General features: G+C 42.9%; 2 protein-coding genes across 8 annotated transcripts; both read right to left on the bottom strand.

Moving 5' to 3' along the window:
• Positions 1-26,454: 26,454 nt before the first annotated feature.
• LOC129007389 (nuclear pore complex-interacting protein family member B5) lies at positions 26,455-77,310 on the bottom strand. 7 transcript variants are annotated; one of them, XM_063671769.1, is made up of 17 exons: positions 77,229-77,310; positions 76,184-76,253; positions 75,514-75,651; positions 73,877-73,965; positions 73,691-73,783; positions 72,946-73,081; positions 72,404-72,474; positions 53,742-53,922; positions 45,310-45,438; positions 41,813-41,912; positions 41,511-41,649; positions 38,428-38,529; positions 37,353-37,413; positions 37,071-37,243; positions 36,859-36,953; positions 35,620-35,693; positions 26,455-33,864 (listed from the first exon to the last, which is right to left on the bottom strand). In XM_063671769.1, exons 11-17 carry the CDS (start codon positions 41,603-41,605, stop codon positions 32,701-32,703), a joined length of 1,764 nt encoding a protein of 587 aa, XP_063527839.1. In that variant the 5' UTR covers positions 41,606-41,649; positions 41,813-41,912; positions 45,310-45,438; positions 53,742-53,922; positions 72,404-72,474; positions 72,946-73,081; positions 73,691-73,783; positions 73,877-73,965; positions 75,514-75,651; positions 76,184-76,253; positions 77,229-77,310; the 3' UTR covers positions 26,455-32,700. The 7 variants fall into 7 exon arrangements, with proteins under 7 accessions (XP_063527839.1, XP_063527841.1, XP_063527840.1 ...); XM_063671771.1 differs by lacking the exons at positions 72,404-72,474; positions 72,946-73,081; positions 73,691-73,783; ... (2 more) ...; positions 76,184-76,253; positions 77,229-77,310 and adding an exon at positions 56,560-56,620; XM_063671770.1 differs by lacking the exons at positions 72,404-72,474; positions 72,946-73,081; positions 73,691-73,783; ... (2 more) ...; positions 76,184-76,253; positions 77,229-77,310 and adding an exon at positions 55,042-55,275.
• Positions 77,311-104,590: 27,280 nt separating this feature from the next.
• On the bottom strand, positions 104,591-138,884 carry LOC129027227 (conserved oligomeric Golgi complex subunit 7-like). The gene is given in 8 exon segments (XM_054473868.2): positions 104,591-105,013; positions 110,536-110,734; positions 119,329-119,451; positions 120,416-120,498; positions 128,121-128,289; positions 130,699-130,815; positions 131,454-131,602; positions 138,412-138,884. Coding segments are annotated over 8 exon segments (1,239 nt in total). The 5' UTR covers positions 138,581-138,884; the 3' UTR covers positions 104,591-104,783.
• Positions 138,885-144,179: the final 5,295 nt, after the last annotated feature.

The following is a 144,179-nucleotide window of genomic DNA, read 5'->3' as shown; positions in this document are numbered from 1 at the left end:
TTCTATGAATATCTGTGTCCACATTTTTGTATGGAAACAAAATTTCAACTAGTTTAGGTTAATATCAAGGAGCATACTTACAGGAATTTATGGTGAGAATATGTTCAGTTTAGTAAGAAACTGCCACACTGTCTTCCAAATGGTTGTACCATTTTGCATTTCCACCAGTCAATGAATGAGTTCCTGTTGCTCCTCATTTTGCCAGCATTTGATGTTGTCAGTATAGGATCTTGATTTAAAAGAAAAAGTGAAATGAACTAGATGAAAGGGCTAATGTGAGGCATCATTGATTAGAAGAATTCATTTGAGTGAAAAAGTAAAATGCAATGAGCAGCTGAGATAGAAATTAATCTGCATCCACCTCCAGCCCACCTCACATGTAAACCGTGCCAGATTTTGGACTGAGAGAACCAACTTGTTACTTCACAACCCGCATGCCATCAATGCCTGAGTCAGACCTTCTGGCTTTCAAACTGTGCAACTCTGGATAGGTTTCTTATTTCTGCAAGTCAGTTGCCTCAACTATACTATTGGAAATGTAATAGTCTATATCTTACAGTTTTGTAGCAAGAATGTGAATATGATAAATTGTGTTTTGCAGGTATAAATATACGAACTGAAAACTATTGCTACTCTTTTTATTACCACTATTCTAATTAACTACAGAAGTTTTTCCAACCCTCTGGGCCTGAATGTTTCCAAGAAGAATCAGCTCACAGCTAGTTTGGTGAATGGATTTTCATGGGACATTCCATTCTATAAAGCCAAGGCAATGTTTGTGTGATCAAGGATAAAAATGGTTTGTTGGTTGAATGAATGAGTCAACAGAAAGTAAGGGCTTACTTAGGAAAGAGAATGTGCTCAAGGCCCTCTTGGCCTTCTGTAAATCTTTGGCTTTACAGAAACAGGTAGTTCAAAATTCAGGTGCTTGGAAGGTGTGATTTTGACTTCAAGACCTGGTGATGAAAGGTTTTTTTTTTTCATTGTAATACATAAAAGTAAAATGTGCCATCTTACATTTGGTACATTACAAATGTACTATCTTACAACTTTGCATGCACCTCCGTGGTATTAAGTACATTCATTTTGTTGTACAACCAATCTCCAAAAACTTTTTTTGGAAACCTGAAATCCTCTACCATTAAACAATACCTCCCAACATCTTTTCCCCAAAAGTCTCTGAAACCCACTATTCAAACTTCTGTTTCTATGGATTCGGATACTGTAGACACCACACATAAGTGGAATCATACTATATTTGTGTTTGTGACTGGATTACTTCATGTAGCATAATGTACTCTCGTCCATCTATATTGAATTGACAGCCGGTGTCTGGATTTTCCTCCCTTTAGAGTCTGAATAAGATTCCATTCCATGAATACCCAGATTTGCTTCATCCATTCATCTGGGGATGAATGTTGGGTTGGTTCCCCTTCTTCACTGATGTGAATAGTGTCCTTAAGGACATGCCCATGCAATATATCTACAAGATCCTGATTTCAGTACTTGTGGCTGTATCATCAGAGGAGAAATTCCTTGATCCTATGATGTTTTCTGTTTTAATTTGAGAGGCCCCCATACTCTTCAATGATAGCTGCACTATTTCACAATCCCACTAAGAGAGCACTAAGGTTGCTACCTCTGCACTTCCTTGTTACAATGTTATTTTCAAATTTTTTAGTTAGCTTGTGCATCTGTTTTATACTAGCTATCCTAAAGGATATGAAAAGTCTATTATTTTGACCTGAGATTTAAAATCACACAAAAAAAAAAGCAGTGGGGTAACAAAATCTGAAACTCTCTCATCTCTCCCACCCATTCTCCTTTCCACAGAGGAAAGTGCAAGCAAGCTCCACTGAATTTGGCCCATCCTGTTCTCCAGCCACAAACTCTCCTTTATTATACCATGTTCACCTGTCTGTTTCAGGTTCACCAGGCTACCTGATGTTCCTCACAAGCCACTTTGTTTATACTGTGTTGACTTCTCTCATGCTGTTTTCTGGGCTCCTTCCACACAATTTTTTTTTTTTTTGGAAACAAACTCTTTTTTCTTTTTTCTTTTTCTTTTTTTTTTTTTTTTTTTGGGACAGAGTCTTGCTCTGTCACCCAGGCTGGAGTGCAGTGGCACGATCTTGGCTCACGGCATCCTCTGCCTCTCAAGTGATTCTCCTGCCTCAGCCTCCCGAGTAGCTTGGACTACAAGCATCTGCCACCATGCCTGGCTAATTTGGAAAATGTAGGGTTATTTATTCATCAGATCAGCTCTAAGATAAGATGTAAGTGGCTACACATCACAGAAAGCTTGCTCTTAATAGGTAGAAAATGCGAATCTTGGTCATATTTATAACTGCACCCATAAACAAGACTCAGGTCTGGGAGTAAGGCAGGATAGAGAACAGGTACAGTGGTTGTTTTTTCCCCAGGAAATCCTCCAAAGGTAGGATGTATTCAACTCAGTTTAGGTACCTGTGCAGTGAACACAGTGGTGATGGAAGGGGATGGAATAGGTCTTGTTTAGACTTGCCCAATGTGCAACTGAAACAAGCCTGCTGGTTGTCAGACATGCAGGGGGATCAAAGCAGGGTTTCCTTATGTCCCTGCTCTCCCATAACCAGAACACAGCCTTCCAGCTTCCTGTGCCTGCTGAAGTCAGAATCCACCTGGGCTTCTGCACTGATATAAAGAAAAAATCATCATTAGCAAAAGCTCAGGAGGAAACTGAGAATCCCGGGAATATTTCCAGAGAATCCCGGGAATCACCTGGAGCACAGAGCTGAGTTTTGGGTGGTTCTCAGCTCTGCTGCCGACACATGGGCTGCTCTCCTCAGCTCCACCCAACTCAGGATGGAGGGAGGCATGGGGACATGACACTGGTGGATGGCAGCAGCCCTGGCTAGGAAGGTTGAGCTGAGAGTCAGGCCTCGTGACCTGTCAGGTGCCCCTGTGGGCAGGACCAGCCAGGCTCCCTAGATACAAATAGCCCTGGGCTCCATGACTTCACAGGCATCTGGGGTTGAGTCTAAATTTCTCATCGTTTGTGAAAGCTGAGCTCACAGCAGAATAAGCCACAGTGAGGCTGTCTGTGTGTCTCCTGCTGGTCACGCTGGCCCTTTGCTGCTACCAGGGTGAGTACATCAGTCATGAGTCCAGCACCAGTCCCTGGGAAGCAGCCTCCTCTGAGCATGAGGCCACTCATTCGGGCTGGGGTAGCAGTCTTCACCAAACCAAAATACCAGAACTTTTTCTGTGCTTGTTGAATGAGCCTCTCCTAAAACTCAGGGCTATTTCTTCTCCCCAGCACCTAGGAAGTTTTATAAAATATAGATGCAGGAAAATGTTAGGAATTCTTCTGCCTGAGCTTTGCTTATAGATGGGATCTGTGTCAGAGGACATAATGTGAGCTCTGGGGTGAATCTGGGCTTTGCCACTTCCCAGCCATTTGACCTTTGGCACAATGCTCACCCTCCCTGAGCCGCCTCCAATCACTGATTTAGAGCTTCTGGCAGGAGTGGCTATGGGAATGGAGTAAGATTAAGGCTGTCAAGAGTCTAGCTGTGGGCCAGGCATCATGGCTCACACCTAGATTTTAACACTAGGTGTGAGCCATGTAGTTTTAACACTTCCAGAAGCCGAGACGGGAGGATCACTTGAGCTCAGAAATTTAAGACCAGGCAGCATGGCGATACCTAGTATTTACAATAAATAAATAAATAAATAAATAAATAAATAACCCACAGAAAAATTAGCTGGGCATGGTGGCATGCACCTGTAGTTTCAGCTACTTGGGGGGCTGAGGTGGGAGGATCACTTGAGCCCAGGAGTTTGAGGTTGCACTGAGCCAAGATTGTGCCACTGAATTCCAGCCTCAGAAAGTGATACCCTGTCTCGAAAAAAGAAAGAAAGAAAGAAAAGGCCAAGCACGGTAGCTCGTGCCTGTACTCCCAGCACTTTGGGAAGCCGAGGCGGGCGGATCACCTGAGGTCAGGAGTTCGAGACCAGCCTGACCAACATGGAGGAACCCCGTCTTTACTAAAAATACAAAATTAGCTGCATATGGTAGCACATGACTGTAATCCCAGCTACTCGGGAGGCTGAGGCAAGAGAATCACTTGAACCTGGGAAGGGGAGGTTGCAGTGAGCCGAGATTGTGCCATTGCACTCCAGCATGGGCAACAAGATCGAAACTCTATCTCAAAAAAAAGGAGAAAAAATAAAAGAGAGAGAGAGAGAGTCTAGCTGTGGGTATGAACCTCTTCCCTTTGTTTGTGTGACCTTGAGGAAATCACACCAGGAGGGTCTGGCATTGTCATCAGCACAATAATGGTATGGAAACATGGATCCCAGGGGATGACGTCTGGGAGCCATTAGGCAGCCATGAGAGAAAAATCAACTTTTTCTAACACAAAGTGTATTTTTATTCTTGTGTTGCAGCCAATGCTGTGGTCTGCCCAGCTCTTTTTTCTGAGATCTCAGGCTTCTCATTCGTTAATGAACCAGTGTTAAAGTTAAAACTTGCCAAATATGATGCACCTCCAGAAGCTGTTGCAGCCTTTTTGGAAGTGAAGAAATGCACAGATCAGATATCCCTTGAGAAAAAACTTTTAACTGAAACAGTCCAGGTAATTTCCTTCTTTTCTTTTGTTTGACTCACTGCAACCTCTGCCTCCCAGGTTCAAGCGATTCTCATACCTCGGCCTCCTGAGTAGGTAGGATTACAGGTGCCTGCCACCACGCCTGGCTAATTTTTGTATTTTTAGTAGAGACGGGGTTTCACCATGTTGGCCAGGCTGGTCTCAAACTCCTGACCTCAGATGATCCACCCTCCTCGGCCAATTTATTTCTTTTTTTGTGTCAAGGCTTCTGGTCAGCAGCACAATGTGAAGTGAGGTCAACTTGCTGCTCTGTGGGGGACACAGGTGGTGGGGCACCTGCCTTGCTGGTCACTGCTTGAGAGAGTCACTCAGGGACACAGTGTAGGTGCTTCCATTTCACCTGCAGAATTCAACTCAGCTGCACACAGCCTCCTGCATGTTCCTCATCCTCAGGTCACCTGCCTGGATGCCATGTCCCCAGAGTGTGCTGAGGACATGGGGAGTGAGCCGAGGCCCAGGCAGGGTGGTGAAGGACCAATCACGACTGCCTTCCACCTGGGGACTTTCCTGAGGCTGAGCAGCCCTCACACAGTCACTGTGGAATGTCCTGGGGAGTGTGGGAGCCTTGAACAGGAAGAGGAAGACAGGGAGGAACCCAGAGCCAGGCCTCCTGCAGATGCAGCGCTTGTGGGCTGGGCTTCTCTGCAGCTTTTGCAGAGCCAGGAAGGAGCCCCTCCCAGTTCCTCAGACTCCACGCTCCCCTCCTCACCCACGGTGCTCTCCTGATCACGGCCAGTGGGCCAAGACCCTTGCTACTCTACCTCCTGCAGTGCCATGGAAGCGGGATGTTCCCACTCTGCCTTTCTCAAGAAATCAGAGGTTTTCCAGGGGCCTCTCTGCCTGGCTGCCTCTGGGTTGCTGTCTTGAGGTTTAGCTGCGAATGTCCATGGAAGCTGCAAGCTCAAGGCTGAGAGTTGCCCAGGCCCTGAGGCAGAATTCCCACCTGGGGAGTCTGGAGTCTCCTGAAAGCCGCACTTCCCAGAGGCCCTCTCAGCCCTGGGTCCCCCATTGCAGGGAATGGGAGACTCCACAGTCCCGGGACAGCTGCGACAACAGTCTTTGGCTGCTCTATTCACTCCTCCCCTCCAACTTCCATGAGGACCCTGGGCCTCACTCCTGGGTACCCCCAGGACTACTGGCGTGGCAGGGAAAGGCTGCTCCACCATCAGCATGGGTGTTGTAAGGGCACCAGTTCTAGGCCTCAGTTTCTTAAACTGAGTTCTTGTCTCTGCCCTTCCAATTGCCTTTGGGGGCAGAATTCCACCGGCCTCTTGGATGTTAGCCTGTTATCTCCAGCAGCAGCATGACTGACCCCACCTTCCTTTTTTTCTTTTTCTATTTCAGCTTGACATAGTGGCAAAAAGTAATGTGTGACATGTAAAAACTCTCATCCTGGTTTCCACCATCTTTCAAGGACACCCTGATCTTCACTGAGGAATGTAAAGATTTCAACGTCTTGCCTTAATAAATCACTTGCCCTGCACGTCTCCACTGGTCTTGTTATGATCCTGCAGTCTCAGGCCTTGAGTCAAGGGTGGCTTTTATAGGGGAATGGCCTTTTGCTGTGGGTGATAATCAGCTCCAGAGAACCAGGGTCCTGTTACCAATGGGGCCTGAGTCCAGGCATCCCAGAGGGAAATATTTGGTAGGAATCATCCTGTATTCCTTAGACATTCCCTATCCTGTGGCCCTAAATGAAAATGATGGTAACGAGGACACAGGAATTACAAGGTTTCTGATGGCCTTGTATCGAGGGAACCCCTAGCCTGCCTGGGTGTCCAGGCCTGGGGTTCCCACTCAGCAGTGGCCCTAGTGTGATGTCCTTTAGGACTCAAAGTCAGCCTGCTTGGTGCCACCTCTGCACTGTGGTTTCTCTGCCCTGTCATGTTTATTTCCTAATTTATCACAATTTGAGGGCATCTCCAGGTTTCGATATGGAGTTCACATTTTTTCACTCCCTACACTCAGAGCACTCCTCAGTGTCTGCACCCTTACCAGCACCTGAGGCTAACTCTTTCTCTCTCCAGCTCTCCCAAGAGCTCCAGAGACCAGCACCCCCTGCCAACTGGACAGCTCCAAGCATGCAGTCTACAGTCATTTCAGGAGCAGGATGTGAAACTGAGCACAGGGTCCTCCCACAGCCTGCTCTCCCTTCCATGAGCCCATCCAGGCTAACATGCTTGCCCATCAAGTCCCCTGACCAGGACACAGGGAGACGCCACAGGTCCTTGTCTTGGTGTCCTGTGGCTGCTGGAACAAACACCTCTGCAAGCTTGGTGGCTTAAAACAACTGATTTTCTGACACCTTTGGGGATCAGAAGCCCAACATTAGTATCACTGCTGGGAGGCCAGGGGGCAGCAGGGCTCTGCTTCCTCTGGGGGCTCTCGGGGAGAGATCACTAAGGGCGGCCAATGACTTCTGGGCTGCTGACTGTCCTGGTCCTGTGGCCACATCACTCCAACCTCTTTCTCCATGATAAATTTTTTTCCTATTGTTATTTCCATGTCAAATCCTTCTCTGCCTTTTAATTACAAAATACAGGGGTTGGGTTTAGGGACCACAAGATTATTTAGAATAATGTCCCTGTCTCATAATCTTTCACTTCATCATGTCTGCAAAGTGCTTTTTTGTCATGTGATGGAACAGTCACAGATTCCAGGGGTTAGGATGTAGATATGTTTTTGGGGGGGAACATGAATCAGCCAAAAACATCTCCCCTTCCTACTGCCTCCTAGCCGTGCACTAAGTTTTATTCCCTCCATGGCTAGAGCATCTCCTCTGCAAATCTCTTTTTTCCTATCATGTAGTGACCATCACTGTCTGGTCTGTGTCCTTCACAACTTAGACTGAAATCTCCTAAATTGTCTCCTAGCCTCTGTGAAGCCTTCCTGCAATACATTCTCCTTATCCACACCAAAGTGAACCTCCTGAAATTAAAACGTGATTCTGTCTTCCTTTCCACAACTGTACACGACCAGAGGGCTCTTTGTTCTCAAGGGTTTTAAGTAAGGGAACTTATTTTTACCCTGAACCTACCTTCATATGATAATAGTAATGTTTATACACTTGGGACAAGAATAGATAAGTTATTATCAATTGAACATTGCTTGTAAAATAAATATGTATTTAAAAAATCACACCAGAAAATAGGTGCACTTAAAAATAGAACCTAAGTTTGTGAAACCCATTACCAGTTCAGTCTACACACTGTGCATGGCAAACAAGGATTCACAGAGCTCTCAAAACACTGAGAGAAAATCACAGAAGAACAATTGCTGGAGGAGCAAGTCCACACCCTTGCATTGCATACAAGGGCTTCCAACACCTGTTTTTGCCAGCCCCTGCCCTCTCATCTCCCTTTTCCCCCAGGTACTCTGTAATCAGTCACAGTTGTTTATATTTCACTTCTTGTGTATCACATAAGTCATACCCTTCCACTGGGGCTAATGGGCTTTCCTTTGCCTCTGTAGCCTTCGTGGCCTAAGACATCTGACAACCGCATCTATAGAATTCACTTCGCTTATCTCTTCCTCTGCAAAGCCCTTTCAAATACCCATGCCTTACATTAAATCCTGATACATACATGCACCCCCATGCATAGACATCCCTTTTATCATCAGTTTTCCTTTCTTTGTTATAGGATGCATATCATAGTATTGTTGTAAGAACACACCAAATTAATTAATACTCAAGAAAATCTTAGCACTCTACAAATTGTAGCAACCATTACTATAACATTTACAATGAATAAAAGTTTATATTTATTGAGCATCCTGACATGCATTTTGCTGGAAGGCTTCAAGTTCTCTGACTTAGACCTCACTAGTGCCCAGGAAGGTCTGAGGTTATTCCCACTAAAGAACACAAGAATGACAAATGCTCTACCTTGGGGTCCTCAAACATGGCTCTGTTTTAGAATCCACTGGGAAGCTGTCAAAAGCAAGTGTTGCCCTGGCCCCATGCGGGGCACAGGTGTCTATCCCTGTGCAGGTAGACTCCATGCAGTCCCCATCCTCACACCTCACACCTCCCAATCCTATATGCATGGGCATCCAGTGACCTGGGGAGGCAGTGGCTGAGACAGGAGTCCCCCATGATACTCACAGGACTCCCAGCATCACCAGGGCTGTCCCTTGAGGCCCCTCACTTAGCTACCTCCATAGTTTTCTAAGCCTGGGGATTGCAAAATACTCATTAGTTTCACCATTATACAACTAATTATATTGGTGTCATATGTGGTAAGGGTTTTTGTTTGTTTGCTTGTTTGTTTTTGTTTTTTTCCTGGGCTGCTATTAAATAGTGTGACGTGAAATCCAGCAAGACTGCTCAGGCTAGGGCAGGGAGGAAAGTGTATTGGGAGTCATTGTTTAAGGGCTACAGAATTTCTGTTTGGGATAATAATTTCCTAGAAATGTATAGTGTGACAACATCGTGAATGCCCTGAAGGCCACATAATTGTACACTTAAAAATGATTGAAATGACGAATTTCATAAAATGACAATACAATACAATACAAGAATGCAAGGACTGCTATTGTCTGAGGGGCAGGAGGAAGATAGCTACAGGGGAGCTGGGCGTGTATTTTACCCCTGGACATGCACTCCTGAACCTGTTGGCATCCCACGCTCATTGATTCATATCCTGGATTTCTTCTTTGTTGAAGAATTATCATTTTTAAAAAAATGATTCAGGCCTGGGCACGGTGACTCACGCCTGTAATCCCAGCACTTTGGGAGTCCGAGGCAGGCAGATCACAAGGTCAGGAGTTCGAGACCAGCCTGACCAACATGGCGAAACCCTGTCTATACTAAAAATACAAAAATTATCCAGGCAGGCTCTCCTAATTGTCCCTGTGAAGGTTGCTTTGCAAATGAGTCTTTTTGGGGCTGAGTTATCATTATCTTACTCACCAGAGAATAAACACCTTCAGATGTCCTGAACAAACATGGAAATGGAAGAAACACAATGTCTTTAGGGTGGGCACCTGTACCTGATGTGTGGTATTCTTTATATACTAGGAAACCTCTGGCTGGGCGTGGTGGCTCATGCCTGTAATCCCAGAACTTTGGGAGGCCGAGGTGGGCAGATCACCTGAGGTTGGGAATTTGAGACAAGCCCGACCAACATAGAGAAACCCCATCCCTACTAAAAACACAAAATTAGCCAGACATGGTGGTGCATCCCTGTAATCCCAGCTACTTGGGAGGCTGAGGCAGGAGAATCGCTTGAACCTGGGAGGCAGAGGTTGTGGTGAGCCAAGATCATGCCATTGCACTCTAGCCTGGGCAAAAAAAGTGAAACTACATCTCAAAAAAAAAAAAAGAAAAGTAAAGAAAAGAAAAAGAAAAAAGAAAAGAAACCTCTGCAGGGTCCTCTGACCCAGCAGGTGATAGGGCAGGGCCATAAATACTGAGGCACCAGACAGCCCCAAAAATTCCTGGCCAAGGACACAGTCTCTCATTTCATGAACAAAGTCCTTCACTTCCCCTGGGAATAAAGAAAGCCAGCCAGGACCAACTGTTTACGCAGGTAAGTACACAACTCATCTACTTTCTGTCTTTCTAAAATCAGGCTAGTTATTGGCAACTGACGCTCTAGCTGAATGATAGAAACAAATATGTCACAAATAATTCACAGAGCAAATACTGCCTTCATGGATAATTAAGAAGAAATTCATCTCTCTGGCTCACTCATCCATATCTTCTTTGTTTAAACCTGAGCCAATATTGTTGTCCTTGTTTCTATTGCCTTCGCCTCAACTGTAATTAAACTGGGGTCGGTTTCTATCATTTGAGGCTTTCCTGTCTCCTCGTTACCCCAGGGAAGACAAGAGAGACCTTCCTTGACCTTGCCAAGTGTCTTTTGCTCTCAGGCCTCTGTACTTGTTTTTCCTTCTTCTGAAAACACCCTTTCCCAAAAGTCCTGGAGAGGTGTTCTAGTTTTAGCAATGCACGAAGATGCAACAGTATTTTGTTGTTTGAGATAACGCCCGGAGGTTTTTGTTTTACCTTTAAGATTAAGGAGCATGGGCAGCTCAGCAAGGCCACTGTGGCCAGACTTCCGCTCTAGATTCCTCCTCTCTGGGCAGGGCATCTCTGAAAAAAAGGGCAGCAGCTCCAGTCAGGGGCTTATAGATAAAACCCCCATCTCCCTGGGACAGAGCACCTGGGGGAAGCAGTGGCTGTGGCACAGCTTCAGCAGACTTAATCGTCCCTGCCTGACAGCTCTGAAGAAAGCAGCGGATCTCCCAGCACAGCGTTGGAGCTCAGCTAAGGGTCAGACTGCCTCCTCAAGTGGGTCCCTGACCCTTGTGTATCCTGACTGGGAGACACCTCCCAGTAGGGGCCAACAGACACCTCATACAGGAGAGCTCTGGCTGGCATCCAGCGAATGCCCCTCTGGGACGAAGCTTCCAGTGGAAAGAACAGGCAGCAATCTTTGCTGTTCTGCAGCCTCCACTGGTGATACCCAGGCAAACAGGGTTTCAAATTTGTTCTCTATTAACCTCCTCTAATCTTGTAACAGAAAAACTAGAATTTATATACAAGTTGACATTTGAACTTTAAAACACAGAAGAGTAGTGCATATTTCAAGAGATATATTCTCTGCTTTATTATCAAATGATCTAAAATCACTACTACCTTTAAAAAGCCCATGAATTAAATTTTACCCAAAATTTGTCAAACACAGAAATACACTCTCATCTACATTTCTTGTTTAGTTTCTGTTTGATTTAGGGCTTCCATTAAACATTTATTACTAGGAAAAGAAGAAAACCTGCCAGTCTGGGAAAAATCAAAAAGTATTATAGGGCAAATGAATGTTCCCTTATACATATGCCATGGAATAAAATCACTTAAATCCTTTTTTCTACTTAATTATAATACTCTAAAATGTTCCCAAGTTTCCTAATTAAAACTGTAAAAAAAAAAAACACACTTCTGTCATTTGATGTAGCTGTTGAGTGCATACCAAGTTCATTGTGAAAAAGTTCACATCTAGCAGTTTAGTTCTAGCAGTTTAGTTCTAAAGTTGTTGGTTAAGAGAATGTGGGTATAGCAGTTTCCACTGAGTTAATACAGTTGGATCTTAAATTTCTAATGTTAAAAGACAATGTTTTACAGATAATCAGGGGCAACAAGGAAATTACATATACTTATATTCTAATATAAGGATTTGATTTGAATAGATACAAAAATAATCAAGATGTCCACAGTATAAAATGAAGTATGAGCTATAAAAAGCTCTGATCTTGAAATTTAAGAGATGTGGGTTCTGATTCCATCTTTTTACATTACTTGCAATGTTGAACACATCACTTCACCTTTTTATACCCTTGTTTATTAGTGAAGAAACTTTGTTTATTATGAATAGGTAAAAATATGAGCTCGCACGGCCCCTTCCAATATTAAATGGTATTTATTCTGTCACTGTTTCCTAAGGGTTCCACAATTAATCATTAATAAATCATGAGATTTGTGCTGAATTTGAATGATATGGTTATTTTAGCATGAACTCTCATTCACCAGCTCACACATTAGAATAACAGCATCACAAAAGGAGGAAGAGAGTATTAAATAGAATTATGAAGCTTAGAGTTTCAATTCTCTTATCAATGCCATAACTTTTGAAATCCTTATCATTGAAAATACAAAATTAGAAAAGAAATAGTGGTCACTAACAAGTTGTTTTAATAATTTTTGCTATATGGGAGATAATAGTAAGCCAGTCTATATCTTTTAGAAAAGAATATGAAGAGGAAGGTTTTAAAATAACAAAATAAGGCAAAATACAATACCTAACAGATTAAACATGAGACTTTTCACAATGTTTTCAGATATATTTGGGGTCAATCTGTTCCAGTGCCCAGGAATTTCTATCATATTTAATGATCATGAAACTGCCAATTAAATAAAAATGTATTTTTAGAAAACAATAATTCTTTTAAAAATTCTTGTTGTCACTCACCTGTAACTTCCAATAATATTACTTTTAATCATCAGGGATTTTGTCTAGTTTAATACATTTAAAAGCTGAAGAACAATAGTATCTCAACAAATATTGCATAATTGAAAGTAAGTTCTTGCATGTAACTGAAATGAGAGAACCTAGGTGAATTAAAACAGTTGTTCTAAATTCTTGAATATTGCCTTTATATTTCATTTAATTTCAGAAAAAAATCCTTAATACTTCTAACTGTAACATTAATTATTTAAGAAAATAAAGATAAAACTTTATATACTTAAAAGTAAATTTCTCACAAAATCAACATCCCATTTCTCTACTATTTATATGATAAATACAAATTCCTGCAACTAATGAAATATTTGTAAAACTACATTAATAGACCTGGTTGCAGCTCCAGATACTTTATTACTATCATTATAATATCTCTCGATGAGAACATCTCAGTATTTTTAGCCTCATGATGAATGCTTCTGCCAATATTATAACTCACAAAAGGAAAAGAATTTCAATCAATTTTTTATCACCTACATAATCAGCAACATTTCTCTTCCTAAACGTATGCTACATTTACTACTGGATAGTAATGGAAGGTGAGATGTTCTCCTTTCTGAGTTGTTAGCAGCTATAAGAATGGTATGAAAAACATCTCTACTCCCTTCATAAAATGTTTAAATATATAATATACTTTTCCAGTCAATGGTTATGAAAGAGAATTTTTGATCATTCAGATAAATGAAATGTTCCTTGCCTAAAATGCAATTGCTTATTTGGATACTGTTCAGTTTAGTCACTTTACCTTTAATTGGCTCCATATTTTCTAGTAAAGATACTAACTATTACAATATTTTTCATAGCAAACTCATAAAATGTATTGGCTTCCTGCTTTTTATCTAGATCTCCGCTCTATGCAAATTGAGTGTGAGAAATATTTGGAAACATGACTGGCATAAGAGGAAATAGGTGAGTCCTGTCAGATCTGTTATGAGAAGGTCATTTGTGAAAATAAATAAATAAGTAAAAAGTGGTAGCCATTGGGCAACAAGTTATTTAGATCATTATGAGTTTTTAAGAACCACTTAGAAAAAAAGAAAAATCAACTTTACACCTGTGTTTCAAAATGTATCTAATGAAACATTTTTTGAAACGTTTAAAAATGGCAGTGATCACAAGAAATTCTAGCTTAAGAAATACATGGGAAATGAAAATGACTAATTTCTTAAGATTCTCACAAATGATAGATCTCACACTATTTTATATTAGATTAAAAATGACAGATTCTTTTTTTTATTTCCATAAAACAGACAATCTTGATTTATTTTTCAGAATTACTCGGTGGCCTCTCTGGAAAGTTCCCAGTTCCCTGCACTGGAGAAAAGAGAAACTACCATACTTTGAACAGCTTTGTAACACTTATGAGCTTATGTTTGAGGAGGGTATAATGTCAAAAATATAATATGCACTACTCTTGGATATAAAACTAAAGACCTGTGTTTTAATGTATGGGGATTAATACACATAAAATTATCTACAATTAGCTGATGCAAATATTTATAATAGGTAAAACATAACTGAAGTTATACAGTGTTATGTCAAGTTCTTGGGATTCAATTCAATACTTCAAAATAATTTTGATGAAAGAAATCCATTGTAAAACCAATTTTCTAAAAAAGCAAATATATGTTTCTCTTTAAAAATTGCTTTTATAGCCACTGTATTAAAACACTATATTTTGTGTCATTCAATTTAAATAAAATAATTAACCAAAAAGCTGTTTAAGTGTCTTGAAAAAATATAAACTAATAATATTCAGTTTATTAGAACCCTTCTAACAATACACATTTGAATCTCCAAAAATCATAAAATAGGAAGGATATCTTACTTGAGTGGGTAGGGAGATGGAACATAGTTCATAATAGTTTTTAATCTTAAATCTTAAGCATTAGGAGTTTTATATACTTCATTACTTTTTAAAATGTACCTGCCTCTAATGTGGAGTTATTGATTACAAATGCTCAGAAAATAGACCTCTGCAGTGATTCTACTGCTTTGAGCTTCCGACCAGTCTCTTTCCTGCTATAAAGTGTTAAGAAGTTCATGTAACATGTTAGCACAGCCTTACAACACTGTTCTTAATATCTTGTGAGAAACGCATTACTCTCTTACTTTATGCTTGGATTGTCAGAAAGAAGAAAGAGAGAATAAAATCAACTCCTGGAGTCAGAATTTCAAGAAAACAAACTACATGAATGTATGAATTTATTATTTAAAGTAAGAGAAATAAATTTCCAACAACTTAGTAAAAATTTAAAAACCCATATTTAAAAAGAAAGTTCAAAGACAATAGGTAACCAAGATACGTGAGAAAGAATGGATTCAGCAAATTACAATATTGTAAATAAATATCTGAGCCTCATAAAATTCTGGATTAGTTTTTGACAGATGAAGGAGACACTGAACTCTGCTATAACTTTGTTTTAGCCAATCAAACTCTCTACAGTCAAATCATATTCACAGTATTACAGCCATCTAGAGAACTTTTCATCATTTTTATTTTAATCTTCATAAATTATGCCTTTATTTTGTCTAGAAGTAAGACAAACTCCAAAACGCTTTGGTCAGCCTATGCGGGCCCTTTGCCCTTTACTGACACCCTCTGGTCCATATTGCTAAGTCAGTTGTGGCAGACAATCACACTTGTACCTCTACCCTGAAAGTGGTCAAAATTTTCTAAACTGTGAAGTAAAAGAGACATTTAAAGAAATACATATTAGCCAAACCTGGTACATTTCTAACAGATAATGCTACTTAATTGGACACATAAGATTGAAGTAAATTTTCACAAGCTACTAATTTTAATGATTCATCTTACATAAACATATTCTATGTATAGATTCATGATCTGATTTCAGTTTGGCTCCCTAAGAATTGTTTCAGACCACCTAATACTTGAAGTACTAACTGCTCACCTTGAGAAACATTCAGGTATTTCAGCCATTCATTTAAAAATTCCACAACTGTAGCTTTTTTGATGTATTTCCAAAAGCACCCTGGTGTACATGTGCCTCACAACTTATAGACAAAGTCTGGCATTTAGTTATTTTTATGGGATTATATTTTTATCTAACTTTTAAGAATCTAACTTTCTGTTTAGTTGTCTATGGAATCAGAAAGAAATTAAAATTAGCAGTTTTTCTCCTCCTTTCTCAATTTTCAGAAGTTCTAAATAATGTAAAGGATACACCAATTCCTAAGCAAAAACACTGGCACTTGTAATAATCATTTCACTGACTTTCTATTTTCAGATAGGCTTTAATATTATTCCCTCACACTCCAGCTATTTTTAAAATTCTATTCTTTATATTGCATTTCCCTTTTTGTAACTTTAACTTTTATTTTTTCTTTGCTTTTTTTCCCTTTAATAGACTTAGATGATCTTTGTATGTAATATCTTTAATTTGTTATCATTAGTTTTATATGACATATTCTTAGTCATACCTCTTTTCTATTAGAGTCAGAGTAAACTTATGCCTGTTAAGTTTAAGACTCAGCATACTAGTCCCCACATAACTTAGAATAATTTCAGCATGAAATAGGAGAACATGCAAGCAACCATGAAAATTGCCCAAAATTGACTACAGGCATTTTCAAAAACAGTTAATGACCTAATCATTATTTTTTAAAATACTTAGAGTCATAATATTAATCATAATGAACTCCTTTAAGCTGCCTGTAATGGTCATAAGTACTTCTGTAGTTCTGTTGCAATTCAACAGTAATCGATGATATCTGCATTAATTTTTAAATTTGACTAGTTGTCTATATTTTTAAATGCTAGTATTCTAATGAACATCTACTTCTTTCATCCTTATTTCCACAGTCGAAATTGAGAATCAAAGTAGAAGTATTGACCCTCTAAATGATTTTCTCTTTTAAATTAAGAAACAAATGAATTAAATGTAGGTAAGGTGTTGAACATACAACAGTTTAAAAGTTTTTTGCTTCTCACCTGCATTTAAATTACCACATGAAATTGTATTCTTGGGAGAACGGTTCTAAGATTTAAAAGTAATATAATTCTAAAATATTTAGTGGATTCTTGCTCTTTCGCAAATAAATGTAGTTGAAACAACTTATTGTTCAGGTCATCAGAGTAATTCTCAGCTTATAGTACATCAGGTTTATGTATGTGCAAATTGATATTCTCTTCCATATATCTCCACACAAAACATGGTAAGGATTTCTGAACATAATTTTTTAATCTATCACAATCCTATACAACCTTTAGAAAAAAGCTCAGCATAATCCAAGATACAGTTTTTCTCAGTCTCACGAACTTTGTAGAACTCCACTCATACAGCATCCCTAGTGAATTTTAACAAGTTATTGCAATGCCAGATGCCCAATTATTTAGTCTCAGAAACTCATTGCTCAAACATAAGGCATACATTCAGTACCTGAGAACAGCATCCTATTTTCCGAACATTTAGTTTCTTTTGTAGAAACATCCTCACTTTATCCTGGCATTTATTGCCTTACAATTTGCGTGTAGGAATTGTTTACTCTTATTTCGGGTGGCATTAGGAGATATACAAATAGGTTATATTTACTCTTGTTTCAATTTTTTGCCATAAAATCCCAGCAGAAAATAAAATCGTGTTTTCTTTCTTTTATTTAAAAAAGCTTCATCTTACAGTTTTTACATTCTGGCAACATGGCAAGAAAGGATGGCTTTGCAGAAGAGAGTGTCAAAAATCCTAAGTGGCTGGGAGATGAAGTGCACAATCACAGAACGCAGTCACTGGCAAAGGAATGTCAGCCACTTACCAATAAGATGCCAGACTGCACTGTCCTTCCTCTGTGACTCTCAATTCCTGTCTCCCATCCTCCTGCCCGTCAGCACAGTTCAGAGAGAGCGGTTCCTCGGGTCCTTTGCAGCCTGTGGCAGAGGCGAATTGCGGAGTTCTTAATCATTCAGAGGGAATCCTCCACCTTGCCCTGCCCCTCGCAGCCTAGGGGACCCAGGTAACGCATCCTCTCCGCCCCGAGCTTTAATGGCACTTTGGCTGCCGCCTTCTCGCAGTTCCGCTCCCCCACGCCGTAGTTGGTTATATTGGGAAGTAGGTGCGGCGCCTCCTGCGGCTGGTGTGTTTGGGGCTCGCGTGTTTTCCTCCAATGCGTCCGCGCGCCCCGCGCCCCGCGCCTCTGACTGGCTGTGTCCTCCCGGAGCGGCCCCTCGCCCCTCCCCGCCCGCCCGCACTGTCACCGGCGCCCGCGTCCAGTGCCTCACTGCCTCTTGCTGCAAAGGTTCATTGAGCATGTCCCCCGGCTTAACGAACTGTGTGCCTCCAGGAGGGTTCTCTGTCTTTCTCCACTCATCTCACTAGTCAGCCGGCATTTTCCTTCCCTGCTAAGTACAGAGGACTTGTCCCCCTTCCCCCAGCGTTTCTGCTCTGCAACCCCTCCGTATTTAACATTCATAGATTACAAAGCAAACGTGCTGGCTGGAGACGGCACGGGAGATCCAGGCGAGAGTCCCTTCCTCCTCTCCTATCTTCTCTCTGATTGATTCCTGTAGTCCCCAGCTCACACCTCTGACAGCAGCAGCACAGACTGACGCATTCACTTAGGTCGGTTTGAGAGTGGACTTTTTCACTTTGCAGAATTTTCTTAAGTCCTGAATGGGAAGCACTTCTCTTTTGTTTCTGCACTTAAGAGTTTCATCTAAGGACTATCAAGCTCTGCCTGTTTATATTTCTCTTTGATTTGGGGTGTCGAGTCAGTTCTAAAAAAAAGCGAAGGAATGGTCTCAGCAACCTTTTTTTCTGAATTTTTATATTACAATGGCTGTAACTGGAAAAATAACACAGGTAGTAAATCCACAGTGTGGCAGCTTTAGTGCCATTGTTCTGCCAGTCCTCCTCTCTACTTTTTTTTTTTTTTTTTTTTTTTCCTCTCAGTCTTTGAGTCGTTTTCCAATTCCCACGATTGGGTTGATGGTAATTGGGAATTTGTTAAATAAATTATATAACATTTCCTTTGCAATATATTTCCATAGAGAATGTGGTTTGCACCTGTATTTAATGGAAAGGAAATCCCATGTACCGCTTTCTATTTCTGTGTCTGTATAAGAAACTCTATGGGCGTCTAGGGTCGCACCCCGTGTCCGCTGGTGTCCGTTTTTCATGTGTGTTTGAGAGCAGCCTGACCCTGGACTGACACTGATTCTTCTGCTCACTGAATCCCCCGATGGGGTCTGACTGGCTCTAATTGGCAAGGAGAGTACAGTGCCATGCAGCCTGTAGCTGGAAGCCATCTACCACTAGCTCTGTGTTCTTTCTCTTGCAGTTTTTCTGGTAATTAAAATTAGTCTTTTCCTGTTACTTGGCTGCTTCTCATTCATCCAATGATGTACAAACACCAAGTCTCTGCTTTTAATCGCTACCCTCAGGATCTAGGCTGATTGCTTGTTCTGTAGCAAAGACAAATTTGTGTGCATTTAATGCTTCTCCACTCTTCCATACTTTTTATTTTCGTGTTCCTGCTTTCCAGTAATTAGGTTATCTTCTTTATGTGTTAACTGAGGGATCGTTGTGCAGATTCCGCTTCTGTGGCTTTTTCTCTGCCCCACTGGCTCTTCTCCTCTGTCAGCCTGTCGGTTCACAGAGAGAACTACCAGGACTTTTATAACCACATTAAATACACCACAAAATAAATTCAAAGTGTAGGAGCTCAAACGCATTCTTTTTATTGTTTGATGAGGTTTTTGCCTTTAAAAGTGTATAATTGAGCACATGCAGCCTGAAAGAGGGGTCGGGAGTGTAGAAAGCTTTCTGAAAGTCCTCTTCCCTTCTTAGAACACCATTCTATATTACCCATGATCCGATAATTTGGGCATTTTGAGTCATTATATCACATAATTTCTTTCAACTAGCTTTGCTCTAGAAAGGATGTAAGTTGGCTTATAAAAATCTATTCAGTTTAAAAAAATAAATAAATAATGTAGGTCAGTGAGATCAAGACAAACGGTAAAGTGATAGGAGGAGAGATAAGATGAAGCCAGAAATGAGGTTTATAGAGAAAACTGCATTGATATTTTTGTTACAAATGGTGCTAGGTCTGCCATTAACGTTGTTAGCAGCCAATGTAAAGAAGGAAATGCTATCGGTCACATGATTCGTGGTGCCCTCTTACCATTGACACGAACAAGAAAATTTACCTTTTACGTGATGTAAATGGACTAAATATTTCTCCTTTCTTAAGCAAGAGCTAAATAAAAGCTTTTAATGTTTTTGCTTTTTATAAGGAGAGCAATATTATCACAAGAATATGGTGTGAATATATTTTTGAAACAAGTAGATAATGTAATAGCACTTTTCCTTGCAGTTATCTGATAATTTAGAGGGAGAGAAAGGAAATGTTGAATCTGTTTAATTAAAAATAGTAGGGTCTATTTCTGTCAGTTCAAATTTAAAATGTTGACTTCAGTCATTATTTGGGGGTGACTAGGTTACCTGGCTACACTTCATTCAGGACCCAGAAAGAGTGACTATATTTATTCTCATGTCTTTTATGACTTTTAATGTTCTAATTTGTAATAATATACAATTATATATTCCCTATTAATATCTATATATGTAATAGACAAACTGTTAGTCTATCTGACTCATCTTTCTCTAGAATTTTTCTGTTATGGAGTTAACTTATGTACTGTATATTTTTACAATTTTCTGCTTGGAGAGTAAGGGCTCTATAGATCAGGTACTCTTATGTATCCTTTTATATCCACAGTGTTCAGGTTTAAGCAAGTCAATGTCTGGAATTAGAGAAACAACAGTGCTTAAAATAAGAAACAAACAAACGAAACTCCTTGTTAGAGTTCCACTAAAAAGAAACAAACTACCTTGTGTTTTCCAAGTAAACATCAAATCTTTTCACATATCATGACCAAGATTTTCTACTATTGACATGTGAAAATGGGATTTTAAGTTATAGTTGTTTTGATGTAAGATTTGTCTTTAAAAGATATAAAAGTATGTATGCCCCATTATTAAATTCCACTGCTGTTTACTTAATAAAATGGCATTATTAAAAGATCACTGGCTTTCTCTGTTTGATGTTAATGACATTTTTGAATTAACCAGCTCATCCTGTACCCTGATAAAATATCATTTGTACATTAAGTTAATTAAAACATTGTTTGTAAGTGAGTTAAGTGGTTCAGTAGGTCACTTTCTCTATGCTATGTTTATGACACCTCAACCTAGCTCTCATGTTGCTGATCTGATCTTGTTGTCTAGCCATCTTTGTGTAAATGTCTTAATCTCTTTATCTCATCGTCCCCAATGGGCAAGCAAGCAGATGCAGCACATCTGTAGCAGTTGAGGTGCCTCTGAGCTTTTGCCTTATTTGTGTTACAGACTTTTATTTAAATCATGCCCTCCTTTCTCTTTCCCTTCATTTGACTCAGATAAGGTTCTAGGTTCTAGTTAAGAGATCATAACTATTATTATGTTCCATCAAATCATAGCATAAATGTAGGGAAGCAGACCAATGGTGAATTCATTCTAGATCATTCATCTAGAATGATCCATTCTAGATGGATCTAGATGGATCCATCTAGATGGATCTAGAATCACCATTCATCTAGAATGAATGGTGATTCATTCTAGATCAATCATCTTTCTTGGATCATCTGCCTTGCCTACTGGAGCTTCTTTTAGCATTTGCATTGTCTGTTTTGATGTTTTAATCCTCTATGTTAATGTGTTACCAATAATGGTGAATGGGTAAGTACTAAGATAAAAATTAAAGGAATCAAAATCTTGCATTTTCAATATATGCCAGTATTCCCTATAAGTGCAAAGTAACATATGAAGAAGCAAAAGTAAACTTTTACTTGAACTGGACAAAATATGATTTTAATTATATTTTGAGTTTCTTAGAAGATGTGTCTTAGTACTCATATCACAGCTGTTTTGTGAAAGCAGAAGTAAACATATCTTAATCAGACTTGGAAAATATACCAACTTAATTAATTTAACAGCTGCTTCAGTAAACAACACTAAAGAACATAGTCTACTTTGTGGATGTCTCGATAACATCGGCAACCAAAACCATTAAGAAGTATGAGAGAGGAGCTCTAATTCACCAGTGGTGGTCAAGCTTTTGGTGGTCACAGTACCAACTCTTACTTACAGAAGCTGCAAATATCTAATCTCCTGCAGGTGGAATTTATGCTCACCCTTTGTGACATTTTGGTCCAACCATTTATGCAAACCATAAACATTTGCAGTTAATTAAGATTTTAGAAAATAGAAGTAAAAGTTGAAATCTTACTAATTTAAAAGTAAAGTTGACTTAGTTTTCATCCAGTAGATTCCTTTAGATATGCATTTCTATTTTTTTTCTTGGATATATTTTAAGTCTCAGGATCTCTATCAGTTTTAATTCACTTACCTTTACAGATGTCTAATTTCTCTTTTATGTAGCACTCTCTCACCAAGACCTTTGTATATAAAGTTGTTTCCATAAAGAAACAAAACCTAAGATTCATTTGCTCGTGACCAGGTATTTCTCTGTATTGTCACTGTTTACATACCATTCTTCTCAGTATGGGATAAAAATATCTAATGGTTTCTTAGAATTAGTCTAATTTGTTCTTTATGGTTTTAAAGAATGGCCATATGTATGTTGCATCTTGATCATTTCCCATCTCTACCCTGTCTCCCAAGTCTGTCAGGTACGTTAACTTGACCTGTCTTTGATATTTGGCCCTCCATCAAAATAATCATCCTTCAAAAATATTGCTATCAAATACGATTCTCACCTTTATATATTAGCCATTCCTGGTCTCATCTACAATATTTCCAAAATGTACTTAGAATCCAGCTTAAAACATTTTGTGTAGATCTTTATGTGTAGAACTAGACTGTATGCCTCCTGTGGACCAGGAACTAAATTCTTCCACCCCTCAATCTGATATACTTTGTGTTTAAATTTTTATTGGCTGAGTACCGTATATATAGGATGTCTCATTTGTTTGTCTGAGACTAACTCCAAGAGACTGCATTATAATGAAGCAGCAGAACATTTTCACCACCTATTTTTTTTTTTTGTTCACCAATAAGCCTGTAGTTAGCCAGGTCTACCACTAGATGGCACTCATGCTCTAATTAGCAATGCCATTTAAGTTCTGACCTAAGGATGTTCTGATTTTTTAGGGAACTGAGAGGAACCCCAAATTAGCAGTTGAAGCTATAAGAAAAGTTGTATAGATTATATGACATGAAGTATCTAATAAATACATTGGCAAACTGCAAAATGTCAGAATGTTTCGAAGGTGCCCTTACACTCAGTGGCAAAACAAGAGCTATTAACATTTGTTGAGGGCTAAGTATACACTAGGCATGTAAGCATGCTTTAGATAAACTGTTTAATTCTGTACTAATGATCTAATGAAACACAAACCTAAGTAGAGTTCCTCCACCATAGTGTTCTTAACTTGTTCACTAAACAAATCCCCATTTTAATTTGAATAAAACGATTAGAACACCACAAAACAAGTTGTTTGTATCAGATCAGATTAACATACCTCACATATAAAGAATCCAATTAATGGGGAATAGTTTTAGCACAAGTGCAATGCAAGGTAAAATACCAGATTAAATTTAATTGGCAGTTTGTGGCATTTGCATATACTCACCAGGATATATGGTTCATTCAATTGACATTTATTAGGAATCTACTACTTTAAGAACTGCACAGAGATGAATAAATTTACATATAAGATTTTGGCAAAAACTTTTGTATACAAATGTATAATCTCACATTCTAGTGTTTTACCTGAATATCTTATTCAACTTGCTAATTGGCATATAACAACCTGCAGTTTTGGAGGAAAATACATTGTTTCCACACATGCTGTTTTTTTTTTTTTTTTTTTTCAGAAGAGACTACATTTTGTTATATCAGAGTTATTTGCCATAATCCTTATTTATATCTAGTTTCCTATGTTTATGAGTTAGAAGATCTTTTCCCTGTTACCATATCAGTTTCAGCCTGGCACCTGGAAATGGAGCTGTGTTCTTTATACCTGAACTACCATCGACCATCACTTATGGTAGTGATAAGGGGATCAGGGCTCAGCTGGGAATTGTTTTGATGATGCAGGAGGCTCCCTCTCCAACAGCTACATTGGCTTTGCTTGCTGACAATGGTAAAAACTTGCTTTGTGTCTGTGAACTCTCAAGATATAATTTATAAGCTATGCGAGTACAGACACACCACCAATATTTTATGCTTAAATAGCACCTTTCTTGTAAGGATCCCAAGCCCACTTAATGTGGCAACAAATATTAATCAATGTATTATAGCTACGTGACACTTCTTTTATACACCCCTTATTATTTCCTGTTACACAAGTTTTATATGAAAGAAAAAAATCATAGACTGTGAACCTACTTTCATTATAATTGGTGACGAGCTGCTCCTGGTGTTATGAAAATAAATTTCTTCAGGTGCCAAAGTACAATATAGTGCAATTTTATTATCAAACCTTAATTGATTATTAATTATCAGCTCACAAAGGGCTGACAGTCTTCTTGTAGTAAAGAGAAAGGAGGCTAGGTTGGACAGTCCCAAAGAAAGGCAAAAGGCTGAGCAAGGTAGCATCATGTCGGCTCAGGTGTTTCTGTTAAACGATGCTTGCTAATGAGGTAGCAAGATACTGATAAGAATCCAGAGCAGAAGAAATCATATCAGAACCCACTGGAAGCCAATATGAGACAAGAAAAACATGGCAATGCTTACTGAAAAATGACAGCAGGGGGTGTTCTGTATTCATGGCAAGCCTTAGAATAATGCCAACAACAGTGACAAGGCCGGAAGGATACAAAGTATGTCATTTTCCAGTGGAAATCTGCATAATTAATGTGTAACAAAGTATTTGTATGAAGGAAAACTGTATGTTTGACCAAGAGACATTTAAAAACAGTAATAGAATAGTCACTAAAACCAGAGCTTTTGGATATAACAAGAATAATGGAAAAAATCAGTTTTTTACCCCGCTCATCTTCTCCTCAACATCCAAAATAGAATTGCAGACCTTTCCCCCAACCTTTTCCTTTTCCCTTTTTTTTATTATACTTTAAATTTTAGGGTACGTGTGCACAACGTGCAGGTTAGTTACATATGTATACATGTGCCATGTTGGTGTGCTGCACCCATTAACTCGTCATTTAACATTATGTATATCTCCTAATGCTATCCCTCCCCCTTCCCCCCACCCCACAACAGGCCCCGGTGTGTGATATTCCCCTTCCCGTGTCCAAATGTTCTCATTGTTCAGTTCCCACCTACAAGTGAGAACATGCGGTGTTTCGTTTTTTGTCCTTGCGATAGTTTGCTGAGAATGATGGCTTCCGGCTTCATCCATGTCCCTACAAAGGACATGAACTCATGTTCATTTTTTTATGGCTGCATAGTATTCCATGGTGTATATGTGCCACATTTTCTTAATCCAGTCTATCATTGTTGGACATTTGGGTTGGTTCTAAGTCTTTGCTATTGTGAATAGTGCTGCAATAAACATATGTGTGCATGTGTATTTATAGCAGCATGATTTATAATCCTTTGGGTATATACCCAGTAATGGGATTGCTGGGTCAAATGGTATTTCCAGTTCAGTATGGCCTGAATGACCAACTTCTACTCTCCTAGAGTACAGTTGATCCTTGACCAACACGGGTTTGAACTGCATGGATCCATTTACACACAGGTTTTCTTCCACCTCTGCCACCCCAAGACACCCCTCCTCCTCCCCTTCCTCCTCCCCTTCCTCCTCTTCAGCCTACTCAACAGGAAGAAAAAGTCTTTTTTTTTTTCTTTCTTTCTCTGAGTGGGAGCCTCACTTTGTTGTTGCCCAGGCTGGAGTGCAGTGACGGGATCTCAGCTCACTGCAATCTCCACCTCCCAGGTTCAAGCGATTCTCCTGCCTCTGCATCCCTAGTAACTGGGACTACAGGCGCCTGCAAACCAAGCCTGGCTTTTTGTATTTTAGTAGAGAAGGGGTTTCAACATATTGGCCAGGCTTGTCTGGAACTCCTGACCTCAATTGATCTGTCCGTTCCAGACTCCCAAAGTGCTGGGATTACAGGCGTGAGCCACTGCGCCTGGCTGAGGATGAGTTTTATGAGATGATCCTCTTCCACTTAATAAATAACAACTACGTTTTATTTTCCTTTTGGTTTTCTTAACATTTTTTCTCTAGTTTATTTCATTGTAAGAATGCCATATATAATACATATGACATACAAAATATATGTTAATCAACTGTTTATGTTCTTGGTAAGTCAATAGTAGGCTATTAATAGTTAAGTTGTGGGGGAGTCAAACGCTATATGCAGATTTTTGTGTGAGGGTTGGTGCCTCTAACTCTTGCATTATTTAAGGGTCAATGGTAGTTGGTAATAACACAAAGCTTATCCTGATTTGTTCTCAATGGCAATAGTTACAATATGAAAATACTCTCTGTACAAAGCTATGGAAAATATATTTCTTTTTAAAGTCTATATTGTTGGCTTTCATATTCTGATATGGAGCAAAACATGTTTGTGCTTCATACTTCACTAACTCTTAACTGCAGATAATGCACACACGTATTGAATAAATGAAAGCACAGGAACCATTATTAAAGAAATGTTAATATGGCAGCGTGAAAGAATTAGGAGATATTCTCTCTGACATCTTAGTTGGTCCCAGGTTCTTAGTGGAGGTACGGCTTTGCTTACTGACAGCAAAACTGAATCTAGTAGAAATAGCCGCAAACATTAAGCTTGTCTTTCTCAAAGTACCTAAATTTGAGGTAGGATATTTTATTGTATATATTTAAGATGTATAACATGATGCTTTGCGAGATACATATTTTTTACATGTGTATACATGTGTATATGTATGTATGTATAGTTATTATAGTTAAGCAAATTAGCCTATCAATCATTATGCTGTACAATTTATTATTTTTATTATTATTTATTAGGCATTCATCCTACATAACTGCAAGTTTGTACTTTCTGACCTGCTTCTTCCCATTTCCAGCACTGCCCGCCCTGCCCCAGTAATGACTATTTTTTAGATGCCACATATAAGATTATGCAGTATTTTTCTGTGTGTGGCTTATTTTAGTTAACATTATGTCCTCTTTTTCTCACTATAAATCAGTATTAAGATTATTTCCTATAAAATAAAATTTCCAAATAAGTATCTACACTGTTATATAAATTTTGCAAACAAAATAAAAGTTTATTGTTAACGTCTCTCAAAGCGATTTGAATTTTAACCAAAAGCCTTCTTAATATAAAATTTTCTTATTAATTAACAGTTTAAACAGAGCAAAAAGAGGAGGGTGTTCCAACTGTTGCTCAAATTATACTTTACATGAGTAAATATTTATTCCTTCTATTTCCTATATGGTGATTTTTTTCTCACGATAAGTATTACTGAATAACTATATATTTTAGGGAAGAGTTCTGAAATGAATTTTTATTGACAAGATTCTAATCCGAGGTTCTCTATGCCACTGTTACTTGGATAGGCATATTTTAATTTTTTTACATGATAGATTGATTTGGTAATTAATAAAGATTGTTATTTTTAAATTTCACAGCTTCTTTTAACAAACTTTTAAAATGACTGATTCCATGACAACTGTGTCACATACGAAGATACACCATCTTTACTTTCAAGGAGTTTATAGTCCAGACATGTAAATGCAATGTTCAATATCAATTAACAGAGATACTCTCAGGCTAGTGTAGGAACACATGGTGAACGCTGTGCTTCTCAACATGCATAGAAGGGAGGAGAGCTTCATGGAGATCGTACACTTGAAGAAGAATTGGCTGGAGGTGATTAAAAATATGTGTATCTGCATCTATCTATATCTGTACATCTACATCTTTTTGATTATGCCAGTATCTATACGTATATTGATGTCTATAACTCTATTTATGTCAATATCTATATACATCCCATATGATAGGAGCATAGTGTGTTACCTCAGGTTCATGTGTTTAGTAAATTTAAAAGTAGTCAGTGTGGGTAGATGCTGTAGCTCCTGGAAAGTACAGAGTGGGAGATGACATTGGAACAAGTAGCAGCTGCATAAAAAAGGGATTTTTATGGCATCGTAAATAATTGGAATCATTGCAAATTTTAATCAAGGGGACGTAAATATAAAAATAGGATTGAAGCAGAAAAAGTGATTGGGAGCTATTATACTATTTGAAGTCATGGACGATAAAAAGAATGAACTAAAAAAATGTGGCTGGGCAAGGGATGGCTTTTTGGATAAGGAACAAGAAGGAGTTGGGGACTAATTGATCGTGGGGAAGGGTGACAAAGAAGGGTCACTCTGCAATACATCTTTTCTTCTGAGAAAGTAGACCTACATGAACATGGTGAATAAAATAGATAAGAAACAGACTGTAACCTCTCAGAGCTGAGCTTTCATTGGTCTATGTAGACCAGTAAATAAGATGTCCAACACAGTCCATTGTGCTGAGTGGAACAAAAAGGTAATTCCACTTTCTCGAACATAGTGGGTTTAGCTGAGATGGAGACACGTATTTAAAGGATAGAAAATGAGTCCAGTTTGGGAGATAGTGACATAGATCCAATTGTGCAGTACTTAGGAAGCTGTACTATATAATATTGAGTACCTGTAATTAAAGGTCAGAGATGCTGTTTTGAAAGTAGTTCGGTGGAGTTGGTAGCTGACATAAGGAAGAAATAAGATTTGCCTTTTCAGAATGACGGCAAGGCAAGAGGTTAGGGTCAAAAATGGAAACTTGGAGAAGGCTTCATTTTAGAGTAAGAGCCCATAATGGACACTGAGAAGGCAATATCACGTAGGTAGGAGGAGAACCGCATAAAATGTTGTCAAGGAAGCCAGGGCAGGAAAGAATTTCAAGAAGGAAGGCATGCATGAATGTGTCCTATTTAAATAAGTTAAAAAAGGCAAGAAAGGAAAACTGATTTTTCACTTAGCAGTGAGGAGTTTGGGAATATACACAGGTGTATTAGAGCTATGAAACGTGCCTCAAAAGCTATGAATAAAATAAAAAGGGCATCAACATTGGGATATATTTGTTTTAATAATAATATAGAAAAAGAAAGAGTGAAAAAAATGTTCTACCTGATGCAATTTTTTTTTTCTGAGTTAAACTTGAAATCAACAATACTATAGTTTTGAAGAGGTTTTTTTCCCCACTGGAGATAAAATAAATCATAACCCATCATCCATCTTATCACCTTTTTCTGTTGTTGGAAGGGAATTCAGTTTCTAGCAACTAATCCATATATGAAGTATATATATACATTTTGTGTACACATATATATATGACACTGTATTCATATATTTTAAGAATGATATGTTCCTAAAGCAAAAACCACATGACAACACAGAGCTGTTACCACCCAATAAACACGATGTTATAATAACACTTGTCAATTCCCAATTGAGAGAATCTAGGCAGCTTGAATATTTAAGGAATACATCTAAGACACAGGGACACTTATTTTCATTTCATATTTGACCCAAATAGAATGATTTTTCTTAAATAAAATCCAGTTAAAATTAATCATATCTTATTATTGCCTAATTTCATTATTAATAAGTGAATGTAGCTAAAATATATTGTCACATTCTTAATTGTAAAATGCTCTCCAGTATATGTTCATTGTCACTAATGATTAGAGTTATAAATAATAAAATTTTAAAACTCAAATCACTTTTTCTAGATATGAACAGGATATTATATATAACATTTCTCTAACAAATAAAAATAAGAGCTCTTCATTCAGGACTCAACCTATACAATTTACTCACAAATTATTTGCTAAACGCTGAAATAGCAAAATATAAACAAAAAAAGAAAATGTATTTCAGACTATGAGACCACCAAAACAAATTAAAATATATCCTATGTGTTTTCAGAGAGAAAAAAAAAAGGCAAATTAATAATGAGATATAGTTCTTTACTCAAATAATGAAAAATGCTTTTCTGAAAACATTTTATTTTCCATACAAAATAATGGACTGGTATGTGGTTTTTTGCTTTAAGAACATATCATTCTTAAATGATTCTGAACTGTTATCATATCATCATAATGTGAAATTATTTTTGCAACCTCTTTTGAGCTCATTATAAGTTAATTTGCTATATGTATTTTTAAAATATATTTTCACTTTCTGGAAATTAATGTTTAAATTTGGTCTTCCAACATTTTTATTTAACATATAAAAGGTGATCAGAATACATACATTTTGGTTTATGCTTGTAGACATGAATTTTAATTAACTCAGCAGCAGCTGATAATAAGATTATTAGCATGTACAAAGTATGCAGTTAATAGAAGCAGAACTAGAGGCAATTAGTGGAATTAGGTGTTTTTTCTACCGAGAAAGAGTATCCTAAATAGTAATTGTTTATGCCAGTCCAGTCACTGCAAATATCACTAACAGCATCATTAAATCAATGTAACACTACATTATAAGCACTAAATTGACTTACTGATTTGGTATCAGATTGGTGCAATAATGAGCTTATTAGTATTTTCCATGACTTATGTATATACACTGGGACTACCTGGATGTAGTCTAAGAACTTGTCTTCTGTAGTTTTCCTACATAGGGAGATAATTTCTGGGCAGTCTGTTGTCAGTACATGGCCCTTTGAAAATGATGCCTAGTTGTTATTGAAACAGAATAAATTGGCCATTGGGCATTTGGTACAAAAAAAAAAAAAAAAGAGCTTACTCTATACAGGCATTAGGGGCTAAGCAGTGAAAAAAATCTAAGCACCTACACTCAAGGAGCTTATAGTCAAAGTGACTGAAATACAAATAAACTACCAGTTCTAACAGTGAGAAAAGCTTAGGGTTCTGGGAGTGGGGGAGTGATGAAAAAATGGGTATTATATGATAGGTGCACAATCAATACTTAAATGAATTTGTTTGTTGTAAAAATGATCAATAAATTGAATCAACAACACACCAGGCCCCTTCCTACCACAGAACAAAAACAAAAACAAAAAAAAAACCAAAACAAAACAAAAAAACACTCAGGAGGTTTCTTGAGTCTCCTGATATCATCAGCTCGATGAAATGGTACAGGTCTCAGGTGACACTGGACGGGAGGTGTTTGTGGTCTCAGAAAATCATCAACTGGAGAAGGTGGAAGAGGTACCACAAGACACTCGGGAGGTGTCTTCAGGCTCAGAGAATCATCAACTGGAGAAGGTGGAAGGGGTGTGAAAAAACACTCGGGAGGTTCCTTGGGTCTCCTAAAATCATCAGCTCGAGGAAATGCTACAGGTCCCAGGCGACAATGCTTGATGGGAGGTGCCGGTGGTGTGAGAAAATCATCAACTGGAGAAGGCGGAAGGGGTACCAGAAGACACTCAGGAGGTGTCTTCAGGCTCAGAGAATCATCAACTGGAGAAGGTGGAAGGGGTGCAAAAAAACAGGAGGTTTCTTGAGTCGCCTGATATCATCAGCTCGATGAAATGGTATAGGTCTCAGGTGACACTGGACGGGAGGTGTTTGTGGTCTCAGAAAATCATCAACTGGAGAAGGTGGAAGAGGTACTAGAAGACACTCAGGCGGTGTCTTCAGGCTCACAGAATCATCAACTGGAGAAGGTGGAAGGGGTGCGAAAAAACAGTCAGGAGGTTTCTTGAGTCTCCTAAAATCATCAGCTCGAGGAGATGGTACAGGTCGCAGGCGACACTTGACGGGAGATGTCTGTCGTGTCAGAAAATCATCAACTGGAGAAGGTGGAAGAGGTATCAGAAGACACTCGGGAGGTGTCTTGAGGCTCAGAGAATCATCAACTGGAGAAGGTGGAAGAGGTATGAAAAGACACTCGGTGGGGGTGTCTTCAGTCTCGGAAAATCATCAGCTTGAGAAAATGGACCAGGTCCCAGGCGACAGTGGATGGGACGTGTCTGTGGTCTGAAAGTATCATCAACTGGAGAAGGTGGAAGAGGTACCAGAAGACACTCGAGAGGTATCTTGAGGCTCAGAGAATCATCAACTGGAGAAGGTGGAAGAGGTACGAAAAGACACACAGGAGGTGTCTTGAGTCTCCTAAAATCATCAGCTTGAGAAAATAGTCCAGGTCACAGGTGACAGTGGATGGGAGGTGTCTGTGGTCTCACAAAATCATAAGCTGGAGAAGGTGGAAGACGTACCAGGAGCCACTCGGGCGGTGTCTTGAGGCTCAGAGAATCATCAACTGGAGAAGGTGGAAGAGACAAGAAAAGACACTCGGGAGGTGTCTTGAGTCTCGGAAAATCATCAGCTTGAGAAAATGGTCCAGGTCCCAGGCGACAGTGGATGGGACGTGTCTGTGGTCTGAGAAAATCATCAAATGGAGAAGGTGGAAGAGGTACCAGAAGACACTCAGGAAGTGTCTTGAGGCTCAGAGAATCATCAACTGGAGAAGGTGGAAGAGGTATGAAAAGACACTCAGGGGGTGTCTTCAGTCTCGGAAAATCATCAGCTTGAGAAAATGGACCAGGTCCCAGGTGAGAGTTGACAGGACGTGTTTGTGGTCTGAGAATATCAACTGGAGAAGGTGGAAGAGGTAGCAGAAGACACTCGGGAGGTGTCTTGAGGCTCAGAGAATCATCAACTGGAGAAGGTGGAAGAGGTATGAAAAGACACTCGGGGGTGTCTTCAGTCTCGGAAAATCATCAGCTTGAGAAAATGGACCAGGTCCCAGGCGAGAGTTGACAGGACGTGTTTGTGGTCTGAGAATATCATCAACTGGAGAAGGTGGAAGAGGTAGCAGAAGACACTCGGGAGGTGTCTTGAGGCTCAGAGAATCATCAACTACAGAAGGTGGAAGAGGTACGAAAAAACAGTCAGGAGGTATCTTGTTTCAACTAAAATCATAGCTCAAGGAAATGGTACAGGTCCCAGGTGACAGTGGACGGGAGGAGTCTGTGGTGTCAGTAAATCATCAACTGGAGAAGGTGGAAGAGGTACCAGAGGACACTCAGGAGGTGTCCTGAGGCTCACAGAATCGACTGGAGAAGGTGGAAGAGGTACGGAAAACACTCGGGAGGTGTCTTGAGTCTCGGAAAATGATCAGATTGAGAAAATGGTCCAGGTCCCAGGTGAGAGTGGACAGGAGGTATTGGTGCTGTCAGAAAATCAACTGGAGAAGGTGGAAGAGGTACCAGAAGACACTCAAGAGGTATCTTGAGGCTCAGAGAATTATCAACTGGAGGAGGTGGAAGAGGTACGAAACGACAGTCAGGAGGAGTCTTGAGTCTCCGAATATCATGAGCTTTAGAAAATGGTCCAGGTCGCAGGCGAGAGTGGACGGGAGCTGTCTGTGGTCTCACAAAGTCATCAACTGGAGAAGGCGGAAGAGGTGCCAGAAGACACTCAGGCGCTGTCTGGAGGCTCAGAGAATCATCTACTGGAGAAGATGGAAGAGGTATGAAAAAACAGTCGGGAGGTGTCTTGAGTCTCCTAAAATCATCAGCTCGAGGAAATGGTAGAGGTCCCAGGCGACACTCGACCGGAGGTGCCTGTGGTGTGAGAAAATCATCAACTGGAGAAGGTGGAAGGGGTACCAGAAGACACTCGGGAAGTGTCTTCAGGCTCAGAAAATCATCAACTGGAGAAGGTGGAAGGGGTGTGAAAAAAGAGTCAGGAGGTTTCTTGAGTCTCCTGATATCATCAGCTCGATGAAATGGTACAGGTCTCAGGTGACACTGGACGGGAGGTGTTTGTGGTCTCAGAAAATCATCAACTGGAGAAGGTGGAAGGGGTACCAGAAGACACTCAGGAGGTGTCTTGAGGCTCAGAGAATCATCAACTGGAGAAGGGGGAATTGGTATGAAAAGACCCTCGGGAGGTGTCTTGAGTCTCGGAAAATCATCAGCTCGAGGAAGTGGTTCAGGTCCCAGGACACACTCATCTTGAGGTGTCTCTCTTCTCAGAAAATCATCAGTTGTAGAATGTGGTTGAGGTCCTAGTGGACACTGTAGTCGAGAAAGAGTCAGAGGTCTCAGACACCCTTTAACTGATGGACGTGGTTGACCTCTCAGATCACACTGAGTTGGAGGAGATGGCTTGCGGCCCATCCTTTTTCTTAAAGTTTCAGCCGTGAGGTAGGGCCAGTAGGGCAATCCTGAGGAATGATGGTGCTCCACTGCCGCCATCCTGACCTGTAGGGCCGAAGGAGGAAATGTTTTCACACATATTCTTTTGATGGACAAAATTACCGCCACCAACACAGGCTGCACCTTCTGTTGCTGGTGATAGATTTTTGCACCTTTCCATCCTGCAGGTTTCAAAATAGCAGTATCAGTGTCATAATAGCACCCTTCCACTGAGTACTGCCCACAGCTGGGGAGTAAAGAAAAGTCATTGGGACACACTGTTGTCTCCACATGCCACTGTGTCTGTTTGCAAATGTAGGCAGGCTGGGGTCCTGCCCCAGGGAAGACAGAGTCATAACAGAGTAATAAAGAAGCATGTTTGAGACACAGGAGTGTCTATGTCTATCCTCATTCCTCCCTCACAGCCATCACCAGAGCATGTTTCTTGTACCAGGTCAACAGAGAGTAACAGAGGCATGAAAAGCCCATTGTCCACACATGTTGCAGCTTCTTTTTGGAGAATGTTTTCCAGGCCTTTTATGTTCTGTCTCTGATTCTCAGAACTCTGCAAGGTCAGTGTGACCACCCTGCTCCAAATCGAAGAAAACAGAGGTTTCCAGAGGAAGGAGAAATTGTGCCCAGGGTCACACAGCTTGCAAGAGGCAGAGTGGAAGTTGATTCCAGCTCTGCCTGCGGGACCCTCTCATTTCCCCTCTGTTTCCCTTCTTCACAAAGAATCTTCTTCACTCTGGAGGTGCCACCCATGAGAACAAAGAGCTCTGGAGAGATGTGGATTCCTGAAGAGCTTCAGGGGAACTGGGAGAGGGATTTCTGACAGAACAATCTTACCTCAAGAAGTCAGTCAGACATGGCTGTAATATTTCTTTTCACTCCCAGGTAATACCAAATTGTAAGTGCACTAGGACATAAAGAATACTTTTGTCCATGGAAAAATGAGGTGGGAATTCTAAACAAAGCAAGTTTTAAAACTGTGTTTCACTTCAAGTGTACAAGTCCCATCATGTGTAATCATAGGACTCGGCAGCTTTTGAAGGTACAGAGGCCACACAAGAACCAGCTTAGCTGAGCATCATTTAAGGCCTTCATTTGGAATTGTCCCTGTACGTAATAAGTTACATTCACTCTTCACTAATTTACAGTCAGGGCCTATTTGCTATTACAAATATGGAACCTCTGACACTTAGGATATTAGATCAGGGGCCCCACTGGGTGGGTATGAAGGTGTTTTTGCACAACACAGTTACCAACAGGGATGGGACTGTGATGAACTATGGAATTGGCCTTGTCAAAGAGCATTCAAAATTGCACAAAGCACAAATTAATGTTAGATTAATGCGTTTTCACTATTTTCACTTCTGGGAATAGAGCAGATATTTCAAACGTTAATCACCTACATTATAGCAGAATGCAAACAAAATCACAGCAAAAGAAAATCCCACATATTTCGGAAATGAGACCCCACAACATCTTGGGTAAGGTGGATCAGTCAGAGTTCACCGCGCCATGAGACCTACAGTACTGGAGGTCAGTGGTGCCTCCTCGTGTTATTTCTGGAAACAGAACAGTAAAAGCCCTTCAGCCCTCGGTCCCTGAGCTTTTATGGATTCTGGAGGTGCCACCAACGATGATCAGCTGGGAATGGAGAAGCCTGAAAGCTCATGAAGATTTTGCTTCTCAAGAAGTCGAGACAGAAAAGGCACCACAGAACTCACAGAGCAGAGGCCAGGCCAGGAGAGGGTGTTGTCGGAAAAGACCAAAGCGTCCTGATATAGGAAGAGTGAAAACGTCCCCAGCATTTACCTTTGTCTTCTCTGTGTTTTCAGCTGGGATGCCGCTGCTATTCCTCATGGGAACCGAATGAGGTCCTGAATCTGCTAAGAGCCAGAGAAGGGAATGGGGCTAAATCTGGCTTGCATGTTCTGTGCAGAATAAGAAACCCTCCACACCCTCCGCTGCCATCTCACTCTCTGCCACACAGGTCCCTTACCAGAGGCACAGGGTTTATTGACCACATGCCTCGGAGGACTCTGGAGCCCTCTGGACCCTCATCCTTGAGGAAGATACCACAGAGCCCTGGTCCAGGGGTATTCTTAACTCTCAACAGGCTGTGAACAGGTCGGGCTCTAACCAGCTGGAAATGAGCTCTAAATCAGTACATATCAGAGGAAATCACTCATCATGTGAGCACAGACTCAAAATTAAAATAGGAACAGCCATGGTTGGAAGAATATCAATAAACCCTGGACAGGAACAGCACTGCTCCTCTTCTTCAAGCCATAGGGATATTTAAAATTCTGTGGATTCATAGTTAATCTAACTTTCATACCTGGCCGGGTATTATCAATACTTATGAACAGAAATGGACATAAAGAGATGAACAGTCATGAGAAAAGGTAAGAGCTACAGAAATTAACTGGAAAGTTTTCGGGTTACACTTCAAATGTTAGAGGAGTAGGAGTACACAGAAATTTAACTTACTAATGGAGTTATATAGTTGACAATAAACAACTTAAACACAAAGAATGAAGGAAGTTCCAAAAAGTGTAAATAAATGCTTCTTTTCTTAAAGCAGATCTCAAGCTACAATATTGATCCATGAAGACACGGCCAGAAAATCTGTGCTCTCATCAGCACATGTGGCTCCCATTCTAAAGTGCTATTGTTGTTTTCTCAAGTGAAAGAAAAAGAAATCCTTCACACTGAGTCAAGGTGGAAAGGCGAGCTGGCCCATCTGCCTTCTAGGCTCATCTCCTCAGTTGAAAGTAACCAAGACATCAGGGTGGGGCAACGTCCACAGTCAGTGGAGCAGCCTGAGCTCCACCATTCACAGGGGACTAGCCAAGAGCCATTCAGCTCGGGCACCTGAGAAAAATAGGGTCCTGCCACCCAGCGAGACAACTGTTCTCTTTATAAGTGCTTGGAATTGTTTCCAGGAAACATAACAATCACCCCACCCGAGCCCTCATCCCCAAAAGCAGAAGCAAGGTGTGTGGATTGTGCAGCAGAAATTAAGCGGCTGCCTTCACAGCAAGCTCCTACCCCTCCAGAAAGGGTTCTCTAGGCCCGGTCGTCCCTGGACTGGCTCCTGACTCATGTGTCTCTCTGGCACTCTCTGCTTTTGCCTCATTTCACACCTAGAAGACATAGAAAGAATTGACTTGAAGAATTAAAACACCAAGTTCTTTACTAGATGCTCAAAGCTTTATCTCAAAACAAAAACATCCTTTAAAATGTCCATCACAATCACATACCTGTGCTGCTTGTAGGCAGCCTTCCTCTCTGCCATCCCCCTTTGCAAGGCTTGAGCACAGAGCTGTGGGGAGAAAAATACATCCATGTCCTGACCTGGCAGACTATGTCCAAAAGCAAGGAAAACAAACAAACTTCCTGAGTTGGCAAGAGGCTTTCTTGCAGAAGGGGCGATCTGAAAAAGCCAACACATGAGAAATTGAATGTTGAGAGAGTCTAAGGGCCGTGGCATCATCTGCATCAGCACTGAACTATCCTGCAACTGTGGGGAGGAAGCTCCTTACTTTGCATCTGTAGTAGTCCTCTGCCCGCCGCCGCAACTCTTGCGTGCATTGAAACAGTTTCCTATGGATTATAATCACTTTCATCAGATAAAGCACCACTTTCAGGATGACTTTAAATAATCTGCCATGTTTCTGTTATCCTCACAACTGTACCCTTACACAATCTATCTATACCTAGAAAATGTATTTCAGATGGCTCTAAGAGTACAGTCTGAGCCGGTCGCGGTGGCTGACGCCTCTAATCCCAGCACTCTGGGAGGCCGAGGCGGGTGGATCACGAGGTCAGGAGATTGAGAACATCGTGGCTAATACGGTGAAACCCCATCTCTACTAAAAATACAAAAAATTAGCCGGGCGTGGTGGCAGGCACTTGTAATCCCAGCTACTCGGGGGGCTGAGGCAGGGGAATCACTTGAACCTGGGAGGTGGAGGTTACAGTGAGCCAAGATCACGTCATTGCACTCCAGGCTGGGTGACAGAGCGAGACTCCACCTCAGAAAAAATAACAAAAACAAAAACAAAAACAGTACAGTCTGATCCAAACTGTTGCGGTATTGATTCCTCCTCTTTTGCTTACTGCCTGCTGACTTCTGAGTTGACAATTTTCTTCCCCATTCTCAGTATATCCCTAATTCATCCTTCATTGAGCATCTTTTATCATAAAGCTCTATTCTGTTTGTATTAATATCCTTGCTGTGTTTCACAGGGCAGAAACAGCTGGGCTTATAAACAGGCATAGTCCTTTTGAAAGATGTGGTTGATCCTACAACAACACACTTTCCTAAGGATGACAACAACTCACTCCACCCCTAGAATGGCTGGTAACCAAGTTTCCACACAGTCTAGCTGGCAATGGGGTCAGGAGACGTTTTGTTACTTCACGTCTTTTGGTCACTGGTAAATCTTAAGGTACTTTGTTTTCTGTTTTGTCAACTCTCTCTCTGTCTCTCTGGATATGTCTTCTGACCATTTGTTTCTATTTTTGCATTTACTGGGTCTAAACATTGTACAAAAGTTAAAAACAACATTCCAATGGGGGTTTCCCAAGAGGGTGGGGTTCAGTTTCTGAACTCACAGGTAGGTGTGTATTTCTTTCATATCCAATTTCCCATTCTCCTCTGCCTCTGATATCTGCCTCTCATTTTCTGCTTGCTCACATTCTTTCATGTTTTGTTTCCTGAGATTAGAAGGGAGGGAAATGCACACACATGATCCACCAGCCCGTGTGGGATTCCCTCTGCCCTTCTGGCATCTGAAGGCTGTGATTCAAAGATCCCCCCTGCAACCTTCCCATAAATGAACCAAATGATTCTCACAACCAAAGGGAGAATTGACACTTCCCATTGAGGGACAAAGACAAATCACACTCTGGCCTGCTGGCAAGTCACCTGTCATTTCCAGCTCATCTTCATAGCTCTATAGTTAGTCCTATTCTTTAGTAAACAAAGACTATTAAAAGCTTCTATGAGGTGCACTATGTGTGTCTCTGGGGTCAGTCTTGTGCTTGACACAGCGAAAGCTCGTTTTAGTTCAGTGTGAAAAACCAGACCTCACCAACTCATCACAACTAACTCCATTGGAAGCAGAGGATTGCTCCTCATCTGACTCCTCCTGTGGGAGACCTGATTCTCAGTCAGAGGCTGATGCCAGAACTGAGACCATCAGCCATAGAGAGATCCTTCCAGAATATGGTGTCATTAACCCTGCAGTTCACTACTGCACTTTGCCATGATTCAGGACTGGAACTCTTGTCATCGACTTTAAAGATCCTGGTTGAGAGAAAAGGCAATCTGAATGCTGGGCGCATCTATTGAATTAGAAATGATCGGATTGGCTCCTAAGTCAGGGTGTTATGGCCTGAAAATAGATGACAACTGCAAACCATCCACCCTGGTGTTGACTGACTTTAACAAGGTTCAGTTCACAGAGAGTGAGGGCAGAAAAAGGAAATGGCCTAAAAAGGTAAGTTTGCTGTGTTGCCCTCACACCACTTGATTCATGGTCCTGATCCTAAGGACCTCACCTGATACTTGGTTTTATAGGAAGGATGTGTAAAATTCCCAGAACGCTAGGAAACAGGGACAAAAACACTTCAAAGAGAAAGTTAATGAACTTGTTTCTGACCACAGGGCATCCTTCAGCACATGCTGTCTGGAGTGGCCTCAAACAAGGAGTGTGTGGTGAAGTGCTGAGAATACAATGGGAGCAGGGTCCTGTCCCCACACTAAATGAGCTCACAGATTAATGCAAATGAGAAGCCAGTGAGGACCTCACTACTCCTGCTGTGCACTTGGGAACTACAAACACAAAACCTGACTCTGGAGGGAAGCTAAAGAAGCATTCTAATCTTGAGTTGACATAAGTGCATCTGAAGCTTCCGATCTCAGATGAGAACAATGGGGGACACCAAACAGAATATAAAACCCATGATTGAATACATCAAATTGCTAACATGGCAGTAAACAGACATGAGGTCAAGATGGAGAAGAAGGAAACCCAGGACGAAAGTCAGCCTTGCATTTGGAACCCATTTCCCTGAGTTTCACTGCTGAATTCCAGAAGGGACTACTGAGATGCAAAGAAGCAGAGCAGCTTTTGCACACAGGCATGCGATTAGATGAAAAACAAGTGGATTGAGGGTCTGCCAATGAAAGCGACCCGTACTGAAGTCCACTGGCTCTGGTTGAGACCCAGAAGAGTCACACATCAGAACAGAGGTGGACAGGAAATACCCTAGCCTTTGTAGGGACTGAGCCTGCACTGACGACCTCAACTGCAGCCTGTATGGAGGACCCCTCACCATCCCCCAGAAGTAGACTCCCATTTCTTCTGCAGCAAGATAACATGCTACTAGGCTGCAATTCATTGCTAAATATTTTTTAACAAGTATCTCACATTTAACAAAAAAAGATCAGTCATATGGCAGCAAAATACAACGTAATATGACCAAAATGTGAAAGACTGTGAAAATGAATCTGGAGGTGACCCAAGCATTGAATTCAACAATCCAGGCTGGGAGCGGTGGCTCACGCTGGGAGGCAGACGCAAGCGGATCACCTGAGGTCAGGAGTTCAAGACTAGCCTGGCCAACATGGTGAACCCCGGTCTTTACTAAAAATACAAAAATTGGGCGGGGCACGGTGGCTCACGCCTGTAATCCCAGCACATTGGCAGGCCAAGGTGTGCGGATCATGATGTCAGGAGTTCTAGACCAGCCTCGCCAATATGGTGAAACCCCGCCTCTACTAAAAATACAAAAATTATCAGGGCATGGTGGCATATGCCTGTAGTCCCAGCTACTCAAGAGGCTGAGGGATAAGAACCACTTGAACCTGGGAGGCAGAGGTTGCAGTGAGCCAAGATCACACCACTGCACTCTAGCCTGGGTGACAGAGTGAGACTCTGTCTCAACAAAAAAAAAAAAAAAAAATTGGCTGACTGTGGTGGCACACACCTGTAATCCAAGCTACTCGGGAGGCTGAGGCAGAATTGCTTCAACCTGGGAGGCAGAGGTTGCAGTGAGCCAATATTGCGCCATAGCACTCCAGACTGGGCGACAGAGTGAGACTCTATCTCAAAATTAAAAAAAAAAAAAAAAAAAAAAAAAAAAAAAAAAAAAAAAAGGCTGGGTATAGTGGCTCACGCCTCTAATCCAGCACTTTGGGAGGCTGAGGCGGATGGATCACCTGAGGTCAGAAGTTCGAGACCAGCCTGGACAACATGGCGAAACCTCATCTCTAGTAAAAATACAAAAATTAGCTGGGCATGGTGGTGGGCACCTGTAATCCCAGCTACTTGGGAGGCTGAGGCAGGAGAATTGCTTGAACCCAAAAGGCAGTGAGTCAAGATTCTGCCATTGCACTACAGCCTGGGCAACAAGAGCAAAGCTCTGTCTCAGGAAAAAAAAAAAAAAGAGAGAAAGGAAAACCAATGCCAGTACTAGCACCTCCTCTTCCCCCAAAAAAATTACAAACAAGAATGTAGGAAGGGAAAGGAATTATGCGGATTAAACTAATCAAGCAGAAAGGACAAACTCAATTTTGAACCCACTGAATTTGCCACAAATATTGTAGAAAATATTCTCAAGGACTTTACAGTTGTCTACTTTGATTGGCACATGGTTCATAACAACAGTATTTGTGTCAAGGCACATCTTACTCTTCCTCGGCAGTCTTCCTCTGTCCATTGATTTTGTAATGACTGTTGACCTTCCTTGTCACCTTATGGACTTCAGCTCGAACTTTGGCTTCCATATGTCTCCATGAAGTAAAGAGGTCTTCCAGGCCAATTTTAATTCCTGGAAAGGAAGAAACCCTTTTCTTTGTGTGCATACAAATGGACCTCGGCCCTTGGTGAGAGTGAGGAGAGGAGAAGGTGAGAAACCTGAGGGCAAGAAGCTGTTCTTTCCCTTTCCAGGGCAAACTCATTTCCACACTATGGGGACTCCAACAGAGCCATACCTTCCCGGCTATGGCTATTGGACCTCCAGGCTTTCCGCTGTACATCCTTGGATCCGTCATGTACATTTTGTGACTTTAAGACAGTCTTGAGGAAAGACACCTAGGAAATAATAATTTAAGAATGACGGCTGGGCACGTTGGCTCATGCCTATAATCCCAGCACTTTGGGAGGCTGAGGCGGGTGGATGACGGGGTCAGGAGTTCAAGACCAGCCTGGCCAAGATGGTGAAACCCCGTCTCTACTAAAAATACAAAAATTAGCCGGGCATGGCTGCGGGCACCTGTAATCCGAGCTACTCGGGAGGCTGAGGCAAAGAACCATTTGAAGCCGTGAGGTGGAAGTTGCAGTGAGCCAAGATCACCAGGAGGTGGTGCATGCCTGTAATCCCAACTAGTCGGGAGGCTGAGGCAGGAGAATCACTTGAACCCAGGAGGAAAATGTTGTAGTGAGCTGAGATTGTGCCATTGCACTCCAACCTGGGCAACAAGATTGAAACTCTGTCTCAAAAAAAAAAAAAAAAAAAAAAAAAATAGGCCAGGTGCGGTAGCTCACGCCTGTAATCCCAGCACTTTGGGAGGCCGAGGCAGGTGAATCACAAGGTCAAGAGATGGAGACCATCCTGGCCAACATGGTGAAACCCCGTCTCTACTAAAAATGCAAAAATTAGCTGAGCATGGTGGCGCACGCCTGTAGTCCCAGCTACTCGGGAGGCTGAGGGAGGAGAACTGCTTGAACCTGGGAGGCAGAGGTTGCAGTGAGCCGAGATCACACCACTGCACTCCAGCCTGGTGATAGAATGAGACTCCGTCTCAAAAAAAAAAAAAAAAACAAAACACACATGAATATACTTCACACAACTGAACTGTACACTTCAACACGGTTAGATGGTAATTATCATGTTTTAAGTACTTTACCACAGGTTAACACGTTTCACAACTTGAAAAATAAGTAATTACCTTCAGCTCTCCGAGTTCTAGAATTTGTAACATTTCACCCCCTGCTCCTTCCTGATCTGCACTGGAGCATCTTCCTTCTATCCCTGCTCTACTCAGAGTCCACTTTCCCTTCCCTCACATCAGCTTCATTGAGGCTGGTTTGAACCTAACGCAAAACATTCTCACTAATGACTGAATTCCCACCAAGATTTCCATATTATCACAGTATGCTTTTAATCTTCTAAGATATTAAATATTTGTTCTCATCATAGCTAAAATGCAATGCAAATCCCATCTCAGATGTGGGTCAGATACCTATGAATCTCCTGAGGTAGTCATTGAAATAACTTTTTTTTTTTTTTGAGACGGAGTGTCACTCTCATCCATGCTGAAGTGCAGTGGCGCTACCTTGGCTCACGGCAACCTCCACCTCCCAGATTCAAGCGATTCTTGTGCCTCAGCCTCCCAAGTAGCTGGGATTACGGGTGCCCGCTACCATGCCTGGCTAATTTTTGTCTTTTTAGTAGAGATGGGGTTTCACCATGTTGGCCCATCTGGTCTTGAACTCCTGACCTCAAGTGATCCACCTGCCTCAGCCTCCCAAAGTGCTGGGATTACAGGCATGAGCCACCACACCTGGCCTGAAATAATTTCTTTCAAATTCTTTGCAAAATTTGTTCTTTTCTGATTTCTGCACATAGGATAAAAAACAAAATATGTACTAGGATTTCAAGAGAAGCATGGGTAATCTAAAAAGATGAAAGAGCAACCACATCTATCCCACAGCTACTGCTAGATTTCAAAGGACAGGTAGCTGGCCCAGTTTGGAGCTAGAAGGAATGTCAAACACATGAAGAAATGAGAAGCAAGGAAATGCCATCATGCATGAATGCTTCATGGCACCCATGATGTCCCTGCTTAGGAGGTAGTGGTATAGATGACTAGATGATAAGGACAAAGATGAGAAGGTGTGAAGTTGTCCAAGTCCAACAGCTCAACTGAACTTTCCTCAATGGAATTTTTAAAAAGTGGTAAATTTAAAAACTTCCCCGGCTCCCGTGGTGGCTCACGCTTGTAATCCCAGCACTTTGGGAGGCTGAGGCGGGCGGATCATTTGAGGTCGGGTTTTGAGACTAGCCTGGCCAACATGGTAAAACCCCGACTCTACTAAAAATACAAAAATTAGCTGGGCATGGTGGTGGGCACCTGTAATCCCAGCTACTTGAGAGGCTGAGGCAGGGGAATCACTTGAAGCCAGGAGGTGGAGGTTGCAGTGAGCCAAGATCACACCATTATACTCCAGCCTGGGCAACACAGGGAGACTCGTCTCCGGGCTGGGAAAAAAAAAAAGAACTTCCTCCAATTTATACCAAAAATTCTCTCTTCAGGACTAAGTGGCATAGAGAATGTTAAATGTTCCTCGATATCTTCATAACTCATATATTTTCTGTTTTCTACATATCTTGAAAGGCAGTGCCAAATGACGTGTAATTATCTAGTAATGGTAAAACTGAAACATACTTCCTCTTCCCTTGAATATAAAAAAGCATTGTGGTATTAGTACTTTTATCTTGGATCATTGTTCAGAAGGAGGTTCAGCCCCCAGATAACCACATTTTTACTGCCATGAATGGCAAGAGAAAATGTAGAGCTCAACTTACCCAATGGAAAAAAGGCTCAAAAGACAAATTATGGCACAACTTAGCAGCCAAATTCTTACCAAGTACAGACTTTTGACATACTGATCTCTCTCCAGTTGCAACTGGGAACATGCACTTTGAATGACGTCATTCAAAATTACCCTGCCCAGACACACTTTTCATTGATTCTCTGGAGGGCAGTTCTAAGAGATTCTCTGGGGCTTTCTCTGCATCATGAGATGCAGTGCAGTTCTACCCTTCACCTTCTGGCAGTTTGTCACCTCATCCCTATGACCTCAGAGGAACTTTGTCTCAGGCCAATAGTTTGTTCCTTGAGCTCTTCCATTTCCCCTAAAAATCATTTGCTGCCCCTCTAAATGGCCTACATCTCCATCTATCTCCCTCTCCCCTCAGAAGAGGGTGCTCTTTAAGCATCAACCATCCGGCCCTTCTAGCAGTCTCATTTTCCAGCTGGTTCCCATGTTTATGCCTGTTCTATGTTTTTCTTCTCCTGTTAAGCTGTCTGTTGTCAGCTCATTTCTGCAGTGAATCTTCAGAGAGGAGACTGGAAGCTTTCCTTCCACCCATATGCTAGAACTATAAAGCAGAAGAGTTTAGAAAGAATTTCCTATTTAAGTGATGAAACCTCATACTCCATTTCTGATAAATAACACTAAGGTTAAAAAAAGTTATTTTTGACCAAAAGCTCTGTTGACATTTTATTAAACAAACACCAACCTATTTAATTTTCATAATGCAAATGGCAGATATTTTCATAATTCTTATGCTAATAAATCATTTCCCTGATTTTTTGGGTAAAACCACATATTCATAATGAAGTCCAGAAACGTGAATTGTTTTAAATAATTTCTTCTTATTTGTGATTACAAGTATACCTCTACAGAAAGTTAGTATACTCACACAAAGGCTAGTTTTCCAGAGGAAAATGGCAAGTGTAGAAATTCCCAGAAACACAATAATGATAACTATCCAAGGAATTCCACAAGAGTCAGTCCCAGGATGAAAATGATCAGGCAGATAATTGATAACCTGGAATAATAATAGTTGAAATAATGAAAAGGTCAATGACACTGACAATATTTCACTCAGAAAGAATCATCCTTAGAAACCGTCAACCTCCTCCAAAAGGTAACCACATCCCTCAGATATCACCGTGGGATTCCACTGCTACAAAAAAGAACAGAAGTTAGAAGTCTCATGTTTTTCAGATGGCTGGTAGTGTTTTTCGGCATTGCAAATGTGGGGTGTCATCTTTCTTGGTATAAAGCAGGGATATCCAATCTTTTGGCTTCCCTGGCTATATTAAAAGAAGCAAAGTTGTCTTGAGCCACACATAACATACACTAACACTAACAATAGCTGATGATCTAAAAAAAGCTCCTCTTTTTTTTTTTTTCTTTTTTTTTTTTCTTTTTTTTGGAGACAGTGTTCTGCTCCACTCAGTCATCCAGGCTGGAGTGCAGTGGTGCAATCTCGGCTCACTGCAACCTCCAGCTCCTGGGCTCAAGCCATTCTCCCTCAGCCTCCCGAGTAGCTGAGATTACAGGTCTCTGCCACCATGCCCGACTAATTTTTGTATTTTTAGTAGAGATGAGGTTTCACCATGTTGGCCAGGCTGGTCTCGAACTCCTGACAGGTGATCTGCCTGCCTTGGCCTCCCAAAGTGCTGGGATTACAGGTGTGAGCCACCGTGCCCGGCCATTTTTTTGCTTTTGTTTTTGTTTGTTGTTTGTTTTTGAGATGGGGTCTCACTCTGTCACCCAGGCTGGAGTGCAGTGGCATGCTCTCGGCTCATTGCAACCTCTGCCTCTCAGGTTCAAGTGATTCTCCTGCCTCAGCCTCCTGAGTAGCTGGGAGTACAGGTGCCTGACAGTGCATTCAGCAAATTTTTGTATTTTTTGTGGAGATGGGGTTTTGCCATGTTGGCCAGGGTGGTCTCAAACTCCTGACCTCAGGTAATCTGCCCGCCTCAGCCTCCCAAAGTGCTGGGATTACAGGCAAGAGCTACTGCGCCTGGCCAAAATCTCATAATGTTTTAAGAAAGTTTACAAATGTGTGTTGAACTGCATTCAAAACTGTCCTGGGCCACATGCAGCCCATCACTCATGGGTAAGACAAGCTAAGTATAAAGTAATTATCTTATCTTTTCTTTTCTGTTTTGAGACAAAGTCTTGCTCTGTTACCCAGGCTAGATTGCAGTGGCATGATCTCAGGTCACTGCAACCTCTGCCTCCCGGGTTCAAGCGATTCTCCTGCCTCAGCCTACTGAGTAACTGGGATTACAGGTGCCTGCCACCGTGCTCGGCTAATTTTTGTATTTTTAGTAGAGATGGGGTTTCACCATCTTGGCCAGGCTGGTCTCCAACTCCTGACCTCATGATCTACCTGCCTCAGCCTCCCAAAGTGCTGGGAATACGGGTGTGAGCCACTGCGCCTGGCCAGTAGTTATCTTTTCTTTAAAGTTATTTACTTGTTTTTTAAATTGATGTGTAACATTCGATGCATTTATTATATATCACATGATAAAAGAATCCCTCTAAATAATACTTCTCTCTTGGATTATGTGAATCTTTGTCATTTAAAGCTCAGCATAAGTAAAAAAATAAAATAAAATAAAAACAATGAAGGGATTACTTCATTCACAAATAAATATCAAATTTTAGTGCTTAAAAATTAACAAGGTGGGCCAGGCGCGGTGGCTCACGCTTGTAATCCCAGCAATTTGGGAGGCCGAGGTGGGTGGATCACGAGATCAGGAGATTGAGACCATCCTAGCTAACATGGTGAAACCCCATCTCTACTAAAAATACAAAAAATTAGCAGGGCCTGGTGGCACGCGCCTATAGTTCCAGGTACTCGGGAGGCTGAGGCAGAAGAATCACTTGAACCGGGGAGGCAGAGGTTGCAGTGAGCTGAGATTGCACCACTGCACTCAGCCTGGGTGACAGAGTGAGACTCCGTCTCAAAAAAAAAAAAAAAAAAAAAATTACCAAGGTGGAGATCATGCAAATGGCATGAATAGTGTGGGATCTCTCTAAGATTGTTGATATTCATTCCATTAGACTCTTATGTGAGTGAAGACGAAGACTTCCCCTGAGTAAGTTCAGATAGCTTGTGATAGCATTTCTACATCGATTCCTCAGGATTTAACTACATATTTTTGAAAACATCTCAATTTTAAATGTTTCTTTCAAGATGGTGAATTAAACAGAGATAGCCCTTCAACAGGTTGAACTCAGCATATGCTGAGTCTGAAATGCAAATGATGGAGTTAGAGAACCATACAACAATGGTAATGATTCGGAAACATGGTGTTGAGCAGAATAAGGCAGACACAAAAGAGTACCTATGGCATGGCATGCATCTGTATACGCGAAATTCCAGAATAAGCAAGCTAACCTATGATAAGAAAGAGACTGGCCGGGAAGAGTGAGAGTTCACTTTCTGGGGTGACATAATAGTTAGATCTTGCCTGGGCACAGTGGTTTACGCTTGTAATCCCAACGCTTTCGGAAGCCGAGGCGGGCGGATCACCTGAGGTCGGGAGTTCAAAAACAGCCTGACCAACATGGAGAAACCCTATCTCTACTAAAAATACAAAATTAGCTGGGTGTGGTGGCACACGGCTGTAATCCCAGCCACTCGAGAGGCTGAGGCAGGAGAACTGCTCGAACCTCGGAAGCAGAGGCTGTGGTGAGCTCATATTGTGCCACTGTACTCCAATGGGCAACAAGGGATATTGTGCCATTGCACTCCAGCCTGGGCAACAAGGGAGAAACTCTGTCTCAAAAAAATAATAATAATAAAATAAAAATAATAAAAATAAAATAATGTAGATCTTGAATGGGGGTTAGGTTATGCTGGTGTACGTACTTTCCAAAGTTAGTAAACTTACAACTTAAGGTTATATATTTTGGCCGGGTGCGGTGGCTCACGCCTGTAATCCCAGCACTTTGGGAGACTGAGGCAGGTGGATCACGAGGTCGAGAGATGAAGACTATCTTGGCGAACATGGTGAAACCCTGTCTATACTAAAAATACAAAAATTAGCCAGGCGTGGTGGTCTGCGCTTGTAATCCCAGCTACTCAGGAGGCTGAGGCAGGACAATTGCTTGAACCCCGGAAGCAGAGGTTGCAGTGAGCTGAGATCTTGCCACTGCACTCCAGCCTGGGTGACAGAGTGAGACTCTGTCTAAAAAAAAAAAAAAAAGTCGTCAAACCAGATGACACAAATCAAATATCAAATAATATTTTACTTTGTTTTGGTCCATTTTGTTTTTTTGAGACAAGAGTGCAGCGGGGCCATCTCGGCTAACTGCAACTTCCAGCTCTTAGGCCCAAGCGATCTTCCCACCTCAGCCTCTCCGGTAACTGGGATAACAGGTACGCACCACCAGGCCCGACTAATCTTTTTTGGAATTTTTTGTAGAGATGGGGTTTCGCTATGATGCCCTGGCTAGTCTTCAACTCCTGGATTCAAGTGATCTGCCCACCTCGGCCCCCTAAAGTGCTGGGATTACAGGCCTGAGCTGTGTAATTTCATGCCGCGTGACACAGCCCGCTAACAACGAAGAAACCCCGCGGGTCCAGCGTCTACTCACATAGGTGGGGTGATGGCTGATAAATCCCAGCAGGAGGAGCCAAAAGAGCAACCACCACACCGGCATGTCCTGGTCCTCTCAGGGAGCCCTGAGGTGGCCAGGACAGAGGTAGGGGTGGCTTAGGGCAGGGGGAGGGAAAGGGACGGGGACGGGGAGGCGGAGGGAAGGGGGAGGAGAGGGAAGGGAAGGGAAAGGAGAAGGGGGCTGTTGGGCACCTGGAGGTGGAAGAGGAGGAGGAGGAGGAGGAGAAAGGGGTCTGGGAAAGGATCCGGTTCAAATTAAGTTCTCAAGCGCTGGTGGAAGGTTTAGCTACAGGTCACGGAGAAGGTCAATCAGGGAAGCAACAGGACGCGCAGGGCAAGGGAGCGTGAGGCTTAGGAGCAGTTAGATGGAGACCGGTTCTGCTTTCCACCAAACCTTCTTCGGTCTGGGCCGTCGCTTAGCAACCCTGGGATTTTTATACTCCCTCTCCACCAATCCCTGACGCCGGTGGTGCGGCCTCACAATGGACATCCCACGAGCGCCCCGCCATTGGACGAGCGCCCCGCCATTCCAATGCCCCCTCCTCCATCTCAACCCCCAAGCTCCTCCCAAGGACAGGTCCTCTCTGGAACCTTCACAAACCTGATTTCTGGTCCTCCCCAACCAGCTCCCTGTCCCTGCTTCTGGGCACTCCTTCCTTCCTGAGCTCCCAGGGTTCCTCAAGGTCAAACATGGAGAAACCCTATCTCTACTAAAAATACAAAATTAACTGGGTGTGGTGGCACATGGCTGTAATCCCAGCCACTCGGGAGGCTGAGGCAGGAGAATTGCTCGAACCTGGGAAGCAGAGGTTGTGGTGACCTGATATTGTACCACTGTACTCCAATGGGCAACAAGGGATATTGTGCCATTGCACTCCAGCCTGGGCAACACTGGAGAAACTCTGTCTCAAAAAAGTAATAATAATAAAATAAAAATAAAAATAAAAATAAAATAATGTAGATCTTGAACGGGGGTTGGGTTATGCTGGTGTACGTACTTTCCAAAGCTAGTAAACTTACACTTAAGGTTATATATTTTGGCCGGGCGCGGTGGCTCATGCCTGTAATCCCAGCACTTTGGGAGACTGAGGCAGGCGGATCACGAGGTCGAGAGATGGAGACTATCTTGGCGAACATGGTGAAACCCCGTCTATACTAAAAATACAAAAATTAGCCAGGCGTGGTGGTCTGTGCTTGTAATCCCAGCTACTCAGGAGGCTGAGGCAGGACAATTGCTTGAACCCCGGAAGCGGAGGTTGCAGTGAGCCGAGGTCTTGCCACTGCACTCCAGCCTGGGCGACAGAGTGAGACTCTGTCTAAAAAAAAAAAAAAAAGTCGTCAAACCAGATGACACAAATCAAATATCAAATAATATTTTACTTTGTTTTGGTCCATTTTGTTTTTTTGAGACAAGAGTGCAGCGGGGCCATCTCGGCTAACTGCAACTTCCAGCTCTTAGGCCCAAGCGATCTTCCCACCTCAGCCTCTCCGGTAACTGGGATAACAGGTACGCACCACCAGGCCCGACTAATCTTTTTTGGAATTTTTTGTAGAGATGGGGTTTCGCTATGATGCCCTGGCTAGTCTTCAACTCCTGGATTCAAGTGATCTGCCCACCTCGGCCCCCTAAAGTGCTGGGATTACAGGCCTGAGCTGTGTAATTTCATGCCGCGTGACACAGCCCGCTAACAACGAAGAAACCCCGCGGGTCCAGCGTCTACTCACATAGGTGGGGTGATGGCTGATAAATCCCAGCAGGAGGAGCCAAAAGAGCAACCACCACACCGGCATGTCCTGGTCCTCTCAGGGAGCCCTGAGGTGGCCAGGACAGAGGTAGGGGTGGCTTAGGGCAGGGGGAGGGAAAGGGACGGGGACGGGGAGGCGGAGGGAAGGGGGAGGAGAGGGAAGGGAAGGGAAAGGAGAAGGGGGCTGTTGGGCACCTGGAGGTGGAAGAGGAGGAGGAGGAGGAGGAGAAAGGGGTCTGGGAAAGGATCCGGTTCAAATTAAGTTCTCAAGCGCTGGTGGAAGGTTTAGCTACAGGTCACGGAGAAGGTCAATCAGGGAAGCAACAGGACGCGCAGGGCAAGGGAGCGTGAGGCTTAGGAGCAGTTAGATGGAGACCGGTTCTGCTTTCCACCAAACCTTCTTCGGTCTGGGCCGTCACTTAGCAACCCTGGGATTTTTATACTCCCTCTCCACCAATCCCTGACGCCGGTGGTGCGGCCTCACAATGGACATCCCACGAGCGCCCCGCCATTGGACGAGCGCCCCGCCATTCCAATGCCCCCTCCTCCATCTCAACCCCCAAGCTCCTCCCAAGGACAGGTCCTCTCTGGAACCTTCACAAACCTGATTTCTGGTCCTCCCCAACCAGCTCCCTGTCCCTGCTTCTGGGCACTCCTTCCTTCCTGAGCTCCCAGGGTTCCTCAAGGTCAAACATGGAGAAACCCTATCTCTACTAAAAATACAAAATTAACTGGGTGTGGTGGCACATGGCTGTAATCCCAGCCACTCGGGAGGCTGAGGCAGGAGAATTGCTCGAACCTGGGAAGCAGAGGTTGTGGTGACCTGATATTGTACCACTGTACTCCAATGGGCAACAAGGGATATTGTGCCATTGCACTCCAGCCTGGGCAACAAGGGAGAAACTCTGTCTCAAAAAAGTAATAATAATAAAATAAAAATAAAAATAATAAAAATAAAATAATGTAGATCTTGAACGGGGGTTGGGTTACGCTGGTGTACGTTCTTTCCAAAGTTAGTAAACTTACACTTAAGGTTATATATTTTGGCCGGGCGCGGTGGCTCACGCCTGTAATCCCAGCACTTTGGGAGACTGAGGCAGGTGGATCACGAGGTCGAGAGATGGAGACTATCTTGGCGAACATGGTGAAACCCCGTTTATACTAAAAATACAAAAATTAGCCAGGCGTGGTGGCCTGCGCTTGTAATCCCAGCTACTCAGGAGGCTGAGGCAGGACAATTGCTTGAACCCCGGAAGCGGAGGTTGCAGTGAGCCGAGATCTTGCCACTGCACTCCAGCCTGGGCGACAGAGTGAGACTCTGTCTAAAAAAAAAAAAAAAAAAAGTCGTCAAACCAGATGACACAAATCAAATATCAAATGATATTTCACTTTGTTTTGGTCCATTTTGTTTTTTTGAGACAAGAGTGCAGCGGGGCCATCTCGGCTAACTGCAACTTCCAGCTCTTAGGCCCAAGTGATCCTCCCACCTCAGCCTCTCCGGTAACTGGGATAACAGGTACGCACCACCAGGCCCGACTAATCTTTTTTGGAATTTTTTGTAGAGATGGGGTTTCGCTATGATGCCCTGGCTAGTCTTCAACTCCTGGACTCAAGTGATCTGCCCACCTCTGCCCCCTAAAGTGCTGGGATTACAGGCTTGAGCTGTGTAATTTCATGCTGCGTGACACAGCCCGCTAACAACGAAGAAACCCCGCGGGTCCAGCGTCTACTCACATAGGTGGGGTGATGGCTGATAAATCCCAGCAGGAGGAGCCAAAAGAGCAGCCACCACACCAGCATGTCCTGGTCCTCTCAGGGCGCCCTGAGGCAGCCAGGACAGAGGCGGGGGTGGCTTAGGGCAGGGGGAGGGAAGGGGACGGGGATGGGGAGGTGGAGGGAAGGGGGAGGGGAGGGGAGGGAAGGGAAGGGAAAGGAGGAGAAAGGGGCTGTTGGGCACCTGGAGGTGGAAGAGGAGGAGGAGGAGAAAGGGGTCTGGGAAAGGATCCGGTTCAAATTAAGTTCTCAAGCGCTGGTGGAAGGTTTAGCTACAGGTCATGGAGAAGGTCAATCAGGGAAGCAACAGGACGCACAGGGCAAGGGAGCGTGAGGCTTAGGAGAAGTTAGTTAGATGGAGACCAAGGTTCTGCTTTCCACCAAACCTTCTTCGGTCTGGGCCCTCTCTTAGCAACCCTGGGATTTTATACTCCCTCTCCACCAATCCCTGACGCCGGTGGTGGAGCGGTGATGCCTGGGACATAAGACATAGGTTCAATTTGGGACAGAAGACTGAGGGACATGGCACCATCCAAGTAGACATGTTAAGAATTAAAAAAATAAAAATAAAAAAGCTATCAGGAAAGTATCTGGAAATGGGTCTACAGCCCCAAGAGGAGCCTGAACTGAAAATACACATATGAAATAGGACTTTAAAAACTAGATTCCTGGCCAGATGCAGTGGCTCACACCTATAATCCCAGCACTTTGGGAGGCCAAGGCGGGTGGATCGTCTGAGGTCAGGAGTTTGCGACGAGCCTGGCCAACATGGTGAAAGCTCATTTCTACTAAAAATATAAAAAATCTGCTGGGTGTGGTGGCTGGCGCCTATAATCCCAGCTATTCAGAAGACCAAGGCAAGAGAATCGCTTGAACTTGGGAGGCAGAGGTTGCAGTGAACCGAGATTGCGCAACTACACTCCAGCCTGGGCAACAGAACGAGACTCCATATCAAAAAACAAACAAACAAACAAACAACAACAACAACAACAAAAAACCCAGATTCCTAATTTTACTCCCCACCGACCAACCCCCCAAATCAGGTCAACTTGTACATGTATTCTTTCTAAATATCAGAATCAAAAATTAACTACTAAAAGTAAGAACTTTTTACCCATGCTTTTTAAAATGTTTGAAAATACTGAACTTTTACAGTCTAGGTACTTACTGGAAAATAATCTGGTTCTCACCTTTTCCCTTGTTGCCCAGTGCAGGCTCGGTTACACACCAACAGGACAATCTTGTTGCTGCCTGCTCTTGAGGTGGGCGAATCCATTTTCCCTTGCTTTGCTGCTGTTTGTGTAGGAGAAGACAGTCTATGATAATCCAAGCCAAATTTCAAGTGGTTTAGGTTGTTGTTTAAATGAATTCCTGAAATAGAATAAAAACAACTTATTTTATCTCTTCAAAATTATTTTTATTCACTCATTATGAAGAAATTTACCCAACAGAGAAAATTTTTTTAAAAAATGTCATTATGTAAATTAAACTGCAATCAAAAAAAGAAACATCCTACTTAGATTACTCATCTAGCCATTAGAGAATTTCTTTAGCATCCATTATTATTTCCTTTAAACTAGCCTTACCTATCTTAAAAACTGAAAATTAAAACTGCACTTCAGTGAATGTTAGATACAGTTTTAGAAGGGCATGTGTGCTAAGATGATTCACCAAGAAACTTTAGTGAGGTCATGCAACCAGTAATCAAACAAATTTTTAAAAAATAAAGATGAGAATATGTGGAATGTTCTTCAATATTAAATAGCAGTTTCTTCTCCCTGATTAAAGAGCCAGACTTATAAGAAATAAAAGGTAAATTACACACTACACCTACTAGACTCAGAGCCATCAGGAGAATCTTCCAACTTGGAATACAGTCTACTAGACTGGATCAATCCACATTAAAGTTAACAAAAATATATATTTGACAGGCACAGTACTGATCCTCCCAAATGCTCCAAAGCAGAGCTCCCTGTCAATCAAAGTACCCAGCAACTCAGCACCCAGCACAACACCAATAAATGCCTGACTACCTGTTCATTCCTTTAATCCTTTGGAAGTACAGCCTAGGGAAATGACACCCCAGCTGGAAAACAGAAGAAACCCCTCCTACCACCACCATAAATAATACCACCACCAGAAAGAGAATAAAATACAAATGGCTTACACAAAAGTATTTATAGCAGAATGCTGGCAATAACCTCAATACTCAGCAATCTAAGACTCACTGAACCTATTAAGATATCTCAACATTATAACAATTTAAAATGACAAGTACATAGTTAATGCCAATATAAAGTCCAGATAGAGTTTAAAAGAACAACGCATAGAAACTAGAAATAAGAAAAAAGCTGAATCTTTGTCAAGCCACTAGAGGGAAGAAAACCTTTTAAGCTTAAACACCATAAAGAAATCACAAAAGGAACAGGAGTAGATCTTACTTCCTAACCATTTTAAACTCTGGTATGAGAAAATAAAAATAATAGATACCTGAAGTTGAGACAATAAAACTTGTTTCCCAGGTTCTTGGCAGAGGTAAGGGTGGGAAGACCTGTTCTCCTAGAATTGATGTGTACTCCTGACGAGATGAGGGGATGCCACATTGTCAACTGCACAGAAATCAAGCTCTGTGTTCAAACTGTGGACGCATTTACTGCCAGCTGTGTGAGCTGGGAGTGGTTACTTCATCTCCAAGTCTCAGCTTCCTCACTGGTAATGTGGGGAAAGCAGTAGCCTCATTAGGTATTGAACAAAACATCTGTTAAGGCCTTAGGATAGAGGCTAACACACACTCAATAAGGCAGTCTCTGGCTAGAATACAATAACCTTTGGATTCACCAAATTCACTTATAAATAGAAGCTTAGTGTTAACCCTAAGCAACTGGGGTGGGAACAGGATTTTGAGAAACTTTCAGTTGAACAAACATTACCTGGGCTCTTGCTGCATATTAAGAACTACACTGCACTGCTGGGTATAGCAAGATAAAGCAAAATGTGGCCCTAGCTCCAGAGGACTTCACAGTGTGGTGGGAAGGACAGAGAAGAAAACAAACCATTTCCACATAACACACTGGTGTGAGAGATTAACAGAAGAGCAGGAGTTCATCAGCCAGCCTGCAGGTAAAGGGAGTGAGGAAAGGCTCTCTGGACAAGATAATTTAGGTATTTTTTACTGTAATGCAATAAAATTAGAAACAATCCAAAGAAAAACACATACAGGGAAATGTAACAACTGGAAAAGAAAGACAAACAAGCACCTGGGTCAAAGAAGAAGAAGTGAAATAATAGACTATCTAGAAAATATTGTAAATATGAGTAAACCAGAGAAAACTGAATTGTAAGCTGGCATTGGAGAAAGCTGGCCAACCCAATATACAGGATCACCAAAAGAATCAGAAACTGGAGGCGCCAGAGGCCTCTGGAAGTAGAGGGTGAAGTAAAAGAGGAATTAAAATAAGGACTTTCAACAAGAGCACCAAGACCATTCAATGAGGACAGTACAACCTCTTCATCAAATGGTGCTGGGACAAGTAAATATTTACTTGTCTCAGAATGGAGTTTGGTCCCTACCTCATACAATTTATAAAAATTAACTTAAAATGTATCAACAACCTAAATGTAAGAGCTAAAAGTACAAAACTCAGAAGAAAACACAAGAGTAAATCTTTATGACCTTGGATGTGGTGACGGATTCTTAGATATGACAACAAAATTATGAGCAACAAAAGAAAAAACAGACTTCATCAAAATGAAGAACTTTTGTACATCAAAGAACACTATCAAGAAAGAGAAAAAACCCAGAGAATGGAATAAAATACTTGCAAGTCATATATCCCGTAACGGTCTAGTATTATACATCCTTACAAAGAATTCTTACAACTCAACAAAAACAACTCAACAAAAAGATAATGCAATTTAAAATGGGAAAAAGACTTGAATAGCCATTTCTCCAAAGAGAATATATAAATGGCCAAACAAGCACATGACAAGATGTTCATCATCACTTACTATTAGAGAAATGCAAGTCAAAACCTCAATGAAGTAACACTTCACATTCACCAGGATGACTAAAATCAAAAAGATGAAACATAAATGTTGGCAAAGATGTGGAGAAATTAGAACTCTCATCTATTGCTGGTGGAAACGTAAAATGATCCAGCTCCTGTGGAAAACAATTTGGCAATTCCCCAAGAAGACAACCATAGAATTATGATATGATCCATCAATTCCATTCCTAGGTATATACCCAAAGAACTGAAAACAGGTATTCAAACAAATACTAGTACACAAATGCTCATAGTAGGACTATTCACAATAGACAAAAGGTAGGAAGAAAACAAATGCCCATCAATAGATTAATGAACAAAATGTGGTACATGCATATGTATGTATGGAATCATGTTCAGCCATTAAAAAGGAATGAAGTGGATCCGTTCAAAGATGGCCAAACAGGAACAGCTCTGGTCTGCAGCTCCCAGCATGATCAACGCAGAAGACGGGTGATTTCTGCATTTCCAACTGAGATACCTGGTTCATCTCATTGGGACGGTTGGACAGTGGGTGCCACCCACGGAGGGTGAGCTGAAGCAGAGTGGGGCGTCACCTCACCTGGGAAGCTCAAGGGGTTGGGGGATTTACCTTTCCTAGCCAAGGGAAGCTGTGACAAACTGTACCTGGAAAAACAGGACACTTCTGCCCAAAAGACACTTCTGCGCTTTTCCCAAGGTCTCAGCAACCAGCAGACAAGGAGATTCTCTCCTGTGCCTGGCTCGGTGGGTCCCATGCCCACGGAGCCTTGCTCACTGCTAGCGCAGCAGTCTGAGAAGGAACTGTGAGGCGGCAGCCTGGCTGGGGGAGGGGCATCCACCATTGCTGAGGCTTGAGTAGGTAAACAGAGCGGCCAGGAAGCTCGAACTGGGCAGAGCCCCCCGCAGCTCAGCAAGGCCTGCTGCCTCTATAGACTCCTCCTCTGCGGGCAGGGCATAGCTGAACAAAAGGCAGCAGACAGCTTCTGCAGACTTAAGGGTCCTTGTCTGACAGCTCTGAAGAGAGCAGTGGTTCTCCCAGCATGGCATTTGAGCTCTGAGAATGGACAGACTGCCTCCTCAAGTGGGTCCCTGACTCCCATGTAGCCTAACTGGGAGACACCTCCCAATAGGAACCAACAGACACCTCACACAGGCGGGTGCCCGTCTGGGACGAAGCTTCCAGAGGAAGGATCAGGCAGCAATATTTGCTGTTCTGCAGCCTCCACTGGTGATACCCAGGCAAACATGGTCTGGAGTGGACCTCCAGCAAACTCCAACAGACCTGCAGTTGAGGGACCTGATCATTAGAAGGAAAACTAACAAACAGAAAGGAATAGCACCAACATCAACAAAAAAGACATCTACACCAAAACCCCATCTGTAGGTCACCAACATCAAAGATCAAAGGTAGATAAAACCACAAAGATGGGGAGAAACCAGAGCAGCAAGGCTGAAAATTCTAAAAACCACAGCCTCTTCTCCTCCAAAGGATCGCAGCTCCTCGCCAGCAATGGAACAAAGCTGGATGGAGAATGACTTTGATGAGTTGACAGAAGTAGGCTTCAGAAGGTTGGTTCTCTGAGCTAAAGGAGCATGTTCAAACCCAATGCAAGGAAGCTAAAAACTTGAAAAAAAGGTTAGATGAATGGCTAACTAGAATAAACAATGAAGAGAAGAGCTTAAATGACCTGATGGAGCTGAAAACCATGGCATGAGAACGTTGTGATGCATGCACAAGCTTCAATAGCCAATTCGATCAAGTGAAAGAAAGGGTATCAGTGACTGAAGATCAAATTAATGAAATAAAGCGAGAACACAAGGTTAGAGAAAAAGAGTAAAAAGAAATGAACAAAGCTTCCAAGGAATATGGGGCTACGTGAAAAGACCAAATCTATGTTTGATTGCTGTACCTGAAAGTGATGGGAAGAATGGAACCAAGCTGGAAAACACTCTTCAGGACATTATCCAGGAGAACTTCCCCAACCTAGCAAGGCAGGCCAACATTCAAATTCAGGAAATATAGAGAACACCACAAAGATACTCCTCGAGAAGAACAACCCCAAGACACATAACTGTCAGATTCACCAAGGCTGAAATGAAGGAAAAAATGTTAAGGGCAGCCAGAGTGAAAGGTCAGGTTACCCACAAAGGGAAGCCCATCAGACTAACAGCAGATCTCTCGGCAGAAACCCTACAAGCCAGAAGAGAGTGGGGCCAATATTCAACATTCTTAAAGGAAAGAATTTTCAACCCAAAATTTATATCCAGCCAAACTAAGCTTCATAAGTGAAGGAGAAATAAAATCCTTTACAGACAAGCAAATGCTGAGAGATTTTGTCACCACCAGGCCTGCCTTACAAGAGCTCCTGAAGGAAGCACTAAACATGGAAAGGAACAACCGGTACCAGCCACTGCAAAAACATGCCAAATTGTAAAGACCATCAATGCTAGGAAGAAACTGCATCAATTAACGGGCAGAATAACCAACTAACATCGTAATAACAGGATCAAATTCACACATAACAATATTAACCTTAAATGTAAATGGGCTAAATGCCCCAATTAAAAGACAGACTGGCAAACTGGAGTCAAGACCCATCAGTGTGCGGTATTCAGGAGACCCATCTCATGTGCAGAGACACAGGTAGGCTCAAAATAAAGGATGGAGGAAGATCTACCAAGCAAATGAAAAGCAAAAAAAAGCAGGGGTTGCAATCCTAGTCTCTCATAAAACAGACTTTAAACCAACAAAGATCAAAAGAGAAAAAGAAGGCCATTAGATAATGGTATAGGGATCAATTCAACAAGAAGAGCTAACTATCCTAAATATATATGCACCCAATACAGGAGCACCCAGATTCATAAAGCAAGTCCTTAGAGACCTACAAAGAGACTTAGACTCCCACACAATAATGGGAGATTTTAACATCCCACTGTCAATATTAGACAGATCGACAAGACAGAAGGTTAACAAGGATATCCAGGACTTGAACTCAGCTCTGCACCAAGCAGACCTAATAGACATCTACAAAACTCTCCACCCGAAATCAACAGAATATACATTCTTCTCAGCACCACATCGCACTTATTCTAAAATTGACCACATAATTGGAAGTAAAGCACTCCTCAGCAACTGTAAAAGAATAGAAACCACAACCAACTGTCTCTCAGACCACAGTGCAACCAAATTAGAACTCAGGATTGAGAAACTCACTCAAAACTGTACAACTACATGGAAACTGAAGAACCTGCTCCTGAATGACTACTGGGTAAATAACAAAATGAAGGCAGAAATAAAGATGTTCTTTGAAACCAATGAGAACAAAGACAACATACCACAATCTCTGGGACACATTTAAGCAGTGTGTAGAGGGAAATTTATAGCACTAAATGCCCACAAGAGAAAGCAGGAAAGATTTAAAATCAACACCCTAACATCACAATTAAAAGAACTAGAGAAGCAAGAGCAAACACATTCAAAAGCTAGCAGAAGGCAAGAAATAACTAAGATCAGAGCAGAACTGAAAGAGATAGAGACACAAAAAACCCTTCAAAAAAATAAATGAATCTAGGAGCTGGTTTTTTGAAAAGACCAACAAAATTGATAGACCGCTAGCAAGACTAATAAAGAAAAAAAGAGAGAAGAATCAAATAGACGCAATAAAAATGATAAAGGGGATATCACCACTGATCCCACAGAAATACAAACTACCATCAGAGAATACTATAAATACCTCTACACAAATAAGCCAGAAAATCTAGAAGAAATGGATAAATTCCTGGACACATACACCCTCCCAAGACTAAACCAGGCAGAAGTTGAATCTCTGAATAGACCAATAACAGGCTCTGAAATTGAGGCAATAATTAATAGCCTACCAACCAAAAAGAGTCCAGGACCAGACAGATTCACAGCCAAATTCTAGGAGCTGGTACCATTCCTTCTGAAACTATTCCAATCAATAGAAAAAGAGGGAATCCTCCCTAACTCATTTTATGAGGCCAGCTTCATCCTGATACCAAAGCCTGGCAGAGACACAACAAATAAAAGAATTTTAGACCAATATCTCTGATGAACATCGATGCAAAAATCCTCAATAAAATACTGGCAAACCGAATCCAGCAGCACATCAAAAAGTTTATCCACTATGATCAAGTAGGCTTCATCCCTGGGATGCAAGGCTGGTTCAACATATACAAGTCAATAAATGTAATCCATTGGAACCCGGGAGGCGGAGGTTGCAGTGAGCTGAGATCGTGCCACTGCACTCTAGCCTGGGCAACAGAGCAAGACTCTGTCTCAAGAAAAAAAAATGTTACTTGGGCTATATATCCATCATAAAATTGCAAAATGAAGCAAGGGAATGATCTGCAAAATTCACAACACTGGACTGTACTGCCGGGATCTCGGCTCGCTGCAACCTCCCTGCCTCGGGCTCCTGTGACTCTCCTGCCTCGGCCTGCCGAGTGCCTGGGATTGCAGTCGCGCGCCGCCACGCCTGAATGGTTTTTGTATTTTTGGTGGAGACGGGGTTTCGCCGTGTTGACCGGGCTGGTCTCCAGCTCCTGGCCTCGAGTGATCTGCCTGCCTCGGCCTCCCGAGGTGCTGGGATTGCAGACGGAGTCTCGCTAACTCAATGCTCAATGGTGCTCAGGCTGGAGTGCAGTGGTGTGATCTCGGCTGGCTGCAACCTCCACCTACCAGCCTCCTGCCTTGGCCTCTTAAAGTGCTAAGATTACAGCCTCTGCCCCACCGCCACCCCGTCTAGGAAGTGAGGAGCGTCTCTGCCTGGCCGCCCATCGTCTGGGATGTGAGGAGCCCCTCTGCCCGGCCGCCCATCATCTGGGATGTGAGGAGCGCCTCTGCCCGGCTGCCACCCCGTCTGGGAGGAAGTGAGGAGCGCCTCTGCCCGGCTGCCCCGTCTGGGAGATGAGGAGCACCTCTGCCCGGCTGCCGCCCCGTCTGGGAGGAAGTGAGGAGCGCCTCTGCCCTGTTGCCCTATCTGGGAAGTGAGGAGCGCCTCTGCCTGGCTGCCACCCCGTCGGGGAAGTGAGGAGCGCCTCTGCCCGGCTGCCACCCCATATGGGAAGTGAGGAGCGCCTCTGCCCAGCCGCCCCTTCTGGGAGGTGAGGAGTGCCTCTGCCTGGCCGCCCCATCTGGGAGGTGAGGAGTGCCTCTGCCTGGCCGCCACCCCGTCTGGGAGGTGAGGAGCGCCTCTGCCCGGCCACCCCGTCTGGGAGGTGAGGAGCGCCTCTGCCTGGCCGCCACCCCGTCTGGGAGGAAGTGAGGAGCACCTCTGCCCAGCTGCCCCATCTGGGAAGTGAGGAGCGCCTCTGCCCGGCTGCCACCCCCTATGGGAAGTGAGGAGCGCCTCTGCCCGGCCACCCACTCTGGGAAGTGAGGAGCGCCTCTGCCCGGCCGCCCACTCTGGGAAGTGAGGAGCGCCTCTGCCCGGCCGCCCACTCTGGGAGGTGAGGAGTGCCTCTGCCCGGCCGCCCCGTCTGGGAGGTGAGGAGTGCCTCTGCCTGGCCGCCACCCCGTCTGGGAGGAAGTGAGGAGCACCTCTGCCCGGCCGCCCACTCTGGGAGGTGAGGAGCGCCTCTGCCTGGCCACTCCGTCTGGGAAGGGAGGAGCGCCTCTGCCCGGCTGCCCCGTCTGGGAGGTGAGGAGCGCCTCTGCCTGGCTGCCACCCCGTCTGGGAGGAAGTGAGGAGCACCTCTGCCCGGCTGCCCCATCTGGGAAGTGAGGAGCGCCTCTGCCCGGCCGCCACCCCATATGGGAAGTGAGGAGCGCCTCTGCCTGACCACTCCGTCTGGGAGGTGAGGAGCGCCTCTGCCCGGCCGCCCCGTCTGGGAGGTGAGGAGTGCCTCTGCCCGGCCGTCACCCCGTCTGGGAGGAAGTGAGGAGCACCTCTGCCCGGCTGCCCCGTCTGGGAGATGAGGAGCACCTCTGCCCGGCCGCCCCGTCTGGGAGATGAGGAGCACCTCTGCCCGGCCGCCCCGTCTGGGAGGTGAGGAGTGCCTCTGCCCGGCTGCCACCCCGTCTGGGAGGAAGTGAGGAGCACCTCTGCCCGGCCGCCCCCTCTGGGAAGTGAGGAGCGCCTCTGCCTGGCCGCCACCCCGTCTGGGAGGAAGTGAGGAGCGCCTCTACCCGGCTGCCCCATCTGGGAAGGGAGGAGCATCTCTGCCCAGCCGCCACACCGTCTGGGAAGTGAGGAGCGCCTCTGCCTGGTCGCCCCGTCTAGGAGGTGAGGAGCGCCTCTGCCCGGCCGCCCAGTCTGGGAAGTGAGGAGCGCCTCTGCCCGGCCGCCCTGTCTGGGAGGTGAGGAGCGCCTCTGCCTGGCCGCCACCCCATCTGGGAGGAAGTGAGGAGCGTCTCTGCCCGGCCGCCCCGTCTGGGAAGTGAGGAGCGCCTCTGCCCGGCCGCCCCCTCTGGGAAGTGAGGAGCGCCTCTGCTCGGCCGCCCCGTCGGGGAAGTGAGGAGCGCCTCTGCCCGGCCGCCCCGTCTGGGAGGTGAGGAGTGCCTCTGCCCGGCTGCCACCCGGTCTGGGAGGAACTGAGGAGCGCCTCTGCCCGGGCGGCCCCGTCTGGGAAGCGAGGAGCGCCTCTGCCCGGGCGGCCCCGTCGGGGAAGTGAGGAGCGCCTCTGCCCGGCCGCCCCATCTGGGAGGAGAGGAGCGCCTCTGCCCGGGCGGCCCCGTCTGGGAAGCGAGGGGCGCCTCTGCCCAGCCGCCCTGTCTGGGAGGTGAGGAGCGCCTCTGCCCGGCTGCCCTGTCTGGGAGGTGTACCCAACAGCTCCGAAGAGACAGCGACCATCGGGAGCGGGCCATGAGGACGATGGCGGTTTTGTTGAAGAGAAGGGGAGGAAGTGTGGGGAAAGGAAGGAGAGATCAGATTGTTGCTGTGTCTGTGTAGGAAGGGGTGGGCATAGGAGACTCCATTTTGTTCTGACTAGGAGAAATTCTTCTGCCTTGGGATGCTGTTGATCTATGGCCTTTCCCCCAGCCCCCTGCTCTCTGAAACATGTGCTGTGTCAACTCAGGGTTAAATGGATTAAGGGTGGTGCAAGATGTGCTTTGTTAAACAGATGCTTGAAGGCAGCATGCTCTTTAAGAGTCATCACCACTCCCTAATCTCAAGTACTCAGGGGCACAAACACTGCAGAAGGCCGCAGGGTCCTCTGCCTAGGAAAACCAGAGACCTTTGTTCATGTGTTTATCTCCTGACCTTCTCTCCACTATTATCCTATGACCCTGCCATATCCCCCTCTCCGAGAAACACCCAAGAATGATCAATAAATACTTCAGAAATTAAAAAAAAAAAAAAAAATTTTTTCTACACAAATTTTATAAAACCATGGACTAACCGTCCAGGGTCCAATTCTATGTAATTCTCTTGTATTTTTTAAAGATATTTAGAAAAATGCAAAAAGAACCCAGACTAGCCCCCAAAAATGTCCACCTTATAAAAAAATATATGCCCAAGTTTGGTCTACATTCTATATTTTGTGGTGAAAAAGCAATATGCTTCTTTAACTCTTAAGATACAAGCTAAAGGCCAGGTGCAGTGGTTCATGCTTGTAATCCCAGCACTTTGGGAGGCCAAGGTGGGTGGATCACCTGAGGTCAGCAGTTCAAGAACAGCCTGGCCAAAATGGCAAAACCCCATCTCTACTAAAAATACAAAAATGAGGTGGGCATGGTGGCAGGCACCCATAATAATCCCAGCTACTTCAAAAATAGAGGCTGAGGCAGGAGAATGACTTGAACCCAGAGGCAGAGGTTGCAGTGAGCCAAGATCATGTCACTGTACTCCAAACTGGGCGACAGAGGGAGACTCCATCTCAAAAAAAATAAAAAAAGATACAAGCTAAAGTAGATTTAATTGGTTCTGTTGCCCTTCTGCAAATTTTTGTACAAATTATTTTCCTCTTTCAAAGTTCACACTATTTTACTTCATTTATAACAGCCTTATTGAAATATAATTCACGAATACCATACAATTCACCCATTTCAATGGTCTTAGTATATTCACAGTTGTGCTACTGTCACCACAATCAATTTTAGAATATTTTCATCACCCCAAAGAAATCTTGTACCCATTAGCAGTCACTCTCCATTCTCCCCCCGCACACCTCCCAACCAACTTTCTGTCTATATGGATTTCCCTAACTGGACAGTTCACAGGAATGTAATAATACAATATGTGGTCTTTTGTGACTGGCTTCTTTCACTTAGCATAACATTTTCAAGATTCATCCACGTTGTAGCATGTATTGGTATTTCACTTTTTTATGGCTAAATATTTCTTTGCATGGATATACCACTTTTTATTTATCGTTCATTAGTAATGGACATTTGAATTGTTTCTACTTTTTGGCTATTATGAATAATGCTGCTATGTCTATTTGTATGCAAGTTTTTGTGTGGACATGTGTTTTCAATTCTCTTGGGTGTATATACCTTGGAGTGGAATGACTGAGGCATACATGGTAACTCTACGTTTAAACTTTTGAGGAACTGCCAATTTTCCAAAGCAGCTGGACCATTTTACATTCCCAACAGCAGTGTATAAGGGTTCCAATTTCTCGACATCCTCACCAGCCTTGTTATCTTTTTTATTATAGCCTTCCTACTGAGTGTGAAGTGGTATCTTACTGTGGCTTTGATTTGCATTTCTCTGATGGCTAATAATAAGGAACACTTTTCATGTGCTTATTTGTTACTTATATATCTTCCTTGTAGAAATGTCTATTCAGATGCTCTGCCATGTTTAACTTGGTTGTTTTCTTACTGAGTTGTAAGAGTTATTTTATATTCTAAATACAAGTCCCTCACCAGTTATGATTTGCTAAGCTTCCTTCCATTCTGTAGGTTGTCTTTTCACTTTCTTGATGATGTCCTTTGATAGTCAAAAGTTTTTCATTTGGATAAGATGCAGTTTTTCTTTTGTTGCTGTTACTACACTGTTTTTAAAATAATTTTATTTGGAGGAAGATTTATAAGTTTGTTGACTTAGATGAATAAAACAAGCTAAACTTGTATTGGTATTTCAAAAAAAAATAAAATAAAATAAAAATAAATATAATCCATCACATAAACAGAACCAACGACAAAAACCATACGATTATCTCAATAAATGCAGAAAAGGCCTTCAACAAAATTCAACAGCCCTTCATGCTAACAACTCTCAATAAACTAGGTATTGATGGAATGTATATCAAAATAATGAGCTATTTATGACAAACCCACAGCCAATATCATACTGAATGGGCAAAAACTGGAAGCATTCCCTTTGAAAACTGGCACAAGACAAGGATGCCCTCTCTCACCACTCCTATTAAATATAGTGTTGGAAGTTCTGGCCAGGGCAATCAGGCAAGAGAAAGAAATAAAGGGTATTCAATTAGGAAAAGAGGAAGTCAAATTGTCCCTGTTTGCAGATGACATGATTGTATATCTAGAAAACCCCATCGTCTCAGCTCAAAATCTCCTTAAACTGATAAGCAACTTCAGCAAAGTCTCAGGATACAAAATCAATATGCAAAAATCACAAGCATTCCTATACACCAATAACAGACAACAGAGAGCCAAATCATGAGTGAACTCCCATTCACAATTGCTTCAAAGAGAATAAAATACCTAGGAATCCAACTTACAAGGGATGTGAAGGACCTCTTCAAGGAGAACTACAAACCACTGCTCAATGAAATAAAAGAGAACACAAACAAATGGAAAAACATTCCATGCTCATGGATAGGAAGAATCAATATCGTGAAAATGGCCATACTGCCCAGGGTAATTTACAGATTCAATGCCATCCCCACCAAGCTACCAATGACTTTCTTCACAGAATTGGAAAAAACCACTTTAAAGTTCATATGGAACCAAAAAAGAGCCTGCATTGCCAAGACAATCCTAAGCAAAAAGAACAAAGCTGGAGGCATCACGCTACCTAACTTCAAACTACACTACAAGGCTACAGTAACCAAAACAGCATGGTACTGGTACCAACACAGAGATACAGACCAATGGAACAGAACAGAGGCCTCAGAAGTAACCACACATCTACAACCATCTGATCTTTGACAAATCTGACAAAAACAAGCAATGGGGAAAGGATTCCCTATTTAATAAATGGTGCTGGGAAAACTGGCTAGCCATATGTAGAAAGCTGAAACTGGATCTCTTCCTTACACCTTATACAAAAATTAATCCAAGGTGGATTAAAGACTTAAATCTTAGGCCTAGAACCATAAAAACCCTAGAAGAAAACCTAGGCAATAACTTTAGGGACACAGGCATGAGCAAGGACTTCATGATTAAAACACCAAAAGCAAAGGCAACAAAAGCCAAAATTGACAAATGGGATCTAATTAAACTAAAGAGCTTCTGCACAGCAAAAGAAACTACCATCAGAGTGAACAGGCAACCTACAGAATGGGAGAAAATATTTGCAATCTACCCATCTGACAAAGGGCTAATATCCAGAATCTACAAAGAACTCAAACAAATTTACAAGAAAAAAACAACCCCATCAAAAAGTGGGCAAAGGATATGAACAGACACTTCTCAAAAGAAGACATTTATGCATCCAACAGACACAGGAAAAAGTGCTCATCATCACTGGTCATCAGAGAAATGCAAATCAAAACCACAATGAGATACCATCGCATGCCAATTAGAATGGTAATCATTAAAAAGTCAGGAAACAACAGATGCTGGAGAGGATGCGGAGAAATAAGAATGCTTTTACACTGTTGGTGGGAGTGTAAATTAGTTCAACCATTGTGGAAGACAGTGTCACAATTCCTCAAAGATCTAGAATTAGAATTACCCTTTGACCCAGCAATCCCATTACTGGGTATATACCCAAGGATTATACATCATGCTACTAAAAAGACACATGCACATGCACATAAAAAATTAACTCAACATGGTTCAAAAAACTATAACAGCTAAAACCATAAAACTCTTAAAAGAAATTATGGGGTAAATCTTTATGACTTTGGATTTGATAAAGTGTCAGATATGACAACAAAAGCACAAGCAAAAAAAAAAAAATAGATAAACTGGACTTCAACAAAACTAAGGACTTTTATGTTTCAAAGGACATTATCAGGTAGTTAAAAGACCACCCACAGAATGGGAGAAAATATTTGCAAATCATATATCTGATAAGGGTCTAGTATTCAGCATATGTGAAAATTCCTAAAACTCAACAACAAAAAGCAAACAATGCAATTTTAAGATGGGTAAAATATTTGAACAGACATTTTTCCAAATATGATATACAAATGGCCAACAAGCACAAGAAAAGATGCTCAACATGATGTCAGTCACAAACACAAATCAAAACCATAATGAGATACCACTTCATACCCACTACAATGGCTAAAATTAAAGAGTCAGATAATAAGTGTCGGCAAGGACATAGAGAAACTGGAACCCTCAAACACTGCTGATAAAAATGTAACGTGGTGCGGCCACTTTGGAAAACAGTCTGTAAGTTCCCCCAAATGATTAAACATAGAGTTACCACACAACCCAGCAGTTCTATTCCCAGGTATGAAGAGAAACGAAAACATAAGTCCACACAAAAACTTGTGTGGAATGTTCACAGGAGCATTATTCATATTAGCCAGAAGGTGGAAACAACCCAAATGTTCATTAACAATGAATAAACAAAATGTGATCTATTCAAACAATAAAATATTATTTGGCCACAAAAAGGAATTAAGTATGATATATGCTACAACATGAATGAATCTTGAAAACATCACACTAAGTAAAGCCAGTCACAAAATACCACGTATTTTATGATTCCATTTATATGGAAGTCTAGACTAGGGAAATCTGTAGAAACAGAAAGTAGAATAGTGGGCCGGGTGTGGTGGCTCATGCCTGTAAGATTACCAGCACTTTGGGAGGCCGAGGCAGGTGGAACACTTGAGGTCAGGAGTTCGAGACCAGCCTGGCCAACATGGTGAAACCCCATCTCTACTAAAAATATAAAAATTAGCCAGGTGTGGTGGCATGCGCCTGTGATCCCAGCTACTCGGGAGGCTAAGGCTGCAGTGAGCCAAGATCATGCACTGCACTCCAGCCTGAGCGACAGAGCAAGACTCTGTCTCAAAAAGAAAAAGAGAGAGAGAGAGAGAAAGTAGAATAGTGACTGCTTAGAGCTTGGCAGGATGGGGAGACTGGAAGGTACCTTGGGGAGACAAAGCAGGAGCTAACGAGAATAGAAGCTGGAGAAGTGAATTCTCAGCACAGCAAATGGTAGGGAACATGGAAAAGCACATGGCATGTCTGAGAAACAGAGTAACCTGAAAGAGAAGACCTGAGGAAGGAGAGGAAATGGGAGTAGACAGACTGGAAAGAAAGGCAAGGACCAAATCATGGCAGGGGAGGAGGGCGTTATGCTCCTTCCAAGGTGTTTAGATTTGATCTTAGAAAAGGGGAATCACTGGTAAATCAATAGCATGTAACATGATCAGAACTGTGTATTAGAGTAAGTCTGTGGAGAAATAATTAGAAAGGAGAAAGCTCAGTGGTAAAGATAAAAACTTACTGGAAAAGCTCAGTTGGGACTGGCCTGAACTACGTCAGTGGCAGTAGAATAAAGGCGAAAAATGCAGTGTGTGTCAACAGCTCTATGAGAATTTTGAAGGAGAAGTTATCAAGCTTGGATCCAGTTTGAGTGAAGAGGAGGATAGTAGTGCCATTATTTCTAGAAAAAATGCAGGAGCAACCAATCTAAGAAAGAAATGCTAAGGGTAAGACACCTGTAGGATTTCTAAGTAGAAATTCCAGTAGGGAGGTGGAAGTCAAGGAATGGAACTGGAATCAAAAGAAAAGTTGAGGCTAGGTGGGGAATTCAGTTCAAAAAATCAAGGCGTGGAAAATCCTGATAAGAGCGGCAGTTCTCACTTTAGCTTGCATCATGATCACCTACCTAAAGGGCTTCTTTACCAGAGTTTCTCCTTTACTAGGTGTGGAGTAGGGACCAAGAATTTGCATTTCTAACCAGTTCCCAGGTAATACTGACGCATTAATAACCACCAGGGTAGAGCAAAAGAAGAGGAGCCCTAGGAGGAACCCTGAAGAATGCTGTGGCCAGGAGCAAAGTCTGAGTTGCTTGGTAACTCTTAAAATCAGAATAACCCCGTAACTCCAGGCACAGTGGGGAGACAAGCTAAGTTCCAAATCACAGCCCAAACCACAGTAAGAGGAACAATACTGTCCAGGGCTTTACTTCATGTTGCTGCATATCAATGAAGAGTTACATGCAAATTTCTTAAAAGCAGGTACCAAGAAAACATTCTCCAGGTCATCTGTATCACAAAAGGAACGATGGAACCCATCATAGTACATTTCTGTTAACACAATCTAAAAATAGGAAAAATGTAAACAGTTGGGTAACTGGAAATTCGATACTAATTGATCTCCCAATTCTATGAACTTCTCCAGATCATCAGGACTGGCAGCGGTCTGAGAGAGCTCTGAAACATCTCACAGAGCCCACTTTATTTGCCTTTAATGAGAGAATCCTGGAAGCCCAGTATCCTCTGTAATTATATAACAATATACAGTCACCCCTCCATATCTGTGGGTGCTACATCTGTGGATTCAACCAACTGCAGATCAAAAATATTCGGAAGAAAAAAAAAGGATGATTGAATGTATACTGAACAGTCTTTTTTTCTTGTCATTATTCCCTAAACAATATAGCATAACAACTATTTACATAACATTTACACTGTATTAAATATTGTAAGTTAACTGGAGATGATTTAAAGTATATTGGAGGTACAACTATTATGTATCCATAGAATAAAAAGTAAAAATAAATAAAGTACACAGGATGATATGCTCAGGTTCTATGCAAATACTGTGCCATGTTATAAAAGGGATTAAAGCACTGTGGATTTTGGTATCCTAGTGCAAGGATTCCTACAACCAATCCCACGGACACTGAGGGAAACCTGTACTCTGATGCAGAACTCCATGACTCTAACTCCAGAGTTTCTCTAAGTTTTAGTGTAGAAGAGAACCAGGAGATCATAATGTCTAACCTCCATTTCACTGAAAGAAGAGACGCCAAGAGACTTGCCTAAAGTTCTACAACGATTCAGCCTCATGTCGAGGACAGAGTCCACATCTGACTCTGAGGCTTTCTCCCATATCATTTAATTTTCTATTTTTCAAGCCTAAACCGTGGATATTTGTATTGAAAAAAAAAATCAACTCAAATGTCCAAAAATACTAACTAATTAAACGTAGTATAGCCTTACTGGAATTATAAAGCTACTAAAAAGAATAAACTATATATATTTGCACTAACATGCAAAAATCTAAGTAAATACAAAGCAAGGTAAAAATAATATGTGTAAATGATTCTACTTATATAAAATAATGTATATATGCATGGAAAAAATCTAAATGAATACTATATAACATAGTATTAAAGTTAGTAACCCTTAGCATTAAGATACCTAGTATGAGATACTTCGTCTTTCTGTTATATTTCAAGAAATGGTTATTTTACAATAAAACAGAAAAACAGGACAGGCATGGCAGCTCAAGCCTGTAATCCCAGCACTTTGGGAGGCCAAGACAGAAGGACTGCTGAGGCCAGGAGTTCAAGACCAGCCTGGGCAACATGCCAAAACCTCGTCTCTATGAAAAATACAAAAATCAGCTGGGTGTGGTGGCATGCGCCTACAGTCCCCAATACTTGGGAAGCTGAGGTGGGAGGACTGCTTGAGCCCACAAGGTTGAGGCTGCAGTGAGCCATGATTGTACCAATGCACTCCAGCCTGGGCAACAGAGTGAGACCCTGTCTCAAATAATCCATACATATATACATACAAACAAACAAAACAGAAAAACAAAAGATGGAGAGGAGAACATGGGAGACATTTAAAGACTTCATTATATGCTCAGCCATGCTGTCTAGTGAAAAAGCACTGGATTGAGCATGCAGGTTCCAGTTCGGCCTGTCACCAACCAGCCCTGCAAACCTGAACAAGTCCCACGGCTTTTCTGAGCCTCTTTCAAATAAGAGAGTTGGACCGGACCCCTGAGGTCCCCTCTACCAGCACTAACATTCTGCGAATCTACCGGGTAAAAGGGGTTGGTGGTATATTCTACAAATAGTCCAGCAAAAATGTTCCTGGCACATTTTCCTTCTAATGAATTTAATGACCATGTTGTTTTTCTGCTGGTGAACATGCAAGTAAAATTCACTCTCTTCAGCAAACTGAGGTCAACGGCAAACTTGTAATTATTTCACCAATTTAAACCACATGCAAAAGGAGCCAGACAGTGCTGGAAGCTCTAAAGATGCAACCAGATTTGCCCTGGACACCACCGAAGCCTCGCTCCCTCCCTTTCTGCCTTTCCCTCATCCTGAAGGGAAGAGCGAGCCAATGGGCTTTTCACAGTAGGAAAGAATATGAACATTTTATCAACATGCCAGTACTTGGCCTGCAAAAATATGAGGTATTTGCCATGTTAGGGCAACACTGCTGGCTGTGTTTGTTTTACTGTGGTAACTTCCCAAATGAGGCCACATGAGGCCGAAGTACAAAACACCTTTATTAGTCCAGGGATTACACAGTAGCTTCCAGAAGCTACTATCTAGGGAAAGCAATTCAGCTACTGAGTCATCTTTCCTTAATAAATCTTAAATAAGGAATGTTTTTCCAAATAAAATAATAATAGTAAATTGAGTAAAAGCTATCTGCAAAAACATGTCAAGTCCAAACAGGTCAAAAGTATTTTTGGTAAATTTCAACATAACTGCTTATCAAACATTTACCCCAAAAGGGATGCAGCATGGGCACAACTTCCCTTTCTCTTCTCTAAACAAGGTAAGAGACTCTGGTCCAGCTGTAATGAGAAAACAAAACGTATTGAGCATCTATTACATACAGAACACTGTACTAGCAAGATATCCACTCTTATCACCACAATGGAAAGGGGTTTTCTAGTGTCACTGCTTAAGTTTTCAAAGCCTCTTTGAGTATCAAACACTGTGAGGACGCTCCAGTGCCCACATAAACATCCACAGGAATGATTTAAGAAGGGTTAAGTAATTATACCTTATGAACAAAGCTACAAGAAGGTCTTGGTGTAAAGTCACAGCTTCTTTTAAAATTACATACACAATTAAATGAAACATGAAAAGTTTCTCTATACATTTTAGTCTTTGGGGTCTTGATTTTTTTCCCTCAACTCTAAATGCAACTGGTTTTAAATCTCTATCCAACCACACTTGGCAAAGAACTATAAAAAATTCTAAGAGAACAGAAAGCAATACTTTTGTGGCTCATGTGTAACTGGTCTTAGCAGACTTATTACCTGATCAGTGGGGATCTTTGTTTCCATAGACACTGCTTCCCGAAGTCTGGCAACAGTCCCAGACAGAGGTACCGCCACACCAATCCTCATGCAGTGAGAACATTTGCCTTGATACACTACAGTGACATAGAGAGGCCTGTACAGATCAAAGTCAGATCTTCTCATTAGTCACTTATTTCAACTAAAATATAGAAGATGCAAAATAAACCTGAGATGAAATCAACAAAAAACTAAAGCTAACCCACACTGTTACTCAGAAGCCCAAATGGAAAAATTTCACTTGGCTCTAAGCAGAACTATCAATCATCAAGATCTTTGGAAAAGGCAATCTTCATAAAATGAACATTCTATGAAGCAAACAAAAATATATCTACACTTGATTCTGTGCTTTGTGTTTTCTTTAGAACAGCATAACTCCAGGAAATGTTGAGAAATTGTTCAAAATAAAGCAACTAAGAAACAAGAAATGTAAAGTAAGGTCTCTAGAGAATCCTGAAGTCACTCAGCAGCCCTCCCCATCCCCCGATACTATGTGTGGATGACAAACCGGGCCAGACTACACAGCCCCTGCTTGCCTCATGTGCCTGCTCACCCTGCAAACTCAGGAGGGCATTTATTCTTGTAAGGTTGTAGCAATGACTGTATTCAATCCCATTATTAATCCCATTACCTGTCTAAAGAGCCTACAGAGGAAAAGGGACACCATAAGAAAACACAGTCTTCATTTTACTAAATCCATTCTTACCTTGTGTGGGGTAGAGGAATTGGCAAAGAAATGCAAAGGAAAGGATCAAAAGTGTTGCTCTGTTTCTGACAATGAGGACACATCAAAGAAGATCTTCAAAACAAAAAGGTAAGACGCTTGACATTAAAATCACCCAGAACGATGTCAGGTAAACAAAATAAGTGGAAACATCTGATTTTCTCATACCTATATTGGGCTTGAAAGAGTTCTTGTACAAAAGTGCTACAGACAGGAAAAGATGGTCCCTCAGGCATCATATCAGTCTCTGACGGTGGCTAAAAAAAAGAAAGTACAATTTCACAGACTAGAAAGACCAATTCTTGGTTGAAGATGAAGCTAGAGAATCACAAATGACCTTGACTTCCTTTACAAGCTATGCATCAAGTGCAGATACTTCAGTGATGGGCACCTGCTAAAGGAGCCAGAACACAGCAGGTAGGATGTGGGTCGCGTGGACTCATCCCCTCACACAGACTCTGCCAGCGATCGTCTCTGCACAGCACTCAGCCGGGCAGCTCCCCTTCCCCAGGATGCTCCAGTTTCCCTCCAATTCTCAAAGCCCCCATCCCAATCTCCTCTAAGAAGTAATCCCCAACCACTTTAAAAGTACTAATCCTGGCCGGGCACAGTGGCTCATGCCTGTAATCCCAACACTTTGAGAGGCCGGGGTGGGTGGATCACTTGAGGTCGGGAGTTCGAGACCAGCCTGACCAACATGGAGAAACCCCATCTCTACTAAAAATACAAAATTAGCCGGCTGTGGTGGCACATGCCTGTAATCCCAGCTACTCAGGAGGCTGAGGTAGGAGAATCACTTGAACCCAGGAAGCAGAGTTTGTAGTGAGCCGAGATTGCACCATTGCACTGCAGCCTGGGCAACAAGAGCGAAAGCCCGTCTCAAAAAAAAAAAGTACTAATGCTTCCCATGCCTAAATTCCCTAGTACCTATTAGTTGTGCTGTGTATGTTGGTGCCTAATCACACTCTACTTCACGTTGTATTTAACTTTTCATGTCCCTCCGCCTAACAGTTACTGAGCACCTGCTACCACATGCAGCGAGCACTGTACAAAACATTAGGATACAAAGATAATAAGACCCAGTGCCTGACCTTGAGGATGTCTCAATTTGGGGGGAGCGTCAGCCACACGCATATAGTCATATGACAGAATAGAGTGTTCAGGCACAAAAGGACCTTGAATCAGAATAATTTAACAACTTACCAAACTTAGAAATTTAAAATTTGAAGTACAGAGCAGAATTATCAAAAACTTTAAAAGCTGCCCAAGGAAGCAACTCTTCAGTCTAAATTTTTTCCATTATATAAGTCATTTTATCCATATTTGTAAGACTACATGTATAAAATTAAGAATTAATTGCTATGTTTCTCAATAAGAACATTCTGGGGCTCCTATGGTCAAATCCAATCCCAACAGCAGAGAAAATCCATACGTTTCCTTTATGATTGTGTATTCATTCCAGTGAACTACAGAGTATGTGTCTTACTAGAATAGAAAGCAAACATATTCTGCTTTAAAAACAGTTTAGTGAAATGGAATCACTTTTTTTAATCTGAAGCTCATCATACATGCAAATGTTTCCCCTCTCATTAGACTATAAATTCCTTGGGGACAACAGCTCTTGTATCTTACACTGCCAGCACAGTAGTAAACAAAATGAAATGTCCTTTAAGTAGCCATTGAATCTTATACTCACCCAGAGCTTAGTCAATTTCATTGTATTAACGCAATGCAACAATCCTCAGTAGAAAAATCTACACACTCTCATGGCTAGCTGACTGCCCTAGGGCAGCATGCGTCCTTACCTTCAGAGGAGGCTGGCCACTCTGCTTCACTGAATGGTTGAGGTCTTCATGAACTCGGTCCAAAAGCCACAGCAGAAACTCCTGGGCATCATGCTGGGAATTTCCCCGGTACTGCAGTGCATTCTTTGACACAATAGTCTATGCAGGTAAATAAATCAGCATGAACAGCTGTGAGTTCCTGGCTTTAAAGAAAAACTATTTATTCATAATCCCAAAAGGGATGCAAGATCTCAAGGGTATTAGAGAGTACTTCCCAGAAGGAGTGAAAAGTAAAAACAGATGCCAGTGTAAAAACCTCACCCCTAGAAACATGTACCAGAACCCTTAAAATACACTTACTCCAGCAATTCTACTTTTAGGAGTGTATCTAAAGAAATCATCAGAACAGCCTGTCAAGACTTCTAAGAAAATATTAATCAGGGTTTATAAAAGCAAATAATTGGTAATAACTTGGACATCTTAAAAAAGAGAATTGGTTAAGAGTAGGAGGAGCTGAAACAGTAAAGACAGTTAAGTTATGATACAACTACATGACATCCTTAAGAAATACTATATTAAGTGAAAAAAGGTTATAAATAAGTAGTGTGAAATGTGAATGTATTCTTGTAAAAATCGTTTAGGGGGGTGTAGACATATACATACAAAGAAAAAGTTCTAAAATAACACATACCTACATATTAAGTATTATCTCTGGGTGACAGAATAACAGGTGCTTTTTTTCTTCTCGCTTTTCATATTTTCTACAATGAATACATGTTACATAACAAAGCAGTTAAAAGTTTTGTTTCAAACTTCACAAGATTGATTTACATTGCTTTTGCTAAAATGCTAAACTTTTATTAGGTAAGATATGTAACAGCTTCAAGATTCATCACTCATCAACAAAGACTTAATAAGTGTCTAAGATACTAACAGCCTAGTGAGGGGGACAGGGAGAAAGTCCACGCTTACAGTGTAGTTAATGGGATGGTGGTGATGGATGCCAAGTTTCTCATAGTCAGAGAGGGAAGTTACAGATAAGCAAGGAGGGAAGGGAATGAATCAGCTGAAGTTAGTATAAACTCCTATTTAGCTTAACATAGAGATGAACAGATAAATAATTACAGATATTTATATAAACTTGGGTTCACATCCATATATCTGTACACTGAAAGGTGAAGAAATAGTGACACCCCAGTAACAATGTGCACATCCAGTGCCCATATCTTGGTTTCTAATACCATTTTCCAATATAAAACTAGGGCTCCTTGGAGAAATGGCCGATTCAAGGACATTGGGATAGGGGACATGTCAAAGGGACACAGGAACCAATCTAAAAGAACTCCCAACAGCCAAAGCTGGAACAATCTGATCAACAGAATAAACAATATTGGATTATAACCCAAAGTATAAAAAAGTATTAATTGATATAATTAAATGACTGAATGAATAAATATGGAGAAGAGACAAATCTTCCTTACAGAGGAATTCCAAATAATTTATATCAATAATCCCCCCTCCAGGAGGTAAAGCTTACCACCCCTACACCTTGAGTGCGGTTTGGGATAGCGACTTACTTCCAAAGACAGGAGAATGGAAAGAGGAGTAGAAAGTAACTTATAGTTACTAACACAGTAACTAACACTGCTTCAGAGAGCTGGGCAAGGTTGACATCATCAGTGGTAAGTCACGTTGCTAGCATGTGCACTTGATATGTGATGAAAAGAACATTTTACCTCTGGTCTTCCTCCCAAAAACCCATGGCCTCAGTCTAATCATAAGGAAAACATCAGACAAAACCCAAACTGAAGGACATTCTGCAAAAAAAAAAAAGTGACTGGTGCTTCTCAAAACTATCAAGGTCTTCAAGGATAAGGAAAGTCTGAGAAACAATCACAGACCAGAAGAGACTAAGATGATGTGACGACTAAATGTAATGTGTTATCCCATGGGAGCCTGAAACAGAAAAAAGGCACAAGACAATAACTGGGGAAACCTGAATAAAGTATCAAACTTAATCAACAGTAATGTACCAGTGTTAGCTTCTTACTTGTAACAAATGCACTACAGTGACACAGGATATTAACAAAAGGGAAACTGAGTATGGGCTTCATGGAAACTCTATGCTACCTTTGCCACTTTTCTGTAAATCTAAAAGTATCCTAAAAGTTTATTTAAATACGAATATATATATTTACAAACTTTCTATAAATATAAATATGGCAGTTGTGTATATGCGTATCATGGGAAAAGAAGAGAGGCTAATTAAGAAGTAAGAGGACGGTGGTGTTAACTAATAGACAAGAAACCCTTCCAGGAGATGTCATTTGAGCTGGGCCTTGAAGATAAAGAGACAGGGATTCAAGGCTGAGGAAGCAACATGCACAAACACACAAAGGTACAATATGACACCTTCAAGGAAGACCAACAAGGTAGAAATAGGCCTGAAATTCCAGATCTACTAGACAGAATGGGAGGAGATCAAACAGTAAACAGATTAGGCAGAGTAGGAGGATATGAAAAAGTAAAGTCAGATGCCAGCTCAGGAAAGATTTTAAAGGCCACTCAAACATGGCACAGGGAGCCATAAATGAAATGGTAAATTAAGATCATGGGCTCTGGAGCATACAGCCTGAGTTCAGATCTCTGTTGCCCCACTTCCTATTTGTGAGGCCTGGTACTACTCTCCTCCAAAGTAAAATGGATAATAATGACTCAGTGTGATGAACAGATTTTGAGAATGCATGCCAAACATTTCACTTGTAAATGAGATAAAACCAGCACTCAAATTTTAGCCATATTATATATGGGAGTAAAGACAAATCAGGGGGCTGGGCGCGGTGGCTCACACCTGTAATCCCAGCACTTTGGGAGGCCAAGGAGGGTGGATCACGAGGTCAGGAGATCGAGACCATCCTAGTTAACATGGTGAAACCCCGTCTCTACTAAAAATACAAAAAATTAGCCGGGCGTGGTAGTGGGCGCCTGTAGTCCTAGTGACTTGAGAGGCTGAGGCAGGAGAATGGCGTGAACCCGGGAGGCAAAGCTTGCAGTGAGCCAAGATCGTGCCACTGCCCTCCAGCCTGGATGACAGAGCGAGACTCTATCTCAAAATAAATAAATAAATAAATAAATAAATAAAAATTAAAAAGAGAGAAAGCAGGGGAGGCAACTGCACAATGGGAGAGTAGTTAGGAAACAAACTAAAGAGGCAAGAAATAATGACAGTCTAAGCTAAAGCAGTGAGGACAGAATGGGAAGGCAGATTTGGGAGAGATTTAGGAATTTGAGTGGTAGAATCAATAGGATTTGTGACCTAATGAATGTGGAGAGGGAGGAAGGAGGCATTAATGTCACTCAGGTGTCTTACCTAGATGATGAGCAACTGGCAGTACCCTGCATCAAGATAGAAAATAAAAAAGGAGGAAGTCCAGGAAAGAGTTCCCAGAATGAGTCCCCCCTTTCGAATCCATTGTAGCTAAAGTTCTACGGAAGCTCTGAATGGAAGTTACCTGGTAAACAACTGAAAAATACAGATCTGTGGGCTCACTGGAGGAGTCTGTGCTAAGGACAAAGATTTGGAATTCAACAGATGGGTGGTGGTAGAAACCTCAACTAAGGCTGAGAGTGCCCAGACATCATCTATAAGAGATCGAGCCAGAGGACAGAATGCAGAGGTAACCTATATTTAGGTGGGGGGCTCAAAGAAGCCCAAGAAAAACACCATCAAAGATGTAGTGAGAAAATCAGGAGAATGGTGTCTAAGAGTCAAATGAAGAGAGCTTCATGAAGAAAAGGGTGATCAACAGTGTGAAATGTTGAAGAATGATAAAGGAGGCCAGAGAACGAAAAACTGTCTACTATATTCCAATTAAGACGATAACAGAGGTGAAAAGAAGGAAAAGATTTGTGATTTGCATCACAATCTGATGATCAGTTTGATGTGAATCAACAAGAAAATATTCATTTATAGATCTTGAGATTCAGATTCAGGAGGAAAAAAACAAAGGGATATCACAGAGAATATGGAGGTGTCACTGACACAACTTACTGAATAAAATGAGCAAGGGAGAAGGATCCTGATAGCAACAAAGTTTCAAATACCTGGAAGGGACCACTGGATGCCATCTCAGAAACAGGTACACAAGGAGGAACAGGCGTGATGGGAAGTCTTCACCACGGTACAAAACCTCCCCACTAAATCACCAAATCCAAATGCTTTTTCCTCAGTCTTCATGTGTATCTCCCTTTAGCATTATATATATGTAAACGGCCCAGGCATGGTGGCTCACGCCTGTAATCCCAGCACTTTGGGAGGCTGAGACAGGTGGATCACCTGAGGTCAAGAGTTCAAAATCAGCCTGACCAACATGGTGAAACTCCGTCTCTACTAACACAAAATTAGTCAGGCGTGGTGGCACATGCCTGTAATCCCAGCTACTTGGCAGGCTGAGGCAGGAAAAATGCTTGAACCCGGGAGGCGGAGGTTGCAGTGAGCTGAGAACGCACCATTGCACTCCAGCTTAGGTGAGCAGAGTGAAACTCCATCTCAATAAAAAGAAAAATAATTTAAAAAAAAATCTTATTCCATCTTGAAATGGTTTGGCTTATGGCCTTATGTTCCCCTCATTTAGAAGAATCAAAACCAAAGGCATTAGTATGTATAATGGAAGAATGTGAGCTACAGAAGAGAAGATTTCCTAATTTTAAAAAAATGAATAGCCGGGTGCGGTGGCTCACACCTGTAATCCCAGCACTTTGGGAGGCTGAGGTGGGCAGATCACCTGAGGTCGGGAGTTCAAGACCAGCCTGACCAACATGGAGAAATCCCGTCTCTACTAAAAATACAAAATTAGCCGGGCGTGGTGGTGCATGGCTGTAGTCCCACCTACTTGAGAGGCTGAGGCAGGAGAATTGCTTGAACCCGGGAGGCGGAGGTTGCGGTGAGCCAAGATCATGCCATTGCACTCCAGCCTGGGCAACAAGAGTGAAACTCCATCCCCCCAAAAAAAAGAATTGATAAAAAACATCATTAGCACTAATGAAACCTTGGTTGACTCGGGATGTAAGACAAACATGTAGGTGTCACTATACTGACGGATCGAAAGAGGAAAGCAGATGACACCAAGGTCTCCCATTTCTGACTTAAGTAGGTAATGAACCAGGAACAGAGGAAGAGATTAGGGGACCACAGTTTTGAACAAGCTGCATTTGAAGTATCAACATGATCCCAAGTGAGGTTAAATCTGGTGCTCAGGAAAGAGATTTGAGCTGGAAATTTGAATCAGAGCAGCACATGCCTATCACATGAGACAGAACCCAGGGAACATCTGGTAAGAAGAGGAAGCAGCCGGGACAGAATCTTGAACACTGGAAAAGGTCACAGAAAAGCTGCCCGTGAAGAAGCAAAGAGGTGGCAGCCAGGAGAGAGACAGTGGCATCATACAAGTGAGGACAGACAAAAACCTCCACGGAGGCGGAAGCAACAATGAAAACTACCGCAGAAAAGGCAAGTCAGGCAAGCTCTGAGGCAGATCCTCTAGAATAGCAAATTAAGAGGTTGCTTGCTCATGTAATCTCAGTGAAGCAGAATATTTATCAGAGAGGGTTAAAAGAAACAAGGCAAGGTTTGAATGACTGCCAGAGATCATTCTTCATCACCAAGGAGCTCAGTTATAAAAGGATGGAGGAAAGATGCTGTGACCATCTGCAGGGGACCTTCAGGAGCAGAGGGACCCACAGGCTAAGGGAAGGAGCTAACAGAAAAGAGATATCTGAATAAAGATGATTCTTCAGGCTGGGTACAGTGGCTCAAACCTGTAATCCCAGCACTTTGGGAGGCTGAGGTGGGTGGATGACCTGAGGTCAGGAGTTCAACATCAGCCTCGCCAACATGGTGAAACCCCATCTCTACTAAAAATACAGAAGTTAGCCAGGCGTGGTGGTGGGCGCCTGTAATCCCAACTACTTAGGCGACTGAGGCAGGAGAGTTGCTTGAACCTGGGAGGTGGAGATTGCAGTGAGCTGAGATCGCATCACTGCACTCCAGCCTGGGCAATGGAGCAAGACCCTTACTCAAAAAAAAAAAAAAAATGGTGATTCTTTGGTAAGGGGAAAAGGAGAGATTGATTTAAAAGAGGCTGCAGAGGAACTGGCCTTAAACAGAAGGTAGGTAGGAGAGATGGAAGAGAAGGAGATAAAGATAGTCCTGGATGTAGATAAACTAGAGATAGGAAGGCAGGGAACCTGGTTTTTTGAGTTTATTTTGAAAAGAAAGTAGAGGACAACTGCCAAGAGGAGCTCTTAGGTGTAACAGGGGTAATGACAATCTCATAGCATAGAGTTGGGCCACACAAACTGTCAGAAGTACAGCAAGCTTCTGTTCTGAATCCTCTCTCTTAATTGACTCCCAATGGGGAAAAAATAGGAAAAAAAAAAAAGTTTCAGCATAGACATTCCTAACAAATTAACTGAAATCAAACTCTTCCTTACATTTCAAAGCAGATATTTTATACACAGCATCCATTCAGATTTCAGGGTGGAGACTACGTTCAATTATCAAGACTCCATTAAATTTATTTACGCTTCTGTCCACTATCACTTCAACTCATCCACACTTATCCACCAACTGCTGTGTTCTAAGGCAGAGTGCCAAGGCTGCTCAACAACGTGTTTGTTGGGCACGACCAAACAGGTAACAGAACGTCCACAATCCTCGTAACTAGGGCAAAAACCATTCTGGGTCAACCCCACCCTAAATCACTATATCAGACCCTAAAGGAAATTTAAGGAAAAGAAAATCTCAATACACAAACACAAAAGGTCCTCTTTCTGCCTCTTTTTACCCCTCACAATGGTAACTTATTCCCACTGCAGATACCCAGGGGACTACTTATCTTACCTCTTCCCCAGACAAAACAAAACACAGAAGAATCTAATGGCCAATCTTTTAGTACGTATCACAGAAAAAAGAAAAGCAGTAGGAGTAAGCTCAAGCTCCGGCTCTGCCACAAACCACTGGTTATCAGAGGCAACTCACTGAACCTGTGATTCGAATCCTGGTTCATCAAATGAGCAGATGAGACCCCTGCATCCCAAATCTTCACCCAAGCCCTTCCCCAAGAGTCCCGGCAAGTGATCTGGTATACGTTTTTGGTCACATCTGATGTTGCTTTGATTTGCCTTTTACGATTTTTTTTCATAATTAAACCTTAGTTTATTTGATGTCCTAAATTAATCTTTCTGTATGTTTGCAGTTTTGAAAAAGTTGATTATCAATGTCCTCTGTAAATAGAAGCATTGCTACAATCTGAGAAATTATTTATGTCATTTCTATAGAAAACAGAATGTGGGCCAGGTGTGCTGGCTTATGCTTGTAATCTCAGCACATTGGGAGGCCAAGGCAGGAGGATGGCTTGAGCCCAGTTCTAGACCAACCTGGGCAACATATCGAGACCCCGTCTCTATTTAAAATAAATAAAAAGAAAATAGAAAAGAAAAGAAAAAATAAAACATGCACCTTCTTAAAATTAATCTTACATATTTGTGTCTATTTTACAGAATTTGGGTATAGTGTTTCTGTTTGGAAAAAAATATTAAACTGAGTCTCTTGGTCTCCTGGCTTAAATCCTATACATCCTACTATAAACAAGTTTGACCCCTGCTCCTATTTTCCCCTCAGTTGGGATGATCCTTAGCATATAGTTAGTAAATAATAAAGTAAAAGGCAAAACACTTAGCGGGTTTTCAAGTTTCACAAAATTTCTCCTTACCCTTCAAAGAGAGAATGTTTTTATTTTTTTCCCTTAAAGAAAAAAAAAAAAAAAGAGTTGGAAACATGGGTCAGAAAAGAAAAGAGCCATAAAATTAGACATGAGGGTCTTTCTTCCTGTAGAGCCCTAGTAAAGAGGTTGAAGCATCCCAGGCTCCAGGGAAAAGATACTGACTGGTCCAAGACATCCTTCACCTAACTCCAGGAAGAAGAAGAAAAAGCAACGGTCGGTCACTGGTGACTTCCACCCATGGGAAATGGATGTGGCAATATTGGTCTGACATGAATGATCGGGAGTTGGACTTCTCTTTTGGGAAGAAGGGTAGCTTGCAAGACTCATCAAACCCAATCATTGCCCACTTTCTTTGATTCTATTCCAGAAGAAACACAAAATTTGTTTCCAGTGATCATGGACAAAAACAAACAAACAAACAAAAACAGAAGAACTCAGGAGGACAATAGTATTTACATTTTTAGAAAAAGAAATAGATGAAATGCAAACAGCTGGGTGGTATCTAAAAGTGAAATCTGGTTTATGGGCTGCTGCTGGAAATAAAATAATAAGCGCTTGTCTTGAGAAAAGTTTCACCTTTTGAATTTTACTTTCAGGACGCCTACTAAGTTGATGAAGAATAATTAGCTAAACATAAGGGATAAAATTTGTACAAATAGATGAACACTGTAAAAACAGATAGACTCATGAAAAAATGGTAATATAGTGTCCATGCAATAGTATGACATACTAGGACACAGAATAAATAGGGCCTTCTGTGCCCTTCATCTATTCTTCCTCCTTATCTTCTCCTCTGAGGGGAGAGGAGACAAATAAGACTGAGAGGCCCCTAATATTTGCTGGCTGGGGCAACAGCCCCTTGAAAGGGACCCTAAGGCCTCTAGGCTTTCATATGAACTTCCCCTAGGGCTGGAATGCCCTCCACCACACCCTTCAAACCACTCTCCCTCCTCAGAAAGATAAGCAGGGGACCCTGGTGGGAGAGGAGAGAGAAATGAGGCACAGGGAAAGGGGGCTTCCATCCAGGATGGAAAGACAACCTGATGAGGACAGGAGCAAATGCCACACACATTCCTTGGACTCTGTTCACATTTGGCCACAGAGAAAACATGTTATTCCTGGTACAGGTTGAGTATCCCATATCCAAAATGCTCAGAACCATAGGTATTTCAGAGTTCATATTTTTTTCAGATTTCTGATTATTTGTATTATACTTACCAGCTGAGTATCCCAAATTTGAAAATTCAAAATCTAAAATGCTCCAATGAGCATTTCTTTTGAGCATCATGTGAGTGCTCATAAAGTTTCAAATTTTGGAGCATTTCAGATTTCAGATTGTCAGATTTAGGATAGTCAACCTGTACAGAGCTCCTGATCCTTCCAGGCACAAGGGCCAAGCATAGGATAACTCAAGTATAGGTGTCCATCATATCCAAGTTCTCAGGATCCAAACTCAGGAACCAAACAGATTTGCATAGCAAAGAATATCTGCACTGCTGTAAGATTAGTGTCAGATTTTAAGCAAATTCATATGTACCACAAAGACCTAGTGGCAAAGACTCATTGCTGAATAACGACTAGTAAAGTATGCATTCCTCACCTAAAAGAAAAGGCTATAATAAAGGGGTTGAGTAATGGTTACTGCATTTCAAGAAATTATAACTGACTCGTGAAACCACAAAACTAAGGGTTGAAGTATGGTCAAGAGCCAGGAAAAAAGGGAGAAATAGTGAAAGGAATATCCTATAAGTGGATTCAGCCAGACAAACAAGGAGCAAAAGTTGTCCCAACTGATTATACAAGTAGCAAGAGAAGACCTCCAAGTAAGTATTTACACAATGGTAAAAACTTTCTGCTAGAAATGCAGTAGAAAAAGAAAGACTGGATTATGAATACCAGAGTTCAAGTTCTCATTCTACTACTTTTGATTTTTTTCCTTTTCTTATTTTTGTTGTTGTTGTTGTTGTTGTTGAGATGGAGTCTCTCTCTGTTGTTGTTGTTGTTGAGATGGAGTCTCTCTCTGCCCAGGCTGGAGCGCAGTAGTGTGATCTCAGCTCACTGCAACCTCCACCTCCCGGGTTCAAGCAATTCTCCTGCCTCAGCCTCCAAGTAGCTGAGACTACAGGTGCACGCCACCACGTCCCACTAATTTTTGTATTTTTAGTAGAGATGGGGTTTCAACCATGTTAGCCAGGCTGGTCTCGAACTCCTGACTTCAAGTGATCCTCCCATTTCAGCCTCTCAAAGTGCTGGGATTACAGGTGTCAGTCTCTGCGCCCAAACTTTCTACCATTTTTTACTTAACATGTGCTTCTCTGAGCCTCCATCATCTTTTCTGCAAAATGGGAATGGTGATAGTAATGCTTTTCTAAAAGGATTACTGTAAGGCTTTAATGAGATTATAAAAGCATTTTGTAAAGTCTAAAACTCTGTACAGATGCTATTATGTTACTTTTGAAAAACAGAATAAAAAAAGAAAAGCATCACCCTATGATACTACACAATCCTTAAAAATGCCAAAGAGAAAGAAAATGAGAAAATATCTAAAGCATTAGTTCTCTATCCTGGCTGCACATTAGAATTACCTGGGGAGAGTTAAAAATAAAAACCATGTCCTGGCAGCAGCCCACTGCTGATTTTTTTTTCAAGTGTGACTTATTTTTAATGACTATTTCTAATGTGAAGCCAAGTCTGAGAACAAACACAGCCACACTGGAAAAGCTCCGGAGTTTCTCTTCCAAAAGCACCAAAACTTATGGGAGGCTCCTTTGTCATAAGCGCATTATATGACTTCTTACATTACGTTTTATTCATATCTCCAGGACATACCATCTCACATGCATCACTAGACAGTGAACAGGAATAATGTCTTACTCAATATTACTTCCCCAATACCTAGCAAATACAATGCTTGGTGCAAAGGGTAACAATAACAGTTAATACTTATTGAGCGCTTATACTGTATCAGGCATTACGCTTATTGCTTATAGATGTTATTTTCTATAAAATTCACCCTTAATGGCTGGGTGCAGTGGCTCATGCCTGTAATCCCAGCTACTCTAGAGGCTGAGGCAGGAGGATCGCTTGAACCCAGGAGGCGGAGGTTGCAGTCAACTGAGATCACATCACTGCACTCCAGCCTGGGCGACACTGCAAGGCTCTGTCTCAAAAAAATAATAAAATAAAATAAATAAATTCACCCTTAGGAAATTCCCTATGCTGTATTCTTATTTATGGATGAAAAAACTTAGCCTCAGAGAAACAAAGTAACTTTTCAAAGTTATCACTCTTCTTTTTTTCTTTTTTTTTTTTTTTTTGAGACAGTCTCACTTTGTCCCCCAGGCTGGAGTGCCGTGGCACAATCTCAGCTCACTGCGACCTCCGCCTCCCGAGTTCAAGCGATTCTCCTGCCTCAGCCTTCCAAGTAGCTGGGATTACAGGCGCATATCACCATGCCCAGCTAATTTTTGTATTTTTTGTAGAGACGGGTTTTACCATGTTGGCCAGGCTGGTCTCAAACTCCTGACCTCAAGTGAGCCGCCTGCCTCAGCCTCCCACAGTGCTGGGATTATAGGCATGAGCCACCGTGCCCAGCTAGTTACCACTATTCTTCAACCTCAGCTGATTAAAAAAGCCTTAAAATATTTTTGCCCATAATCCTTCTTCAACAAAGTACCTTAAAATGATTTGTCCCCATATAGGACTCAGCATCATACAGGGCTCAGGTTCTTCATTCTAAATGTCAATTCTCAGTTAGACATAAAGCACGACTGAACTACAGCTGCACCAACCCTGAGGCTTCAGGGAATTTATCTGCTCTTAAATAAATCCTTGTTAAGCAGTTTTTGTTCTGTTGCAATTTGTATTTCTTCCTATGACTGAAATATGGCCCAGAAACAAAAATGCCGTTTATCTAATTGGCGTGTTATTTGAGAAATAAGGAGGAATGCAGACAATGTAGAAGGATCAAGTTGCAGCATGTGAAGAACTATGTCCTGCCCAAGAGTCCCAGGATGCTAGAGAAAGCAAACACACCAGAGACAAAGATCTGGCTTCAGGGAACTCCATCCGTCTCTCATCAGTAATGTAAAGGGGGTGTTCTTCACCTTAAATGCTCAAGCTGCTCTTCTGGTGGAGATTAATTCCACCAATAGTTCATCCTTCCCCGCACAACTTAAGTGGCCAAGACTTGCTGACTCCAAGTTTAGAGTCAGCTCAGGTCACCAAAATGTATTTAACTACCCAATCAACTAACTCAAGGAACTCAAAAGTATCTTCTTTTTGGACTCTTTCTCATTTTTCCAACACAATCTACCATTCAAAACTATAGTAAAACAAACCCTTTTTTTAAAGAGGAAGGGGGGAAATTTTGACTTACAATCAACACAAAAAAGCAAATGTCCAGTCCTAATGCAAGTTGGTCATCATACAGGAAGAATGATAATCTGAAAGAGTTAAAGTTAAAACTGAAAAGCCACCTAAATATCTAATAAATTATTATATATTCCTGTCACGAAACATTACAAATGGTTGAGGGTTTAAAAAGCATCAAGTTGTACACTTTAAATACACACAATTTTTATGTGTCAATGATATCTCAGGCTGTTTAAAAACAAGAGACAGACACCTATGGAGCTTTAAACCAAAGTTTTCCATTTATAGTAACTCTAAATCCAAAGCCCAAACCAACCTCTGGATCTTAACCACTGGGGAAAGAGACAGCAGCCAGCATCAAAGGAAAATTAGAGAGAGAAAAAGAATGTATCCCTACAGCTACATCCAGTGGCCTTTTCAGGCCATCCTGGCTTGCCAGGTGGTGGGAGATGAATGCTTAACCCTAGGAAGAGAAAAAAAGAATGGCAGTGGCAGCTTTCTGAGCAAGTAAAAGAAGGTAGAGGAGGAACATACAGACTTGCGAACTCAGCACAATGACCCTGCCCACAGCACAAGAGCCAATCAATGTTCTTCACTGAGTGGTGCTCCTCTCCAAAGTGGAAGTAAAGTGACCTATACATCCCAGGAGGCAGAATAAGGTGGGAAAGGCAAGGACTAGAGGAAAAATGAGATAAGGCCTTGAACTACCCCTAAGCCAAAGATGCATATATTTCTTCTATAAACACACACAGATTACATATACACACACAAGAGGCAAAATCCTCTTGATTTTGAATATATTGACATTTTATTACAACAGACCTAAAATGTTTTTGACTGAAGCCGATTTTATAAGGGGATCCAAAATATTCTGGAAATAACCTTGCGTTGACTCATTATTCTGCTATTGCATTTTTATAACTGCAACATCACTTAGTAGTAACTAAGGGAGACTATTCATAAGCAGATCCAGCAAGTTTCACTACAAATTATGCATTCACATCGCCATAAACCCAGAGTACTCCCAGTAAATTGTAACTGCCTGAGACGCTTGCAAGTCACAGACCTGCTGTGGCACTCTACACAGCCAACCCTATGGATACTTGACAGGCAAGCCAGGCTGACTCTTAGGCCTCCAATCAATCACAGCCTCCGCCCATTCTTTCAATCCTGGACACAAGAATCAGATCTCCTAAAAACCAGCACAGACACCTCCAGCTCATCCTGGCTCCAGTCTTCTCCTAGCAAAGTACAATTTAGAACCTTCCCAGCCTAGGCCTGGCCTGGCCCGGCCCAATCTTTACCAATTCTAGTCAGTTCAGGCCTTGGTCATCTGCCTGTCTTATGTGGATGCTAAATGGATAAGTGTGTGAATATACAGACAGTAAACAAAGAGAAGAGTGTGAAATCAAAATAGGGCAATTCCCTAGTATCAAAATGTTACTATCACATAGTAACTTCAAAGAATAGATCAAGCTGTTCTCCCTCACTACTAACCAAAGAAATGCAAATTAAAACAATGAAATGCTATTTTCTACTTAGCAACTTAAAGATTTCTTTTTTAATTACAACAGTGGGGTACCACACATTCTTAACAATGCTAGTGGTAAAATCCTTCTGTAAATAAGGTAATAATATGATTTAAGAGCCTTTGAAATAGGTAACTACTGAAAGGAATTTCGTTTTATATAGCCTCAAGAAATAATCAAAAGTGAAAGATTAATGTACAAAATACATTCATTACAACCAGAAGCCATCTGCATGCCCAAAAATAGGTTATAGTACCTTCATATAATGATCTGAAAAGTTTTTATGATGAAAATTACTCATAAGACAATACAAAATAAAGATCACATGATGAAAATCTGGATATATGGTTTGATATCAATTACATTATACACACACAGGGGAGGGGAAGGCAAGTAAGTCAATTTTATTATTTCAACTTGCATATATTTTCCATGTTTCCTACAAAACTTTAGACACTACTCTTACAGAAATAGATGTTATCTAATATCAAATTTTAGCAAAAGAACCCAGACACAAAAGAATATATACTTATTGCAAACCAAAACCACAATGAGATACCACTTCACGCCTACTCAAATGGCTATAATGAAAAAGACAGACATTAACAAGTGTTGATGAGGATATGGAAAAACGAACCCTCACACAGTGCTCATGGGAATAAAATGGTATAGCAACATTGGAAAAGTGCCTGACAGCTCCTCAAACAATTAAACACAGTTACCATATGACCCAGCAATTCCATCTCTAAAATATACCCCGAGGAACAAAAACACATCTCCACATAAAAATCTGTACGTGAATGTTCACAGCAGCATTATGTATAATAGCCAAAGTAGAAACAACTCAAATGTCTATCAGCAGATGAATAAACAAAATGTGAAATATTCATATAATAGAATATTTTGCAGCTATAAAAAGGAATGTAGTATGATATATACTACAAGATGATTAATCTTGAAAATATCATGCTAAGTGAAAGAAGCCAGATGCAAAAGGCCACATATATGATTCCTTTTATCTGAAATATCCAGACTAGATAGAGACACAATGTAGCTTAACGTTCATGTAGGGCTGGAATACTCCAGGGAAATAGGGAGCGACTGCTAATGAGTATGGGGTTTTTTGGGGAGTAACTAAAAATGTTCTAAAATTGATTGTGATAATGTTTGCACAACTCCAATAATATAATCAAACTGTACACTAAATGGATGAATTAAATCGTAGGTTAACTGTATCTCAATAAAGCTGTTTTTAAAACAATATATACTTATTTCACTCATAATAAAGTCCAACAACAGACAAAACTAATCGATGGTGTTAGAAGACAGTCTATGTTTAATCAGTGGTGTTAGAAGACGGTCTAATGGATGGTGTTAGAAGACAGTCTAACATTCCAGAAAGGGTACCTTCTGGAGTGTTAGAGATGTCCTATTTCTTGATCTGGGTTACAAATTATCACTTTAGGATAACACATCAAGCTGTATGCTAACGACATATATATTTTTCTGTATGTATGCCATACTTTGTTCAAAAAGTTGACATTAGGCTGGGCGCGGCAGCTCACGCCTGTAATCCTCGGACTCTGGGAGGCCGAGGTGGATGGATCACCTGAGGTCAGGAGTTCGAGACCAGCCTGGCCAACAGGGTGAAACCCTGTCTCTACTAAAAATACAAAAATTAGCCAGGCGTGGTGGTGCATGCCTGTAATTCCAGCTACTCATGAGGCTGAAGCAGAAGAATCACTTGAACCTGGGAGGTGGAGGTTGCAGTGAGCCAAGATCATGCACACCAGCCTGGACAACAGAACAAGGCTGCATCTCAAATAAATAAATAAATAAATAAATAAATAAAATAAAAAATTAAAAAGTTGACATTAAAATGGAAAAACACTAAAGTTTCTTAATTTAGTCAGACGCTCAGACTCTAACTCAGTTTAGTTAATCTTATTTAGAGCCGATTCTATTTATCTAGTTACTTAACTAAAAAGCAGATTAGAAACTGCAAAATAGTCGGGCATGGTATCTCATGCCTATAATCCCAACACTTTGGGAGGCCAAGGCAGAAAGATCACTTGTGGCCAAGAGTTTGAGACCAGCCCAGGCAACAAAGAGAGACCTGGTTTCTACCAAAAATTTAAAAATTAGCCAGGCATGGTGGTGCACACCTGTGGTCCCGGCTACCGGGGAGCTGAGGTGAGAAGATTACTTGAGCCTGGGAGATAAAGGCTACAGTGAGCCATGATCACACCACTGCACTCCAGCGTGGGAGACAGAGTGAGATTCTGTCTCAAAAAAAAAAGAAGAAAAGTACAGGAGGAAGTGGGAGGTACAGGATCCCAGCAACAGGATAAAGCAAGAGAAAACTAGCATGAAGATGGTAGGGAGCAATGAAAGGAAATATCATAGGAGAAATAAGAATTTGAACAATATAGCAATCCAGAACCACTCAACAGGGCCTATGTAGTCCCACTAGCCCCAAAAGAAACCTCCATATTACCTAAAAGGAGATCAATCAATGATGTTCATAACAACCCTAAGTCACCAAGGAACAAATGAGTATGTCTAGGATTCTCACCCTGGCAATGAGTACAAAATAATATGATCAAGCCATCTAATCAAAAGAAAAGGTTAAAATTGTAAGGATCTGATGTTCAAATAAGTAGTTACCTCAGAAGTCACTTACGTAAAAGACTCATTACCCAAAATGCCAGGCACATGGATTATCACTGTGTTATTCAACGATGATACAATGGCACAGAATGTATCATACTGAGAAGTGAGTGCCCTCTCCGGGACATACTCCTCAGTGAGTCATCCAGCACTAGAACACTGGAGATATAAATAAATACCACCTCTTCAAAAACAGTCTGAAATTCAAGTGGTCATAACTTAGAGCATCATGGCCGGGCATGGTGCCTCATGCCTGTAATCCCAGCACGAGGCTGAGGCGGGTGGATCACCGGAGGTCAGGAGTTCAAGACCAGCCTAGCCAACATGGTGAAACCCCATCTCTGCTAAAAATACAAAAATTAGCCAGGTGTGGTGGTGGGTGCCTGTAATCCCAGCTACTTGGAAGGCTGAGGCAGGATAATTGCTTGAACCCGGGAGGTGGAGGTTGCAATGAGCCGAGATCATGCCACTGCACTGCAGCCTGGGTGACAGAGCGAGACTCTGTCTCACAAAAATTAAAAAATTAAAAAAACCCTAGAGCATCTATGCATCAAAGGTAAGCTATAAAACAATCAGACTTGCAAAGCTAGACCCAGTGAAAGTGCAGAGGTAGAGGGTACTTCTCGTCAGCACTTAACTATGGTGATATTTTGCAAGATCCTTTCTACGCCTCTGTCCTACCAGCATCCCTTTCTTATGTCCCAGACCTGCTGTCACAGGCTGGGTTGGTTGGTGTGTTGGTTGGTTGTTCTTGCTAAAATGTTTTCACCACTCAGGTGTAAAGGAGTCAATGGTTGTTAAACACCATGATCTGTGAGGATGGTATTACTATGTGGCAATGAGAAGGAAAATATGGAAACTGAGGCTCAGTGACCTGCCCAAGATCTCAGCTGCACTAGGAGTCTCACTACATTCAAAACTCATAGGCTCACAGATTTTCAAAAGGGAAAGAGTAGCCTCTGACCCTGGATGCCCTCCACCTCCCCCAGCTCTACCCTCTGACGTTTGACAGAATCTGGGAAGGGGTGGGGGCAGCTACAACAGCTTAACCAGCTGCCTGACATCACAATAGAACCTGAAGGGTAACTAACCCCTTCCTCCAGCTGGATATAAAATAAAAAGCAGCCAATACTCCTTTCTTTCCCATCTGAAGGGAAATTAAGCTACTCTCCTTTCTTCCCGTCACTATTAAAATTGTGAAATCATTAACTAGTAGATATTTTCCACTAGCTGTTGCTTTTAAAGGAGTTTGTCCTTTTCCTTAGCTACCCTAGTTGATTATAACTTCCACGACACGAAGACTCTGAAACGAGGAAGATTCACCAAGTCGTCACTGTACTGTTAAAAAGGAACTCTTATTTTTAGAAGATGAAAGAACTTTCCAACTTAATGTGTCTGTGTAATCACTGGGAGCAACTCTGGTCAGGGAATAAGTTCTTACTATTATTCTTCTCCAGCTACAGAGAGCCATAACCTTCAAATAAAGAAAGCGTTTAATTTCCTTCTCTAGAGTTTGGAAACAGCCTTTCTCTGCTCCCATCATTGCTCAAAGTAAAGTAAATAGAGAAGTTAATTCCCTGCTCATTCATTTGCTCATGAATATGCACACAAGGGTCACGACTAGTTACTATGGGGGTTAAAGGGAATCATAGCAGCCATACACGGTGCCTCATGCCTATAATCTCAGCACTTTGGGAGGCCGAGACGAGAGGATCACTTGAGGCCAGGAATTCAAGACCAGCCCAGGCAATATACCAAGAATTGTCTCTACAGGAAAAAAAAAAGTTTTAATTAGCTGAGAGTGGTGGCAGGCACCTGTCATCCCAGCTACTGCAGAGGCTGAGGTGGGAGGATTGCTTGAGCCCAAGTTTGAGGCTGCAGTAAGCTATGATTGCACCATTGAACTCTAACCTGGATACAGAGCGACCCTGTCTCTTTAACAAAAAAAAAAAAAAAAAAAAAAGGCTGGGCATAGTGGCTCACACCTGTAATCCCAGCACTTTGGGAGGCTGAGGCGGGTGGATCATGGTCAGGAGGTGGATCACGGTCAGGAGATGGAGACCATCCTGGCTAACATGGTGAAACCTCATCTCTACTTAAAAAAAAAAAGAAAAATTAGCCGGGCATGGTGGCGGGCGCCTGTAGTCCCAGCTACTTGGGAGGCTGAGGCAGGAGAATGGTGTGAACACAGGAGGTGGGGCTTGCAGTGAACCAAGATCACACCACTGCACTCCAGCCTGGGCAATAGAGCGAGACTCTGTCTCAAAAAAAAAAGGAAATAAAAAAGGGACTCAGAGAAGTAAAGGTCTACACAGAAATACCTCTGTCTCCAACTATAAAACAGAAATTGTAACACATGCATCTACCTTACAACATTATAAGGAGCTAATAAAATAATCCACTGTGCAGGGCATGTGATAAGCACTCATACGTTACCGATACGAAAAAAAGCAAGAGGAGAAAATTATCCATAGTGTGCTACCATTTATCTAAACAAGAGAGAACATGAATACACACCCATATATGAATACACACAAATATTAATATATACCTACACATACTGCCTTATATTTAAACAATGAAAGAATAAATCATAAAATTTAGGGAGAAAGGCAATGGAGTGGAAGGATCAGAGACAGAGCTAGATTTCTGAATAGATCTTGTTTTGCAGATTTGACTTCAGCCATATATTGTATTTTTTAATATAATTATGATGTGACAAAATCAAATTTAGCATAGGAACCAATCTATCAAAATCAAAAGCAAAAAAAGAAACAAATGGGCCAGTGTGGTGGCTCACTCCTGTAATCCCAGCACCTTGGGAGGCCAAGGCAGGAGGACTGCTTGAGCCCAGCAGTTCGAGACCAGCCTGGGCAACATAGTGAAACAGTATCTCTATAAAAAATAAAAAACTAGCTGGGCATGGTGGTGAGCACCTGTGGTCCCAGCTACTCCAGGGACTGAGGATCACTTGAGCCTGAGAGGTAGGCTGCAGTGAGCTATGATCACATCACTGAACTCCAGCCTGGGCGACAGAGCAATATTCTATCTCAAAGAAAAAAAAGAAAACCTCATTTTAAAAAAGATTAAAAAAGAAACAACTGATTTTTTTTGAGATGGAGTCTCACCCTGTCACCCAGGCTGGAGTGTAGTGGCACGATCTCAGCTCACTGCAACCTCTGCCACCTGGGTTCAAGTGATTCTCCTGCCTCAGCCTCCCAAGTAGCTGGGATTACAGGCACCTCACCTACCACTGCGCCTGGCTAATTTTTGAAGGTTTTTTTTTTTTTTTTTTTTTTAGTAGAGACGGGGTTTCACCATCTTGGCCAGGCTGGTCTTGAACTCCTGACCTCATGATCCACCCGCCTCAGCCTCCCAATGTGCTGGGATTACAGGCGTGAGCCAACGTGCCTGGCTGAAACAACTAATATTAACTATATATCCAGTGATGACAAAACCACGTAGAGAACTATTCCAAGTAACTTTAAAACACAGTAATTTGTACCATACGGTCCTAGTAGAATATATGCTATGGACAAAAAAACTACCAAATAAGTCTTAAGCCATTTTCAAATACTAACATTGTTGGTGGTAGTACTGGGATTATTATTCTGAGACTTAGGAGCATACTGTGGGATAAGGCAAACGAGAATTTACGCTGGTGCTACAAATAGGACTTTCAGCATGGGAGGAACGAGCCACAGATATAAGACCAATGAGGGTCAATAAAACCCCAAAACCCTGTATTGGAATAATCAATGTGAATTCATGATTTAGCTTTAAAAGAAATCACCCCTTTCTTAGAAACCATGTGCATCCCTCATGCCTCAACTGTGGTCTCTCGGTACCACCGTACCAAAGGAACCTGATTCCAGTATCTGGAAATGACTAATTCCAGATCTGGTGCAAGAAATGATGAGCCTGGAACATCTTAACATCCTTGCATTCTCGTTTGACATGCCAGGCTACTAGTACAGTGTCAAAACGACTTGAGAGTCGACTTGTCCCACTGGACAAAAATGGGACAATTTTGAGCATCAATACGGTTAAAAACTATAACTGACTGAATACATCAAATATGCTTAAACCCATGAGCTCACAAGGTTACAAAAATTCACTAAACACAACTGGAAATCAAGTAATAATTTTGAAAACTGGAAAATAAAGGAGGGGGAAAAATCAAGCTTTTATCTAGCCTTTCTTCTGCAAAATTTACTTCAGGGAAACCAAATAACTGGACAAGAGTCTCTGTAGAAGTGTTCCAGCTAACAAGTAAAAAAGGAATGTTAGAATTATAATTTCACCACTTTCAACCCTTAATAAATTAACGGGTCAGGGAACAACTACCAGTGATTCTTGGCACCACAAGAGATAGAACCAAACAGTGCAGGCTTTCTGATGGAAGTTTATAACACCACACACAGAAAGTTTTGCCAAAAAGAGAAGGAGAAAAAAACCTCAAACGAGTCTCTAAACCTCTAGCTCTAACTACCATTTTACAGGAAATACATGGACAGAGGAACATCTTAATTGAAGCTACTGGAATATAATACAAAAAATCAAGGCTATGAAGTTTCTGTTGCCAGTCCATGATGAGATTATAGAAATTGAGAGTAAGCATTTAGAAGTATTTACAAATTAAATCATAACTTTATGTTTTCTGAATTTAACAATTTTTTTAATGGGGCTGGTCTTACATATGCCTTTTTAATGTCACTTTTCTATTAATTCATTTGTATTGTATTTTACAAACAGCCCACAATAGATTGGAAATTTTAAAAATTAGTCCTAAACCACAAATAATTTGAAGAGCTCTGCTCTACTAGACAAACACGCATTCAACAAATAAACTGCCAGAGGAAAAATAAAATAAATGAGAGAGAGAGGATGTGAGTGACAACAGATGTATCAATCCATTGAAATTCTGGAAACTTATTTGGATCCTTATAAGGAAATATATATGCACAGTTGTACACATATATGTGTACGTATATATGTGTGTGACAGACAGAAACAATATCAGAGAAATATGAACACTAATTAAGGAATATTAGTTTTCCTTAGGCAGATAATGGCATTATGATTTTTCTAAACCATCCTTATCTTTTAGAGATATATACTTAAATATTTATGGATGAAATACATTTGGAAGCTGCTTCAAAAGTTTGGGGAGAGTAAAGGCAAAGGTTATATAGAAGAAAAAAGGTTATATAGATGAAAAAAAATTGCCCACAAATTGGTAGTTGTTGAAGCTGGGTGACAGGGAAATGCAGGTTCATCGTACTGATCTCCCCTCTTAGTTATATATAGTTGAAATGTTCACAAAGAAAGGTTTTCTGAACATTTGGCTATTATTACTATTATTTAAACATAACTAAGAAAGAAGTGTACAAGTACTTTAACATGGTTCCATGTAAAATGTTACCTGCTTTCAAATGAGGAAGCCATAACGTCCAACTACAGGGGCTAGCGGAACTTTAATGTAAGAGCAATTTCTAAAACTAGTAAAGTGGGGGTGTACTCTGGACCCAGGAAGGAGAAAACAGAAAAAGCACTACAGGTGGGAGGGTATAGGGAACAAACAATAGCCAGCAAAGTAGTCAGGGGACTGTGAAATAATAATGCTAACAGATTTCTCTATACCAGGCACCATATTAGGCACTTCACATACACTTCTTACCTATTCCTGGTTATCAATCCTATGAAGAATGCATCACTTGACTCAGGTCTCAGAATCTGAACCAAAGTCTCTGATGCTATAGCTCTTTCCCTGTGTTCCTCTGCCTTTCTGGGACAGGGGGGAAGACAAGGTTTCATCATGAGAAAGCTTAAATACCAAGCTAAGAAATGGGGGGAGGAGCCAAGATGGCCGAATAGGAACAGCTTCGGTCTACAGCTCCCAGCGTGAGCGACGCAGAAGACGGGTAATTTCTGCATTTCCATCTGAGGTACCGTGTTCATCTCACTAGGGAGTGCCAGACAGTGGGCGCAGGTCAGTGGGTGAGTGCACCGTGCGCCAGCCGAAGCAGGGGCGAGGCATTGCCTCACTCGGGAAGCGCAAGGGGTCAGGGAGTTCCCCTTCCAGGGGTGACAGACGGCACCTGGAAAATCGGGCCACTCCCACCTGAATACTGTGCTTTTCCGACGGGCTTAGGAAACGGTGCCCCAGGAGAGTATAGCCCGCACCTGGCTCAGAGGGTCCTACGCCCACGGAGTCTCGCTGATTGCTAGCACAGCAGTCTGAGATCAAACAGCAAGTCGGCAGCCAGGCTGGGGGAGGGGCGCCCGCCATTGCCCAGGCTCGCTTAGGTAAACAAAGCAGCCTGGAAGCTTGAACTGGGTGGAGCCCATCACAGCTCAAGGAGGCCTGCCTGCCTCTGTAGGCTCCACCTCTGGGGGCAGGGCACAGACAAACAAAAAGACAGCAGTAACCTCTGCAGACTTAAATGTCCCTGTCTGACAGCTGTGAGGAGAGCAGTGGTTCTCCCAGCACGCAGCTGGAGATCTGAGAACAGGCAGACTGCCTCCTCAAGTGGGTCCCTGACCCCTGACCCCCCGAGCAGCCTAACTGGGAGGCATCCCCAGCAGGGGCAGACTGACACCTCACACGGCCGGCCAGGTACTCCAACAAACCTGCAGCTGAGGGTTCTGTCTGTTAGAAGGAAAACTAACAGAAAGGACACCCACACCAAAAACCCATCTGTACATCACCATCATCAAAGACCAAAAGTAGATAAAACCACAAAGATGGGGAAAAAACAGAGCAGAAAAACTGGAAACTCTAAAAACCAGAGTACCTCTCCTCCTCCAAAGGAACGCAGTTCCTCACCAGCAACGGAACAAAGTTGGACGGAGAATGACTTTGACGAGCTGAGAGAAGAAGGTTTCAGACGATCAAATTACTCCGAGCTACGGGAGGATATTCAAACCAAAGGCAAAGAAGTTGAAAACTTTGAAAAAAATTTAGAAGAATGTATAACTAGAATAACCAATACAGAGAAGTGCTTAAAGGAGCTGATGGAGCTGAAAACCAAGGCTCGAGAACTACGTGAAGAATGCAGAAGCCTCAGGAGCCGATGCGATCAAATGGAAGAAAGGGTATCAGCCCTGGAAGATGAAATGAATGAAATGAAGCGAGAAGGGAAGTTTAGAGAAAAAAGAATAAAAAGAAACGAGCAAAGCCTCCAAGAAATGTGGGACTATGTGAAAAGACCAAATCTACGTCTGATTGGTGTACCTGAAAGTGACGGGGAGAATGGAACCAAGTTGGAAAACACTCTGCAGGATATTATCCAGGAGAACTTCCCCAATCTAGCAAGGCAGGCCAACATTCAGATTCAGGAAATACAGAGAATGCCACAAAGATACTCCTCGAGAAGAGCAACTCCAAGACACATAATTGTCAGATTCACCAAAGTTGAAATGAAGGAAAAAATGTTAAGGGCAGCCAGAGAGAAAGGTCGAGTTACCATCAAAGGGAAGCCCATCAGACTAACAGCGGATCTCTCGGCAGAAACCCTACAAGCCAGAAGAGAGTGGGGGCCAATATTCAACATTCTTAAAGAAAAGAATTTTCAACCCAGAATTTCATATCCTGCCAAACTAAGCTTCATAAGTGAAGGAGAAATAAAATCCTTTACAGACAAGCAAATTCTGAGAGATTTTCTCACCACCAGGCCTGCCCTAAAAGAGCTCCTGAAGGAAGCGCTAAACATGGAAAGGCACAACCGGGACCAGCCACTGCAAAATCATACCGAAATGTAAAGACCATCGAGACTAGGAAGAGACTGCATCAACTAACGAGCAAAATAACCAGCTAACATCATAATGACAGGATCAGATTCACACATAACAATATTAACTTTAAATGTAAATGGACTAAATGCTCCAATTAAAAGACACAGACTGGCAAATTGGATAAAGACTCAAGACCCATCAGTGTGCTGTATTCAGGAAACCCATCTCACATGCAGAGACACACATAGGCTCAAAATAAAAGGATGGAGGAAGATCTACCAAGCAAATGGAAAACAAAAAAAGGCAGGGGTTGCAATCCTAGTCTCTGATAAAACAGATTTTAAACCAACAAAGATCAAAAGAGACAAAGAAGGCCATTACATAATGTTAAACAGATCAATTCAACAAGAAGAGCTAACTATCCTAAATATATATGCACCCAATACAGGAGCACCCAGATTCATAAAGCAAGTCCTGAGTGACCTACAAAGAGACTTAGACTCCCACACATTAATAATGGGAGACTTTAACACCCCACTGTCAACATTAGACAGATCAACGAGACAGAAAGTCAACAAGGATACCCAGGAATTGAACTCAGCTCTGCACCAAGCGGACCTAATAGACATCTACAGAACTCTCCACCCCAAATCAACAGAATATACATTTTTTTCAGCACCACACCACACCTATTCCAAAATTGACCATATACTTGGAAGTAAAGCTCTCCTCAATAAATGTAAAAGAACAGAAATTGTAACAAACTGTCTCTCAGATCACAGTGCAATCAAGCTAGAACTCAGGATTAAGAATCTCACTCAAAACCGCTCAACTACGTGGAAACTGAACAACCTGCTCCTGAATGACTACTGGGTACATAACGAAATGAAGGCAGAAATAAAGATGTTCTTTGAAACCAACGAGAACCAAGACACAACATACCAGAATCTCTGGGATGCATTCAAAGCAGTGTGTAGAGGGAAATTTATAGCACTAAATGCCCACAAGAGAAAGCAGGAAAGATCCAAAATTGACACCCTAACATCACAATTAAAAGAACTAGAAAAGCAAGAGCAAACACATTCAAAAGCTAGCAGAAGGCAAGAAATAACTAAAATCAGAGCAGAACTGAAGGAAATAGAGACACAAAAAACCCTTCAAAAAATCAATGAATCCAGGAGCTGGTTTTTTGAAAGGATCAACAAAATTGATAGACCGCTAGCAAGATTAATAAAGAAAAAAAGAGAGAAGAATCAAATAGATGCAATAAAAAATGATAAAGGGGATATCACCACCGATCCCACAGAAATACAAACTACCATCAGAGAATATTACAAACACCTCTATGCAAATAAACTAGAAAATCTAGAAGAAATGGATAAATTCCTCAACACATACACCCTCCCAAGACTAAACCAGGAAGAAGTTGAATCTCTGAATAGACCAATAACAGGAGCTGAAATTGTGGCAATAATCAATAGCTTACCAACCAAAAAAAGTCCAGGACCAGATGGGTTCACAGCCGAATTCTACCAGAGGTACAAGGAGGAGCTGGTACCATTCCTTCAACTGGATTCTATTAGGGTTTGGTCTAGCAATTATCCACCTTTATCAACGTTTTTCAGTTTTTCTGTTTTTGTTTTTGTTTTGTTTTGTTTTTTGTTTTTGAGATAGGGTCGCACTCTGTTGCCCAGGCTGGAGTGCAGTGGTGCAATCACAGCTCATTGCAATCTTCATCTCTCAGCCTCCCAAAGTGCTAGGACAACAGTGCGCAGCCTATCAGTGTTCTTAAATGCAAGGAATCTGCATATCCGGGACCCAGTAAAAATGAAATAAAATGAAGGTGCAGAGCCCCTTGTCAAAAATTTCTAAAAATTTCAAGACAGTAAGCATCAAACCAAGCCCAAGGTCCTTCTAAGCATGGGGCCTTGGACAACCGCACAAGTCACATACCCATGAAGCTGGTCCTGTGCCTATCATTCATAACCAAGTTCTAGCCCACACAGAATATACAAATTGTAACATAACTGTCTCTGACTGGCCCATTCAACCCTCCAGCCTGCATTTCCATTGTCTGAGACAACTTCTTTCTCAAGCATAGTCTTCTGGAGACAGAGGAGATGACCATAACCCAAATCAGAACTTGTTCTATTATTTTACTCACTTGTTCACTCACAAAATATGTGTTGAGCTCCCATTGTGTGCCAGGCACTGTTCTTCACATTGAGGATACAGCAGTGAACAAAAGGCAGAAATGCCTGCTCTGGAGGAGCCTGCATTCTAATGCAGAAAGACAGACAACAAACAAGTAATAGATACAGTGTGTCAGATGGAAATTGATGCTATGCAGAAAGACAAACATCACATGTTCTCCCTTATTTGTGGAATCTAAAAATTAGAACAATTGTCATGGACATAGAGAGTAGAAGGATGGTTACCAGAGACTGGGAAGGGTGGTGGGGTGGGATGGTTAATGGGTACAAAAAAATAGAAAGAATGAATAAGACCTATTATTTGATTGCACAACAGGGTGGCTAAAGTCAAGAATAACTTTTTTTTGGGACAGGGTCTCACTCTTGCCCAGGCTGGAGTGCAATGGCACAATCTTGGCTCACTGCAACCTCTGTGTCTCAGGCTTAAGTGATCCTCCTGCCTCAGCCTCCTAAGTAGGTGGGACGACAGGTGTGTGTCACCACACCTGGCTAATTTTTGTATTTTTAGTAGAGATGGGGTTTTGCCATGTTGCCCAGGCTGGTCTTGTACTCCTGAGCTCAAACAATCCACCCACCTCAGCCTCCCAAAGTGCTAGGATTACAGGCATGAGCCACCGCACCCAGCCTAAAGTAAATAATAATTTAACTGTACATTTTAAAATAAAGAGTGTCACTGGATTGTTTGTAACTCAAATGATAAATGCTTGAAGGGATGGATACTCCATTATCCATGATGTGCTTATCTCACATTTCATGCCTGTATCAAAACATCTCATGTACCCCATAAATATATGCACATACTATGTACCAACAAAAATTAAAAATTATATAAAAATAAAGAAACCTATATCATAGATGTAAATTATTAGAAATTTATATATATATATATACTTAAAAGCAAAAAAAAATTTAAACAGAGAAAATTGGCACTATGGAGAAAATAAAGCTGGAAAGGGCAACAAAAGAAAATGTACATGGGGTTGAAATTTTAAATAGCGTGGTCATGAATAAATAGCAATGGTCCCTTGCTGGGAGAGTGACTCTTGAGCAAAGATCTGAGGGAGGTGAAATAGGGAGCCAGGCAAAAATCAGGAGGGAGAGCATTCCAGTCAGAGCAGAGCCAACTCCAAAGGCTTTCAGAAAGGAACATGCCTGGATGAGTTGGCAAAACAGCAAAGAGGCCAGAGTGGCTAGAGGGGAGTAAACACAGGGTGAATAGTAGGATGTGAGGTTTGAGTGGTACCGAGATAGGAACAGCACTGGGTGATCACAGGAGGATGGAAAAACCCAAACAACAGCTCAAACAAGAACTAGGCAAAGAAACCACAGGATAACCGAAAACACAAAAGAAGGGAGAGAAAATGGCCAAAACCCCGGTCAGGATGACGTGTCCGTGACTCTTCCAGGCAAACTCATAGACAGTAATTGGGGTCCCTGAAATTCCCTCCTTTTGCAGAATACCTACTGATTATTCCAACCCCTAATTGAAGAGACACCCATAGAATTAGAAACCCAAACTCCATCGTGTGAGATTTGTTCTCCCAAGCATGCCCACCCTTCTCTCTTAAGTGTGTGTTCCCGCTTTGCAATAAAAGCTTCTTGCTTCATTCTGACTCATCCCTGAATTTTTTCCCCTGACAGTGTAAAGAATCTGGCCAGTGGCTAGGACTGAGGCCTCACCGGCATCGGGAGACCTTCCTGAGCCTTCTGGCAACATTACTAAATCATGTAAGGCTCCAGGATAGACCATATGACAGGCCACAAAACAAGCCCAACCAAGTACATTTAAAAGACTGAAATCATGCAGTGCCAGAGGTCTCTAATGGGATGCCCATCTCCCATGAAATGCCATTCACAATGTTGGAATGAATACAGTAAGAAGGATGAAGGAGTGAAAAGGACATTGTCCAACCAGCCTATTCAGTCTGGATGGATGAGCGATATCATGGTCAGATTACCTTTAGAACCGGACATGCACAATTTTTTTCTTTTTTTTTTTTGAGATAGAGTCTAGCTCTGTCACCCAGGCTGGAGTGCAGTAACACCATCTCGGCTCACAGCAACCTCTGCCTCCTGGGTTCAAGTGATTCTCTTGCTTCAGCCTCCCAAGTAGCTGGGACTACAGGCACTCACCACCATGCCAGGTTAATTTTTGTAGTTTTAGTAGAGGTAGGGTTTCACCATATTGGTCAAGCTGGTCTCGCACTCCTGACCTCAGGTGATCTGCCTGTCTCAGCCTCCCAAAGTGCTGGGATTACTGGCATGAGCCACCACGCCCGGCCAATTCTTGCTGTTGTGGTTAGCTATGTTCTATAAAGTTGCCACAAACACTGACTTAGTGAATACTGAACCATTCTTTCTTCTTCTTTTTTTTTTTGGCAGGTTTCAAAAACTCGCTTTATTCCAATGTGAAATGAAGACATGATGGTTTAAAAACAAGAAAAGTTATTGAACAACTGTGAGGATGCTTTGCTTGCTAGCTCACATCCACCGCCTTTGAAACAACATGCCTGGACAGACCACACCCATAAGCAGCTCTCTGCAAAGACCCAGGCAGATGCCCCAGCTCCCTCCAGCTCACAAGGCAGCCATCTACTCCCCCATCAGAGCTCCAACAGCAGGCACAGAGAAGAAGCATGGGCAGCGGGGAGGGGAAGCAGTGGGGCCTGTGGGGGCCCCCGCCACCCACAGAGCTAGTTCTCTGTAGAAGGTGCTGCGTGGCAAGGACCAGGACAGGAACTGCGCTATGGAGAGCTGACATCACTTCTGCATCTTTAACTTTCCCCAGGAGGCTGAGGCAGGAGGATCACTTGAGCCCAGGAGATCAAGGCTGCAGTGAGCTGTAATCGCACCACTACACTCCAGCCTGGGCAGCAGATGGAGACCCTGTCTCAATCCATCAATCAATAGAAAATTGGTAGCAAATACACGGTCTCATTTTACACTGGGATTACAAGAGCCCACAAGTGCTTAAAGGCCATATTTCAGCACCCCAGATCACAACCCCCAGCCCTCTCCCAGATGTGGCCAACAGCCTGGCTAACAGAATGCTTCCTCAGTGGCCCCAGGACGCACTGCGACTTTACCAAAGGCACGGCGCTTACCTGGATGAGGAGGTTGCTCTCTTCCATGTTGCCATACTTCAGCTGGTAGGGTTTGTATGGATCATACACAGCATCCACCAGCTCCGTGACTTTTACCCGATTGTGTTCATCTTTAGGGAATCAGAAATGTAAACCATAATGAACAAAGAATCTGAAATTAACTGTGGGAAAGCAACAATCAAGAGGCGCGCTACTAGAACTTTCCCCGTTTGATCTCCAGAGGGGACTACATTTTGTTAAGCAGCTTTTATCATTCATGGAAGCTTCTCCTACAATCAGTTCAGCAAATATCTGGATAAATTTGGGCTTTGCACATTGTTTGCCTAAAGCACTATTAAAGACACCAGCCCCCTGAATCCCATGACCCATCATGGATAAGAATCCCTTCAAAAGATAACCCTCATTGGCCGGGCGCAGTGGCTCACGCTTGTAATCCCAACACTTTGGGAGGCCGAGGCGGGCAGATCAACTGAGGTCAGAAGTTTGAGACCAGCTTGACCAACATGGAGAAACCGAAACACTGTCTCTACTAAAAATACAAAATTAGCTGGGCATGGTGGCACATGCCTGTAATCCCAGCTACTCGGGAGGCTGGGGCAGGAGAATCACTTGAACCCAGGAGGCGGAAGTTGTGGTGAGCTGAGATCACACCATTGCACTCCAGCCTGGGCAACAACAGCGAGACTCCATCTCAAAAAAATAAAATAAAATAACCCTCATCAAGGTCAGGTTCAAGAATTGCCACAGAGGCCGGGCGCGGTGGCTCACACTTGTAATCCCGGAACTTTGGGAGGCCGAGGTGAGCGGATTACTTGAGGTCAGGAGTTTGAGACCAACCCTGGCCAATATTGTGAAACCCCGTCTCTACTAAAAATACAAAAAAAATTTAGCTGGGCATGGTAGCACGCACCTGTGGTCCCAGCTACCTGGGAGACTGAGGCAAGAGAATTGCTTGAACCTGGCAAGCCGAGATTATACCACTGCACTCCAGCCTGGGCGACAGAGCGAGACTCTGTCTCAAAACAAAAACAAAAAACAAAAGGATACCCCATAGGCCAGGCATTCCAAAAATTCCTACGTTCAACCACATAAAAATGTAAAACACGCTGTATCAGAATGTAAATGTGCATATTCTACAACACAGTAATTCAATTCCTGAAAATCATCTCAAAGAAATCAACAAATACACAGAGATAGAAGGATGTTCATGGAAACATGGCTCAGAATCAGAAAGCTTTGGACACAGTCTCAACAGGGGATTAGTAAATGTAATAGCCTACTTACTGGTATCCTCACATCCTTCTGGTCCCCTCCTTCAGCTCGTTTTATTATTACTTCTACAGCCTTATCCTCCTTCCCTCTTCCTCTAGCTCCCAGCCTTCTCTCAGTTCCTAAAAGCTTCCTTCTGTTCAAATGCTGATCCTCTGTCTGGAAGGACCGGCTTCGTCCCTTCCCCTCTTCATCTAGTTAACTCCTACTTCTCCTTCAATACTCACTCAGCTAAAGTCTGCTGCTCTTGATTTCTGGCACCAATTTTACAAGGTTTTGTAGAGATTAGGTAAAGTAATGTGGGTCTAACGTGGTAATAATCAAATCTGCACATGTATAGAATCCAAAGTGTTATTTCTTTTTTCTTTTTCTTTTTTCTTCGAGACAGGATCTCACTCAGTTCCCCAGACTAAGGTGCAGTGGTCCAACCATAGGTCACCACTGCCTTGGCCTCCCAGGCTCAAGAGATCTCCCCACCCCAGCCTCCTGAGTAGCTAGTACTACAGGTGTGTGCCACTATACCTGGCTAATTTTTTTTTTTGTTTTCGTAGAGATGGGGTCTATGTTGCCAGAGCTGATCTTAAACTCCTGGACTCAAATGACTCCCCCACCTTGGCCTCCCAAAGTGCTGAGATTACAGGTGTGAGCCCCCATGCCTGGCCCAAAATGCTGTTTCTGAATGGTGGGTTGAGAATGATTTCTTTTTCCTTCCTTGTTTTTTCCTAGACTTTTCTATAATGATAAAGTCAAACTAAATTTTTTAAAATTTACTTTATATTGCATAATCTTTTATATTTTGAATTGTATTAGGTACATGTATTAACTATTAAAATAATAGAAAAAATGTTAAAGGTAAAATTAAAAGTTAGGCAATATATTTACAACATATTTGATAAACAATGGTAAAAATTCCTCACTATATAAGGATCTTTCAGGAATATGCACCAAATTTGTAACAGTGGTTAAAGTGGGATTATAGGAGAGTTATTTTGTGTCACAGATTTCTATATCATTAATTCTTATAATACATATTTTGTTGCTTTTTATAATATATTTAATAATATATTACTTTAAATAAATTGCTCTTACAAATTAACCAGAAATAGGTTAAACTCCCAAACAGAATAACAGGCTAAAGAATAAGCAATTCAAAAGAGAAAACATACTTTTTATCATGTAACTTTCAAACTTGCTAATAACCAAAGTGAAAAACTAAAATGATATATCAGTAATTGTCTAAGAACCTGGCAATGACAGGAGAAAAAAAGAATCTAGTGCTGGTGAGTGGATGGGAACACAGGCACCTTCGTTCACTACTGATAGATACAAAAACAGGTCTAAAGAACAAAATGTGTCAGGAGGCTGAGGAAGGAGAATGGCATGAATCCAGGAGGTAGAGAGGCTGCAGTGAGCCGAAATCGCGCCACTGCACTCCCGCCTGGGCAACAGAGCGAGACTCCATCTCAAAAAAAAAAAAAAAAAAAAGAACAAAATGTGACAAGTATCTTCAAATTTTTCATTTCTGAGCAACTGCAAATTTAAACTTATCCTAAGGAATAATCAGAGCTAGGCTCAAAAACGAATGTATAAAACAGTTCATTATAGTTTTATATATCATAGTGATTAAAAATGGTAGTAAATTGGCCAGGTGTGGTAGCTCACACCTGTAATCCCAGCACTTTGAGGCCAAGGCAGGAGAATCACTTGAGCCTAGGAGTTTGAGATCAGCCCGAGCAAAATAGGAAGACCCTGTCTCTACAAAAAATTTTAAAAAATGAGTCAGCCTTGGTGGCATGTGCCTGTGGTCTCAACTACTCAGGAGACTGAGTTCACAGAATCACTTGAGCCCAGAAGGTTCAAGGCTACAGTAAGCTGTGATAGTGTCACTGCACTCTAACCTGGGCAACAGAGCAAGACCCTGTCTCAAAAAAACAAAAAAAAATAAAGACAACAAAACTATGTCTTAGGAAAACATTTAATGACATAAGAAAATGCCCATTATATTATTTTGAGCATTGCAAAAAATGAAAATATAAGACTGTCTACAACCAATATTTTAAGATATTTTGTATATATTATATAACATATATTATTACATGTAAATATATAAAAGTATATAATATATTTAATATATATCATGTATTTATTACATAATGTTTATATGGTAGATATTAAGCATTTATATTAATATTTGTGAACAATGTATATTTATATTTGTATTACCAGAAGCAAATAATGTTGGTGGCTCTGACTGATGAGTTTATGGATTGTTCTTGCTCTCTTTTTATTTTTATTTTTGTGTGTGTTTCCAAAGAATTTTTAAGTTAAAAGAAAAACTAAAACCCTTTTGGAAAACCTCAGGGAGAATCATTAGTAATCTAGGTCAGGTGTGGTGGCTCACGCCTGTAATCTCAGCACTTTGGGAGGCCAAGATGGGCGGATTGCTTGAGGTAAAGAGTTTGAGACCAGCCTGGCCAACATGGTGAAACCTCATCTCTACTAAAAATACAAAAAAATTAGCCAGGTGTGGTAGTGTGGGCCTGTAATCCCAACTACTCAGAAGGCTGAGGCAGGAGAATTGCTTGAACCTGAGAGGCAGAGGTTGCAGTGAGCCAAGATCACGCCATTGCACTCCAGCCTGGGCAACAAAGCAAGTCTCTGTCTCAAAAAAAAAAAAAAAAAAGAAATCTAAAATCCCAGCCGGGCATAGTGGCTCACACCTGCTGTAATCCCAGCACTTCAGGAGGCTGAGGCGGGTCGATCACCTGAGGTCACGAGTTCGAGACCAGCCTGGCCAACATGGCGAAACCCCATCTCTACTAAAAAATACAAAAATTAGCCTGGTGTGGTGGCACACACCTGTAGTCCCAACTACTCAGGAGGCTGAGGCAGGAGAATTGTTTGAACCCAGGAGGTGGAGGTTACAGTAAGCCAAGATCACACCGCTGCACTCCAGCCTAGGCGAGAGTGAGACTCGTCCCATGGCTGACTAGCAAAGCACTTCCAGATCTGTCTCAAGGGTGGTTCTCTTCCCCACTACATCCATCCCCAGGGGAAGGATGCAGCCATTCCTTGCTCCACCTTCGTCCCACTGTGCTGCGGCAACTCGCCTTAGCCCAACTCTCTCAACTCTCCTTAGCCACTTCCACAAAGGCATCACGGTCCCTTGGAAGCTTCCCCATCCACTGGGCCTTTCCCATAACTAAGGCCTGACCTGTGAGCATGCCTAAAACACCGATGAGTCATCAGGAATCCGAACAATAAACACACTCCCTGGAACGTACGAGGCAATTATACACAAATGTAATTAAAGAGAGAATAACTATTAAATAAACCAAGTCAGTGACACACAGCCGCCGAACAGTAGAACAAGGCCTTCCTGAAGCGATTTCCTGATTTGACAGCAACATGCATCACGGGGTCTGTGTTCTTTAAAAATTTATGAAGCTTTTAACATAGACAGCAAAGAGCTTAGAGAGCATCACACACCAGGCACTGTTTACCCAAATGGGAGTAAGGGGTGCTCTGCTCTCAGTCGACCACCGGGGAAAGCCCATTTTCTCTACAACCACCTGTAGTCCTAACACAGCTCCCCTGCCCTGGGACACTTGCTGTTGCTCCTTCAAAAAGCCCCTGTAGGCTGGGCACAGTGGTTCATGCCTGTAATGCCAGCACTTTGGGAGGCCAAGGCGGGCAGATCACCTGAGGTCAGGAGTTCGAGACCAGCCTCAACATGGAGAAACCCAATCTCTACTAAAAATACAAAATTAGGCATGCAGGCATGGTGCTGCATGCCTGTAATTCCAGCTACTTGGGAGGCTGAGGCAGGAGAATTGCTTGAACCTAGGAGGCGGAGGTTGCGGTGAGCCGAGATCGCACCATTGTCCAACCTGGGCAACAAGAGCGAAACTCCATCTCAAAAAAAAAAAAAAAAAAAAAAAAAAAAAAAAAAAAAAAAAGCCCTTGTACCCTATTTGTTCTCTAAAACTGACTTTTGAGGTTGAACTGTCTGAGGCTTTGTGATGACTTCAAAGGATAAGCACACTTGCCTCCTGGTGTAATCTACCTGCCTCACTGTGATGCCTCTTTTATATCCCAAGCCCCGCAGAGGTGTCCATCACTTCCCCAGAGCATGTCAGGCACCCAGGCAGCACTGGAGCCAGGTAAAGATCTTAAACAACTATTTCCTTGATGGCAACGTTTTTTCATGGAAAAGCCCTCCACATCTGCTGAGAAGGAAAACACCGATCCCTTCCATTTCTGTAAAATCAGTCATCTGAAAAGGCAAACAAATCCAGGCCCCAGAAGCTTCAGAAAGAGCGAGTAAAGACAAGCTAGAGAACTGGCAGGAAGGAATGTTTACGTAGGTGGGGGAGCAGTGCCATCTCCAAGCCCTTGGCGAAGTGGGCGGTGGCATCGTAGAACTCCAGCAGCCTGGTGAGCTCCTGCTCGGGCCCTGCCCTCTCCACGCCGTTGCTGAGGCAGGAGGGCAGCGAGGGCATGAGGGCCCCCAGGGTCTGAATCAGCAGCACCATTACCACCTCGTGGGGCTTCTGGAAAACCTGCAGTGAGAGACAGGTGTACCTGCCTTAGCACATGGAGCCAAATAGGAGCCTATCTTTTTTAAAAAAACTTTTTTGAGATGCCAGGCACGGTGGCTTATGCCTGTAATCCCAGCACCTTGGGAGGCCAAGGCAGGTGGATCACTTGAGGCCAGGAGTTCAAGACCAGCTTGGCCAACATGGCGAGACCCTGTCTCTACTAGAAATACAAAAATTAGCGGGGTGTGATGGCGCATGCCTGTAATCCCACCTATTCGGGAAGCAGAGGCAGGAGAATCACTTGAACCCGGGAAGTGCAGGTTGCAGCGAGCCAAGACTGTGCCACTGCACTCTAGCCTGGGTGACAGAGCGAGACTCTGCCTCAAAAAAATAAAAATTAAAATTAAAAACTTTTTTGAGACAGGGTCTCACTCTGCCACCCAGGCTGAAGTGCAGTGGTATAATCATAGCTCACTGCAGGCTTTAACTCCCAGGCTCAAGTGATCTTCCCATCTTAGCCTCCCAAGTAGCTGATACTACAGGAGCACTACCACACCTGACTAATTTTTTATTTTATTTTATTTTTTTGTAGAGACGGGGTCTCACTATGTTGCCCAGGCTAGTCTCAAACTCCTAGCCTCAAGCCATCCTCCTTCCTCAACTTCCCAAGGTGTTAGGATTACAGGTATGAGCCACATCACCTTTTAAAGAAGTATAACTTTTAAAGAAGCTGTCTCCTGGGTCATCTCAAAAGGATCTCCCCTGATAGATGAAAAGTGGTCTAGTTTAGAGCTATAAGCCCAAAGTTTTCCTCATGGCAAATGTGAACATGCTCAGAAAGTAAACTGGCAAGACTTGGAACTTGCAACTTGCCTAGAACAACTGGCAAGTTCATGTCTATCAGTGGCCCCAAGTGTCTAGCTATTTTCAAATCTAACGAACACATTCATGTGGCATTTTTTTGATGGGCGCCAAAAATTAACTAGAGAGAGAACTATGGGCCAGGTGTGGTGGCTCATGCCTGTAATCCCAGCACTTTTGGAGGCCTAGCTAGGTGGATTACTTGAGGTCATGAGTTCGAGACCAGCCTGACCAACATGGTCAAACCCCGTCTCTGCTAAAAACACAAAAAAATTAGCTGGGCATGGTGGTGCATGACTGTAATCCCAGCTACTTGGGAGGCTGAGGCAGGAGGATTGCTTGAACCTGGTAGGTAGAGATTGCAGTGAGCTGAGATGTTGCCACTGCACTCCAGCCTAGGTGACAGAGCAAGACTCTGTCTCAAAAAAAAGAAACAAAGAAAAGAAAAGAACTATAAACCAACATGCCTTATGAATACACATGCAAACATCTTCAAGAAAACACTAGTAAGCTGAGTTCAGCAGCATATTAAAAAACATTGTACACCATGACCAAGTAGGATTCACCCAGCAATGTGAGGATGGTTAAACTAAACAAAAATGAATCAAGGCCGGGCACAGTGGTGGCTCAGCCCTGTAATCCCAGCACCCGGGAGGCCAAAACAGGAGGATCACTTGAAGTTAGGAATTTGAGACCAGCCTCAAAAAATAAAAATATTATAAATCTCTAATTTTTTAAAATGAATCAATGTAATACACCACATTAACAGAATGAAGGGAAAATACATGATCATCTCAATTAATGCAGAAAATATATTTGACAAAATTCCATACCCTTCATGAGAAAAACACTAAACTAGGAATAGAAGGAAACTTCCTCCACATAATAAAGGCCATATATGAAAACCCACAGCTAACGTGATACCCAATGTAAGAGATTGAAAGCTTTTCACCTAAGAACAGGAACAAGATAAGGATGCCTGCTTTTGCCACTCTATTCAACAAAGAACCAGAAGTCCTAGCCAGAGCAATTGGACAAAAAAAAAAAAAAAAAAAAAAAGAAAGAAAGAAAGAAAAGGCATCCAAATTGAAAACAAGAGTTATCTCTGTTCACAGATGACATTATTTTATGTGTAGAAAATCTTAATCCACAAAATACTTTTAGAGTTAATAAACAAACTCAGGACAAGTGCAGAGTGGCTCATGCCTCTAATCCCAACACTTTGGGAGGCTAAGGTGGGAGGATCGCTTGAGCCTAGGAGTTTGGGCAACAAAGCAAGATCCTGTCTCTACAAAAAATGTTCAAAAATTAGCCAGGTGTGGTGGTGTGCACCTGTAGTCCCAGCTACTCGGGAGGCTGAGGTGGGAGAATCACCTGAGCCCAGGAAGTAGAGGCTGCAGTGAGCTGAGATTGCACCACTGCACTCCAGCCTGGGCGAAAGAGCAAAATTCTGTTGCAAAAAAGCAAACAAACAAACAAAAAAAAACCAGGCTAGGCACGGCGGCTCACGCCTGTAATCACAGCAGTTTGGGAGGCCAAGATATGGTGGTGGGCACCTGTAATCCCAGCTACCTGGGAGGCTGAGGCAGAGAATTGCTTGAACTCAGGAGGAGGAGGTTGCAGTGAGCTAAGATAGCGCCACTGCACTCTAGCCTGGGCAACAGAGCGAAACTCTGTCTCAAAAGAAAAAAAAAAAAAACAAAAAACAGCTAAACTGCTGAGGACTCTCCAATTTGTGTTTCTTCCAACCACCTACTGGATGTCACCACTAGGATGCGTCACTCTCACTTGGAATTTAAAAGCAGTCAGAATTGGAATTCATTCTTTTGCCACTGACCTCCCCAGACCTGCTTCCTCCAATTTCTCTGTTTCTGTCAGTAACATCTCCATTCAACCAGGATGAAAACCGCTCTCTGACTCTCTGTTCTTGTGGTCCATTCATCAGTTACCAGGTCCTAACAACTGTTCATTCTTCTTGAACTTCAACATTTCCATCACCATCCTCTACCAAAGGTTCTTACCCGTCTTCAGCATAGGCTCATCAGTTCACCCTCTAGACCACCACCAAATTCATTATTTTTAAATGTTATTTTTAAAATTCAAGGCCTAGCACGGTGGCTCACATCTGTAATCCCAGCACTTTGGGAGGCCGAGGTGGGCAGAGCGCTTGAGGCCAGGAGTTCGAGACCAGCCTGCGCAACATGGTGAAACCCTGTCTCTACTAAAAAATACAAAAATTAGCCGGGCATGGTGGCATGCACCTGCAGTCCCAGCTACTCCAGAGGCTGCAGCATGAGAATCACTTGAACCAGGGAGGCGGAGTTTGCAGTGAGCCCAGATCGTGCCATTGTACTCCAGCCTGACCAACATAGTGAAACCCCATATCTACTAAAAATACAAAAAAAAAAAATTAGCCGGGCGTGGTGGCACACGCCTGTAATCCCAGCTACTCAGGAGGCTGAGGCAGGAGAATTGCTTGAACCCAGGAGGCGGAGGTTGCAGTGAGCCAAGATCATGCCATTGCACTTCAGCCTGGGCGACAGAGCAAGACTCCCTTTCAAAAAAAACTGCTACAACTCAATAATAAAAAGGCAAATAACCTGTTTTTTTTTTTTTTTAATGGACAAAAGACCTGAATAGACATTTCGCACAGGAAGATACACAAATGGCCAATAAGCACGTGAAAAGTTCCTCAACATCCTCAGTCATCAGGGAAATGCAAATAAAAACCACGATGAGATACTACTACACACCCACCAGCATGGCTAAAATTAAAGAGAATGTCAACACCTAATTTTGGCAAGGATGTGGAACAACCAGAACTCTCACACACTGTGTAGGAGTGGAAAAGTACAACCACTTTGAGCAAAGTGGTTGTTTCTTTTCCTTTTTTTGGGGGGGGGACGGAGTCTCACTCTGTCGCCCAGGCTGGAGTGCAATGGTGCGATCTTGGCTCACTGCAACCTCCACCTCCCAGGTTCAAGCGATTCTCCTGTCTCAGCCTCCTGAGTAGCTGGGATTACAGGCATCTGCCACCATGGCTGGCTAATTTTTTGTATTTTTGGTAGAGATGGGCTTTCACCATGTTGGCCAGGCTGGTCTCGAACTCCTGACTTCAGGTTATCCGCCCACCTCGGCCTCCCAAAGTGCTGGGATTACAGGCATGAGCCACCACGCCCAACCATCTTTCTTTTTTTTTGAGACAGGGTCTCACTCTGTCGCCCAGACTGGAGTGCAGTAGAGCAATCATGGCTCACTGAAGCCTCAACTTCCCAGGCTCAGGTGATCCTCCCACCTCAGCCTCCTGAGTTGCTGAGACTACAGGCATGTGCCACCACGCCCAGCTAATTTTTGTATTTTCTGTAGAGACAAGATTTTGCCATATTGCCCAGGTGGGTCTCAAACTTCTGGGCTCAAGCAATCCTCCTGCCTTGGCCTCCCAAAGTGCTGAGATTACAGGTGTGAGCCACCACGCCTGGCTGGGCAGTTTCTTACAAACCTAAACATACACCTACGCTTTGACCCTGCAATTCCACTCCTAGATATTTACCCAAGAGATGGGAAGATGTGTCTACAAAAAAAACCTACAGAACAATATTCAAAGCACCTTTATTCATAATTGCCCAACACTGGAAACATACCAAGTGTCTACCAGTAAGAAGTGTCAACAGGCTAGGTGCAGTGGCTCACGCTTGTAAACCCAGCACCTTTGGGAGGCCGAGGCAGGCGGATCACCTGAGGTCAGGAGTTCGAGACGAGCCTGGCCAGCGTGAAGAAACCCCGTCTCTACTAAAAATACAAAAATTAGCTGGGCATGGTGGTGTGTGCCTGTAATCCCAGCTACTCATGGGGCTGAGGCAAGACAATCACCTGAACCTGGGAGGCGGAGGTTGCAGTGAGCCGAGATCGTGCCACTGCACTCCAGCCTGGGCAACAACAGCAAAACTCCGTCTCAAAAAAAAAAGTGTAAACAAACAGGTATATTCACACCATGTAACAGTATTCAGCAACAGAAAGGAACAAACTAGTGATAACACACAACACGAGCAAATCTCAAAAACACGCTGAGTGAAAGAAGCCTACAAAAGATGAAATGCTGTCTGATTCCATCTAGGTGAAATTCTAAAACACATTAAACTAACTTATGATGGAAAAAATCAGGCCAGTGGTTGCCTTAAGGGTGCTGGTGCACACACCAACCGGGAAGGAGCATGAGGGAACTTTCCAGGGCGATGGTGATATGGATGTTCTGGATCCTGAAAGGGGATTAGGTTACCCAGGCATTTGTAGTTGTCAAATGAATGGGATGGCATATTTAAGATCACTATGGCTGGGTGCAGTGGTTCACTCCTGTAATCCCAGCACTTTGGGAGGCGTGCGGCCCAACAGTGGGAGGATCATTTGAGCCCAGGAGTTCAAGACCAGCTTGGGCAACATGGCAAAACCCTGTCTCCACAAAAAATACAAAAGTTAGTTGGGTGTGGTGGCGCGCACCTGTAGTCCCAGTACTCAGGAGGCTGAGAGCGGAGGATCACCTGAGCCCAGGGAGGTCCAGGCTGCAGTGAGCCATGATCATGCCACCGTACTCCAGCGGGGAATATAGGGCAAGACCCTGTTTCAGAAAAAAAAAAAAAAAAAGATTGTATTTCACAACTTTACCTAAAAAAATGTAAGTAAACATTGAACTCTAGTTAATAATATGTATGGTCTGAAGTGAATGAAGTTTGCAACTTACTCCATTTTTTTTTTTTGAGATGGATTCTCGCTCTGTTGCCCAGGCTGGAGTGCAGTGGCACAATCTTGGCTCACAGCAACCTCCACTTCCCAGGTTCAAGCGATTCTCCTGCCTCAGCCTCCCGAGTAGCTGGGATTACAGGTGCCTGCCACCACGGCTAGCTAATTTTGTATTTTTAGTAGAGATGGGGTTTCACCATGTTAGCCAGGCTGGTCTCGAATTCCTGACCTCAGGTGGTGTTCCTGCCTCGGCCTCCCAAAGTGCTGGGATTACAGGTGTGAGACACCACACCCAGTCTTGTAACTTGTTCTGAAATGAGTAAAAAAAATAAGATGATTGACTGGGCACTTTGGCTCACATCTGTAATCCTAGCACTTTGGGAGGCTGAGGCGGGAAGATCACTTGAGCCCAGGAGTTCAGCACCAGCCTGGGCAACATAGTGAGATCCCATTTCTGTTTAATTTAATATTTTTATATAAAAAAGAATACAAATAAAAATAATTTTAAAAAATAAGATGGATTAATGAACAGACAGAGACAGGGATAGAGGGGCAGATTTGCAATAAAGCAAATAGAGCAAAATGCACACTGTACAACGTAGGAGGTGGCTACATGGGTATTCACTGTACAATTCCTTCAACATTTTTATATATTGGAAATTTCTCATATGAAAATGCTAAGGGGAAAAATCTGAAGGAGACACATGTGCCCTGGCTCCTGTGTGCTATAGCGACCTTCAGGAGGGGACAGCCCAGCTATTATGTTTACTTACATCCTGAAAAGAAAATGGGCCACAGGCCAACAGTATAAATCAGCAGAAACTCATGTCTCCCAAAATCTAGGATGAGGCCCAAAGAGAAGTCTGAGAAGTCTAAATTCTTTTTCTTAGATGACGAAAGGCATTCGTATGTATGGACATGAACTGTTTTTATCCTTTTGATACAAGAAGTAGTAGAAGAGGCAAGAACACATGAATAATTTTTTTCTTGGCCGGGCACAGTGGCTCATGCCTGTAATCCCAGCACTTTTGGAGGCCAAGGTGGGTGGTCATTTGAGGTCAGGAGTTCGAGACCAGCCCAGCCAACATGGTGAAACCCCATCTGTACTAAAAACACAAAAATTAGCTGGGCATGGTGGCGGATGCCTGTAATCCCAGCTACTCAGGAGGCTGAGGCAGGAGAATCGTTTGAACCAGAGAGGTGGAGGTTGCAGGGAGCCGAGATTGTGTCCCTGCACTCCAGTCTGGGTGACGGAGCAAGACTCTGTCCGAAGGAAAAAAAAAAAAAAAGAAATATTCTTCTTAAGAAAAATAAAATAAAGTCAGGCGTGGTGGCTCATGCCTGTAATCCCAGCACTTTGGGAGGCCAAAGTGGGAGGATTACTTGAGGCCAGGAGTTGGAGACCAGCCTGGGCAACACAGTGAGATCCTTATCTCTACAAAAAAAAAGTTTTTAATTAGCCAGGCATGGTGGCACACACGTGTATTCCTAGCTACTTGAAAGGCTAAGGCAGGAGGACAGCTTGAACCCAGGAGGCCGAGGCTGCAGTGAGCCATGATCATGCCACTGCACTCTAGCCTGCATGACAGAGCAAGACTCTGTCTCAAACAAAACAAAACAAAATCCTAAGAATGAATTAGGTTAATTCAAGGAAAAAGAACAAGGATGGAGAAAAGCGCTTTAACCAACAACTTGAATGACATGACCTGGTATAAGGAATTCTCTCCAACCTTAGTCAAGTTCATTCCAGCAAATGACTGATGAACATCTGAAGAGTGATTCACAACCATTGTAAAAAATAAAATATGGGGAATGTGACACTAAACCACTTGTAGATGACCTGCTTCTAGGTTGGGGTTTCATACATAGCAGAACAGCTCCCTCACTGCAATCTATTTCAATAGCTCTCTATCTGAGTGCTATTGAAAATCGGCCCTCAACACAAGGGTTTGGAAAAAAAAAAAAAAAGAAATAAGAAAAAAATAAACAAATAAAATAAGCCACACTAGAAACAGGCCCAGTAAGTCATTACTGCGAAGTAAGACAGGCTCTTCTCCTGCTTACAAGAGGTTCCACTGTGCCTCCTGTCTCAAGGCAAGAGAACAATGGTTTAAAACCTTTATGGCTGGAAATGCCTAGAGACTTGAGGAAAGTAAATGATGGAAAGTTGCCACTTGAAACAAAGTTCCTCTGTCTCTCCTCACTCCTAGTCAAGGGGTACCTTTAAAATTATCTCTTCCCCTACTTCTTGGTGTATCATGAGAACAAGGGAGACTCACTTCAGGTAGGTAAATTTTACCTGAAGTAAAGATAAAAACATTCCTGTTCATTCAAACACCACCTGACCAGGGGCCTCCTGCTTTTAGATGGGAAGAAAATGGTCTTCAGGAATTCCACAGGCTCCCTTGTTGGACAACAGGCGGCACTGTCACATTAGGTCCTATTTAAGTTATAGATAAGAGTGGTAAGAAGAGTTTCAGTGGAGACCTAAAGATTTCACTGACGTGGGTTTCTAAGCTTATCTTTTATTTTTAAACTTAAACCATTTAACTGGTTATCATTTTGTTTTTCTTTTGTTGTTGTTTGTTTGTTTGTTTGAGACAGTCTTGCTTGCTCTGTTGTCCAGGCTGAAGTGTAGTGGTGCGATCATAGTCACTGTGGCCTCCACCTCCTGGACGTAAGCAATCTTCCTGCCTCAGCCTCCTTAGTAATTGTGCCACCACACCTGGCTAACTTTTGCATTTTTTGTAGAGTTGGGGTTTCACCGTGTTGGCCAGGCTGGTCTCGAACTTCTAGGCTCAAACGATCCGCCCACTTCGACCTTCCAAAGTGTGGTGATTACAAGTGTAAGCCACCGCACCTGGCCTAACTGGTTATTTTTTAACCTCTTGAATGACAGCAACAAATGGGGAAGTTCTTTGAGCCGTGCTCTGCAGTTGAGGGTGGCCACTCCCGAGGCAGTCACCCGTTCCCTTGTCACCACAGACTCTGTTCTCCCTAGAACAAAAATGAGCTGTTACCTGTGTAGCCCACTAGATTTGTGTGTGCCAAGCACCAAGCAAGGCGTCATAGAGTCCAGTAAGCTGCCGGTCCAGGGTTAGGTCACTTTGACACAGCTCTTGCCAGGCTGCTAAAAGCTGCACCTGCAGAGACAGAACAAAGGGAACCTTATTGGGTACGTCAACATAGATTGCCTGCGAACACTGCCCTGCCCTGCTACCCAGAGTAATCACGGATTGCTCAATGGGCTCACTGGGCAGCCCAGCGAGGTCCATCCACTTCAAAGAAAGGCAGGAAAAAAAAAAACATTTGCAGTTATCTGCACTGATTCACAGCTTTAATCTGTCACCCGGTGGATGTAATCCCCTCTCCATTTATCCTGCCCTAAAAACATGTAATGTGCAACCACTTGGCACACCATCACTCTTCTGAATAGACGTCGGGGCAAGAGCGGGCAGATGTGTGTGTTTAAGCTTCATGTCCTAACATCACTGCTTAAAAGACACAGAGCACTGGACTTGAAGGAATTAAGGTCAGTTCAGGAAGCTGTCAAGTTTTTTGGCAATCTAACTTCAGCAAACCTAGAAAACATAAAATTCCAAGCCAAGTGGAGTGGCACGCGCCTGTAGTCCCAAATCCTCCCAAGGCTGAGATGGGAGGATCACTTGAGCCCAGGAGTTCAAGGCTAGTGCACCATGATTGGATCAGTGACTAGCCACCACACTCCAGCCTGGGCAAAATAGTGAAACCCTATCTCTAAAGAAAAAAAGAGAAATTCTTACTGCTTCCTGAGGGTGTAATAAAGCTTAAGACATAAATCTCCCTTAAAAGACAAAAATGAGAATAAATTAAAACAACGTTTCAAGTCTATAATGAATCCAGCTGTAAACAGAAAACAGAATGAAAACGGATAACTTTTTCCAACCGGCAATTAAACAAATCCATATGCTAGACCAAGAGCACCCCCTACTGGCTAACTAAGAGAAAAACAGCCAGAGGGCAAGAAGATAAATGTTCCTACCTTCTGAATTATGAACCTGCGATTCTGTGACCCAGAGTTATGAGCATTCCACAACTGCACAACTGTCATCACGCACAGCTTCTTACCTTGTGACACTTGTAGTAGTAGGCCAGGAGCTGGGGCATCCGGTCATTTTCAGTAAACACCTTCACAAATACTTTGGACCGATCTAAAGAACATACAATGTACATATACTGTTACCAGCCTTTCTGGTGTAGACATGAGAAAAAAGTCACCAGGATGAAGGTGGATATATGGAAGCTAGTATTCACAAGTTCCTGCCTAGATACTGAATTAACTCATGCATGAGGATCATAAATTTGAAAAATAAGCATGACTTGAAAACCAGATACTGCAGGGTATTGCCCGCTGTTCCTCACAGAATTCATATTTTAACATGATATTGAGAGGTTAGTTATGTCTTTGAAAATTCCTACTTCGATTATACCAGATGGGAACTTTAAAAAAGCAAACACACTGAACTTCTATATGTCAACATATCTGGTGGTTTGAGGAATAAGTAAATAATTTGGGCCGGTCGCGGTAGCTCATGCCTGTAATCCCAGCACTTTGGGAAGCTAAGGCAGGTGGATCACCTGAGGTCAGGAGTTCGAGACCAGCCTGGCCAACATGGTGAAACCCCATCTCTACTAAAAAAAAAAAAAAAATTAGCTGAGCGTGGTGGTGCACACCTGTAATCCCAGCTCCTTGGGAGGCTGAGGCAGGAGAATTGGTTGAACCCGGGAGGAAGAGGTTGCAGTGAGCCAAGATCACGCCACTGCTCTCCAGCCTGGCCGACAGAGCAAGACTCCGTCTAAAACAAAGCAAAACAAAAAAAACAAAACATAAAATCAAATAATTTGATAACTATTAGCATTCCACACATAACAATGGATTCTAAGACCCAAGTTACGGGCTTAATATAAAGTAGTTTCTTACACATTTCCCTAAGGGCAGAGGAAATGACTGGGCAAAGCACTTGCTTCCAGGCTCACCAATGGACAGACAGGAAGGTGGGTTTCAGTGCAGTCTCTGAATAGTGTGCACAGCAGCGCCACCTCTGGCTCCCGTCCGCCCCCTTCTGGCCAAAACGTACATGCCACAGCCTTAGAACTATATCAAAAGGAAGGAAAAAAAAAAAAAAAAAAAAAAAAAGCCTTGAGCTAACAGGTCTCCAAACTTCTTATATTTGCTCTGTTCCCCTTCACTTCTGGGAAGCCCAATAAACTGCTGAGAAGGAAATGTTGTAACAGCAACCGCTGTGGGACACCCAGCTAAGCGCTGAGACCTGTCAGTGGAACTTGACTTAATGGGCAGAAATCCATGAGTTAGAAAACGAATATTTGCCTTTAAAATGCTTATTATTTTCATAAGAACACTTAAATAAATGAATCTTCCTGTTACATTTAAAATTATTCCATAGGCCGGGTGTGGTGGCTCACACCTGTAATCCCAGCATTTTGGGAGGCTGAGGTGGGAGGACTGTTTGAGCCCAGAAGTTCAAAAATGTCCTAGGCAACACAGGACCCCTCTACAAAAAATAGAAGAAATTAGCTGGGCGTGGTGTGCACCTGTAAACCCCAGGAGGCTGAGCTGGGAGTATCACTTGAGCCTGGGAGGACAATGCTGCAGTGAACTGTGATCACATCACTGCACTTCAGCCTGGGTGACAGAGCAAGATTCTAGCTCAAAAAACAAAATTCTATAAATTGGGTTTGACCAGTGAGAAGCAAAAAAATTAATTAAAATAATTCTATAAAAAGTTGCTTCAGTGTATCAGCTGAATTCATTGGTTATATAAAATGAACTGGGCATGTATATTTGGCTATACCCACATTGTCATTTTAGGAGAGAGATGGAAAAGGGGAACATGTTGGGGATGAACAAATTTATCAGAGAATTCCCTTTAAAAACTGTTAGCTAGGCCGGGTGTTGTGGCTCACGACTATAATCCCAGTACTTTGGGAGGCTGAAGTGGGTGGATCACCTGGGGTCAGGAGCTCGAGACCAGCCTGGCCAATATGGTGAAACCCCGTCTCTACTAAAAATATAAAAAATTAACCGGGCGTGGTGGTGCACGCCTGTAATCCCAGCTACTCCAGAGGCTGAGGCGCTTGAACCCAAGAGGTGGAGGTTGCTGTGAGCCGAGATCACACCACTGCAGTCCAGCCTGGGCAACAGAGTATAGACTCCGTCTCAAAAAAAATAAAAAGTAAAAACTGTTAGATAAAGAACTACCTCAGCCTTCTAGGAAACATGGCTGATTATAAACAACACATTACCTGTGGGGTGGGGGAACCCTTCCTGATACTCGCCAAAATTAAGATTAATCACCAAAAGAAAACATCGTTTTATCTGCATTGAAGCCAGGAAAATATCTGTACTACATACTTCAGAGAATCCCAACCAGATATCCAATCACTTTGGGCCACAATGGGTGGGGAAGCTGGTAAAAGTCTGGGCGCTAAGGGTGGCGCAGAACAGTACAAAGAGCCAAAGACTGGCGGCCGAGGGGGCTTGGGCCAGGCATGGGAGGGAGGGCTGTTTCCACCGCAGCCTAGCAGATGAGGCTGCCTACGGTGCTCAAAAGCGCCATTTTCGCCTTCTGAATCCGTGTCCTGCCTAGAGTCAAGCCCGATTCAAATTTGTGCGCGAAAGCTGTCAAAAACTGCTTATCTCCAAAACCAAACCCATGATGCTGAACCACCAGGCATCACTCAAATCCAACACCAGCTCCCAGTCGCCAGCTCACTCAGAAGGAAACAAACAAAAAACCTTAAATGCGTGGAGCCACCACCTCTCCATCCCCACTCCCACTCCCCTAACCCTACATAACTGGATGTAACCCCAACCAGAAAAGTGAGCTCTGTAGTAGCCACAAATTCACGAGAGACTGTGAGGAACGAAGCTCCTAGATGGCGACTTTCCAACCCCCCAGCTCCAGCCTGGGGGGTTGAATGAACAAAAGATTCAAAATAAAGAATTAACAAATGGGGAAGAGAAGGAATTAGAGGGCTGGAGATGAGTACTGAGGCCATTCTCTCTAGGTAACAGAAGAGCACAGCAGAGAATGTAAACTTTCAATCAAGGGCTAAAGGAAAGCTCTCTTAAACAAGGAGGGGCTTCCAAGGAAATTCCACTATTTTTCAGTAAATACCAGGCCCAGAACAAAAGCACTATCACATACAAACATGAATCAGCAGAAACAAAGAAAACTCCACCACGGTACCTATGCACTCAATAAATTAGACTACAACAAAATTAAAAACTTGGGGCTGGGCACGGTGGCTCATGCCTGTAATCCCAGCACCTGGGGAGGCTGAGGCAGGTGGATCACAAGGTCAAGAGATTGAGACCATCCTGGCCAACACAGTGAAACTCCATCTCTACTAAAAATACAAAAATTAGCTGGGCGTGGTGGCACAAGCCTGTAGTCCCAGCTACTCGGGAAGCTGAGGCAGGAGAATCGCTTGAACCCAGGAGGCGGAGGTTGCAGTGAGCCGAGATCAAGCCACTGCACTCCAGCCTGGAAACACAGCAAGACTCCGTCTCAAAAAAAAAAAAAAAAAAAAAAAAATTAAAAACTTGGGCATCAAAAGATTTCATCAATAATAGAATGAAAAGACAATCCATGGAATGGGAGAAAATATTTGCAAGATATATTCAATTAAAGAATAATATCCAGAATATATGAAGAATTTCTACAACTCACCAGCAAAAAACCAAATAACCCAATATAAAATTGGGTAAAGGGCCAGGCACCTTGGCTCATGCCTGTAATCTCAGGACTTTGAGGCTGAGGAGGGAGGATTGTTTGAGTCCAGGAGTTTAAGACCAGCCTGAGCAGCATAGCAAGACCCTATCTCTACAAAAAACAAAAAATTAGCTGGGTGTGGCAGTGCACACCTGTAGTCCCAGCTACTTGGGAGGTTGTGGTGGGAGGATCACTTGAGCTTGGGAGGTCAAGGCTGCGGGGAGCCATGATTGCACCACTGCATTCCAGCCTGGGTAACAGTGCAAGACCCTGTCTCAAAAAACAACAAAACAAAACAAAAATGGGGAAAGGATTTGAATAGACATTTTTCCAGCAATATACAAATAGTCAATAAGCAAATGAAAATACACTCAATATCATTAATCATTAGAGGAATGAAAATCAAAATCATAAGATACCATTTCATACTCATTAGTATGGCTATAATCCAAAAAAACAAAAAATGACAAGGGTTGGAAAGGTGTGGAGAAATTGGAACCCTTGTGCATTGCTGGTGGTAGTGTAAAATGGTGCAGCCACTATGGAGAACAGTATAACAGTTCCTCAAAAAATTAAACATCAGATTACCATATGGCCAGGTGTGGTGGCTCACACCTGTAATCCCAGCACTTTGGAAGGCCAAGATAGGAGGATCACTTGAGGCCAGGAGTTCGAGACCAGCCTGGCCAACATGGCGAAACCCCGTCTCTACTAAACATACAAAAATTAGCTAGGTGTGGTGGTGCGCACCTTTAATCCCAGCTACTCGGGAGGCTGAGGCACAAGAATCGCTTGACTCCGGGTGGCAGAGGTCACAGTGAGCCGAGATCATGCCACTGCACACTCCAGCCTGGGCAACAGAGTTAAACTGTGTCTCCAAAAAAAAAAAAAAAAAAAAAGATAAGCATATGATCCAGCAATTCCACTTCTGAGTAGATCCCTAAAGGAATTGAAAGCTGGAACTCAAACAGACACTTCTACACCCATGATCATTCTAGCATTCTTCACAACAGCCAAAAGGTAGAAATAACCTAAATGTCCATCAACAGATGAATAGATAGAGAAAATGTGGTAATATATGAGATGGAATATTATTCAGCCTTAAGAATAAAGGAAATTCTGACACATGCTACACCATGGATGAGACTTGAAGATGTTATGCTAAGCCATAAAAGGAAAAATACTATGTGAATCCATTATAGGAGGCATGTAGAGTAGTCAAATTCATAGGGACAAAAGTAGAATGACGATTGCTGGCAGGTGAGGGTAGGAGGAATGGACAGTTGCTGTTTAATGGGTACGAAATTTCAGTTCAGAAAGATGAAAAAAGTTCTGGAGATGGATGGTGGTGATGTTTGCACAGCAATGTGAATGTACTTAATGCCATTGAAATGCACACTTAAAAATTATTAAAATGGTAGATTTTGTTACATGTATTTTGCCACAATTTTTAAAATTTTTTTCTAAAAAAGAACACTTCCAAAGATTTTCCCTAAGAAAGAGAAGAAAATTTTAGGCAATAATTGCTTCACACTCTCAAAGAAATTACATATCCTTTCTTTAATAGGACCTAAGGCTTCGGGAGGCTGAGGTGTGAGGATCACTTTAGGCCAGGAGTTCAAGACCAACCTGAGCAATATAGCAAGACCCCATCTATAAAAAAAAAAAAAAATAGGCTGGGCACGGTGGCTCACGCCTGTAATACCTGCACTTTGGGAGGCCAAGGCAGGCAGATCACCTGAGGTCAGGAGTTCAAGACCAGCCCGGCCAACATGGCGAAACCCCATCTCCACTAAAAATACAAAAAATTAGCCAGGTGTGGTAGCACATGCCTGTAATCCCAGCTACTCGGGAGGTAAGGCAGGAGAATCGCTTCAACCCAGGAGGCAGAGATCATGCCACTGCACTCCACCCTGGGTGACAGAATGAGACTCCGTCTCAAAAAAAAAAAAAAAAGAATCTAAGGTATTACAATGAGATATAAAGGGAGGTTGGCAGAGCTAAGGAAAAAAATTAGGAAGTAAATCATGACATAACAAAAATTAAAAATTAATTAGAAGAACAAAGATAACAAAACCTATTTTTTTTTTTTTTGAGACAAGGTCTCACTCTGTCACTCCTGGGCTCAAGCAATCCTTCTGCCCCAACCTCCTGAGCAGCTGAGACTACAAGCGTGTGCCACCATGCCTGGCTAATTTTTTATTTTTTGTAGAGACAGGGTCTTGCTATGATACCTAGGCTTGTCTCAAACACCTGGGTTCAGGTGATCCTCCCGCCTTGACCTCCCAAAGTGCTGGGATTACAGGCATGAGCCACTGCACCCGGCCGAGAACAGATACTTTATTTTTTTAAATAAGTAGAGAGTTTATTTGAGTGAAGTTTGAGGACTGCAAACCAGAGTCATGGATTCATGCTGCCCTGCATATATGCTCCAGAACAGATACTTCAGAAAACCCCATCAGCCAAATGAAAAACAAGCTTTAGAAAAACCACACATGGCAGGAGGGGACTGAGAGGGAGCAGGCAAACATCCAAAGAGACCAGAGAAAATATGATATATATGGAGAGGGAAAAAGGAGAGCTAATGAACAGATAGTTGATGTTCTCAAAGACAGAAAAGAGAACGAATAAAACAGAAAAAAAAATTTTCAAGGAAGGTGATTTTCTGTAAATGAAGATATGAATTGGTAGGTGAAAATGGCTGACGCTGGGTCCTGGAAAAGTTAAAAACTTTCAAAACTGAAAAAGAACCAAGAGAAGTTACTAAACTACAAGGTAAAAGAATCTTATAAGCCATAATTTGGCAAACTATGCGCCAGCAGGCCAAACTGCCATCTGTTTTTGTAAATAAAGTTTTACTTGGCCAGGCATGGTGGCTCGCGCCTCTAATCCCAACACTTTGGGAGGCCAAGGTGGGCAGATCACTTGAGATCAGGAATTCAAGACCAGCCTGGACAACATGGTGAAACCCCTTCTCTGCTGAAAATATAAAAATTAGCCAGGTGTGGTGGCTGTAATCCCAGCTACTCGGGAGACTGAGACAGGAGGATCGCTTGAGCCTGGGAGGCAGAGGCTGCATTGAGCTGAGGTCACGCCACTGCACTCCAGCATGGGGAACACAGCGAGACTTCATCTTAAAAAAAACAAAAAAAATTTACTGGCACACAGCAAAGCCCATCCATTTATGAGTGGGCTTTTGTGCCACAACTGCAGAGGTATCTGTGAGAGAGACCATAAGGCCGCCAAATCCTAATATTTATGATCTGGCCCTTTACAGAAAATGTTTGTCAGTCCCTATTATAACTATTCAGGGAAAAGAAACAAGCTACATACAAAAAAAATAATGGGAAGAAGAAGCAGGCCAATCTCATACTTATCAGAATATAGAGGGAAATGCATTCGCACTAGAAGACAGAATTCACAGAAGTAGCATTTCACCTTTTGTCTTTACAGAAGTATATTTGGCTGTTTTGTGAGACATTCTGGGGGAAAAGAAAAATAAATATAGATGGCAGAAGACAATGAAGAATTCTGAAGGGGAAAGCGTGTGACCCAAGAATTCCAAAAGCAGTTATTGCTTTCTACACATAAAAGCAATAGAAAGACACTCCTGGCCAGGCGCAGTGGCTCACGTCTGTTAATCCCAGCACTTTGGGAGGCCGAGGCGAGTGGATCACCTGAGGTCAGGAGTTCGAGACCAGCCCGGCCAACATGGTGAAAGCCCGTTTCTATTCAAAATACAAAAATTACCTGGGCGTGGTGACACACGCCTGTAATCCCAGCTACTCGGGAGGCTGAGGCAGGAGAATCACTTGAACCCAGGAGGCGGAGGTTGCAGTAAGTCGAGATCGCGCCACTACACTCCAGCCTCGGTGACAGAGAAAGACTCCGTCTCAAAAAAAAAAAAAAAAAAATTACAGAGTTCCTTCTAATCTATATAATTCAGTCACCATTAAGACATTCTAAAAACTGAAGACTTACAAGGCCTTATCTTTATAGAGAGATATACACAGAGATGAGAAGCAGCTAGCACTCACCTACAGCCTGAGAGGTGAACGCCACTACAATCTGCAGACTGGCTAGGGCCTCCAGCCTGTTCTTCAGTGCCTCCAAGTGCACACACTTTTCTGAGTAGTCTGGTGTATCAACAAGCATCATTAAGCTGTTCTGCATACCTGTTAGCTTCGCAGAAATCACAGCTATGTCCTAGAAAAGACCAGAATAGAGAATATTCATTTTAAAAGATCCCTACTGCCTCAATTGGGAATAGATAAAATACATGAAAAAGGCAACTCATCAAGTAAAAAAATGGGGCTGGCCATGGTGGTGGTTCATGCCTGTAATCCCAGCACTTTGGGAGATTGAGGCAGGAGGATCCCTTGAAGCCAGGAGTTCAAGACCAGCCTGGTTAACATGGCAAGATCCAGTCTCTACAAACAGTAAAAATTAGCTGAGTGTGGTCATGCGCACCTGTAGTCCCAGCTACTCAGAAAGCTAAGGCAGGAGGATCACTTGAGCCTGGAAGGTGGAGACTGCAGTTAGCCAAGATCGCACCACTGCACTCCAGCCTGGGCAACAGAGAAAGACTCTGTCTCAAAAAAAAAAAAAAAAAAAAACTGTACTCAAATAAATGCAAATTAAATTAAAACAAGAAAGTGTCATTTTCCTCCTAACAAATTGGAAAAGTGTTCGAAAAATTATAATAGCTATTGTTGGTGAGGGTACAAAGAAAAAAGACAATCTGTCTGGTATCATAAATTTAAATTTATACTGTCTTTCTGGAAGGCAATTTAGCAATATGTGCTAAGAGTTTTAAAAATATTCACATCCAGGCTGGGCACAATGGCTTATACCTATAAATCTCAGCATTTTCAGAGGCTGAGGCAGGAGGATTGCATGAGGCCAGGAGTTCAAGACCAGCCTGACCAATCATAGCAAGACCTTGTCTTTACAAAACATTTTAAGAAATTGGTCAGGCAGCCGGGCGGGGTGGCTCACGCCCCTGTAATCCCAGCACTTTGGGAGGCCGAGGCTGAAGGATCACCTGAGGTCAGGAGTTTGCAACCAGCCTGGCCAACATGGTGAAACCCTGTCTCTACTAAAAATACAAAAATTAGCCAGGCATGGTGGCGTCCATCTGTAATCCCAGCTACTCGGGAGGCTGAGGCAGGAGAATCGCTTGAACCCAGGAGGCAGAGGTTTGCAGTGAGCCGAGATCATGCCACTGGACTCCGGCCTGGGCAACAGAGCAAGACTCTGTCTCAATAAATAAATAAATAAAAGATAGATTGTTGAGTGAAAAAATAAAGTGAAAAGCAGTGTTCACAATGAGCTTTGTGAGGAAAAAAAGGGGCAGGGAACATAAATATGTATGTGTGTATCTGGAAGGATAGGCATAAAGTTGATAACAGGTCTTGTCTGTACAAGAAAAATTAACCCCTGACCGGGCATGGTGACTCACGCCTGTAATCCCTGCACTTTGGGAGGCCGAGGAGGGTAGATCACCTGAGGTCAGTAGTTCAAGACCAGCCTGGTCAACATGGTGAAACCCCATCTCTACTAAAAATACAAAAATTAGCCAGGTATGGTAGTGTGTACCTATAATCCCAGGTACTCGGGAGGCTGAGACAGGAGAATCACTTGAACCCGGGAAGTGGAGGTATCATGCCACTGTACTCCAGCCTGGGCTTCAGAATGAGACTCCGTTTCAAAAGAAAAGAAAAATTAGAGGACTAAGGTGGGGGTCAGGGTTAGCAAAAAAACTTATTTTTTGCAGTTTATTCCTGTGTAATAAATTTGTTCCTATGTGCATTTGTAACTTTTTCTAAAAATTGACTGATAAATAATTCATTTTGCTTTACAATTGAGTAAGAGTTCTTCATAAGACATCATCCTACTTCATCCTTACATCCCAGGTGGAAAATGTTACTATTTTCCACACTTTGCAGCCTCAGAAGGGGTCAATAACCCACCAAGTCCCCAAGGTATATAAGGCTCTCCTCTCCCCATGTTCCACCCTCTCATCCATTTACCCCCAACCTTCTCTGCCTGTGCTGGTTTTTCTTTTCTTCTTTTTTTTTTTTTTTTTTTTTTTTTTGAGACAGGGTCTTGCTCTGTCCCTCAGCACAGTGGTATGATCATAGTTTACTGTAGCCTTCAACTCCTGGGCTCAAGAGATCCTCCCGCCTCAGCCTCCTGAATAGCTGGAACTACAAGTGTGCAGCACCACAGCTGGCTAATTTTTTTATGTTTTGTAGAGATGGGGGTCTCATTATGTTGCCCAGGCTGGTCTCAAACTCCTGGCCTCAAGTGATCCTCCCACCTCAGCATCCCAAAGAGCTGGGATTTCAGGTATGAGCCACAGTGCCTGGTGCCTGTACATCTTTATCAAGGCTTCTCTTGAACTCACTCTGTGACTAACAGGCTTCAGTCACACAGAGGGTGCAAGCTAAAGAGGCTGGAAACACACCGAGCAGCTTCAGATCTTCCCCACCCTGAGTCTGAAGGTTTCTGAATGCTGCTATTGGCTATCAACTTTGTATCTCTTTTGCTTTCTCCAAACCTCAAGTTCTTGCTTAAATACCCTTCATAACATCCCCTAAACAAGAAACCTACCTGAGTCTTAAACGTCTCCTCAGTATCAGCGCTCAACGTGCTCCACTTATCTGCTTCCTGAAGAGATTCAGCAGCAAGTTGCATTCTGGACTTCACTTGGTCAATTTCTACCAACACCTGAAAGAGGCGTGAGGGGTGAAAAATGAAGGGGTAGGTCCTTTTTCTCCATCTGCCACCAGGGACTTGAAATGTAAGTATGGTGGCTTGCTCCTGTCTTTAGGGAGCTTCTGTCTCCCAAAACACCAATCATCTGGCTAAATTTATTCAGCAGTGCTGAAGAGATGAATCAGCTGAAAGACCCAAGCAAAAGCATAGTTTCGGGGAGCCAGGCACAGTGGCTCACGCCTGTAATCCCAGCACTTTGGGAGGCCAAGATGGGAGGATCACTTGAGACCAGGAGTTCGAGACCAGCCTGGGCAACATGGTGAAACCCTGTCTCTACTAAAAATACAAAAGTCAGCCGGGCATGGTGTTGCACGTCTGTGATCCCAGCTACTCAGAAGGCTGAGGCACGAGAATCGCTTGAACCTGGGAGGTGGAGGTTGCCATGAGCTCAGATCACGCCACTGTACTGCAGCCTGCACTCCACCTACAGAGCGACACTGTCTCAAAAAAAAAAAAGAGCCTAGCTGGAGTGCTGGGCAGAATCTTGAGTGATGGTTGGCCTCCCAAAACACCGTGCTGTTCTAAACCCCTTACGAGAGTGACCACCTTCCCAAAACAAGAATCACCATTTACGACAGGAGCCAAAATACCTGCATGGATTGAGATGTATCCTGTTCAAATTTTTTAATGTCCTCCTTGACAAGAATCATCTGTTCTTTCAGGAAAGATGCCTCCTGTTTTAGGGCTTCAACATCACGGAGCACTTTGGACATGTTCTGGAGAGTTTCGTGACTTGTTTCTGTAGTTAAAAAAAAAAGATTAACAACAGCGATAGCCACAAAAGGTGAAAGTTGGACCAGTCACCAGTAAAAAACAGGAAACAAATCGGACAACAGAAAGGAAATGCACGACCAACCAAACTGTTTTTGGAGCCTGCAGAAAATATGGGGCAGGAGGGGAGATGGGCAGTGAGGTGGCCCCTGCTGGGATCATGTCCCCATACTGATGGGAAAGGGCCTTTGATTTCACAAAGAATCAACAATCAACCTGTCCCAACACCAACTTGCCACCACCAGTGAAATCATAACTCCATTTGCAAGGAGGCATGCCCCAGGAGCTTTGCATACATCGTATTCCTTAATGTCCATGGCGGTCATTAGCAGCCACCTCCTCCTGATAAGAAAACTCAGAGAGGTTAAAGTAACTTGCCCAAGATCTTACAGAGCTGAAACTAAGCCTCAGATGGGTCTGGCCCCGATGCCTGCTTTCCATGGTCTTTTTTTTTTTTTGATACAGAGTTTCGCTCTGTCACCCAGGCTGGAGTGCAGTGGTGCAATCTCGGCTCACTGCAACCTCTGCCTCCCGGGTTCAAGTGATTCTCCTGCCTCAGCCTCCAGAGTAGCTGGGTTTATAGGCACCCGCCACCCGCCTGGCTAATTTTTTGTATTTTCAGTAGAGATGGGGTTTCACCATGTTGGCCAGGCTGCTCTTGAACCCCTGACCTCAGGTGATCCCCCCACCTTGGGCTCCCAAAGTGCTGGGAATACAGGCATGAGCCACCACGCCCAGGCTATTTTAAAATTATTTTTGAGACAGGGTCTCACTCGGTTGCCCAGACTGGAGTGCAGTGGTGAAATCACAGCTCACTGCAACCTCAACCTCCTGGTCTCAGGTGATCCTCCCACCTCAGCCTCTCAAGTAGCTGGGACTACAGGCACACACCACCAGGACTGAATAATTTTTATATATTTTGTAGAGACAGAGTTTTGCCATATTGCCCAGGCTGGTCTCAAACTCCTGGGCTCAAGGGACCTGCCTGGCTAGGCCTCCCAAAATGCTGGGATTACAAGTGTGAGCCACAATGCCAAGCCTAAAAATATCTTAAATCTACCCATGACTCATCATCTTCACTGCCGTCACCCCAGTTGAAGCCACTATCATCTCCTTTCTGGACCTCAGCAATAGCCTCCTGAACCACGTTACTCCGCTGCTTAAAAATCCTACAATGCCTTATTTTTAAATTAAATTCACACTCTATTTATTTATTTATTGAGACAGAGTCTCCCTCTGTCACCCAGACTGGAGTGCAGTGGCACAATCTCAGCTCACTGGAACCTCTGCCTCCTAGGTTCAAGTGATCTCCTGCCTCAGCCTCCCAAGTAGCTGGGATTACAGTTGTGCACCACCACGCCCGGCTAATTTTTATATTTTTAGTAGAGACGGGGTTTTGCTGTGTAGGTCAGGCTAGTCTCAAACTCCTGGTCTCAGGTGATCCACCCAGCTCAGCCTCCCAAAGTGCTGGGATTGCAGGCATAAGCCACCGCACCCGGCCTTAAAATCAAACTCTTTAATGTGACACTGAAATCTCTGCATAGCATTCTAACCTGGGTGACAGAGCAAGACCCTGTTTCTTAAAAATAAAGAAATAAAATAAAATCCCTGGCCAGGCTTGGTGGCTCATGCCTGTAATCCCAGCACTTTGGGAGGCCAAGGCAGGCGGATCACGAGGTTAAGAGATCAAGACCAACCTGGCCAATGTGGTGAAACCCTGTCTCTACTAAAAATACAAAAATTATCTGGGCATGGTGGTGTGTGCCTGTAGCCTCAGCTACTCGGGAGGCTGAGGCAGGAGAATCACTTGAACCTGGGAGGCGGAGGTTGCAGTGAGTCGAGATTACACCACTGCACTCCAGCCTGGCGACAGAGTGAGACTCCATCTCAAAAATAAATAAATAAATAAAAATAAAATCCCTGCATAACGTGGCCCCTGTGGACCTCTCCAATCCAACACTGGGTCTTGTTCAACAGTGTATTTTTAGAACCTAGAAAAGAGTTTGTGCCCAATAAATATTTGTTGACTGACTAAATGAAGAAATTGGTCCTCCAATTTGGGGTCCTCAACATGGGCTTGAACGGCTACAATCACCTTTCCTCATCGCAGACTTGGGCCCTTGTCTCATCTTGCATAAAAATAAATGAAGTTTTAAACCTATGAAGGCTACCCGCTGCCTAAGGGATAAAAGCCAAACTCCTAAGGCTGGCCAGAAAGGTCTTTCGCAGGCTGATCCCGAACTATTTATCTGCCTCATCTTCAGTTACATTTCCCCTACGAAAGTGTGATTCTCTAATAATAACACTACTAATTATCTTGTCTCACTCTGTCCCCCACATTGGAGTGCAGTGGTGCAATCCTAGCTCACTGCAGCCTCGAACCTCTAGGCTTAAGCAATCCTCCCAAGTAGCTGGACTACAAGCATGAACCACCATGCTGGCTAGTTTTTTAATTTTTTGTAGAGATAGGGTCTTGCTATGTTGTCTAGGCTGGTCTGGAACTGCTGGTCTGGAACTCCTGGCCTCAAGCTATCCTCCCACTTCAGCTTCCCAAAGCACTGAGATCACACCCAGACTGTTTATTGATATTATTCATGCAGCTCTGTTTGAACTTCTCACCTTTCCCTGGACTATGCCTTCTTATAGCCACACTCCTGTGCATATGTTACTCTCTCTCTCTCTTTAATACGAAGGAAGTAGTGAAATATAATGGTTAAGGGCCTGGGCTCTGGAGCCAACTGTCTGGGTTCAGTCCAGCCTCCCCATTCATTAGGAACATGATGCTGAGCAAGTTACTTTACTTCTCTCAACCTCAGTTTCTACAAGTCTATAGTGGACATAATAACTGTGCCTACCTCTAAGGATAACTGTCAGGTTTAAATTAGATAACCATGCCCAAAAGCAGGTACTATTCACATTTAGGCCAGGACAATTCTTCATTGTGCAGGATTGTACCAAGCACTGTAGGACATTAAGCATCACTGGGTCCTCCCACTGAATGTCTTATGTCTGAATGTCACTGCAACATTCCCCACTACTGCAACAACTAAAAAAGCTCCCACAGCCGGGCGTGGTGGCTCACACCTATAATCCCAGCACTTTGGGAGGCCGAGGCGAGTGGATCACGAGGTCAGGAGATCGAGACCATACTGGCTAACAAGGTGAAACCCCGTCTCTACTAAAAATACAAAAAATTAGCCGGGCGTGGTTGCAGGCACCTGTAGTCCCAGCTACTTGGGAGGCTGAGGCAGGAGAATGGTGTGAACCCTGGAGGCACAGCTTGCAGTGAGTCGAGATCACGCCACTGCCCTCCAGCCTGGGCGACAGAGCAAGATTCCGTCTCAAAAAAAAACAAATACACAAAAAATAAACAAAATAAATAAAAAAGCTCCCACGGTCCAGGCACAATGGCTCATGCCTGTAATCCCAACACTTTGGGAGGCCGAGGCAGGCGGATCACCTGAGGTTGGGAGCTCGAGACCAGCCTGATCATCATGTAGAAACCCATCTCTACTAAAAATACAAAATTAGCCAGGCATGGTGGTGCATGCCTGTACACCCAGCTACTCGGGAGGCTGAGGCAGGAGAATTGCTTGAACCCGAGAGGCGGAGGTTGCGGTGAGCCGCGATCACGCCATTGCACTCCATCGCACTCCAATGCACTTCAATCCAAGATTGAAACTCCATCTCAAAAAAAAAAAACCTCCCACGACCAATTTCCAAATATTCGCTGTTCCTGAGGGCATGAACAAGGATAAGGGGAGGTGAGGAAAGCATCGCAACCCATGTTTGAGAATCACTTAGCTAATACATATAGAGCACTAAAAAGAGTGTCTGACATGTACCAAACCTCATATATGTGCTATTATATCGTTATTATTATTATTTTTGAGACAGAGTCTCACTCTGTCACCCAGGCTGGAGTGTAGTGGCGGGATCTCTACTCACTGCAACTTCTGCCTCCTGGGTTCAAGTGATTCTCCTGCCTCAGCCTCCCGAGTAGCTGGGACTACAGCGCATGTCACCACACCCACCTCTAATTTTGTGTTTTTAGTAGAGATGGGGTTTCACCATGTTGGCCAGGCTGGTCTGGAACTCCTGACCTCAGGTGATTCTCTCGCCTCGGCCTTCCAAAAGTGCTGAGATTACAGGCATGAGCCACTGCGCCCAGCCAATTTGCTATTATATTATTATTAATGTCCTTTCCTCTTTGCCCTACAAAGTTTTCCTTCAAGGTCTAACACAGGGCAAGTGCTTTATGATTCTCCTGAATAAGACGTAACTGCACCCTCCTGCCAGCTCTCACAACTCCAGATTCTATTCTGAGTAAAGCCATCCCTCACTGTAATTTACTGTTTCTATCTTCCCCACAGGCAGCAAGCTCGAGCAAGATAAACTTTTCCTCCCCACTGCCCATTTCTGGACACATGCATAGTAGATGCTCAATAATTAGTAAAAGATGCAAGGTACAATAAAGAATACGGGCTGGGCGTGGTGGCTCACGCCTGTAATCCCAGCACTTTAGGAGGCAAAGGCTGGAGGATCACCTGAGCTCAGGAGTTTGAGACCAGCCTGGACAACATAGTGAGACCCCATCTCTACAAAAAAATCAAAAAATTATGCCATCTGGCATGGTGGCACAAGCCTGTGGTCCCAGTTATTCAGGAGGCTGAGGCAGGAGAATTCCCTGAGCCCGAGAGGTGAAGCTGCAGTGAGCACTGATCACACCACTGCACTGTAGCCTGGGTGACAAAGTGAGACCCTGTCTCAAAAAAAGAAAGAAAGAAAGAAAACAATCTGCAGTGAAATAAAGCCCCCTCCCTACCTTTTCTCAAACAATGGGCACACCTGGCCAGGCGCAGTGGCTCATGCCTGTAATCCCAGCACTTTGGGAGGCCGAGATGGGTGGATCACCTGAGGTCAGGAGTTCGAGATCAGCCTGGCCAACATCATGAAACCCCGTCTCTACTAAAAATACAAAAATTAGCCAGGCGTGGGACACGCACCTGTAATCCCAGCTACTCAGGAGGCAGAGGCAGGAGAATAACTTGAACTCAGGAGGGGGAGGTTGCAGTGAGCTGAGATGGCGCCACTGCACTCCAGCCAGGGGGAAAGAGTGAGACTTCGTCTCAAAAAAACAAACAAACAAAAATGGGAACATCTCTTGGACTATCCACTCCCAGTGGAAGCAGTCTGTTTGGTCTTTCCATCTGAGCCTAGGAGAGAGACTTGTGTGCAGTATGTACTGAATCAACACACAGTGAATCAACACACGGTGAATAAAAGTCAAGTTGAGGAGTTACATGAAATGGTTGCCAGTGCATGTTATTTTTTATAATTTAACTTATCCTCAAAAAATGGTTTAGGCCAGGCGTGGTGGCTCACACCAGTAATCCTAGCGCTTTGGGAAGCCAAGATGGGAGGATCACTTGAGGTCAGAAATTTGAGATCAACCTGGGCAACATAGTGCAACCTTGTCTCTAAAAAAAAAAATTTTTTTTTTAATTAGCCAGGCATGGTGGCACATGCCTATAGTTCCAGTTACTTGGGAGGCTGAGGCAAGAGGACTGCTTGAACCCAGAGTTTGAGGCTGCAGTGAACTATGATGGTATCACTGCATTCCAGCTTGGGCAGCAGAATGAGGAATGAGACCCTGTCTCAAAAAAAAAAAAAAAAGGTTTAAGTCTCCACTGAGACCAGCCTATCTTCCTCAGCTGACATAAAATCCACTAAAACAATGTTTTCCAGATCTGTTTCGTTCTCTTACACCTATACTATAATACGTTTTTTTCCAGATATAAGGATCCGTTGGCTATTCCTTCATACTCTCAAAATTCACTGTAAATTTCTTTTTACAGTTTATTGTTTGGTACAAAACAGGCTCTTTAACTCTTTGAATAAACATCTCACAGACTCGTGCTCCTAGATTACAAAAAGTCAAAGCCAATTTTCTTTGACACTGGGCCCTTGACTCTGAGATTCAAGTCACTATAACAGAAACTGGAGTTGTTGTATCTTATGTTCTGGAAGGTACCTCAACAAAGACATGTTAAGAACTGGTTAAAACTTCTAGCATTTAAAAAGATCCATCTTGTCTTCCAGTGCCTATGGATAATAATAAAAAGGGAATCCCAGAGATCTGCTATTGAGTTAGAGAAGAGCTACTGCAATAAGATCCACTCTTTTAAGTTCCAAAAGGAAACTTGAGGCCAGGTGTGGTGGCTCACAGGTATAATCACAGCACTTTGGGAGGCCAAGACTGGAAAACCCATTATGCCCAGGAATTTGAATTTGAGACCTGCCTGGCAACACACAGTGAGATCCCATCTCTACAATTTTTTTTTTAAACAAAATTTGCGGGGCGTGGTGGCTCGCGCCTGTAGTCCTAGCGACTCGAGAGGCGAGAGGATCGCTTGAGTGCTGGAGTTCGAGGCTGCAGTGAGCTATGATCGAGCCACTGCACTGTAGCCTGGGCAACAGAGAGAGACCCTGTTTCAAAAGAAAAAACAAAGAGAAAGAAAGAAAAGAAAAAGGAAACTTATAGCCCAGCCAGAGGAGGAAAAACAACACCCAAAATCAGCAAGTGTTCAAGACAGCCCGGCACCCAGCTGAGACTCCCGCTGATGTGATCAGGAGGAGTTCGGGGCTTGCTCTTTTGCCGAGGGTATTTGCTGTCCATGCGTGCCCCGCCCACCTGAGTGCCCCACGCAAGTTCGGTGACCTCTGCCCAGCCGAGAGCAGGGGATGGTCCCGCGGCCAGGGCCCCGCGCGGCTCACCCTCCACGGCGTGGTTCACCTCTTGGATGAACAGCTGCAGCTTCATCACCAGGGTGGCTGCGTGGCCATCCGCCTTCCCAGACGCCGCCTCCTTGGAGCCGGCCCTGAAGGCCGCATTGATCCACTCCTTCACGTCGAAGTCGTCTGCCAGGAACTTGGAGAAGTCCATGGCGGAACTGTCTCAGACCTGTCGTCCAGGACTTAAGAGTTGGCTCCAGGCGGCAACGGGGATGCAGAAGCGAGCGAGCCTGCGAGAGCACCAAGGCTAGCCTCCGAGGCGAACCCCAGAAACGCCAGGACGGGTAGCTTGCCCCTTTGCGCTTCCCTGCTCAGCCCACTCAGGTTGGGGCTGGGAATGACCCTCGCCGCCCGCCGTTCTTCTTCCGGAAGTAGTTGGCCGTTACCATAGCGACTGCAGGCGTCCGGAGCGCTGAGCAGAGCTGGGTGCGGGAGAAACGCCCCGGACTGAGAGCTCCCGGCACCGACAAACATCCCACGTCTGCTAACATTTGCCGAGGATTAAACTATGTGCTTACTATAAAGCCCTGACATACATTAGCGCATTTACGCGGTGGCTCGCGCCTGTAATCCCAGCTCTTTAGGAAGCTGATGCGGGAGAATCGCTTGAGGCCAGGAGTTCAAGGACAGCCTGGGCAACAGTGGAGCGCAGTGGGCAGCAATGGAGTGCAATTGAACGATCTCTGCTCACTGCAGCCTCAAATTCCTGGGCAATTGAATGATCTCAGCTCACTGCAGCCTCAAATTTCTGGGCTCAAGCGATCCTCCCACCTCAGCCTCCAGAGTAGCTGGGACTATAGGCGCGCGACAACACGCCCGGCTATTTCTTTCTCTTTTTTTCTTTCTTTCTTTCTTTTTTTTTTTTTTTTTTTTCTGAGAAGGAGTCTTGCTCTGTCGCCCAGGTTGGAGTGAAGTGACGCGATCTCGGCTCACTGCAACCTTGGCCTCCCGGGTTCAATTGAGTCTCTTGCCTCAGCCTCCCGAGTAGCTGGGATTACAGGCGCGTGCCACCACGCCCGGCTACTTTTTGTATTATTAGTAGAGACGGGGTTTCACCGCGTTGGCCAGGCTGGCCTCAAACTCCCAACCTCAGGTGATCCGCCCGCCTCGGCTTCCCAAAGTGCTGGGATCACAGGCGTGAGTCACCGCGCCTGGCCTAATTATTTTCTTAATGATGTGTTTTGAGGTGCAGACCTTTTAAAATTTGTTAAGTTCCTTATCACCTTTTTTTTTTATGGCTCATGCTTTTGGTGTTGCGGCTAAGAAATCTGTGCATAACCCATAATCACAAACAATTTCTCAGCCTGGGCAACACAGGAAGACCCCGTATCTGCAAAAAATTTAAAAATTGGCTGAGTGTGGTGGCGCACACCTGTAGTCTCAGCTGCTCGAGAGGCTGGGGTGAGAGGATTGCCTGAGCCCAGGAGGTCGAGGCTGCAGTGAGCTGTGATCATGCCACTGCACTCCAGCCTGGGTGACAGAGCGAGAACCTGTCTCGAAAAGAAAAGAAGAAAAGATAGGGGAAGGTATGAGGGTATTCTTTAGGTTCTAAGGTTTTATGTTGTTTCAAGAGTGGGACCAACCCAAGGGGGAGGACAAGATGTAATCCTTGGGAACCCTACAAGGGACAGTTTTCCAGGCTGGCCGGCCATTGGGGTATGAGTGGCTGGCTGCTATCTCCATGCCTGATAGCCACTGGTTTTTCATTGGCATCTCCCTTGGTTTGTCTCATTCTTCTGGGTTGAGTAGGTTTTAACTGGGGTAACCCTTCTGCTAGGAGTCCCAATTATTTGGGGGGAGGGGAGAGCAGGGAAGAGGAGAGGAGGGGAGCAATGTAGGGAGGGGAGACGAGGGGAGGTGAGGGGAGCAATCTGATAGTGTAAGTCCTCTTACTTTGTTCTTGTTAAAAATTTAGGCCAGACGCAGTGGCTCACGCCTGTAATACCAGCACTTTGGGAGGCCGAGGCAGGCGGATGACGAGGTCAGGAGTTTGAGACCAGCCTGACCAACATGGTCAAACCCCATCTCTACTAATAATACAAAAATTAGCTGGGCATGGTGGCACGCGCCTGTAATCCCAGCCACTCAGGAGGCAGAGGCAGGAGAATCGCTTGAACCTGGGAGGCGGAGGTTGCAGTGAACCAAGATCCACCACTGCACTCCAGCCTGGGCAACAGTCCGAGACTCCATCTTGAAAAAAAAAAAAAAACTCCTGCTGGGATTTTGACAGGGATTATGTTGAACTGTTGAATTAATTGTTGGATTAATTTTAGGAGAATTGCCATCATGACAATATTGACTCTTCCAATCCATAACATGAAACACCTCTTCATTTATTTAGATGAGAATTTTTCAGCCTTGGCACTATTGAGCCCAGATAATTTTTAGTTATGGGGGCTGTCCTATGCATTGTAAGATATTTTGCAGCATCCCTGGCCACTACCCATTAGGAGCAACATCCTCTCCAAGTTGTGATAACCAAAAATCTGTCCACACAGTGCCAAGTGTCCCCTAGTAGGAATCACCCCTGGGGATTTAGATCTGATTTAGATTTTCTTTAATTTCTCTCAGCAATATTTTGTAGTTTTCATTGTATAATATAAGTCTTGCACTTATTTTGTTAAATTTATTTATTTATAAGTATTTCCTTTTCCGGGTGCAGTGGCTCATGCCTGTAATCCCAGCACTTTGGGAGGCCGGGGCAGGCGGATCACAAGGTCAGGAGTTCGACGCGAGACCAGCCTGCCCAACATGGTAAAACCCTGTCTCTACTGAAAATACAAAAATAGCCTGGCGTGGTGGTGTGCACCTGTAATCCCAGCTACTCAGGAGGCTGAGGCAGGAGAACTGCTTGAACCCTGGAGGCAAAGGTTGCAGTGAACAGAGATCGGGCCACTGTTATCCAGCCTGGGTGACAGAGTGAGACTCCATCTCAAAAAATAAATAAATAAAATAAGTATTTCCTTTTAATGCTACCATGAATGGAATTTTCTTAATTTTCATAGTTTCTTGTTACAGAAAAATGATTTTGTGTGTGTGTGTGTGACAGAGTCTTGCTTTGTCACACAGGCTGGAGTACAGCAGGGCAATCTCAGCTCACTGCAAGCTCGGTCTCCCAGATTAAAGCAATTCTCCTGCCACAGCCTCCCAAGTAGCTGGGATTATAGGCATGTCTCACCACACCCAGCTAATTTTTGTATTTTTCATAGAGACAGGGTTTTGCCATGTTGGCCAGGCTGGTTTTGAACTTCTGACTTCAGGTGATCCACCCGCCTCAGCCTCCCAAAGTACTGGGATTACAGGCATGAGCCACCACACTTAGCAACAATTGATTTTTATAGATTTGTCTTTTACCCTTTGACTGTTAAATTTGTTTTCTAGTTTGTGTGTGGGGGTGTTGTTTGGGATTTGTTTACATACAGGATCATGTCATCTGTGAATAGACACTTCCTTTTTCCTTTCCAATTTTTTTTGGGGGGGCGGGCGTGGGGGGACAGAGTTTTGCTTTTGTTGCCCAGGCTGGAGTGCAATGGCGCAATCTCGGCTCACTGCAACCTCCTTCTCCTGGGTTCAAGCGATTCTTCTGCCTCAGCCTTCCAAGTAACTGGGATTGGAGGTGCCCACCACCACACCCGGCTAATTTTTCATATTTTTACTAAAGACAGGGTTTCACCATGTTAGCCAAGCTGGTCTCGAACTCCTGACCTCAGGTGATCCACCTGCCTCTGTCTCCCAAAGTGCTGGATTACAGGCATGAGCCACCACACCCGGCCGGAAGTCCCTTTCTATTCCTAGTTTGTTGAGAGTTTTTTAGGATGTTGGATTTTGTTTTTTTTTTTTCTCTGCCAATTGAGATAATCACGTGGTTCTTGTCCATTCTATTCAAATGATATAGTAATAGATTTTAAGATGGCAAATGAATCTTGGGACCAGGCACAAAGTGCTGTAATCCTAGCACTTTGGGAGGCCAAGGCGACGGATAGCTTGAGGTCAGGAGTTCGCGACCAGCCTGGCCCAAATATGGTGAAACCCTGTCTTTACTAAAAATACAAAAATTAGCTGGGCATGATGGCACACACCTGTAATCCCAGCTACTCGAGAGGCTGAGGCAGGAGAATTGCTTGAACCCAGGAGGCGGAGATTGCAGTAGGTGGAGATCACGCCATTGCACTGCAGCCTGGATGACAGAGCAAGACTCCATCCCCCCCAAAAAAAAAATTGTCGGTTTTAGGCCAGGCGTGGTGGCTCACACCTGTAATCCCAGCACTTTGGGAGGCCGAATCACTTGAGGTTAGGCGTTCGAGACCAGCCTGGCCAACAGGGTGAAACCTCGTCTCTACTAAAAATACAAAAATTAGCCGGGCATGGTGGTGGGCACCTGTAATCCCAGCGACTTGGGACGCTGAGACAGGAGAATCGCTTGAATCCAGGAGGTGGAGGTTGCAGTGAGGTGAGATCACGCCACTGCACTGCAGCCTGGAGACAGAGCAAAACTTTGTCTAAAAAAAAAAAAAGTCTATTGTATGTGATATTAACATAGCCACTCCAGCTTTCTTATGATTACACTTGCATGGCTAATTTTTTTTTTTTTTTTTTTTGTAGTCCCAGCTGCTAGGGAGGCTGAGGCAGGATCGCTTGAGCCTGGGAAGTGGAGGTTGGAGGGAGCCGTGATTGTACCACTGCACTGCAGCCAGGGCAGCAGAGCAAGACTCCATCTCAAAAATAATTGTCCATTTCATCCAAGTTGTATAATTTGTTGGCATAAAATTGTTCAAAGGATTCTCATATAGTCTTTTCTCATCCGTAGAATTGTGGTGACGTGTGCCTGTTCTTTCCTGACTTTGGTAATTTTTTTTTCCCTTGGTCAGTCTGCTGAGATTTGTGATTCTGTTGCTCTTTTAAAAGAACCAGCTGCAGGTCAGGTGCGGTGGCTCACACCTATAATCCCAGCACTTTGGGAGGCCAATACGGGCAGATCATCTGAGGTCAGGAGTTCGAGACCAGCCTGGCCAACATGGTGAAACCCTGTCTCTACTAAAAACACAAAAATTAGCTAGCTGTGGTGGTTGGCGCCTGTAATCCCAGCTACTCAGGAGGCTGAGGCAGGATAATTGCTTGAACCTGGGAGGCAGAGGTTGCAGTGAGCCGAGATCAGGCCACTGCACTCCAGCCTGGGTGATAGAGCAAGACTCTCTCTCAAAAAAACAAAATAAAACAAAAGAACCTATTTTGACTTTGTTAATTTTTTTTTCTATTCAACTTTGACTTCATTAATTTTTTTCTATTTTTCATTTTCTATTATTGATCTCTGTGCTAATCAGTTTCCTTCTTTCTTTGAATTCAGTTTGCTCTTTGGTATATTAAAGTAGAATCTTAGGTTACTGATTTGAAATACTTTATTTTCTTATATAGGCATCTAAAATTACTAATTTTTCCCTCATAATCTAATGGCTAGGAAAAAAAAAACAAAAAATAAAATTATAAAGCAAGACACTGTCTTTACAAAAAGTTAAAAAAAAATTATCTAGCCATGGTGGTTTGCACCTGTAGTTACAGCTACTCAAAAGTCTGAGAGGCCAGAGATCATTTGAGCCCAGGAATTTGAGGCTGCAGTGAGCTATAATAGTGCCACTGCACTCCAGCCTGTGTGACAGTGTGAGACGGCCTCTAAAAAAAATTTTCTCTGAGGCCGGGCGCGGTGGCTCACGCTTGTAATCCCACCACTTTGGGAGGCCGAAGCGGGTGGATCA

Source organism: Pongo pygmaeus, chromosome 9, assembly GCF_028885625.2.
Source record: "Pongo pygmaeus isolate AG05252 chromosome 9, NHGRI_mPonPyg2-v2.0_pri, whole genome shotgun sequence".
Classification (NCBI taxonomy): domain Eukaryota; kingdom Metazoa; phylum Chordata; class Mammalia; order Primates; family Hominidae; genus Pongo; species Pongo pygmaeus.
Note: the sequence above shows the minus strand (reverse complement) of the source record. Positions and strands in the feature narration are given on the sequence as shown.

Bases quoted from the DNA above. Each gene is read 5' to 3' on its own strand.
- LOC129007389 (XM_054438213.2), bottom strand. From the start codon at position 52,578: ATGCTGGTGTGGTGGCTGCTCTTTTGGCTCCTCCTGCTGGGATTTATC. The intron at 37,244-37,352 runs GTAAGGAGCTTC...TGGCTTTTTCAG, and splicing joins AGGACTACTACAGATGCAAA to ATCGCCCCTTCTGCAAGAAA. The intron at 33,865-35,619 runs GTAAATGCTGGG...TCGGCCCTACAG, and splicing joins AAAACACAGAGAAGACAAAG to GTCAGGATGGCGGCAGTGGA.